The 144,179-nt window shown below is 38.4% G+C and overlaps 1 protein-coding gene across 2 annotated transcripts; it reads left to right on the plus strand.

Moving 5' to 3' along the window:
• Positions 1-27,890: 27,890 nt before the first annotated feature.
• Positions 27,891-85,539, plus strand: LOC149775148 (uncharacterized). Of its 2 annotated transcripts, none has more exons than XM_089944141.1 (6): positions 27,891-28,228; positions 53,001-53,213; positions 57,004-57,151; positions 66,840-66,985; positions 71,077-71,256; positions 81,862-85,539. In XM_089944141.1, the coding sequence occupies exons 2-6, from the start codon at positions 53,015-53,017 to the stop codon at positions 82,041-82,043; spliced, it is 855 nt and encodes a 284-aa protein (XP_089800267.1). In that variant the 5' UTR covers positions 27,891-28,228; positions 53,001-53,014; the 3' UTR covers positions 82,044-85,539. The 2 variants fall into 2 exon arrangements, with proteins under 2 accessions (XP_089800267.1, XP_089800266.1); XM_089944140.1 differs by lacking the exon at positions 27,891-28,228 and adding an exon at positions 28,367-28,494.
• Positions 85,540-144,179: the final 58,640 nt, after the last annotated feature.

Below are 144,179 nucleotides of genomic sequence, written 5' to 3' on the forward strand. Positions count from 1 at the left end.
TCTGACGCACAGTTCGTACACAGCTAATTTGGAATACTGTAGTGTGTGCTAAAGGTGAGATTACGTGATGGAAATCTAAAGAAATTCGTGCCTATGTCATCAGCACAGACGATAGTCATTGACCATGAACCAGCTGGGTAGCCGTCTACTTCCCCAACGGTCACATTGTGGAATATTTTGATTCCTATCCATAACCTCTCTGGAGAAATCAATAGCTTTGAGATTAGAAATGGTGTATCAACTCATTTCAATAATCTTAGATTACAATGATCAGATTCATGACAGTAGGTGTGAGTGTTTTAGATCTTACACAATACGTTTTAGATAGTGGGCATGGTGCATTGAATAGTAATAATAATGGCGTGTTTGATAGTACTCAAAAGAAGCCTTTGGATAGTAATAAAAAGTGAGTGTTGGATATTATATAAAAATTTGATTGTAAAGGTGTTCGGTTGGATATTATGTTTGTGTGATTTCATCCCATGCTTTTACATTATACTCGTTTTGTTTGATGGTAGGTGTGGGGTATTTTTTTTACATCACAAAGGAGCTTAGGGTAGTGTTTTGGGGTATTGAATAGTAATAATAAAGCAGCTGTTGGATAGTAATCAAAACGTGGGTGAAAGATAATATTTTTAAAAGAGTGTCTTTGATAGTGCTCAAAAAGTGGGTTTTGGATGGTAAAATTTGTGTTAGATAATAATAAAAAGTGTATGTTGGATAGTAATGTATATGTTGGATAGTAATCATAGAGTAGGTGTTATATCGTATATAAAAACAGGGAGTTTGATAGTATAAGTGATGATCAAATTCAATCGTGTGTGGACAATATTGTGTATTTTCTTCATCAACCTAGGTTGTTTTTTTTATTTCCCTTAGATTTTTTGATTTCACTTTGAACATTTAGTGACATGTTTTGATCCTGACTATTTTTAATGATGACAAACTCGAAAGATGGTTTCATGCACATTATGGCTATATATTTTTTTCTTTAGCCCAAAAATGTGATGTGCATCAATGACAAATGATAATGCCGTAGATTATTTGACGTCAAGTTTGTCTTCACAACGTCGTAAACAAGTTTGTATGTAATATTGTCCGCTTTCTTTTTTATAGAGTAACGTTTTCGTGTTAGAGAGGCATCTTATTATTATTATTATTATTATTAAATATGTTGACTTATTAAAAAATGTATTGGTGCTCTCTTTCTTTTTTATTGAAAATAAAATTGTATGAGCATGCTCTTTCATGTTTCCCTCTATGGATCTCGGTCATGTTTTCTTTCACGTTCGCATACCAGATCAGAGAGATATTTTCATTGCAAATTAATTGATTTAAAATAGTTTATATTTAGTTTTCTTGCGTGGCTGTCCTGTGCTAATTACTTGCATTTATCTTTCTTCAGGAACCTTTATCGTTTGCCTAAGTGTAGGTTAACGTTGTTGCAAAAATGGGGTGGTGACAATATGATGAATGCCATATATTTCCTTCTTTTGATTAACCAAATGAATACAATATCTCACCCCACCCTTCTTTGGAGTAGATATCGAGCTAGGTGCTAATATATTCGGTTTATGATTTTTGTGTTTTGGGGGGTTTATCACTATTTTAGCACATGATAGGTCATAAATTGCAGCCAGTATATTTGATGGAGGATGAGGCCTCGAAGAACCACTTACCCACGGGAAGCTACTGGCTAACTTTCTCATATAGACCCCTATCCACATTGTCCAAGCCAAGACTCGAACCCACATGCACAGAGGTGAAAGATCAGTGCTCTTTAAAGATAAGCAGTTCACACCATTCGTTTACCCAGGGCCCTTGCATTTGGTTCACTCTTTCTCGAGGAGCTTAATCATAGTGTTACATAAATCTTTCCAATGTTCAAATCATGCTCAATTAACAAATGCTGTGCTTCATCTATCTAAACATGTTTTTATACGAGATTCATGTTTGTTTTTGCGGTTGAAGAGTCCTTACCACCTGTTTCTTTATGGGTCTCAAATACCTCATTGAGTACAGTATTACTCGAAGGATCGTCCATTGTCAATTGATAATTATTATTAGAGTTGTTAGATTCTCAAAGCCTTGACCAGTGTCTACTTTAGCCATTTTACACTATTTTAATGGATCAAACGCAACTGTATGATGAATTGCGGATTAAGAGCAAGATAGTACTTACATGAAGAACACAAACACCAGTATTAACCCAAGGCCCTCGAAGGGACATATGCTTTAATGGCCGAAAAGGGACATATGCTTTAATGGCCGAAAAGGGACATATGCTTTAATGGCCGAAAAGAACTTCCACGAATTCAAGATAAAATCGTATCTTCATTTTAAGAGCCGATTACTGAAACTCAGCAATGTAATAACACTTATCTCATGTGGATGCCATATTGGCATAATTTTTTATTTAGGACCCCCTAAGACATCATTTAGGGCCAACAGCCCTCTGGTTCAAGTCTCTTGCTCACATGACGTTCACTAAATATACATGGCACGGTCATCATATTGGATTGTGCACGATTTCCGTTTAGGCGAACTAGACATGATATCTGCCTCACGGTTCGCATTATAATATTTATTACATGGTGTGCAAACAGTCAAGGGATTGTCTGTGAATGAGCAGTTTTCCCTCGAGAAATTTAATTTTACGTGTAGAGTCTAGTTTTCTTTTTTCAATAGTCTGAGATAAATAAGCAAAATAATATCCTTTTCTAAGGTACCAACCACTCTGGACAAGTGGAAATATGTCGACCTACCTCACAAAGGATCGACGATCGAATTCCACTCTGCACATTCATTTTTCAAACCTTTTTATTGTATGCTTCGTCATCGTCAATTAAGAAAGAGTTATATTACTCAGATTTACTAGCATGCAAATCTACACACAACACTGCGGAAGATCAAAGGTTAATAACTGACATACCTAAAATGTCTGTTGCTTTCAAACTCTTAATACACCTTAGATTGCCAACTCGTTTGAGCATAAATAACAATTTATTTTGGTTGCGAGTGAATAACATAAAAAGTTCATCAAGAGTTTTTAACCCAAGATATTCACTTAATATTTATTCAAAAATTTCTATTTCTATTGGAGGTGAAGGGGAATAGGATTGTACAAGTTCTAACAACAATGACCTGCAAAAATTAACGGTACTACTACTACTACTACTACTACTAATAATAATAATAATAAAGAGGACTTTGTATAGCGCCTAATCTTTAGAAGCTCTAAGCGCTTTACAACATTAGACAACACCTATAACATAAAAAACATATATAATGATATTCTTACAGAAAACAAACGCAGCTTTGTTCTCGCAGTCGAAGTAAGTGAGTTTTAAGAGCACTCTTGAATGGGATTACTGTGTCTTTGTGTCTACGTTCAGGGTCAATTGATTCCACGTTACTGAGCCCTGGTGTGCAAAGGGACGTTGTCCATGTGACTTCGTTTCCGTAGTAGGAATAATGAGTATACAATTGTCAGAAGATGAGCGTAAGTATCTTGCTGATGTGTTCACATGGGTGAGGTCGGATAGGTATGTTGGACTGGAGTCCGTCTGTGAAACGTAGCACACAGTACACATTTTGTGTTTGACTCTGGATCGAATAGATAGTCATTGTAGGGTACAGAGCAGCGGAGATGTGTGCTCTGATCGTGGTACTCTTAAGTATGATCCGAGCAGCTGTGTTTTGAACTTTTTGAAGTTTCTGAAGTATATATTGAGATGAACCAGACATAACTGAGTTACAATAGTCCAGTTTTGAAAGTACTAATGAACATACAAGTGTTTTAGTGACATCAACTGAAAGATATTTGCGAATGGAGCTGATGTGTCTCAGCTCAACATAGGCAACCTTGCATATGTTCATGACATGTTGGTGCAACGTGAGAGCACTGTCCAGAGTGACACCTAAGTTTCGTACTGACTGTGTAATATTAATGTTGGTGTTACTGATATTTATTGTTTGAGGTAAAGGATGTGACTGAGAAAGTCTTTGTGTTGTGATCAGAATGGCCTCAGTTTTATCATCATTCATCTGTAGCTTGTTACATGTCATCCATGATTTCACGTCAGAAATGCACCTATCTACACCTTCGATGGTAGCATCAACTTTAGTTGGCTGGCTAGATTTTATATTTGGGTGTCGTCAGCGTACAATTGGTGAGACACTGGATGATGATCTATGACACTTGAGAGCGGCTGAGTGTATAGAATGAAGAGAACAGGTCCATGAACAGACCCCTGTAGAACACCACAACATAGATTAACTGGGCTGGAGTGTATTCCATGAGCAGATACAATTTGTGTCATGTTGACCAAGTAGGACTTGAACCACAGTAAGGCTGTATCATGAATGCCAAATACATGCTGGAGACGGTGATATAATATCCTATGGTTTATTGTGTCAAATGCTGCAGACAAATCACGGAGAGTGAGGACTGTAATCTTTCCGCTATCCAAAGCAGAGAGAATGTCATTAACTACTTTTAGAAGAGTAGTTTCAGTACTGTGGCAATGGCAATATGCAGATTGTACAGTGCTAAAAAGACTGTTTGAATTTAGATGAGATACAAGTTGGGATAGAACAACCTTTTCTAATATTTTGAGATATGAATGGGAGATTGGAACCTGGGCGGTAGTTCTTTAAATCGTTATGGTCAAGTGTTGGTTTCTTCAGCAGAGGCTTTACAATGGCGGTTTTGAAAAATGATGAGAATTCTCTGGATGAGAGAGAGGCATTAATAACATCAGTTAGTGAAAACAATACTGGATCTAAGCGCTCAAGCAGCAGTGACGTTGGAATTGGATCAAGTTCGTATGACTCTGGTGTACTCTTCGTCACGATTGTACGTACTAAATCCATAGAGACAGGTTCAGATGCTGCTAATGGTTGCCGCTGAATGCTTCGTTATCAATTGCATAAAATAATTGTTCGCAGATTAGGTACATGGGAGCCGTACGAATGGCTTTATGTAAATTAAATACATGGCGGACGATGGATTAGTTTATCCAGGTGAGGTACATGGTGACAAAACGTCAACGGCCTTACGTTATTGTACTTCGTATCATTTAAGAGGACAATCTTCTATAATATCAAGAGGACTGTTTAATACAAACTCTGAGAACTGCAAGGCTCATGGTTGAGCTATAACGCAGATGAGATTTAGTAATACGCTGAAAGTAATTATATGAAAAATTTCTATGACGCTTTTAAGAGCTGGCTGAAACTGTGAAAGCAGTCTACGTGCTGTCAAATGTCAAAGCACCTGAAGTAGATACTATATCAACAGAAGTCTACAGTTCGGAGGCTAGCACATGGCACAGAAACTCACTGAACTGTTCCAATCAATGTAGATTTTGGGACCTATACCATGGGAGTACAAGAAGAAAGATAGCATACAATCCTGCAATAACCATCTGGGCATCTCCTTATTGTCAATAGCTTGCAAAACCGTTCGCCAAATTCTGCTGAATAGTGGTGAGCATCAAATAGTTCAAGGGCCCCTACCAGATAGTCGGTGTGGCTTCAGGAAAGGACAATAAACCACATGCATGGCGTTCGCCAACTCCAGATGAAATACCAGGAATAGAAGTCCAACCTGTGCACAATATTCATCTAACATACAAAAGCCTTTGACACTGTCAGCTGTCGAGGCTGACATGGCGATGAGTCATCTGGATCATTCCAGGGCACCAATGGGATCATAGAAGTCTGTGTGTTAACCCAAACCCTCTTCACTTTGATGTCCGCCGTCATGAGTAGTGAATAGGGATACTTTGGCGACAATTGGAATCAGCATTAAAAACCACCCTGGGACACTTTGGCGACAATGGGAAATTTAACATTACGAAAACCCCTGGGACACTTTAGCGACAATGGGAAATTAACATGGGAAATAAATCGTGGGACTGTTTAGCGACAAGGGGAAATTAACATGGGAAATAAATCGTGGGACTGTTTAGCGACAAGGGGAAATGGCACAGGGTCGGGACCCTATTTTAATACGGTCCCGACCTTATGGGTCTATGGAAATGGAACAGGGAAGAGGGATAGAACACACACACACACACACACACAATAGACAACAGACATTCTTTTAAAAAAATGGGGTAGGCAATGAAAGTCAAGGTCTTTTCGAGACCTATGAGTGGCCCTGAAAAGGGCCTTTGGTATTATGTTAATGTACCCTTAATATTAACATAAAGGGCATCTGTGAGATCTTCTTCTTCTCAAGCTGCGCCTGAATGCAGGGCCATATATTAATACTCTTTTTAGGCATCCTTGCCTCTCCACATATATTCTTCTTATCCACAGGCTGGTGTCTGTCCTGTGGACAACTGTCCACTTGGATCGGACAAACATCGGTATGTCCGTCCGGAACATCATGGAAGATACAAGAGTTGATGATTGCACGTCGGTCCACATGTTGGGGGCGCCGAGAACAGGTGAAGGAATGCAGTGAACTGCGCTTATTTATAGGGAGAGGAAGGATTGAAACGGATTGAGTTCATTGACCAATCCAAACACGCGTTACAAAATTCAGTTAGCCCACGTCCAATCCGAAGAGAGCAGTCTGTGACGTCACATGTTCTATATAGATTCGCTAGCGCCTGTGCGCAGTCAATCCATGCGACAGTTTTTCAACATGACGGAAACTCAGAAAACGATAAATTGGGTGCACCAGCCGTGGAGACTACCCAAGGGAACCCGGACTTACTTTCAGAAGAGGTGAATTGGGATTTTGTGGATTTTCTTACCTCGTAAGAATTTGTTTCGGAACCTTCGTCACCTTCTCCTTCATTACGGCACGTGGAGAATTTTAGACAGAGACAGAAAGAAGAATTGGAGAAATTTATGCAACAGCAAAAGGAAGCAGAACAAGCTTTTCTCCTACAGCAACAGCAGCAAGAAGAAGAGGTAAGAAAAAAAACAAGAAGAAGAAGCAGCAGCAAAGAAACAAGGGTGTGAAAGTCAAACGGTCACGGTACTGTTAGACAGTTTAGCAGAGTTAAGAAGTCTGAAACAAATATATCAGACTTCTTTATTACGACCGAAGAGAATACGACCTTCCCGAGCTAAACACTCCAACCCTGTGACTAAGCCTACCGTACCACCCTTAGTGATTTCAACTACATCATCATCATCATCAACATTACGCAGTCCAGAAGTAGGCCTTGGCCGTGGCAAAGGTTTAAGACAGTTAAAGTTGATTTCTTAAACTCACCCCTACACCAAAAAGGCCCTTTTCGGAGCCACCCATGTCTCTCGAAAAGAGATAGTCTTTCAATTGCCAACATCCATTAAAACTCAAATAAAAAAACCATTTTACACCTTAGTACGTGTGAATGATGGAGCGTGTGAGTGTAGGTTCTTATTTTAAAATCAAAACCCAAAGACACTTACCTTTTATACCTAATGTATTCTTTTATAAATATTTACAATTCAATTCATAATTCACAACATAGCACTTTAAAAAGTTCACTGACTTCTTCTGTCTCTTTGTTCACTCTCTGTTTTTTCAATTTTTTCACAGTTACAGTCTTTTGCTCCTCTTCCTCCTCACTTTCTTCCCTTCTTCTTTTCTTCTCCTTTTTCTTTTTCTTCACCTGTCTGCTTTCTTCCTCCTCTTCTTCCTCTCCATCACTCCCCTCTTCTTGCTCCTGTTGTTTCTTAGGGCAATCTGGAGACCAATGCCCTTTTTCTTGACAATGATAACAGGTATCTTGACTTTTATCTCTTTTAGCCCCTGTTTTTTTTTTTGACGGTCTGGACACTCTGAAGACCAATGCCCTTTCTTTTGACAGATATAGCAAGTATCTTGACTTTTATCTCGAAAGGAAGGAGAGTAGTCCGACGACTGGTCTGAAGAAAATTTTCTAATGACTCCTCGCAACGCTCTGATGAAACGTTCGATTTGTGTAGTCTCGGTTTGGGAGTGAAATGAATAGTGAAAGGACAAGACACACACCCTTTATATCCGATGGTCTGCCATGACTATAAAGTAGCCCATGGTGTTTATATTTTAGTCATTTGACGTTTTGCTATCAAGATGAAACGATCCAATTCATCGAAGAAGAAAGAAGAAGAAGAAAGTAAGAAGCAGAAACGTGATCTATCGCCTCGTACCAGGGCTGAAGTCTTGGCACAAATTCATGCCAGTGATTTTGAAGAGGACATGAGTGAACCAGAATCCAAACCCAGAGAGTTTTCTTCTAAACAAAGTTCACCACCCTTAGTCAACCCTGAAAAGTACTATTCCATTCAAGAGACCGAAAAGCATCCCTCTAGAAAATTTAGAACCACGGCTTACAAATACACGGTGAAGTTTAAAGATTTCAAGTCCGAAGTACCGTTAGAGAAAGCAGAAGGGTTCATCACCGAGATGTGGGATTCTTTGCTTACCACACTCAAGCGACAATGTCAACCCAAAGAAGACGATCGCTTGAGACTTTCCATACAACACGACGGCTTGAAATCCCCTGTTTGGATCGAGTTTAGCAACCCTGCAGAATTGACCGCTTCCAAAGTCACGGACAAGATTCAACACGTACAACAATCCAATGACCAGTTTGACATCACCGATGGAAAAGGCACACTGGACATGACCCACGTCTCTCCTCCTCAAGGGACCGGACGCAAAAAGATGCTATTGGTGGACGAGCTTCGCAGCATTAAGCGTAGCCTTGTCCAAATTCACAACCCTCAAGACCAGATGTGTTTAGCTCGAGCCATCGTGGTGGGACGAACCTATGCCAACAAGAACGACACGGCAGAATGGAAAAGAGCCTGGAAAACTATTCAACGATCCGAGCGAGCCAAACAGCGAAACGAAGCAGAACTCCTGTTGCAACAAGCTGGCCTATCCAAAGACACACCCTGTGGCATTCCTGAGATGCAAAAATTGCAAGATGCCCTAGCTCCACGCTACACCTTGAAAGTGCACCCTCAAGAAGTGCGCGGACCTCTGTTGTTTCGAGGCCAAAACTTTAAGGACGGAAAATACATTCATGTCTATTATCACGATGAACATTTCGATACCATTACCAGTATCACCGGATTCCTGGGATACAGTTATTACTGTGAGAAATGTGACCATGGTTATAATAATCGAGAGCAACACAAGCATTGTGGATTGAAATGCTCAGGATGTTTGGCCTCTTCACCCTGTCTGAACGAAGGGCAAGAACGAGTGCATTGTTCTGCTTGTCTGCGCACGTTTGTCAGCCCTACCTGTTACCAATATCATTTGAAAGTGCAAGGTTCACAGCAGAAATGTGCTTGTCAACTGCTGAGTTTGTGCCCTACGTGTGGACAAGGTCTATGTACCAATACTGTCAAGGCACACGTATGTCGAGGAAAGAAAAAATGTCACATTTGTCACCACATCCTGGACTTGGAACACCAATGCTACGTGCAAAAATACCAACCTCTACCAGAGAAAGAGGACGGTCACAAGAAGAAAGGCAATTTCATCTTTTTCGATTTTGAATGCATGCAAGAGACCGGCATTCACATTCCTAATTTCTGCGTGGCTCATCGAGCGTGCGAGAAGTGCATTCAAGAACCTATCTTCAGTCATTGCCCTCAATGCAGTAAGATTCCTGGAGGGCGTGAAAAAATCTTTCGGGGACCGAACACGCTAGCCGATTTCGCTCAATGGGTCTTAGACCACATCGACAAGACGTGGAGCCAAGAGGACATCAAACGTCACGGAGATTGTCATCGTCATGCCACGGTGATGGCTCACAATTTCTCCGGATACGATGGACAGTTTTTTTTGAGATACTATGCGGAACATGGTACCGAGCGTCCTAAAGTGACTTTGAACGGAGCCAAAATCATTTTCATGCAAGTGGGACAAGTGCAGTTTAAAGATTCGGTGAGTTACTTGGCCATGCCTTTGAGTCGAATGCCTAAAACGTTTGGAATGACAGAAATGGCTAAAGGGTACTTTCCACACTTTTTCAATACGGAAGCCAATCAACATGTCGTTCTACCCCATTTGCCTGAGGCTCACTATTACGACCCCGACAACATGCATACAGAACAACGAGAAGCTTTCTACGCTTGGTACCAGGCCCATGCCTCCGACCCTTTCGATTTTCAGGAAGAAATGTTAAAGTATTGTCGTTCCGACGTGGACATTTTACGGCGTTGCTGTGGAAAATTTCGAGAATTGTTCATGGAACATGGAGGGGTCGATACTTTGAAAGAAGCTTGCACCATTGCCAAAGCATGTTCCTTAGTGTAGCGGCAACGATTCATGCCTGAAAACACCGTGGCTGTCATGAGCCCTCAAACGACCAACTATGTCAAACGTCAATACTCGGTCAAAGCCCTACGTTGGTTACATTACTTGTACGACAAGGAAGACAAATGGATTCAGCATGCCTGCAACGGAGGGGGCGAAAAGACCATCGGAACGCATTCGGTCGATGGCTGGGACTTAGAAAACCACAAGATCGTGTACGAGTTTAACGGTTGCTTATTTCACGGATGTCTCGTCTGTTACCCTGATCGTGGCACTAAAAATCAGTTTTTACAACGAACCATGGAAGACTTGTACCAGGCCACTTGTCAGCGACGCCTAAAGTTAGAACAGCAAGGATACCAAGTGGTGGAAATGTGGGAACACGAGTACGATCACCGTTTGAAAACCGATCTCGAGTTTAAACGCATCGTGGAAAGTTACCAGTTCATGGACCCCCTGAACCCGAGGGATAGTTTGTACGGAGGAAGGACCAATGCCACCTGTTTGCTGTACCAAGCTGACGAAGAGAAAGGAGAAGAAATCAAATACTTGGACGTGTGTTCGCTCTGTCCCTACGTGTGCAAATATTGTTGCTTTCCTGCAGGGCACCCACAATTTTTAACGGAACACATGGACCCGAAAAACATTCGACAATACGAAGGCTTGATCAAGTATAAAGTTTTGCCTCCCACGGACTTGTACCATCCCCTCTTACCTCACCATTGGCAAGACAAACTGATATTTCCTTTGTGCCGTACTTGTGCCGAAACGTGCAACCAAGACCAGCCTTGTCAGCACACCCAAGAAGAACGGGCCATGACGGGGACTGGGTCAGCGTAGAATTGTTCAAAGCTCTGGACATGGGATACCAACTGTTAGAAGTGTACGAAATTTGTCACTTTCCCAAGACACAACAATACCACAAGGGTGACCCCACTCAGAAAGGCATTTTCGCCGACTACGTGGATGCCTTTTTGAAACTAAAGCAAGAAGTCAGCGGCTATCGTTCCTGGTGTCCCACTCCCGAAGACCAAATACAGTTCAAAGAGAAATACCGGGAACAAGAAGGCATCACTTTAGATCACATCGAGAAAAACGAAGGCAGGCGATCGTTTGCCAAAGTGATGTTAAATTGCTTGTGGGGTAAAATGGCACAACGACCGTGTTTACCCAAGACGGAATATTTGACAGAACCTTCCCGCTACTTTCAGATGATTCACGACAAAACCAAATAAATGAAACACGTGGACGTCGTTCGCGAGGATTTGATCTTAGTCAATTACGAAGAAGATGTGGACTTTGTAGAAGCCAACACCTTTGGAAATGTCATCATTGCGGCTTACGTGACAGCTCATGCTCGCTTAAAATTGTACGAAGCTTTAGAGCTGTTAGGGGAACGCGTCCTGTACTTTGACACGGACAGTTGCATTTACATCGGTCACCCGAGTCAACAGCACCCTGACATCGAAGGAGACCGTTTAGGAGCCTGGACAGACGAGCACGCCGACGACAAGATTCTAAGTTTCGCCAGTGGTGGTCCTAAAAATTACGGCTACCAATACCGGGACAAAACAAGGAGAAGTGCACACGTAGTGTAAAGTGAAAGGATTGACTCTGAATTATCGTACCAGTCGAGTGGTCAACTTTGGCGTATTGAAAGAAGCCTTGCAGTCTGGAAAAGATGACCATTTTAAAGTGACCACCTATCAGCCCAAAAATATTGTACGTTTACCTACTCACCACATCGTCAGTCGACCCTTAGAAAAAGTCTATCACATCGTGTACCAGAAGCGAGTGTGACTTTCCAATCACTTCACCTTACCGTATGGACACGTCGGTATTGGTCTGTATATAAAAAGGAACCCTAGGCAAGATCGATAGTTCATTGTAACTACCAAGACCAAGCGAACAAGATGATCTTTTGAAAGAGACATCGTTCCAGTTTGGGGATTGTAAAAAAAGTTGTATCTTCCCCTAGTGTTACTAATATTGGATGGATAAGACCCATGCATTACGACGGAAAATGTCCGGAAGGAAACTGCAATTGTCCATGCGGTTACCATTGCAATTGCGTAACGGAGTTTGCAGACGAGTGCGATTGTGAGCCTTGCGATGGGAACGATGCTGTACGTTGTGACCTTAGCGATGCCGTAAAGCATCATGGGAACTTTAGTGTCACTACCCCTATCATGGAAAGTGATGCTGTGCGTGTCAAACCTGAGGGATGCGAAAGCGATGCCGCTCGTCCTCTTGGACACTTTACTGGGTTTCGTTTTAAAGGTGAATGTCAACCTTCGCGTCTACACCACCCCTACGGATGTCATCCAGCCCTGAGCAAACTCCTGTCCATGTCACCATACCCTCATCGAAACGAACCTGCAAAAGACGAATATTCGTTCCCTGTACGTTTGTCTGAATACTGTGACTTTGAAAATCTTCTTCAATCGTTCAAAGGAAAATGGCCTAAGTATCTTTGAGGACCAACCCTCGAAGAATTAGCGAGAGCCGGATTTTTCTACTTGGGCGAAGGGGATAAAGTCAAGTGCTTCAGTTGCGGTGTGTCACTTCACCACTGGGAACCACAAGATTCGGCCTACCTAGAACATGCTCGATGGTCACCGAATTGTCATTACTTACTTTTAGTGGGACCGAGACATTGAAGTAACTTACCATGTCGTTGAAGAAGAAGAAACCAGACTGATTAGGAATCAAATGTTGGAGATCACCGAGACCAGTATTTAAACTTCATTTCAAAAACGATATTGAATCATTACCGAAAGAACTGCAAGAGAAGATTTACAAGGAAGTTTGACAGGGACTTGCCAGAGTGAAAACTCAGTGGGTAACTGTAGAACTTTTGTGCCGAGAAATTCACAAGAAGAAGGTGAAAAAGTCAATCAGTGTGTTTGGTTTCTCTGGGTCAAGTGTGCATTCATCTTATTATATCACTCTAGACCGTTTACATCAAAAGAGTTCAATGAGATTCTTGGACGTTACCCTGAATGGCAGTGGTCAGAAATTACTTGCTATGTGGATTACTTTTGCTCTAGGAGAAGATTGTGAATTGTACTGACTAACCTATTCATGGATGATTTGGTAGAGGACATTCGTGCTTTGCCTGTGGAGTTAAGAGAACGCATTTACCGAGAGCTGGTCAAAATACAAGTGAAACGTAAAGAACAATTGCAACCGTTACATCACCGGTGTTTGAACCACTGGTACCTGAATGTTATACAAGGACTGATTCAATTGAAAGTGTTCCATTGGACAGACATTGATCAACGACCCCCTGGTTTAAAAAAGGATTGGTTTGCTATTGATGATTCTATGTACTACATTGTAAACTTACTGCATCGAATTCCAGAGGAAGAGTTAACGAATTACCAGCATCTTTTACACAATGTCAACTTAGTGAAAGAGGAAACTTCTGAACGAATTGTAATGTGTAAATTAGTGACTAAACGATTTAGATTCGACAATGAATTAAAACCATGTCTGTGCAAACGGTACATTTCTTGTGTCAGAAAGAGGATTTAGTATGACCTGTTCATGGATGCTTTACAAGAGAACATTCGTGCTTTGCCTGTGGAGTTGAGAGAACGCATTTACCGAGAGCTGGTCAAAATACAAGTCAAACGGAAAGAACAATTCCATCCGTTACGTCACCAGATGTTTAGCCACTGGTACCTGAATGGTATAAGAGGACTGATTCGTCAGAAATTGTTTCAGTGGTCAGACCTTGTTCAACACTTTGAGTTAATGAATGAACGAAATGTTCATCATTTTGGTTACTTCGAGATTCACCTAGAGCAATGCATTGAGGAAGACGAGTTAAAGGATTACCAACATATTTTACGTGGAATCTGCTTAGCGGAAGAGGAAACTTCTAAACGAACTCTGAAGTGTAGGTTACAGTATGCAAGATTTAGATTCCCAACTGGAGAACGAAGATCTCTAGTTAGAAAGTACGTGTATTACTTCCGAAATAAAGAGACTATAAAAACAGGAATCCATGCCACGGCTTATGTCACAAGTGATCGAACAGATTCCGTGGAAGGAACTCAGTGACCATATTCAAACCGTGGATCATTACCATCAATTAGTACAAGAACTGTATGCAATCAATTTGGGACGACGCATAGTGTGTGTCCTAGTGACTTGTTTTCTGGGATTTCGTTTACCAGCCGATTCCTTGTGGACTCTTTACGAACAGTACTTACCACCCAATTCAACATGAAAGTGGTGCCTTTAAATGGTCACGAAAGACTCATTTTGCTCAAAGCCTTGTTTTTTCATCTGGATACCTCTCGACCTCTACAGGAAAAAAAGATTCGTCAACTTTTAGCTAGCGAAGACGTGTATGACGATGTGTGTGTAGCTTATGACTTACACCCCCATTGGACAGATGTACGTGCCTGGAAAAAAGGGGGTTTTGTGGCTTGGACCCAAGAAGTGGCCCAGTATGCACGAGAGTTGTGATCCTTCCTTTCAACGTCCAAAGAAAAAAGTTACTTTTCAACCTGTCTTAATGACAGTACCAGAAGAACCCGTCACCCAGAACAGGACTATCGTGGACATGCCTGAAAGACCCTTGTTGGAGGACACTTGTGTGACCTTACCCCCTATAGAACTGGTCAGAACATTACCCAAAACATGTTGTACAGAAACTTGTTTCTATTCCACGTTGATGGTTTTCATGTGCCTTGTATTGTTGTACTTAAGCCTTTGGCTTTTATGTATTTTTTTCTTTCGTGTTCATGTTTAAAACATTCAATAAACGTGTCCTCAAAAAAGTATAAAAACTCTTGTCTTGTCTGTTTTCGTGTCACGAGTGACATTCCTAACACTATGGCTACCTCTGCTGTCTCTGCTCCCTCTTCCTCCACTGTCAAAGTCATCGACGAACACTTAGATCGTGCCAGTTGGGAGGCTTTGTATCTTCGCCATCCCTTTAACATGCTCATTGCTGGACCTAGCGGTTAAGGCAAAACCGAATTCGTCAAACGTTTGATCGAACATAAACAGCATTTGATCGATCGACCACCTCAACGCATCGTGTGCTGTTACAAAGAGTGGCAATCGGCGTACAGCCTCTTGCGAGAAAGTCAAGGCGATTCCATTGTGTTTGTGGAAGGCATTCCTAAAGAAGACGACGGAATCGTCTCTGACTCCCGTTAAACCCATTTGGTCATTTTCGAAGACATCTTAGGAGAAGACGAAGAAGAAATTAAACTGTGGTTTACACGTAAAGGGCATCATCGTAATGCCAGTGTCATTTACATCACTCAAAATTTGTTTCAACAAAGTAAAGCCCATCGCACCATCAGTCTCAATGCGCATTACGTGGTCTTGTTTATAAGCCCTCGAGATAAATCGCAAGTGCAAGTCTTAGCCAAAGAGTTAGGAACGCCTTGGCTGACTCAGGCGTACGACGATGCCACTCAAACTCCACACGCTTATTTACTCGTCGATTTGAAACCTACGACCTCTGATGATTTGCGATTTCGTACCCAATTGTTTCACCACTGGTGTCAAGACGAAGGACCTGTCCTGTACACGTCTCCGTCCTCGACGTAACCCCTACAAAAAATCTATAAAAACCTCAGACACTTTTCTGCTGTCTCACACAGTTTGAACACGACGTCCCTTCAGTCGCATCTTCCCGGCAAATTGATTCGTGCCTTGTATGGCATCAGTCGAAAACAAAAATCCACAAATACGGGGTCGTGTCTTTGAAGCTAGTCTCAAAGAAGTCTTACGATGGTTCACGGTGACAGCACGTCAATTACTACAAGGGATCATGCAGATTCCTCATCAAACCAAACGCTTTTTTGATCGAAACAAAGTCACTTTGGCCCAACTGGCCGATCCCCGCATCGACACTCAAAGCAAAAAACAAATCATTTTGAAACCTGGAGGGAGCGGTACTCTAGGAGGTGTCATCATTCGCTCTCTCTTAAGATGGGATCCTAATGCTCCCAAAGTTCTCCCCAAGAAAAAAGAAGTCAAACGAAGATCCAAGAAGTAGAAAAAGAGCCACGGTGTCAAGACCAGGTCCCCAAGGAGACCCGTGTCTCCAAGAACTTCTCCAGTGGCGGGACCCTCCTCTTACCAGTCACCACCCCGGAAAAAGAAAAGTCCCCAGAAAAAGAAGCAGAGAAAAAGTCCCCAGAAAAAGAAAAGCCCACAAAAAACTAGTCGCAAGAGAGGCACTTCGGCCAGGGCGCAACCTTACACTCGCAAACCACGACCTGCAACGGCGGTGACCGCGTCTCCGGTAGCGTCAGGTTCATTCACTTCTCCGTTGATGACACCAAGAACTGATAATTTCTTGGAGACTTTGATCGCACCAAGAACTTCTCCGTTGATGACCCCAAGAACTTCCCCAGTGGCAGGACCCTCCAATTTAGCGGCAGTGGCCGCTGCTCACAAAGTACCTGCTCCCAAAATCAAAGTTCAAGAAAGATCGGGCATGTTACAAAGTTTACTGGATTTGTCCAAGCAAGAACTGACTCGATTTAGTCCGTTGCGTACCCCTGCACGACGTGTCATGCCTGTCCTCAAGTTGATACGACGTAAAGACAATCAGTGGCGACGCGTTCCAGTATAAAAAGGTCTGCGACAAAGTAGGGGTATCAGTGAACTTCCAAAAGATGTCACCTCAAAGAATTGCACACTTTCACTATCGTCAAAAAAGAAAGAGACAAAGGCAGACTCATCATCCGACAAAGCGCTTAGCCAAGTATCGACGTTACCCTAAGAAAAGATACAGTCGTTCAAAGAAAAAGAGGCGTCAACAAAGGGGAGGATTCCTTGGCGATTTTGGAAAAAACATTGTCACCTTTGTGACAAAGCGATAGTCCCAAAAAAAGATAAAAAGGCATGTGTTAAGTCATCGACGTTACTGTATGTTTGTTGAATGTCCCGGAACCCACAAGCAAAGATGTCACCCTCCAGAAAACATTCCTCTTCTAAACCCCAAAGGAAAGAAAAGGAAAGGACTGCCTTCACGTTTAGTCAAACATGGGGACATGTTATCTGTCCTGTCAAAAGCTTCTCCACCCCTGCGAAAAAAACCTCATTCAATCAGCCTCCAAAGAGGTCATCGATACCGTGTGCGAATGTTATTTGAACGTCTTGAAAGGCACGATCCCTTTGTCTAAACACCAGAAACAATGATTAGGCAAACATCGTCATGTTCTTCGCCAAATGGTTCAAAAGAAAATTCCCATTCGTCAAAAGAAGAAGATGTTGGTCCAACGTGGAGGAATTTTACCCCTCTTGCTAGGTCCATTACTGAAAGGAGTCTTGGGAACCGTGTTGGGAGGACTGGTGGGAGCAAGATAAAAAGGCCCTCTGGAGTCCCAAGATCTCAGAATCGACTCCTGACATCCCATGGAAGGACGAAAACTATCTTTAGTGCCTTACAAACGATGGATGGAATACCATCGCTGGCAAGAACAACGCACCCCGCATTTACCTCCCAATCCCAATTTAACTGAGATGTCCCAGTTACAACACGAATTGCAGTCCTTGATGGATCGCCAAGATTTGTCCGAAACAGAAAAATCGCAAAAGTACGGTCAACTCTTGCAACGACTGCAACTCTTTCACCAGAAAGCTTTAGACGAAACAGCTCTACCCACTCTGAAAGATTTTAAGACCTTGACGAAAAGTCCATCCCCCACACCATCACCACCACCACTACTACCATCCCCAGGGGTCACCAGAGACGCTACCCCACGAAGGCCTGAGGAAGAAGAGATACGAGAAGTGTTTCAAACACCGTCAGCAGCTCCCATGTCTAGTAAGATTGCACCATCCGTGTTGACCCCGTCCCCCACACCCCAACGAGAAGAAATGAAAGCTTGGGTTAAAAAAATGATGTCCACTCATCCTTCGACAGAAGTGAAAAAGAAAGAAGGGAAACCAGAAGTGAAAAAAGAAAAGAAGACCAAAGCCATTCCATTGCCACCTCCACCACTACCTTCGACTTCTACTCCCGTAGCCCATCGGACACGTAAATCCGTTTCCAAACCAACCATTCGTCCCACCCAAAGTAGCATCCTCGAAGAGTGGGTGCCTTATTAAGAAACCAAAAAAATGGAAAAGGTGTTAGGCAGCATTTACTAAGATCCCTCCCATCCTGCAGGTTACGCAGGAGTTCAAAAACTGTATCGTGGTGCGAAAACTCGACTGAAAAGTCTCCGTTTACCTCAAGTGCAACGATGGTTACAAGATTAAGCTACCTACACTTTACACAAACCCATTCGACGCAAGTTTTCCAGAAGTCGTACCCGAGTGAAAAGCATCGATCATCAATGGCAAGTCGATTTAGCCGATGTCTCTCATTTGGCCAGCTACAATCGTGGCTACAAATATTTGTTTTGTGTCATCGACGTCTTTTCCATATTTGCCTGGGTCGTACCCTTGACTTCCAAATCGAGCAGCGAGTTAGTGCGAGCCCTGCAACGGGTGTTGAAACAAAGTGGTCGTCATCCTCTTCGATGGCAAACGGACAAAGGTACCGAATTTCTGAACCAAGCTTTCCAAAAAGAATTAAAGAAACGTGACATTCATTTTTTACCACCGAGAATCCCGAAACCAAAGCCAGCATCGTGGAACGTTTTCAACGCACTTTAAAAGAACACGTGGATATATGTTACGCATCACCACACTCTGAAGTACATCGACATCTTACCACACCTGGTGCAAGCGTACAACCAATCTTACCATCGAAGCATTGGACGTGCCCCGCAAGAAGTGACTCCCGACAACGAAGTGCTGGTGTCTGATCGCCTATTTGGTACGTCCCCGACGAGGGCTGTCCCCAAGAAAAGTGGAGTGTTGGCCATAGGAGACTGGGTACGCATTGGCAAAACAAAACGCACTTTCGACAAACATTACTTACCTAACTGGACCACCGAATTGTTTCGTGTCACTGACCGAGTGCATGGCCGTCATCCTGCCGTCTGTAAATTGGAAGACATGAACGGAGAAGTGCTCAAAGGAACGTTTCATTTACCCGAGTTACAATGTGTCACCAAAACAGAAGACGACGTGTACGACATCGAAAGCATTCTCGAACGCAGAACCCGTAAAGTTGGCAAACGACGTGTCAAAGAAGTCAAAGTACGTTGGAAAGGAGATCCACACAGTTTTGATTCTTGGATCGACGCTTCGCAAGTCACCGACTATAAAAAGAAGTGACCATCATGCCCTTTCACACATACGCAGCTACGGCAACCACTCCTTCACCCAGTCCTTCTCTGCAAGATTTACAAAAACAACCCTTGTGGGTGTGGTGTGGAGAACGTGTGCCTAAAACGCAAATCGTCTTTTTCTGCCAAATCTTCGTGGTGTATTGTGTCATCGGGGCAGCCATTGCCAATTTGAGTTTGCAACAAAGAGACAAACAATTGTGGACCATTTTATTAAGCAGCTGCATCGGTTACCTGCTTCCCAATCCCTCCCTGAAATTCTCTTCCAACGGGAACAACGGGAATCTTGTGTCCAGTACCAGTGCCAGTCACCACTCCAACAACAATAACAATCCCATTTTAGGCGGAGACACGCCTCTGACGTCCATTAACCCCTCGGACAGCCACATAACTCTGGAATTATGAGCAATAACCAGTTTTACTTAACCTTACCCAGTGACAGTTCCATGCAGGTGTTTTCCAAGAACACGTTGTTCTGTCAAATTACCTCAGACCATCCAATTAAATCACGAAGGCCACTGGGAAGTGGCTTTAGTAGAAATCATTCACCCGACCCAAGTCCTCAATGTCCTTCCTAATCAAAATTTTTTTACGGTGGAAGTTCATGACGAGCAAATGCAAAAGTGCTTGAATACCCATGTCAAATATGATCACAAAACCTATGATGACAAAACTCAAAAGTGGTCCTACCACTTGTTCGTTCCTGCAGGCTTTTATTTTAGTGGTGAACATTTAGTCAGCACCATAGCCTCCAGATTTAATGTCGTGTTTCTTAAAGCTTTGGAAAGTGTCCAAAAAAGTGTCACCATGGAATACCACAAAGCAGCTCGTCGCTTCTTGATGAAATTTGACGGGGGTAAAATCATGTCTATTTTATTTTGTCCTGAATTGTTTGACATGTTGGGCGGGGACATGGACAGGATAATGACCATGATCAAGAGAAACGAATTCCCAGTCATTTCCGACAACGATTTATTATTTCGTTCCCCGCTAGAACTGAACCAAGGACTGAAATTGATTTTTGTGTACTCCAATGTGGTGGAGTACAACGTGGTGGGACACACCTCTGTACCGTTACTGCGTGTCATTCCTTTCAAAGTGGATTCTGCCATGAACACTGACGAGGAAGGTGGAAACACTTACCACGTCCACGCGAATTTGTACATCCTCACTATTTGCCTGTCAGCAAGTCGTATTTGGACACGGTCAACATTGCTATAAAAGGAGATCTGGGACAAATTATTCCATTCACCAAAGGAAAGGTCACAGTGAAACTCCATTTTCGATATCGGTTCTCTAACGAGTTGTAAGTCATGTATCCAGTGTACCGAGGGGTTGCTCGACAGCGAGGACACGGTTTAGGAGATATGTTAAAATCGGCTTTTCGTTCGGTGGCTCCGGTATTGAAACCGATGGTGACACGCGGATTGCACGCCTTGAAAGATGCGGCACTGACGCAAGGCAAAGAATTTCTCCAAAATGTCATCATCGACAAACAAAATCAAAAAGAAATCTTCATGAGGGCAGGCAGAAATGTCTTGCTGCAAACGGGTAAAGACCTTTTGGGCCGACGAGAAAAACCTATAAATGCCCTGCACGCTACCGAGTCAGGCATTCCTACTTCCTTGAAGCCACAGCAAGGACAAGGCAGAAAGAGACGACGAAGAAAACACCCTTTCACCAGACTTCACACTTCTAAAGCTAAAAAGACAAAGAAAAGAAGAACTGTTCGAGACCATGACGTTTTCGATTATTGAGAAAGAGAAACAAAATGATGTACCGAGAGTCTCGTGCTTGTTCCAAGTCTGAACTGGATCTGTTTGCCATGCCACCCACCATGATGACGATGCAAGAATCCCAATGGGTGGAATTTCATCCCGTCTCCTCTTTGACCGATTCAGCTCCCATCGAGATTTTTATCAAAGGTCAGCCCGAAGATTACATCGATCTGAATAGCAGTTACCTGTATTTGAAAGTCAAAGCAATCAAAACGGACAACACCAATCCAGGAGGCGATGCAAGAGTAGCTCCTGTCAACAATTTCATGCATTCCTTGTTCAGCGAAGTGGACTTGTAGTTGAATAACAAACTGGTCAGCAGCAGCATGGATACTTACCTTTATCGTGCCTACCTGGAAAATCTCTTGACGTACGGAAATGAAGCCAAGAATACTCATCTGGATGCTTGCGTGGTATGGAAACCTGACACAGCGGATGATAACACGTTTAACGATACAGCCCTTACAGCAGATGACGATCCTCACAATGTGGGGTTTAACACACGTAGAAATAAAATTCTGCAAGCACGTAGTTTAGAAGCGATGGATCGTTTGCATTTGGACATGTGGTTACAAGAAAAGTATTTACTGAACGGAGTGGATATTCGCCTGAGACTGAATCGTAGCAGTACCGCCTTCCATTTGATGGCCCATGCTAACGAGTACAAAACCACCATCCAAGAAGCTAGGCTCTACGTGCGACGCGTGGAAGTGTTACCCAAAGTGGGAAACGACAGCAGTCAAACGTTGAGCAGAACGACCGCCAAGTATCCGATACGACGCGTGGAAGTAAAAACGTTCACTATTCCTGCTGGACAGCGATCCATGATCGAAGATCATCTGTTCTAAGGCCAGTTACCCAAGCTTTTGATCATTGGTATCGTCAAGAATTCAGCCTTCAACGGAGTCCACAACGAAAATCCTTTCCTGTTTCATCATTACAACGTAGCCAAGATCGAAGTTAGTCGCGATGGCAAGACACTGTGTACCCGACCCTTTGAACCTAAGTTTGGTGACAGGAATTACGTGAGGTCGTACTTGTCCCTGTACGAAGCCACCGCACAGTTAGGAACCAACACCAGTCACGGCATATCGTACGAGGATTATACAGGAGGCTACGGTTTGTGGGCGTTTGATTTCACTCCAGACCAAGGCAGCGACGAGGAACATTTCCACCCTATAAAATCTGGTGAAATTCGTGTGGAACTTCAGTTTACTAATCCTCTACCTGACACAGTGAACGTCCTCCTGTATGCAGAATTCGATAATACGATAGAAATCAACAGTTTGAGAGAAGTCATTCTAGATTATTAGAAGCTATGGAAGACTGTTATCCCTCTTTACCTAGTGGAGAAACTTTAGACATGGAATGTGAGGAGACTGTGGAAGAAGAAGAATCCCAAGACAAAGACGAAGAAGTTATCATGATGAAGTCAAGCTGGCCGGAACAAGAAGCGCATTTAGTCTCCTATTTTGCTACAGTCCTGGCAGAAAAAATGAAGGAATTAATCAAGGAAGAGTGTTATGGATGTCAAAACGATCATCCCAGTCAAATTCAACACGATAAATGTCTGATGCTGAGTCAAGAAGAAAACTTGGACGAGTATCTGGACGAAGCTTGGGGTCTCATCTCGAAAGAAGACGTGTTGCATCAGTGGTATAAAAGCTTGCGTGAACGTTCTTGTCCTCCATTAACGCCTCTGGAGATCCGTCGCATCGAAACTCTCGTGAACCAGGGTCCGAAGTCAGAGCTAAACGCCTTTTACTTGTCAGACATTTTCCAAGAGAAAATCAGGATCGAATTGATCACTTATCATTACCTGTGAAGAAAAAAGACCCACACAAAACATGGATACCTGGGAACTTATTACCTTTTGAACCACAGTTCGTACACTGCTTCTTGGAATCCTGTCGTCTGTGCTAAAGACGAACTCCCTCATCGCAAACCTCAAGACCATCAAGCTTATGTGATCAACATGGACGACAGTCATCTCCCAGGAACCCACTGGGTAGCCGTATACTTTCCTCAAGAAGGATGTGTGGAATATTTCGATTCGTATGGATTACCCCCTTTGGAAGACGATATCATTGACTTTATGAGAAGAAATGCTCAGACCACACGATTCAATAATGTGAAATTACAAGGTACAGATTCCTTGGTGTGTGGACAATATTGTGTGTATTTTCTGCATCATCGCAGCCTGGGCTATTCCTTAGAACATTTAGTGACTCATTTTGATCCTCGTTCTTCTTCTAGAAACGATGTGAAAGTAGATCGATGGTTTTGTGACCATTATGCTTATCTTTTGTCTCAAGCTAGGAAACGTAGTGTCCATCAATGGCCTAATGACTTCCAACAGTGGAAATCACAATTTCATTCACAACGTTGTCAGCTCTGTCCAAAATAATGTGTTAGTTGAAAAAATATGTTTGTGATTTGAAAAAAATGTTTGATGTTATATTGTTTGATTATTGTTAAAAATGTTATAGTTGTTTGTTCGTGTTAAGTGATTTTGAATAAAAAATGTTGATTTGAAGAAAAAATGCCTTTGTCGTTTGTTTTGCTATAGGAATCTTGATTCATGCTCTTTGACTTCTTACTATCCCTCTCATAACACTCATTGAACGTTCCGGCTCGAAAACCGTGTAGGGATGTTTTCCTTCACTTCCGCGCTTGACTTTAAAACCGGAGCAGTCTCCAGTCTAACCATCCATTGTCGACTCTTCCTCCTACGAAGATGTGCTCCAGACTAGCTAAGCTAAAAGAAGCCTACGTGAATTTGCATAGGGTCGGACACAGTCTGATACCGAAGCCAGAAGAGATAGAGAATGTAAGAATGTTAAAAGTCACTGAAGACCTGATAGAAGAGCTCTTCAGAGAAGAAATTAACAGGGAGAAAGAAGAATGGACAGAGAAGTACAGACTTCAGAAACAGCAGAGAGAGAGCAGCAACAGCAACAACAGCAGCAGCAGCAACCTGAACCTGACAGAGGCTTTGTCGATTGTCGTATCGATACCAAAGCGTTCTTCTTCTCTTTCCGAAGAAGCAGACCTTATCCTGGGAGAAAGCCTATCGTCAAAGGAGGCCGCAATCTTAGAACCTAAAAATGATTGCCATAGCAAACAAAAAAAAAAAAAAAAACAGCCCTTTTCAGGGCTACCCTAACCTCTAGAAAAGAAATAACAATCGATTGCCTATAATAAGTTAAAAAATAGAAGTGAGTGTATAAGCATGAATTATTTATCTTGCTTAGAAAGTGTGTGTGTGATTGTAAGCGCTCACGTACGTTTGTGTGGATAGTAGATTATGATAATGTTTTTTGTTGTTTGAAGTGTGGAAATAGTAGATTTGGGGTTTGATTTGACTGCTTTACGTATATGGATAGTATATTATTTTTTTTTTTAATGAAGATTTTTAAATTAGTAATGGGTAGTAAAAAAGTGAGTGAGTGTTTCTTTTAGGTCCGCGCCTTGTTTTGTCATGATCTAGGTAATATATGTTTTGTCTTAGGGGATATTTTCCTTCACGTCTGCGCTTTTCGTATAAATTGAAAATCGCTCGGCAGTCTAGCTACCCTTGCTGATTGATCAACATTAGAGAATGAACACCAGACTAGCTAAACTGTTAGAACTCCAGATGCACCTGGAATATGCCAGGCGCATACTAAATGAACTGGCAGCGAAGGCCATCGTACAAGAAGACAGAATAAAAGAGGAGGAGGAAAGAAAGAGGGAAGAAGAAGTGTTCCGAATCCCAGAGACAGAAGATTGGGGTAAAGAGGCTACTCATCCAGCCTCTGCACTCCCATCTAAGAGAGTCAACTGGAAAGATTGGAGTAGAAGATGTGTGTGTGGTGCCAGACCTGGAAGGTGCCATCATTAACCAGATGTAGTGGAGTTCTTAAAAAAAAAAAAAAACAGCCCTTTTCAGGTCTAGCCAAAAAACTTGAAAAGAGATAGTAATCGATTTGCCAATGTGTGTATGTAGAGTAGTGTGAATATAAACACTGACTCTTTTTTCCTAGTGTGAGTGTATGTGTTTGTGTTTGTAAGCGCTCACGTACGTTTGTGTGAATAGTAGATTCTTGGGTTTTGTAAGTGATCAAGTAAGTTTGTGTGGATAGTAGATAATATGAGAAGAGAAAAGTAGGGATGTTTTCCTTCACGTCCGCGCGTTTTAAGTAATGATCTAGGTAATATAAGTTTTGGGTCTTAGGGGATGTTTTCCTTCACGTCCGCGCTTTAACTATAAGACTAACAGTGTTAGCCATTAGAACCCACACGAATCATAAATTAAAAAACGAACTAGATCGGGTCCAATCCCACTAGTCGCTAATCAATGCAGATGAATGACTGAGTGCGTGCTGGGTCCAATCCCACTCAAACAAAAACATAGGCCTTACAATCAGATCGATATGTACACAAAAGTACCTCGACCTGACGGCCCAATCAATAAGTGTTCTGTGAACACATAAAAGCCTGGAGGAAGTGGCACCATTCCTTCCCCCAGGAGTAATCAAAAAGGTGCCTGTGGCACCATAAACCAGTGGTACATTCTCAATGCGAGCGCACAGCACTATAATTCAACACAACAACAACAACATTAGAACCCATTCCACGGAATAAAGACATGGAAAATGGTGGTAGCAACAGCGTTACTGAATCATTTGATAGGTATTTATTATTGGATAGTAGATGTTACGTTTGTCATGGAAAAGATAGAGAAAGAATTTAAGTTAGAAAAGTGTCTTGACTGTGTTAATAGTCTGCAGGAAGCAAAAGAGATAGGAAAAGTAATGATGGAAGAAGAGGAAAAGAGATTGAGAGGATTGATTGAACCGCCTTACGTAAGAGTGGGAAGTTTAAAGAAAGTACTTGAAAATGTCATCGAAGTCAGGTGCTTCTTAGAAAAACTATTGTATTGGACGGAGTGGCGATACGTAAAATGGGGGTTCGACCAGCTGACAAAAACGGAAGAAGTAATGAGGAAAGTGATGACGGAAGAGGTAAAGAACATCAAAGAAAAGTGGACTAAGGAAAGAAAAGAAGAAGAAAATAGTAAGAAAGCTTTGAGAAACTCAACAATAACTGGATAAGAATACAGGAGAAATTCCGAGAGATAGGTCATCCTGACTGGATGCCCGAGTCAGAAATAAAGAAGAAGAAGACAGGAATACTGGCAAAAGTTAGAAGATGGCTAAAGAAGTGGAGGAAATAAAAGAAGAAGATGATGATGAAACCAAAGGCCCTTTTCAGGGCCACTCATAGGTCTCGAAAAGACCTTGACTTTCATTGCCTACCCCATTTTTAAAAAAAATGTCTGTTGTCGTGTGTGTGTGTGTGTGTGTGTGTGTGTGTGTGTGTGTGTGTGTGTGTTCTATCCCTCTTCCCTGTTCCATTTCCATAGACCCATAAAGTCGGGACCTTATTAAAATAGGGTCCCGACCCTGTTCCATTTCCCCTTGTCGCTAAACAGTCCCACGATTTATTTCCCATGTTAATTTCCCCTTGTCGCTAAACAGTCCCACGATTTATTTCCCATGTTAATTTCTCATTGTCGCTAAACAGTCCCACGATTTATTTCCCATGTTAATTTCCCATTGTCGCTAAAGTGTCCCAGGGTTTTTCGTAATGTTAAATTTCCCATTGTCGCCAAAGTGTCCCAGGGTGGTTTTTAATGCTAATTCCCATTGTCGCCAAAGTATCCCTATTCACTACTGTCATGCTTATTGATGCCTTCCTTGACGAAGACACTGGGGTCGACATCACAAACTGGACTGACTGCAAGCAGCTCAGTCTTAGCAGACTGCAGGAGAAGACGAAGTCACCGGAAGTGATCTCCTATTTGCTGATGCCTGTTCACTGAATGCAAACTCTGAGTCTGACATGCAGCATTGTATTGACCATTTCCCTTCAGCTTGTTTCAAATTCAGTATCAAGAAGAGAGAGGTAATGCACCAACCTCCACCAGGAAAGCATTACCTAGAGCCTACTAAAACAGTAAATAGTCAAACACTTGTGGCAGTGGACAAGTTCACATATCTCGGCAGCACTTTGTCAGGTTCGGTCCACATCAATGATAAAACCAAAGACGGAATCGCTAGAGCAAATGTGCCTTTGGCGGACTACGTGTACTTCTGTGTGAGCGCAGATGTATCAGTCTACGAACGCAGATTAGGTCTACAAAGTCATGTGGTGCCGATTCTGTTGTATGACTACGAAATGTCGGTGGTGTAAAGAGGCCATACATTGCAGCTGTACCCTTTTCACGTGGGCTTCCTGATGAAACTAATGAGGATACGATGGCAAGAAAGGGTTCCAGATGCTGAGGTTGTTATTACACAAACAGGCTAAACCAACAAGCTGTTATCCACATTTTTATGACATTACAGTAATGTATAGAATGGGAAGGGGGGGGGGGACAAATCGTTCGTCTAAAACTAGCATGCATTCCAATCATCCTCACTCTACTTATGAAATCACGGATGAGATGGGCAGGCCACGTCACCAGGAAGTCAGAAGAGTGACTATCAAAGCAGATCTTATACGGAGAGCTGATGGAGGGAAAGTGATATCAGGGTGGTCGTTGAAACATTTTTTAAGATTCACTCAAGTCATCCTTAAAACACTTTAACAATGACCCTGAGTTCTGGCGGAATCTCGTCCGTGCTGGAATTACAGATTTCGAACGGAGGAAAACTGTTGATGCAGCATAGAATCACGAGTGTCATAAATGTCAGAAAAATAGCACGCAGACAGCTTAGAGCACAAATTGGCCTAATAAACCACTCACTTGCTCGCAGAAAAAAAAAAAAAAAAAAAAACCCTCCACAAAGCCAACAACAAAAAGCAGCGATGTCATGGTCATCTTGGAATTCAGGTTGAATAAGGACATGCTGTGAAGGTCAGGCATGCTCCTGTCTATAATGTACCGCATGCTAATATTGCACCTATTTTGGGATCTGGTATTGTATTACAACTAAACATTTATTATTTATCTATTTATTTTTTATTTAATTAGCTATTAGTATTATTAATATTAATATTATTACCCGTGGGAAAATAGATGGTTTACACCGGTCAAAAAATAGTTTCGTCACCGTTGACCTCGACATTCAAGGTAACTGAGCTGACAAGCGATCAATAATTTACAGACAGTGTAGCACAGCTGTTCGTGACAAACACGTGTATGTTATCAGTACTGATTCTTAATTTTGACGGAAGGGAACCGGTAAGTTTAAATAACGATAGGTTTTCGAGTCATTTGATATGAGAATTTAAGGTCCAAGCATCGGTAACAGGCTGATTCGGCCCATGGCTGATTCGGCCCAGATTACGGGGTAATTCGGCCCAGATTAACAGCTGATTGGGCCCCAAATGTTAAATAATAAATATTGCATAATAAAGTTTCGTCTGGGATTTTAATGTGACATTTACATTTTTTGTAATATTATATTTCTCACTATTTTCCAGATAACGTCGAGCATTTCAAACAAAACCCCGATGTTACACAAAATGAAATGGAAATAACTTAAGACTTGATCATGAATGTGCAATATTTCTAAGGCTGCAATTGTAATAGTTTATTTTATTGAGAAATAATAAAATTACTAACACTGACAAACACCATGAAAGCAGGGCTCATGCTGTGAATTTATGTTTTCTATACCACCTTGTCGGCTAATTCTGCGCGTCGGGTACTTCTGATCTGATAAATGATACGACATTCCTATAAACATTGGATCACGTGTTGTTTTTGGTCGAATATCCAGTTTGTATCGAGAAAGAACGATCGTCCTTTTTATTAAGGAAGTGATACTCATAAAGTTTAGAAAAATATCCCACTTTTCTACCCTGGATGCACATGATAATGCGATTTCTAATTGTCAACATGAAGACCCACTCCATAACCTTTTTGAACTTGTAACCCAGAAAATCCTATTTACTTTGTATCTTTCAGAATTATACAAATAAATACAATATATACAAGATGGACATGTATACCTTAAAACAATACTGCATTTTAATTCAAGTTTACAATTTTGCAATAAATAATATGTACAAGATCGTCTGCTATCAAAAATGTCAACTTGCCGCTAGAATCGGATTCTCAAGAAATTACCTGCCATTTAGTCTGTTTCTAAATTCTTTAGTAATTTCTTTTCTCCGTACACGAGACATTGTTAACACATTACATCATATTCAATGTTGGTTCTCTTCAACATAAAAGCATATTTATTTTATAAAAGGTTGAACTTCACTAATTTTGTTACAAGGTCAGTTTATTTTGCTTAATAGCTCTTGCCATTTATTGGCATTGTTGCATTGAATTTTGTAAAACCAGCTATAAACCTGACCTAATTACTCGACCAAAATGCTGACAGAAAAAAGTCCAAAGTAATGTATTTCATTTCCTTAGCCCAATTCATAAACATTATATCTTTTCAAAGCTATGTGCAGAATAGGCCAAAATATCATGAGTCAAGAAAACACTGGGGTGGTATCTGTTGTGTCCAAAATTAATATTATTTTGAACAGAATATTCTGGTGACAATTGCCTCTTTTCAAAAGGTAAGCATTTCAGTATTTTATTTTCATCAATCGGTCAAATTTGGTATGTGTTTTTCCTCAGTACTGGTGAACAGAAACCTTAGGTGTGCAGAAATGCTTGACAGCATTGTACATATTGGTCTGAGTATGTTAATGCTTCTGTTTGATGTATTTAGAAAATAATATTTATCTTGTGGATTGTACTATATAGACTGTTAATGCTAAATAACCCATATCCACTAAAAAATTAAATCGGGGTCGTGTACATTTTTAGGTTTAATTCAGTATGGTATTATATGTGTATATTCTGATAATCATGTGGACTTCTTAATAATTAAAATGAAAATGATAGTGTAACAAAAATGGTTGTGTTTCCCCTGTTGAAAGCTGAAACATGTTTTATCACTCTTTCTCTGACTTTATTTGATTTTGAGTTAACGTAGTTTCTCAGTGCAAGATAGGCCATATGTGGCAGCCTGTATAACTTCATCTTTGCTAGTCCCGGTTCTGATGTGTTAACCATTTTTACACCTTGGCAGATCATTCAGATATTTTGTTGCTTTGGGTCTGTGAATTTCCACCAATCAAAATGAAGTTGTTCAAATTTGAACACTGTTCCTACAAGATATAGATAAGAGGACCACACAACTGGAATGGACACATCAGTAAGCAATTTTCCACTGCCAGTCTGTGTTTGTACAAACATATCCTTTTCCTGAAGTTCACCTATAATAGCTTCTCTGTGGCACATATTCATACTTTGGATGTTAAGCTTACAAAGTATTCTTTTGTGTTCACTTGCTGCCACCATTTTCAGCCAACATATAATACACCGCTGTTACATGCTATCGGTTAGTTGGCAATTACGTGCTGAGGGAGACAACTCATTATATCCAATAGATGTTGCTAGGAAAAAGCTCTGAAATATCTGAACAACCCACCAAAGGTTGACACATCGGAATTTTGGCTAGCAAAGCTGGTGTAACTGGTGGATGAAGAACCTGGGAATATCCCAGTAAAAACCACAAACCCAATGGAAGCTAATGGCAGCTTTGTCACATACCCACATTGACTGAGCCAGAGACTTGAACCCATGCAGACAGAGGTTAGATGGCAATAATTGGTAAAGGCAAGTGCTTTATACAACTCTGCCCCACAAATGTTTCTTTTAAGCCATATATATATATATATATATATATATATATATATATATATATATATATATATGTCTAAGTATGCAGATGTTTTAGTTCCTCTTTGTCATTGATATATACTGGTCTGAACATGTTACTGCCTTTTTAAAAGTGTAGAATTATGTTTTATTAAAAACTAATTTGGAACAAACCCTGTGTATAAAAACAAAGAGAAATGTAATTTTCATTTTCTGAATTTATAATATAATATTTAAATGTATGCATTTCATTATTGAAAGTGGATACTGTGCAAGGGGTAAGATATAAAAATAGCATTTTGATATTTAAATTAAGTTTATTTATTTAATATACCAATGGAGAAGCTGACATTGTCCATTCAGTAGCTGAATGGTGGAGGTCTGTTTTTCTGCATAGGACTTCTACAAGGCAATCAGTCATCCCAGGAACTTCCTCTGAGTCATCTGTTTATGCTGATATCTCCTAAATTTGCACTTGGATATCATCTTTACTTTAATTATCACTGTTTATTTATTACTTTGTTTAATCATGGCATCTTTGATTAATTTAACGTCAAACACTACAGTTGAGATCAGCTGCCCATGAATTGGTAAAACCAGTTTGACCAATGTCACTTTAATTAAAGCACTTTTGAGGTCATTTGCCAATTTACCAATTTTTATACCATTCCAGAACACAAACTGTAATGCTGACTTTAAATAACTTTGTGTCCATTTGTTACATGGCAAGTATGTATTCACAAATATAAATTCAGAAATCAATATTTAATGAATTCAGAGTGCTTTAAATTAAGTATTTGGCAACAAAAATATGCATGTTTCCAGTATAAAAACAAAACAAAAAAAATCATAAAAATTGATTGTACATCTAATTAAGCCAGGTTTGCCAAGTGCTTGAAGTGCTTAGTACATTATATATATATGTTTTTAAATTTAAAAAAACTATTTCTATGGAAACACACCTAATTTTTGATGGCCTTTTCAAAAGTTTCAAAGGTTAAGATGAAAATAATCTGGTTTACTGGTTCGAGACTTTACTCAAAAACAAAAGACAAGTATTTAATGATAACAGTTGATGAAATTTAATGATAACAGTGAAGTATGTCACACTATCATTTTACTCTTCAATCACTCTTTATACAAATATTTTTCTTTTCGTAAATAAAATGCAAAGAAAGCATGATGTGCATGAGACAGTAAATAAATAAGTTGGATTAATATATATGCATTACTATTTGATAGTGTAAATACTGGTCTGATTTATAAAAATTTAACTTGATATTTTCTTTATTGAACATTGGAAAGTTATTTTTGTTTTAAAAAAGAACTGTGATAGCTGTTTTATTTTGGGTAGAAATTTGTTAATAACTATCTGATGCAAGCTTGAAATCATGTTTGCATTCTCTTATTATGCTTGTGAAAATGGTAATAATTATTAAAATAAACTGGGTATGCGCATTCCATTGTTTTTCTTTCAGTAGTTAAATTGATCAGAATTGGCCCTGCATTTATGCCAAATCATCGTGTAATTTGGTCTGAATCAGCCATGGTCCAATCAGCCATCAATCACTTAGTCCTAAAATGTAAGATGTTAAGGGCTATTGGTTCTGCACAGGTGGGTGAGGGACACTACTCTGGTTTCAAATGATAATAATAGTGATGTTCCATGTCTCTTGGTAAAGAATCCTGCAACATTTAGCAGTGAGTGTGTGAAAGAATAAGATATAATTTCCAAAAATTCCATCCCATTTTTGTCCACAGGTTTTCATGCAGTGTAAAGCCATTTAGAGTCAATTGTTTCAGCCATCTTAGAAACCAGTAACATGACTCCTGTTTTGCATTTGTCAGAAGTTTTATTGTGCAGATTCAGTTTTCTTTTTGATTTCTGAATACTTTTTTTGTTTGATCTAGAAAGGTCTAGAATGTTTTTTTTTTTAAAAAAAATTAATGGTATTTACCCTGTAATAATAATAGTTTTTAGTCCCAATTATTTTGATGATCTCCCCTCCCATTAACAGTTTGGAATATTTTAGGTCTCTCCCTATGCCCTTCTTTACAAGATGTACATCTGTCTATTCTACCGCAATTAGTAATTAACTTTTCTGTACTTTATTAATTAATGAATATTGGATTTAAAACTTAACCACTTTCTTGGTATCCTTTTAATGGGCTCTAGGCGAAATGTACCATATGTAAGACTTTGGTCTAATACAACTCCTTTATGTAGACCACCTGCCACCAGCCACATTAAACTTCCTAATTGTGTCCTGCTTTCTAAAGCAACGCATGTCTTTGCAAATGTTTACACTGTACAGCTAAAAAAATTGATTTGTCCAGTTTTCAAATATCATACATAAAACGACATAAGTAACTATTTATCACAAATACAGCAAAATGTCACTAAATGACAACTAATATGTGTATAACTAATTGTACAAAAAAAAAACCCAACTCTTTTCCTATAATGCATGGCTTATTCAAGACACCGTAGAATCCACTATAGAAAAGCACACAGTTATTTACATGTAGACATATTCACTGTTAACAAGCATGATGCACTATACTTAGTTTAAAATTCGTGTCACATCCAATAGAACTAAAAGAAGGGCATTTTATGGTATGCAAATGCTCATATAGCTGATTAGTTTGCAGTTTTAAATTTTCTTCATTTATATCACACTCTTACTTTGCAGTTGTTGCCATCTCACACACTAGTGGAAATGCATACAACTATTACTGTAATTATGGTAGTTCTCATACTTACAAGCAAATTCAGTATATATCCCCTGTTACATGGGGGAAGTGAATGTCCCTCCGTATTTGGTTTTCGTTATCTAGGGGTTGACCGCCCTCAATGTTATTGCCCGGTTCGAGTAAATATAAATATAAGTGGTGAAACTTACAGGTGGAATAGATAGAGATCTGAGCAGGTATATAGAACAAACCAACACGAGCCCCCGTACATGTAAACAAACAATTTAATCAATTACACTGGTCAACAGTGAAATCATTACTGACTTGAAAAGGCCCTAATCTGTAGTATTTTGGTGTGCCGAACACGAATATAACCGTGAAAAATTTGTATTGGCTCTCGTTTTGAAGATATTCATATACCTCATTTTCTATGTTTCACTGTGTAAATTTCTCCAGTAGGACTGCAGCAACATCCGGAATAATGATGTAACATTGCATAATACCATCATGCTCACATCATCCACAGTTGATTGCATCATTTTCTGATGCAATGCAATACTAATGCCATGCGGCTGCTGAAGTAAGTTGACGTCAGCAGTGTACTATACATGTGTAGGCCTATTATACTAATGCCAGGCGGCTGCTGAAGCTGACGTAAGCAGTGTACTATATAAAGCCCAATCAGATAGGTTCAGCATTTAAAATATTTTAGACGTTGTGCGAGACAGTTCAAGCTACTGTTACATAAAACTTATTATTTTATCCATTTACGTACAATAAAGAACAGTAATGCCTCGAAAGTGTGTTAATACCGCGGACAATTTTTGCTATATTTGTGGGGAAGTGACATTTGCCAACCAGAAGAAAAGTATCAATTCTCAAGTGAAGAAGGCATATCATCTTTACTTCGGATGCAAGGTTGGTGACCAAGACAAGCCTTGGGCTCCGCATATATGCTGTGCTACATGTACAACACAGCTTTCACAGTGGTTGAATTGCAAAAGGTCATCAATGCCGTTTGCAGTCCCAATGGTGTGGAGAGAGCCAAGCAACCACCTAAATGACTGTTACTTCTGCTTGGTTCCTCCTCTTTCCGGCGGAATAACGAAGCGAAAGAAGTCGAGAATAGTCTACCCAAACATTCCGTCTGCATTGAGACCAGTTCCACATGGTGAGGGACTTCCTATTCCAGAACCTCCAGCAGAATATTCTCTTGATTCATCTGACGAAGACAAAGGTGAGTCGACCTGTTCTTCTCCTGGTCCATCAGCATGCAGTGATCCAGATTTTCACTGTGGTGCATCATCAACCCCACACAGAATAACACAGGAAGAACTAAATGACCTGATTCGTGATTTGGACTTATCAAAGAACAAGGCAGAATTGCTAGGATCAAGACTCCAACAATGGAATCTTCTAGAAGAAGATGTCACAATTACTGCATATCGAAAGCGCCACCAGCAATTGGAGCCTTTCTTCAGAAAGGAAAGTAATCTGATATTCTGTTCCGATATTGAGGGCCTCATGAATGCTTTAAAAATCACTCATGACCCACAAGAATGGAGACTATTTGTGGACTCTTCGAAACTGAGTCTCAAGGCTGTGCTTTTGCACAATGGAAACATTCTTCCATCTATTCCAGTAGCGTATGCTGTCCACATGAAAGAGACATACGATAACTTAAGGCAGCTACTGAATTCCATTGAGTATAACAAGTACAGCTGGCACCTCTGTGGTGATTTGAAGGTAGTTGCCCTTTTAATGGGACTGCAGCAAGGATATACAAAATACATGTGTTTCTTATGCGAGTGGGATAGCCGAGCAAGGGAAATGCACTACATGAGGAAGGAATGGACTCACAGGCAGAATGTAGCCATTGGAGAGAAGAATATCCAACACCCAGCTCTGGTTGAGGCTCAGAAAATCTTGCTACCACCCCTTCACATCAAACTAGGTTTGATGAAGAACTTCGTGAAAGCCATTGACCGGACTTTGCCAGCATTCCGATACCTGCATGAAAAATTCCCTCGACTCAGCGAAACAAAGATTAAAGAGGGAGTTTTTGTGGGTCCTCAGATTCGAGAGCTTTTCAAAGATGACCGGTTCAACAACTTGCTGGAAGGTGACGCGAAACAAGCATGGAATGCTTTTCGCCTAGTTTCTACAAACTTCCTCGGAAATGTTAGGGCAGAAAACTATAAGGAACTAGTAGAAGACATGTTGATGAAGTATAAGAAACTTGGCTGCAATATGTCTCTAAAGATTCACTTCCTTCATTCCCATTTGGATTTCTTTCCTAGCAACTGTGGTATTGTTAGTGATGAACACGGCGAACGTTTTCATCAAGATATCGCAACAATGGAACAAAGATACCAGGGAAAATGGTCCACTACAATGCTGGCTGACTACTGCTGGACACTCCTCAGAGATGCTCCCGAACAGCTGTACAAGAGACAGGCGAAGAAATCTAAGATGTAGTCAATGACTTGATTTTTTATAGGTAGGCTATTACAGTTGACCTTTTACTATTGGAATGCATTTCGTTATGTAAACATTAATTTCTTGCAGATTACAAAAAAACTAGAGCCAATTTTGCAATTTGACTGTCATATTCGTGTTCAGCACATAAAAATTGATAAGAATTGACTAATTTTATTTCAGTAACATGACTTTTGTAAAAATTTGTTGTCCAGTGTTACATACAAACACTTTGAAAATTCATTACATCAGGAATGCACTCTGCTTTTAGAAACTTAACTTTCACCGAAATACAAAGAAAACGCAAATAGATTAAAATAAGATAGTCGATCTGTTACTGATAGATTTAGTTCATCATAGGATTGAGTGAACAATCGAAGTCAACGTCTTGTACGATTTGATAACCTGCTCGTCCTCAGTCTGTTTTGCTTCCTCTGTCGCTGTTCAGACCCTTGGATCTCAAGATGATACTTTCTACCACCCGTCTCAGGACACTCTCAAAATACTTCTTCAGAAATTAATACGTCGTAGGGTTGCGTCACAGGATTATATGTCTCACTGCACTCTTCTCTATGCTTCTCCGTATAGGTCTCAGAATAACATCACCTCATTCGTTCATACGTCTCTGGAGCTATTTTCTCCCTTTTAAATAAATATAAATAGAGACAACCTAAATTTCCCGTTATTTATGAAATGGTTAATTCTTCATTATTCTCCCTCGTTATCAGATTTCACTATCAGTGCTAAACAGACACTAAGGTTATCAATCGACTCCACATGTCCTATAATGACCCTAGTTAGTCAAATGGCTAATTCGTTACGCCTTGACCTTACACATTACCACATACACAGCGAATAAATAGGATACATCACGTCAATCAATTACTAGATCATTTCCGTCAATACACACTTATTCTTAATCATACGTGAAATCTTCTAAATTCGGCAAATTCACACGGATTCTTGTAATCATATTAACTAATGTAATGCATTAAATTCTTAGAACATAATTCTTATGCAACAAGACGACAAATTCAAACAATTCGTCAAACTTATCTAAAGAAGATTAATGTACAACTTCCTATGCATAAACTCAACACAGTTATACTTCATAAAGCAAATTATTACACGAATGTAGAAAAAAGATTCATGCAGATACAAATAAATAACTTCAGCAAAGCATTATATATGGCATCAACAAATTACATGGAATTGTCACACTACCTTTGCTGTCAACATTTCTCCCTCTAATCGGTAAATTAGTTCGTCGGTTCCTTTCGACAATCGTCCCCTTTTTGGACAACAGTTTTACGGAAATTTCTTGCAAATTCCCGGAGTCGTAACCTTTGGGTCTCCTCTAGTAGGAAAAGCTTAGACTGATTAAAATTCGATGCGAGCAATATTAAAACCTATGAAATTTTGTGTTGGAACACACCCTCTCATTTAACGTACCAATCAGAATCAAATATCTCTGCCGCCCTTTTTCCAGAGGTGCCAAAGTCAGGGTCAACTTGACCCTGGTAGTTTGAGTAACAGAGTTTCTGCATTCTCTCAATTGTGACAACTTTACCATGAAAATGAAGTTTTCCTTGTCCTAAATTGTCCGCCTGGCTGCTGTATAAACAAATGTTTAATTAGGAACAGAATTCTCCCTCTAAAGGACATTACCGTACACGGTAGTATGGCGATATGATACGCACTTGTCTCCATAAATCTAATTAATGGTTGTCTGGTCTCAGCTAATGTATTCTTGTTAGATCGACATAAAATTTGCCACTTCACATAGGCCCCTCTTTGAAGAGTAAAATCAGGGATTTTGCTCTCCAAACTTTTGGAGATCTAATCATATTCAGTTACACGACCTCAGGTGAACCCTTCACCTCAGTCGTCCCTAGTCTACTTAAGCAGTCAGCTCCTACATTCTCGCTGCCTTTAATGTATCGTACCTGGACTTGGTACTGCTGTAGAAATAATGACCATCTCATTAGTCGTCCATTTGTCAACTTAGCTTGAGCTAAATAAGCTAGTGGTTGGTGGTCAGTTTCCAAAATAAATTTTCGTCCATACAAGTAACGTTGAAATTTAGTTATCCCAAAGATAATCACCAAGCATTCTTTCTCAGATACTGAATAATTACGTTCTGCAGTCGACAATTTCCTGCTACTGTAAGCAACTGGGAATAAGCTTCCGTCATGCTCTTGTAATAACACTGCCCCTAAACCTCTATCACACGCGTCGGTACGTAAGACAAAATCTCGGGTCACATCAGACAATTTCACTACTGCATCTGACGTCAGTCTGTCCTTTAACGTCTGAAATGCTCATTCACATGCGTCTGTCCATACAACTTTAGTCGGAGCTTTTTTTCGAGTTAAGTCAGTCATTATAACTCACATGTCTATCCTAGTTTGAATTTCATTTCGGACAGTTTCTAATTTTGCATAGGGTAGCGGATATGGCTTTAACTTCACTGGTTTCTCATCCAGTAATTTCATGGTGAACTCCTCTAACTCCGTCTTGCCAGGTCGTTCTGTCAAGACGCTTGAATAATCTTGGAGTAATGACTCCACTTCCTTACGTTGCTCTGACGTTAACGTCCCGTCAAGCACAACGTCGACATAGGTTTCTTCCCTCGTCAAAGGACAACTAGGGAGTACTTCCGCCTCTCCTCCGTTGTCGTCGACTTCTTCTGTTACAACTGTAGCTACCACAAACTCTGTGGGTGTTTCTCTTTCACGGTAACGTTTCAGGAGATTTACGTGGTACAACTTCTCCTTGTCTCCTACCCGGATACGGTAGTTCTGTCCACCTTTTCTCTCCGTTACCATGAATGGTCCCCTCCATGAGACTTGAAGTTTGTTGTGTTCTAACGGTAGCAACAACAACACCTTGTCACCCACCTCGAAGTGACGTTCCTTTGTCCTTTTGTTGTAATATTTGGCCTGACGTCCCCTTGCGTCACAGAGATTCTCCTGAGCCAATTTCGAAACCTCTTCCAGCTTGTTGCGGAGATCAACAACATATTGGTATGTTGTTCGCAATTCCTCCGATGCTTTCTCATCCGTCCATAATTGTTTTAACACAGCCATGGGTCCCCTGACTGTCCTTCCATATACTAATTCAAAAGGTGAAAAACCCACTCTTGCCTGTGGCACTTCTCGATACGCAAACAGTATCGTGGGAAGGTATCGATCCCAATCCCTAGGTCGACCTTCACATAGCTTCTTCAGAGCCTGTTTCAATGTCCCATTGAAATGCTCCACCAAACCATTACACTGCTGGTGATACGGGGTAGTCGTCAGATGTCTAATAGATAGTAATCTATTTACTTCTTCCATCACCTGGCTCATGAACTGCGTCCCCTGGTCAGTCATTATCTCCTCAGGGACACCAACTCTAGACCAAACTCCTAACAAGGCCTCAGCCACCGTGACTGAGTCAATGTTCTTCAAGGCCACTGCCTCTGGGTACCGAGTGGCGTAATTTACTATCGTTAATATATATCGATTACCGCTTTCTGCCGCCGGCTTTATTGGACCTACCAAGTCCATCGCATCCCTCGAGAAAGGTTCGTCAATCAGTGGGGTGGTTCCTAGTGGCACCGGGCGATGGGAGGTCTTGGGTGCCACCCGCTGACACTTGTCACACGACAAACAATACCTCCGAACATCCCCATACACACCTGGCCAGTAGAACTCCCTCACTAACCTATCTCTGGTCTTCGCCACGCCCATGTGGCTTCCAAGTAGACCCTCATATGCCAGCCTAAGCACTTCTGCTCGCTTCGCTCTGGGCACAACAACTTGCTTGAACGTATTGGTCCCTTTCTTGGCGTACCGATACAAAATGCCGCGTTTCATCGCGAACTTTACCTCGCCGTCTGGCATTCTCCGTATAGACCCATCTTTTGCATACCTGTGTACCTTGTTGAGAGACAAATCTTCCTCTTGAAGTTTCCTCAACTCGCCAGGTAGCAAATTGTCTATGGGCAAAGTCGTGGGTCGTAGCGGCTTTGACCCTGACCTTCGCTTTATAGCCCTCGTCTCAACAGACCCGACGTATACAGGTGTACACGTCATAGGGTTAGGTTGCGGCAACACATGCCTACACCCTAATATTCCATCATGAGACAGTCCCGACAAACACGCTGCTTGAATTCGCCCCTTTACATACGGCGAATCAAGATCAATGCTAACGACCGAAAGCGAATCCTTCGTCCGGTTAGCAAACTGGACTTCAACCGTCTCACCTGTATAATCCCTAGGCTTGACATACTTACTATCCACCAAGGCAGGATAACGCAGCCAGTATCATACAGTACGGTTGCCCTCTCACCGTTAACCGTAGCTACTGCTGTATTAGTCAGCTCCACTGTTTCTTGTCTGTTAACAGTATTCGGAGTTACCGAATTCATCGTTGTTGGACGATACTTCCTACAGTCCTTAACGACATGGCCTGGTCTGTTGCAGCCGTAACACACCGGCTCACCTTTCCTCCCCGTGGCATATTTCTCTACCCCCTGAGTCTTCCCCGACCCACGGAAATGTTCTCGGCTGAGATTTCCGGCCCCTGGCCTCCCACCATTCTGTCCATTCCGTCTTTGGGGTGCCACCTCAGTGGTCTTTCTATGCTCGCCGATTCCAGGTCGATCCCTGCCACCCCAGGTGGTTGGATGTGAGTGCGCGCTCTCATAGCGCTCAACCATCATGCTTATATCATCCAACGTCGAGAACTCGCGCTCCGCTAAAAATGCTATTAAATCCTTCCTGTACGTACTTAAGACGTGCTCTTTCAAAACTTCTTCGCGTATGCCTTCATACGTTAGTGTGGTGCCAGACATTTTCATCCATTTATCAAAAATTACGCGTACTCCGCTATGGAATTGCACGTGCGTTTTGGTAGCTTTTTTCGACGATTCTCTAAAGAGTTTCCGGAACGTTTCTGCCGACAGCTTATAGTGCTGTAGTAGCGCTTTCTTCAGAGCGTCGTAGTCGTCTATCTCCTCCGGTGTCATATTGTGGTAGACGTCTTTCGCGGCTCCGTGTAAGAATGCTGAAACATTGATAGCCCACTGGTCTCTGGGTAGCTGATGAACCAGTGCCAACTTTTCGAACTGTGTCAAAAAGTTGTCAACAATTTCGTCCTTGTCATTGAACATGGGCATGGTGATCTGTATTGGTTGTCTGTCTTCAGATCGTCTACTTGTGGGCCCTGGACGTTCGTTCCGATCTTCACCCCTCCTGAACTCGGCTTCGATCCTCAGTCTCTCCATGGCTAACATATGTTTGTGTTCTTTAGATTTCTCCTCGGCCTGTAATCTGGCTAGTTCGGGCTCTCGCTCACGCTCGGCTGCTTGTCTGTCTTTCTCTTGTTCCCTTTACTCGGCCTGCAATCTGGCTAATTCGAGCTCTCGCTCACGCTCAGCTGCTTGTCTGTCTTTCTCTCGTTCCACGGCTAATTGCTCCTTGTGTTCCCTAACACTTCGTTCGACAAATTCAGCTGAGTTCCATCGTAACCTAATTCCTCTCTTCCTATTGACTTAAATTCCCTAACTAATTGTCTGTCTGTCGCCATCCTGGTCTACTTGTAAGGTGACACAAGAATTAAGTCTTTTACCTATAACTTAAGTTTTACTGCCCTATTTGAAAATAGCCCCTCACGTATTTATCATATGCCTGACTCAGTTAACCAGACGGTCCCTGAACCAATCAATCAATAAATAAACGGGCAGTACGCAGCTGGAATGCCTCCCCAAATTAGTGCAGTGCTTAACCACTAACAAGGCGTAATTTATTACTGCAGGATTTGCCTAAATATCTCTTCTCACAAGAGAATACAAAGGAAATTTTCCACTTTACCCCACAAATTTAGAATACGACTTGATAGCAAAGGTATGTGTCTCAATTCTTACAATATTCTCATCACAATATGTAAAGAAATGGCAAGAAATTAGCATGCACAATATATATATGTATAAACAAAATAGCAGACAATGACTCGATTCACTCTGATCATTATTTCTTATAGTAATAATGGAATTATCACTATCTTGATACTGATTTTGTTCTATATTTGCTCAGACTCTTTTACTCGAATGAAAATGTTCTGATATCCCGGACGAAAGCTCCCAAATTGTTACACGGGGGAAGTGAATGTCCCTCCGTATTTGGTTTTCGTTATCTAGGGGTTGACCGCCCTCGATGTTATTGCCCGGTTCGAGTAAATATAAATATAAGTGGTGAAACTTACAGGTGGAATAGATAGAGATCTGAGCAGGTATATAGAACAAACCAACACGAGCCCCCGTACATGTAAACAAACAATTTAATCAATTACATACAAACACTGAAAATTCATTACATCAGGAATGTACTCTGCTTTTAGAAACTTAACTTTAACCGAAATACAAAGAAAACGCAAATAGATTAAAATAAGATAGTCGATCTGTTACTGATAGATTTAGTTCATCATAGGATCGAGTGAACAATCGAAGTCAACGTCTTGTATGATTTGATAACCTGCTCGTCCTCAGTCTGTTTTGCTTCCTCTGTCGCTGTTCAGACCCTTGGATCTCGGGATAATACTTTCTACCACCCGTCTCAGGACACTCTCAAAATACTTCTTCAGAAATTAATACGTCGTAGGGTTGCGTCACAGGATTATATGTCTCACTGCACTCTTCTCTATGCTTCTCCGTATAGGTCTCAGAATAACATCACCTCATTCGTTCATACGTCTCTGGAGCTATTTTCTCCCTTTTAAATAAATATAAATAGAGACAACCTAAATTTCCTGTTATTTATGAAACGGTTAATTCTTCATTATTCTCCCTCGTTATCAGATTTCACTATCAGTGCTAAAAAGACACTAAGGCTATCAATCGACTCCACATGTCCTATAATGACCCTAGTTAGTCAAATGGCTAGTTCGTTACGCCTTGACCTTACACATTACCACATACACAGCGAATAAATAGGATACATCACGTCAATCAATTACAAGATCATTTCCGTCAATACACACTTATTCTTAATCATACGTGAAATCTTCTAAATTCGGCGAATTCACACGGATTCTTGTAATCATATTAACTAATGTAATGCATTAAATTCTTAGAACATAATTCTTATGCAACAAGACGACAAATTCAAACAATTCGTCAGACTTATCTAAAGAAGATTAATGTACAACTTCCTATGCATAAACTCAACACAGTTATACTTCATAAAGCAAATTATTACACGAATGTAGAAAAAAGATTCATGCAGATACAAATAAATAACTTCAGCAAAGCATTATATATGGCATCAACAAATTACATGGAATTGTCACACTACCTTTGCTGTCAACATTTCTCCCTCTAATCGGTAAATTAGTTCGTCGGTTCCTTTCGACAATCGTCCCCTTTTTGGACAACAGTTTTACGGAAATTTCTTGCAAATTCCCGGAGTCGTAACCTTTGGGTCTCCTCTAGTAGGAAAAGCTTAGACTGATTAAAATTCGATGCGAGCAATATTAAAACCTATGAAATTTTGTGTTGGAACACACCCTCTCATTTAACGTACCAATCAGAATCAAATATCTCTGCCGCCCTTTTTCCAGAGGCGCCAAAGTCAGGGTCAACTTGACCCTGGTAGTTTGAGTAACAGAGTTTCTGCATTCTCTCAATTGTGACAACTTTACCATGAAAATGAAGTTTTCCTTATCCTAAATTGTCCGCCTGTCTGCTGTATAAACAAATGTTTAATTAGGAACAGAATTCTCCCTCTAAAGGACATTACTGTACACGGTAGTATGGCGATATGATATGCGCTTGTCTCCATAAATCTAATTAATGGTTGTCTGGTCTCAGCTAATGTATTCTTGTTAGATCGACATAAAATTTGCCGCTTCACATCCCCTTTAGGCGTACCTTATTTATGATCTGTAGCTAATGGCAAGTACTTTTCAATATCTTTAAGATTGAAGGACTGATGACAGCCAAAGATATAAACTTTGGCAGATTAATAATTAGAGAGCTACATGCAGTGAAAGAAGAGATTAAAAGAAGTAATATGTAAAGATGCATCTGATTGGTTGTTAAAATTCTGTGTTGGCTTGACTTCACTTGCAAAGATTAGGAAGGGGTTTGTCCATGTCTATTGCATGCATGCTGGTGGCTGATGAGCCCTTTATGTGACAGGCACGTCCGTCTACAGAGGCTGCAGGGGAATGTCTTGATTGTGGTGGGTGATGCCGATGGTTCAAGGTTTTTTCTTCGCCATCGTTTTTCCTCCAAGATGGCCTGTCTGTTTTGTTCAAAAGTGCCAGCGGCCTGGTGAACTGTACATTGCCAGCTTTCACGGTTATCAGCTTGTGATGCCCATTGGCAGTGATCGATGCCACAGGTGGTGAGGGTCTTTTTCAAGGTGTCTTTATATCTCTTTTGAGGTGCCCCTCTATCATAGTGGCCAGTTGACAGCTCACCATACAGTGCGATCTTTGGCAGGCGATGATCTTCCATCCTGGACATGTGCCCTGCCCAGCGAAGCTGTATCTTCATGAGCATGGCCTCAACGCTGGTGATCCCTGCTTGTTTGAGGACTTCACTGTTGGTGACGAAGTCGCTCAAGTGGATGTTGAGGATGGTGCGGAGGCAGAGGTGGCGGCTGCAGGTGACCCAGGATTCTGCATCATATAGGAGGGTCGTCAGTATGACAGCTCTGTAGATGCTGATCTTTGTATCTCTCTTGAGACTGGTGTTGTGCCAGACTCATTTATAGAGTCTGCCAAAGGCACTGTTTGCCTTGGCCAGTCTATTGTCTATTTCTTTGTCAATCTTGGCATCAGAAGATATCACACATTCCAGGTAGGTGAACTGGTGGACTACGTTCAGCTGTATCTGGTCAGTGAAGATGGTAGGTGGTTGGTACTCTTTAAGTCTCTTTCTTTGGGAGCAGGCTGGTGAAGTACCTCAGTTTTCTTTAGGTTAGTGTTTCTCAAACTTTTTTGTCTTGCGGCGCACCAAAAAGATCTAAAAATTTTCACGGCACACCTGAAAAGATTTAACAATTTTTGTGGCGAAGAACTTGTTTATTTTTACATATATATTTAATTTTAAAGCTAATGTGAAGGATGTGCCTGCTTTCGAGAGCAAGTCAGATTGAAGCGAGGCTCCAAAGTCGGCAAACAAGCATGCATTTCATCGTCGATTTTAAGAAGTCTCTCCCTCTTTTTCGATTTGATTTCAGTCAATGTTGAAAATCCAAACCCACAAAACAACAAAGACACAAATGGCAGAATTACTTTGATTGCTTTTGAACTGATTGCAGGAGATGACTTCTTGATTGAGATCCAAAACAAATCCAGGTTCTTTTCGGGAAATGTTGACTGAAAAAATTCATCATTTTTTAAATCAATGAGTTGTTCTTCTTTTTCGGTTGTAAGATTTATAGTTTTGTTGTTTCTGAATAGATTGATCACCCATCCATATTCATCACTTGCATGTGATGGGAAGTAATGCTGCAGACCCGATTGTATAATGGGCTGCATGTATTTATTATTAGACTATTATTTTAAGTAGAACAATTGAGTTCTCTCAAGATCAAGCACAAGTCTCACGTTACGAAAGGAACCAATGAATGACAGACTGACAGAGATTGCGTTTTTATATATGTTACTTTCTTAACTTTTGCGACATTGATTTACCATTTAATTTTTCGATATGTTTAAGGTTTCAAAATGCTAGCAATATAAATATTTTTCAAAACTCCCATGGTACACCTGCAAATCTCTCGCAGCACACAGTTTGAGAATCATTGCTTTAGGTTGACCTCAAGACCAAAGAGGTGGCAAGCTTCTACAGAGCAGGATGTTACGTGCTGTAAGGCAGCTTCTGTGTGGGCAGCAAGGGTGGCATCATCTGCAAAGAGAAGTTCTCTAATCAGGTTTTCCAAGGTCTTGGTGTGAGCATGAAGTTGCCTTAAGTTGTAGAGGTTGCCATCAGTCCGAAATTGGATATAGATGCCATCTTCATCATCAAGGTCTTCTGTTGCTTTTTGGAGCATCCTGCTGAAGAAGATGGAGAACAGTGTGAGGGCTAAAACGCAACCCTGTTTCAAGCCATTTGCAATGGGGAAGGTCTGTGACAGGTTGTAATTGTTTCTGACCTGACCAAGCTGGTCTTCATGTAGTTGGATGACCATGGTAAGGAATTTAGGAGGACAGCCAAGCTTTTCAAGGATTTTCCAGAGTCCATTTCTGCTCACCGTATGAAATGCCTTCGTCAGGTCCTCAAATGTGATGTACATTCCTTTGTTTTATTCTCGGCATTTTTCCTGGATCTGTCTCAGGACAAACACCATGTCAGTTGTGCCCCTATTGGCTCTGAAGCCACATTGACTCTCTGGAGCATGTCTTCTGCAATGGTGGGCACCAGTCTGTTTAGCAACACTCTTGCAAAGATTTTGACTGCAATGGAGAGCAGAGTTATCCCTATGGTAGTTTGAGCAGTCAGACTTTTCCCCCTTGTTTTTGTACAAGGTGATGATGACTGCATCTCGGAGGTCTTGTGGAAGTTTCCCTCGCTCCCAGCAGCAAACAAAGAACTCATTGAGTTTGGTGTGTAATGCTAGGCCTTCTGCTCTCTTTTATATCTCTGGTGGGATACCATCTTTTCCTGCAGCTTTTCCTGTCTTAAGTTCTATGGCTTTTACAGTCTCTTGCAGTGTGGGTGCCATCTTTGGTGGCTGTTGTGGGATGCGATCAATAGCTGCATCCTGGACTGTACGGCTAGTGCTGAAGAGGGTGTGGAAGTGCTGTGACCATGTGGTTCAGGATAGATTCCCTGTCAGTGAGTAGCTCTTGACCATCTGCACTCCATAGGAGGTTCTGTATTTGGAAGGAGGGACCATACACTGATTTCAGCGCTTCATAGAACCCCTTGTAGTCACCAGTGTCAGTGTTCAGCTGGGTTCTTTCTGCAAGCTTTGTCCACCATTCATTTTGTATGTCTCGGAGACTGCACTGGAGGGAACTGCAGATAAGGCAGAAGGCTGCTTTCTTCTGTGGACAGGATGGTTGTGCGAGATGGGCTTGGTACACTGATCTCATTTTGACAAGCAGTTCTTGGATTTCTTAGTTGTTTTCATCAAACCAGTCTTTGTTTTTCTTAGTGGTGAATCCAAGGATTTCTTCTGAGGTTTGCGGCATGGCAGCCTTGATGTGATTCCACATCGCTTTCAGAGGTAAATCTGGGTAATTCTTCAAGTCTAGACTACAGGCTGTCTTGAAAATCTGCCTTGATGTCTTCAGACAACAGGTTTTTTATCTGGAGCTTGCTTTTCGGGGTACCTCCTTGTTGTTTGGGTTTAGGCTTGAAGTGGAAGTCGAGCTTGCATCGGACGATGGTCTGTGTAGCACTCTGCACTGGGCATCACTCTGGTATGAAGGACATCTTTTAAGTCCCTCTGGCATACTATAATGTAATCGATTAGGTGCCACTTTTTTGATCTAGGATGCATCCAGGTAGTTTTCAGGCTGTCTTTCTACTCAGATACGGCGTTTGTGATGGTGAGCTGTAATTCTGCGCAAAATTCAAGAAGCAGGCGCCCATTGTCATATCAGCCACCCACACCATGTTTCCCAAGGACGGCTTTCCAGGCTTCTGAGTCTCGGCCCACTCTGGCATTGAAATATCTGAGGATGATTATTTTTGTTGCTCTCTGGGACACTCTTGATATGTCTGTGCAGGTCAGTGTAGAATTTATCCTTTTCAGAAGGATCTGCTTGGAGTGTTGGAGCATATACATTGAAGAGTGTGGCGTTTTGTTGGTTCCCTGACGGGAGATGCATGGACAGGATGTGGTCATTGTGATCAGTGGGAAGGTTTGTTAACTTGGTGGCGATTGAGTCCTTGACCATGAAACTGACTCCTGAAAGTCATTTTTCAGTTTTTGGTTTTCCTGACCAGTACAATGTGTATCCAGTGCCGAGTTGTCTCAAACCTCCCTCCTCTGAAAGGCAGACTTCGCTAAGTGCAGCAATGTCAACAGCAAGGCGAGAGAGTTCGTGTGTGATTAAGGCAGAACGTCGTTCTGGTCTGTTGCTGACGGTTGAGTCTAGCATTGTTCTGATGTTCCAACAACCCAGTTTTAGTCTTTTGCCACAATGTGAATCAGCTGGGGCATGCCTTGTTTTTTCTGTTAAGTTTTGACCATATTGGAAGATGCTCGTTGGCTGCGGCAGGCCAACTTGGGGGTGGTGGTAAGGAGACAAGCTTTGGTTAGGCCACCTTTTCTAGGTCCCTCTCGATGCAGAGAAAGCAGTGCTGTCTCTAGAAAAGGCTGCCTGATGACTCAGGCTGTTGCTGGGTGATGGTGTTGTCTCCGGATCAACACCAGACGGCCAAAGGCCTGAGTTGCCTGCATGCAGGATTGGGACTGCGGCTTCCAGTGACATCTTTCACCCGCCGTGTTTGTCACTTTCCCATCGCTGCAGGGCTTGATAGAGTCAAACGTAAACAGTAGACAGTTCCTTCATGCCTGCGCAATGGAGCTTTTAGATGGAGTGCAGTCTCCGCAAACTGGCCCCACCCTTTAAACCTGAGGTTCATCTGCCATGGCCCAGCAAGACAGCAAGGTTTGCAGGCCGTAGGTTTTATATCAGAGTTTCTCTCTCCTAGGCAGATGGCCAACCATGACTGAAGAGATCTACCTTCCCTGCTATTTTGTTCCATAGCTGGTTGGCCACAGCCACAATCCACTAATACATATGGTGCACCCTGGTCCCGAACGCTTGGCCGTTGATCTGTAGAGACCATTTCGTCCTTGCCATGACTTCCCTGTAGAAGTTCATAGGCCTAGTGATGCAGTGTTAACATCACCCACTCAACGTCGTTTGGCCTGCCAGCTGAAGTGGTGTACCGAAGTATGTCAGGAATAATTCCTTCTTGGAGGCAGACGTGAGAGATTTGGGAGATGAATGAGGACCAGTGTGTCCGTCCACTCAGAGAATGCAGCTGCCAGACAACAAAGGTACTACCTCTATCTAGAGCCCCCTATACCCCTGTTAAAAAATTAGCAATTATGGTAATAGCATAGGTTAGCAGAAAATGACCTTTATGAGGTCGCTGTCAGATCTACATGTATAACAGTGAAGATCTGATTTTAATCAGATTGAACGCTGATATTTTTGTGATAGGGATGGTCATATTAATTACAAATCAGTTTTGGATCGCTTTAAGATGATATTCTAGTGTGGGCTGTTACAGGAAAACATATTCCACCCCAGCAAAGGCACTTTAAAGTACAACCAACCCACAACAAAAGCAATTTAAAAAAAATTTTGATCCACCATCAGATATGTTTTAATCGAAAAACACTGCCCCCTACAGAAGCATATTGTTTTAAACATCATTTCTGGTTATGGTTTGGTGGGCAGTAGAAGCGATTTTAATATTGGGTTTGGGCCAGAAGCGATTTAAAGGACTGGAGGTAATCTACTGAATTCTTATTGATCAAATAATCTCCTGCATATTTGTATTTGTATTCATTCATCACATCATAATCAATCTTTCGTCCTTTTGTTTGCTTGTATGTCTTCCATGTATGTCTTCCTTGTATGTCTTCCATGTATGTCTTCCTTGTATGTCTTCCATGTATGTCTTCCATGTATGTCTCTGATACTGTGAAATCACAAATTTTCTTGGTGGCTTATTATTAGATGTCATTGTTCAATCCCATAATGCCCACTTATATGACAGAGTGGTATAAGATGCTTGTCTTATGATCACTTGCCTCCCACATGCCATGAAAATGTTGTCAGTTACTTAAGGAAGGTCAGTGGTTCTATGTAAGTGGTCTTAAAGTACTTGGATTTTCTTCAGCACTAAAGCTGGCTGCCATATATTTTTATTCTCTTGAGCTGAAAATTGTGTCAAGCCCAAAATGATCTACCAGAAACTTGAGGTCTTATTTCTAAATAACGTAGGGTGTTGGAGATACCTAAAACACCATATCCACTGAGGCCCCATTGGCCCAAGTGTTCTAAGGTGCTTGCCTTTTATAGATCACTTGCACATCTCATCTGTCAGCGTGAGTTTGAGTCATGGATCAACCAGTTTGGGTTGTTGGTGTTTTGGGGTTCTTCCACCTAATATACTGGCTGCCATGTGAAGCCTATCGGGTGTTGAAACATGTCATTAAAACCAAAAAAATAACCCAAACTAAACCAAACAAAATAAATCATTCAACTAATCAACAGCAGCAATAGCAGCAAAAGTACTAGTCCATCATTTGTTGTCATAGCTGTACCAGTTTATCAATTTTGACTACTGTATTGTAATTTTTTGTTAACCTTTGAATATCATCAATTCTGTCTTTCTGATATTTACCTAAAAGTCATCGCTGGTTGGTACAAACAAAATTTTCATGGGTGAGCATATGAGATGGAGAAGTCTTGAGTAATCCTGCAGCAAACGCTGCTAAAAAGTTTACATTTTAGCTAGGGGTGAAACGATTCATCAGTATGTCGATACTTTTGCAGTTGGACTTGGATTATATACTTGATTCATAATCAATGAACAGGTTGTAAAATTTATGTGTTTATTTTGGAGTGATGTTCCTCCATCAGAGTCAATATTTGAATATACCAAAGGTGAAATTAGTACAGTTGCATCATAAATTACTATCATGGCTACATTTTTAATGGAAGACTTTAATGCCAGAACTCATAGCTTTAGTGATTTTCGGGTTAAAAGATGACTTTCTTCTCAAACAATTCAATTTTAGTGCAGATTATATTTCTTTTTAACGATAAGACTTCCTGACATGTACAAATTTCACAAGAAATGAGCAACATCTGATTTGGAAATAAATACCACTGGGAAAATACTGATAGGAATATGTGGAAATAATGATATTGTTTAAATGGACAATGTGGTGACAATATGAGTGCTGGTTGTACAAGTTTGCGAAATACATCTTGTACAACTATTCTGTTGTTTCTAACAACTCTCTGTAATATGGCAATAAGTTCTGCACACATGAAGTTGACCCACTTTTTATGTTAGTCACTTCTTAAAAGTTTTATATTTTACAACAAAACTAAGTACATTTTACCTGTTGATCATAATACATGATCAAAATATTGAGATTGCAAGAAAATAAAAGTTACAATTTTATTCAAGATTGCAACAAATATAGAAGTTACAATTTTATTAAAAGTACTGGTATCAGTGAAACTAAAGGAGATGGTAAAAAAGAATCAAGATGAACATAGTAGTGTAGTAAAGAATCCATATATCAGAATGACATCAACAGTCTTTTTTTCATCAATTTCATCATTAGTTAATGACACTACTTCAGAATGTTTTGTAATATATAATAGTAATCAGTTTTGTAATATACATACCAAATGATGGTTTGAAACTAACTGCTGAAAGGTTTCCAGTATCATTTTCCCAACAGACTTATATATTTGAAATTCATTGTCGTCATGACTATCACCAGCCAGAATTTGCAGACTGAAAAAGTCATCTGAAGACAAGCCATGTTGTGATTCATCCATTTTGGGTTTTTATGTGCCCCTTTGAAATGCACATTTGCAGAACATCATTGATGAATGTAAGGTTAAAACTACCATAAAATGTTTGTTTCCGGGCCCAATGCACCAATCAAATATAATAAACAGCCATTCATGTTGAACTGAAGTATTCGGCTGTTTCACTATTTGTCTTCATCAAATTGAATGTCGCAAGACCTCTGCTGACGGTGCTAAGTACGTCATGACGTGCACTTTTTCTGTTAGAAACATGTCCTGGCATCATTTCTGACCCAGTATGTTTTATTCACGCGAGTTAGACCGCTAAGAGGGGGTTTAGGTGCCATTTTAAATATATATTAGGCTTTTTGTTTTTACTGAGAACCCCACCAGTGATTTTACATTTTGTTCACACAACCCACATCAGAAGTGATTTCCGTAACCAATCCTCCACTGTCAGAGTCAAAATAGTTTGAAACACAACCTCCTGCAGAAGTTTTTTAAAGTGCCATTGGGGTGGGGGATAGCTATTCTGCTGGAACAACCCTAATTTGGAGAGAGGTATAGTGTTGGGTTTTAAAGGGTACAGGTTAGAGTAGGCCCATAAATCAGCCCTTCACCTCTGAAGATATTGATTGGAGGTTATGGGGCTGATATCACCTATTCATTAAAACATGCAAAAATCTGCAGTTTTTTTTTTTGCTGCACACATCGTTGTACATTTTTCACACCTAAAGGTATTTTTCATGGCTGTGGATCTACCATCATCTAAAGGGTTCATTTGGTGACATGTAGATTATATTTCTGAAGCAAATCCTATGTTTGGTGACTTGTAAATCCACATGGAATACCACAACCCTCTGTCCTGTGGCCAGTTTGAATTTCATGCTAAATATGGCTATTTCCAATTACTGGTATGTGTCTAAAGTGTACGCAGGATTGTTCTGGAAAGATTTGCATGGAGCATAATTGCACATTTTAATGAACAGGTGACATCAGATCCACGTATTGTTCATCATTATTGACACAGGTTTGGGGGGTTGATTTATCAGACTAAGGTTAGAAGCACCCCTATATTTCTGTCTAGCCAGACATGGAAATCCAGGGGTCAGGGTCAGGAAGCTGTTTGACACATCTCATGGGAAATGACCTGATTGATAGGATTCCATCTGGTCTTTTAAATCATATCAGTCATCAGAAAATACCGTTAAAATTTTTTTTAAAGAAACATTTACTTCCAAACCTGGGAGTAAAATATCCACATCACTAAAATGTTATCTATAGTTTGAAGTTGTTTTAAAATGCATCTCTTTCTTTTTAATCAGGGACATTTTTCACAATGCCAGAAACTGAGACAAAAAAGCGTCTGCGGTTAATTACATACATGTCACCAGGTATTCCAGTTGAATTGTTTGAGACAATAAGGGACTACCTCGAACAGGTGACAGGACTGGAGGCAAGTTTGCTATATGAATCACGTTTTGATGGCCCTCCACTCGACAGGATCAACCCCTTCACTGAAGATGAGGTGGATATAGGTAACCAGAAGCTGATGGCATTTTAATGTCATTAAATTTGTAAATGGTCAGTACATGCAAGATGTTAACAATTCAAAGTTGCAAAAATCAAAAGTCGTTACTGTTAAAAAGAATTGTGCAAAGTCTGCTTGTTTATACTTGATTAATGTACAAGAGAATGAAGTAATTCTAGTTTTAGTAAAAGCATTATTGGTAGGTTTTCTTCTTGGAATTATGTTAGTCTGTTGTATGGTATTAAGTGTGAATTGGCAGTGAATGATGATATTACATTAAGTTTGAAGACCACTCTGGTGGCCTAAGTGGTTAGAGTATCTGCCTTGAATGCGGGTGGTCATGGGTTCGAATCCCAGCTGAGTACTAGAGACTTGTAAAAAATGGTACTTGCAGCTGCCTCTGTGCAGTGACTGGTACCTTTTGGAATGTCTTTGACAGAGTCAGATTTACAATCGGCCAAAGAGATCTTATTGCACATTGGAGAAAATAATTATCCTTGTCACATGTAAAGATTGCTCGAATCACACTACTAGATTTATTAACCTTCTGTGTAGAATTAAGTAGATCTGAAGTTTTTACAACTTCAACTGGTTCAGGAATTTAATTACAGAAAACCATTATTTGTAATGATCCTCAAGGTAGGAGGACTAGACTATGTCCAAAATGAAGTTAACAAGGGAAGTGCACCATTGAATATGACAAGAACTTGTGAAAGTGGCATGCGATGTTGACCAGTTTGTGGCAGATATCAACCCAGTTTAGCATACTAAAAAATGGAGGTAATAACTGTGCTAGAAAATCAGATAGCCCATTGCCCAGGGTCAAAATTAGATAGCCTGTTGCCTAGGGTCAAAATCAGATAGCCTGTTGCCCAAGGTCAAAATCAGATAGCCTGTTGCCCAGTGTCTCTCTAAATCTAGATCAGGCCTGTTTCATGTTCTGAGTTGTCTATTAAGCTCATCCCCAAAAAGTTATATAATTTTCCCGAAAGAAATAATCAGCACACGGGTAAAATGTGCCATTTTCACTTTTATTTTTATGAAAGGCACTGGTAAATTATGAATATTTAGCCATCCTTACCCATTCAGGGTCTCCATTTTGTTGCTACCACTACCTCATTAAGACTGGTTTCTTTTCATTTCAACATTTAAGCAAGAAAGACTAGTGAGAGAGCAAGATAGACTTTCATATAATGATGCTCAGATATGATGGCTGATCACATTTTGTTTTCACCCACTTGTCCAGGACAGAAAATTCACTTGTCCCACCTTAATTTCACTTGCCAAATATTGTAATCACTTGCCAAGATTTGATGAAATGTATGTGCTTTAATCTATGGAGATTAGAAACCAAATAATGTACAAACTAATTTACTTATTAACAGAATTTTAATTAAAAAAATATTGGTTGATACTACATATTTAGCTGGGGCCCCGAGTGGCCTAGTGGTCTAAAGCGCTCTCTGTTATGGATCGCTGCCATCTCACCTCTGTCTGGTCACTTAACCCAAAATGCTGTCAAGTATTAATAGAAATTACGCACATGAAACAGCTATGAATGATCAGTAGTAGCTGTGATATATGTAAATATATACATGGGAAGTGGTAGAATCAAGTGTTCAGGGCCCCAAGGGCATAAATGGCCAGATAAAAGATAAAGTGATTGAAGCATGAAAGTACAGACTTGCCCAACTTTTTGAAATAAGAAAAAGTACCTGTCCCAGATTAGTGACTAGAGAATTTTTGTTTGCCCAATGTGGAAAATGAATAATCCTGGACATCAGGCTATGGGATATGATGAGTCCTGTATAATTAATCTTCACCCTGCTGACTACCAACCAACATCAGGCTATGGGATATGATGAGTCCTGTATAATTAATCTTCACCCTGCTGACTACCAACTAGCATCAGGCTATGGGATATGATCAGTCCTGTATAATTAATCTTCACCCTGCTGACTACCAACCAGCATCAGGCTATGGGATATGATCAGTCCTGTATAATTAATCTTCACCCTGCTGACCACCAACTAGCATCAGGCTATGGGATATGATCAGTCCTGTATAATTAATCTTCACCCTGCTGACTACCAACCAATATCAGGCTATGGGATATGATCAGTCCTGTATAATTAATCTTCACCCTGCTGACTACCAACCAACAGATGCCAGCATGACATTTTATTTGTAATAATAATACTACAGTTATACTCATAGCTCATAGTGACATAATTTATATGGTCTGTTAATAATAATACTACATTTATACTCATAACTCAAAGTGACATAATATAGATGGTCTGTTAATAATACTACAGTTATACTCATAGCTCATAGTGACATAATATAGATGGTCTGTTATAGCACAAATTGCAGTTGGCTAATTATTCAGTTTAAGAATGGTAGTGCATAGCAGTGGGCCATACTTGGGAGTACAAGTCAAGACATTTGAGTTAAGGAAGCAATTAGTGCACAGCAGTGGGCCATACTTGGGAGTACAAGTCAAGACATTTGAGTTAAGGAAGCAATTAGTGCACAGCAGTGGGCCATACTTGGGAGTACAAGTCATTTGAGTTAAGGAAGCAATGTTTATCTGAATTGTTACCTCAAAGTAATTGACAATCTCAGTTATTCTACCAATTAAACTTGAATAGTTTGATCTTGTACACAGTGGTATGATTATTTGCAACAAAAAATTCTGACAAATCAGACTTTACTGATGTAAATAAACTGCTGTTTTGATTATGTAATTTCTCATTTAGAAACAACAACAGTTCTATAAAGGATCTGAATTTTTGTTTCAACATCATAAATAAATACAGTTGTTAATTAGCTCACTTCTGAAATGAAAATGTTTAATCTTGTAATGAAATTTGCAGTTACCTATAAAAAGCTCATGAACGAAAAAAGTAATTCCTAATTCATTAACCCTGTATGCCACATTTATGTGTCCTAAAGCAGTATCCTCACTTCTGAGCCCTATAACTTCAACATCATTTATGATTTACCACAATGTGTGATATTTATGAAAAGTAGCAAAGATCTAGTTGTATAACGTTGACTTCCTATTCATTTTATAAAAATCCAACAGAAGAAACTTAGTATCTGTGACCTGAATATTTTCAGGCCAAAATTACAAGATTTGGAAGAAGAGTTTGTGTCTGGATTTTGGACTTTTTAGCCTCAGATCTAAATCAGACAGGTCTGAACTGCAAACAAAAAGATGAACCTTTGCTGAAAGTATGACTAGTTTTAGGTTAGGACCAGGACACTTAATCATGGGTCCAATTTGCCAAAAGAAAAGAGAGAAAGAAGGTCCAGTTATCACTGTTAAGCACATGCATGTCAATTGAAAATATCTTTTATACACCTAAGCATCCTGTGGAATGAATATCTTGTGAAAAGAGATATGTTGGGGTTTATCTAAAGTAGGCCCAAAAATGCATTTCCTACCCACCCACCCCCATTTCAGGCAAGAATTTATACGGGTTAATTAGTTTGCTAAATGTCTGAAGACTTGGCTGGTGGGAGGGGGGTTGTCAGTTAAAGGTTTTCAGACATTTTTTTTTGAAAATTGTTTTGTTTGTTCCTGAGATTTTGTAATCAATAAAGTATTTAAGAACTATTTGCCTTTGCACTAAAACCCATTCATGTGTTGATGTGCCATAAAATATCAAACCAAGCCATTATCATGGAGAATTAATTAACCCTAGTTCTCCATTTAATATGTGAATTTTATTAATTATGTAGTAACAGAGATTCAGATATATCATTATACTTTTTTCCTACCTTATTAGGTTTTATGACCAGTACAGCATTCATGAGACAGCTGAATCATGGCAACAAAGACATGGAACTCTGCAATGCAGCCGCCTATCATCTGCATCTGAAAAATACTGGCCGACCAATCTACTTTGGTGATGTCATCATCCGCAAGGACGATGAGTATGGAGGATCATGCAAAATTCTTGATCTGTGATAACAATAGACTTTGCCTTGTCTGTGCATGGGATTAATTATTCAGATTAATTAAGTTAAAGTTTGTGAAAGTCGCATACTTCATTATCAAATGATTTATTCAACCAAAACACTGGATTTTTACTTGCCGAAAGGTTTTATTCCAGGGTTTCCAGTTTCTTCTCTTTAACAAAAAAAACCTGTTATAATCCTGTTCACAGGCAAGACACCATGTTAGAAATGTTGGTATTGTGTTGAGCTCGTGTTAGTGGAATTTGAGACATAGCAGTCACTTTTCTGTTGGTAGCAGTGTTGTTGGGAATAATTCTTTATGTTTTTGGTTACAGTTTTGCAATAATGCTCTGACATAGGGTTTGATGTGGAGTTTCTGGCCGTGATTTTGTTGGAGGGGGTTTGATTCAAAAGCAAGTTTAATAACCTTGCACAGTGTACTCAAAATAACTGAGATGGCATGGCATTCCAGATATTTAATCTTCGGCTTCATGGCAAGAAGGTTGTGATGAAAAGCCATTCTTCTTCAAATGCTATTTCCATTATTACAAGCATTTTGGAAGTTTTCTGCTTTAAAGCAGGTTGGAGGAGTGTACTTTTGTCAGGGATGTATACCCCTTCTATCAAATTTCAACCTTACTGTTCATTCTTTGAGGACAAAATTTATGGCTTTTCAGTGTTACCACTTTGCCTTCCTTACACACTTAAGTGGAGGCCCTGAGTGGCCAAGTGGTCTAAAACGCTTTCTGTTACCAATCACTGCCATCTCACCTCGTGGGTTCGAGTCTCAGATTTGGCCAGTGTGGGTATGTGAGAAAGCTTGCCAGTAGCTTCTCGTGGGTTGGTGGGGTTTTCCCGGGTTCTTCCTCAACCATTAATACTGGCCGTCATGTGTCCCCTTATATTGTTATTGCTGTATTTAAATAAGCACAGATCTGGCCTGTGAAAACTTGTATACTGTTGCGGTATAATGTACACTGTGGTCAGATACATACGGCTAAGTTTTCTGTATTATTCTAGTCTTAGCATCATTTTAGTTATATATGTTGTTATGACTATAGTTTTATCTAAGTAACAAAAAAGCAAAATCGACAAGTTTGATAAAATTCATCAAATAATTTATTTCTTCAAGTTGAAAAGTTAAGAGAAACTGACAGTATTGTGAATTAAATCCCAAATATTTATAAAAGTTCTATCACAAGTCTGAAAGTATAGAGTATTCAGAATGAATTCCAATTTGGAATATGCTGATATACCAGTGGTCTTGAGTGTGCCTATCATGTCATGATGTATAACAATGATATAATCCATGTCTTTGAATGAATTCACAATAATCCCCAAATAGTGTTTCAGTCCAAAAGTCAATAAGCACTTAACTTAATAATTTCAATAAATAAATTCTAACAAATTATCTTCTTTGATTATATGGATGGCCCTTCAAAAACACCATGCTGATTCAGTTAAACATTGCTCAGACACTGTATTGTAACAAAGAAGTATCAAATACTGTGGTTTAAAATGAGAAAGAAAACAAAAACCCAAGTTTATTTTCTGAAGAAAAGTAAATAAATTGCAAATTTACTAGTACCTAGACAAAGCAAAGTGACCACCAGTATGTTCAGCTTTTTCGGCACTGATTACCTCAAAAGACCATGCTGAGTCAATGAAGCACTGTCCACCTTTAAAGATGCCACACTGTCAGTTAAATGTTGCTGCTATATCGTAACAAAGAACCGAGCTTATTTCCCAAAAAAAGTAAATACATTGCAAATTTACCATGGTAGGTGCATTATAACTGTTCAGCATACCAAAGAAAGGTAAATACATTGCAAATTTACCTTGACAGGTGCATTATGACTGTTCAGCATACCACAGAAAAGTAAATACATTGCAAATTTACCTTGACAGGTGCATTATAACTTCAGCATACCAAAGAAAGGTAAATACATTGCAAATTTACCTTGACAAGTGCATTATAACTGTTCAGCATACCACAGAAAAGTAAATACATTGCAAATTTACCTTGACAGGTGCATTATAACTGTTCAGCATACCAAAGAAAGGTAAATACATTGCAAATTTACCTTGACAGGTGCATTATAACTGTTCAGCATACCACAGAAAAGTAAATACATTGCAAATTTACCTTGACAGGTGCATTATAACTGTTCAGCATACCACAGAAAAGTAAATACATTGCAAATTTACCTTGACAGGTGCATTATAACTGTTCAGCATACCACAGAAAAGTAAATACATTGCAAATTTACCTTGACAGGTGCATTATAACTGTTCAGCATATCAATGCTTAGCTGGCTCTGATTACAGTGGAACCCTGCTATAACGCAATAATTGGGGTCCAAAAAATTGGATTACGTTAATATCGGGGTCACGTTAATGCGGGGTTTTACAGTATTTTTACTTTTTTCAGAGAACAACTGATTGGCACATATATATGCATACCTGTCTAATGTATATGATGAATAGGGTATCAACACAGTTTACTGTTGTCCCGTCGTGAAATTCAGTTCATAAATAATGCATGTAATTCCATTGAAAAATTGCACACAGATTTACAATATTCAATACTTTTTCCCCATATCATTGTGTCTGAATTCAATGTCTAATATATAGCATGAACAGAGTATCAACACCATTTACTTACTGTCTGATATTGTATTGTCGGGGCTTGAAATTAATCCATACAATATGTGATTCCATTGCAAAAAGTGCATACATATTTAAACTATTCAATAATTTTGTCACAGATCATTATGTGTCTGAGTTAACAGCAAGATTAGGTTAAGAAAGAGGAAGCACATGTACGCTTCATTCTGTTCTAGGGTCTATGAACGGTGTCTGTACAAATTTCATACTGCTAAAATTTTCTCACATGGGTTTCCGTGTACATTTATCCATTGCAAATTTCCAATACTTAACACTTGTATGCCTATTCATTTGAATGACTACAACAAGAATAATTACCAATCAACACATGCTTTAAGTGTGCATAGAACTTTTACTTCAGATTTTGTGAATATCGAAAGAAACGTGTGAAAACTGCTATACTAGTCATTGTGCAAAGTGCAGAAAATGACTTGCATTTGTGAACTTGCTTCTCCATAACGGTGAAATATATTTATAAAAAATAGGGAATTGATAACGAGTTTATAAGCAAACACCATACCCACGTAAAACCGAGAACTAAATGCAGTAAGCCTGCAGTGGTCACGAGTCACTTTATAAATAAATTTTTTTTAAAGCTGAACGCATGTACAATTTCATACCCTTTCAATTTCCAGCTAATAAAGCGGACATAATTTACTGGTCAACTGATTGCGTCTAATAACACCGCCAATCCCAGCAAACATGTTGCCAGCTTTTGTTTAATGATGTTTATTAAATTGTGAGAATCTTTTATCAACCATCGCATTGTCTGATGCTTGGTTGTGTTTGCAGTTAAAGAAGAAACACATGTTGGCTATTGTTTGAGCAACGATTGTACACAGAATTAATTGAAGACAATCACAAGGACGACTTACTGACTTTACTCATGGACCAGTAGTAAGTAACATTTCCGATAATGTTTATTTTGGCATTACACATCAAGAACCTGGTGATATTGTTAAATTTCAGAAGCTACGCCACAATCATTATATTAAAATTCATACGCGAACTCTTTCCCAAAATAATAATAAATGTTTTACACACTATTTCTCCTACTTAAAAATAATAATTCCTTGTACAAGAAAAATACACATGCATTGATCATATTAAATTCAGATTCATATGCGATCTCTTCCCCATAATGATAATAAATTTCTTATACACTATTTCATGTACTTTGAAGAAAAAATTTCATGTGCGAATGAATATACGAAATTTCAGGAGCCACGCCACAACCATGTTATATCCGAATTCGCGTTATAGCTGGGTTGCACTGTACCTTGAAAAGTCTAGTATGAGTCAGTGAGAAGCCTTAATCACTGTACAGTCACAGATATATATAACAAACTATGATTCAAGATAAGAAATAAAAATGAGAAGTTTATTTTCCAAGGAAGAACAAAAAATGTTTGCAACTTTATACATTAATTGCTTATATTGTTTATACATTAATTGCTTATATTGTTTATACAGTAATTGCTTATATTGTTTCACTATATGTCAGTGGTACCGTAACAAACTAATATGTCGGCTTAATGTACCTCTGAAGGCAGTGGAGTGTCTCCCACTCAGGATTGTCATTTACATATCAACATTCAAGAGGTGAAAGCCATTTTGGAAGCTTTTCCTTGGTGACAGAAAGAACTATATGGGAAGGAAGTTCTCATTAAATGACTACTACACTGTGGTGACTTATCTCAGATGGCAAGATGGAACCCCGACCACTGCATTGGGATTTTCTAAAGGGGTTATCTTCATCAACAAATCCATGTCCATGTTCATCCTATTCCAGGCTGATTAAGAAGAAGAAAGCAATTTTTTTATTGTAAAATATGTTTTTTGAATAATACTTACCCCATCATAATACGCATTAGTTAAATCCATATAGAGAGCGTGTCTTCCACTCCAGTAGTAACTTAAGCATCACTCTAGCTGCCACTTAGGTATGCAAATAACTTTTAGCCTGGGAGGGCAGGATTTGCGATGTAGTATTAGTTCTTCTTTCTAAGGTATTATGATTAAGTAAGTATAATTGAAGAAACATTTTTCTAGAGGAAATAGGTATCCCATTATGAGAAGTTTAAATACAGTTGTTGTTTTTGTTGTTGTTGTTGTAGGGTTTAATGCCATTTTTCAGCTATACATGGCAGCTGGCATTAATGGCGAAGGAAGAACTCGGGGAAAACCCCGGAAGAACCACCGACCCATGAAAAGCTGCTGGCAAGCTTTCTCACATACCCACATTAGCTGAATCCGAGACTCGAACCCACACAGACAGAGGTGAGATGGCAGTGATCTGTTCAGACATCACTGATTGTATTCGGCTGTAACTGGTTGAATATTATTAGTACATGTCTATATCAATGGCTTGTATTCAGATATCAATGGTTGTATTCAGCTGTAACGGGTGGAATATTAGTACATGTCTATATCAATGGCTTGTATTCAGATATCAGTGGTTGTATTCAGCTGTAACGGGTGGAATATTAGTACATGTCTATATCAGTGGCTTGTATTCAGATGTCAGTGGTTGTATTCAGCTGTAACTGGTTTCTTAGTACATGTCTGAAGTGTGTACTCTGATATTCTGCATAAGTAACATCATTAACACCATTCATGTGAGGATGCATTTTACAGAAGTTTTGTTGGGGTTATAGATATATGAAGTTTTTCACCTGTTAAAATTATGTTTTGTTACAACCTGCCAACTCTTACAATTTTGCCCTAAGTCTTACAAAAATTACCCTTAAAATATGTCCTTACTGCATACTAGCAAAAACTACGGAAAAATGATCGTTGCTGAAAAATCTGGATAATTGGTTCATCCGTGTTTTATTTTGATCCTGGTTTCATCTTAGAATGGTGAAATTAGTCAGGGAACCTAACTTTACAGCATACCCCAGATGCTTTGAACTGCACCTGTTTATTCATGCGAAGCATCTGCATGATCAAACTGTTGATTATAGAATTTTTAAAAATGGCAACCAGAAAGTGATGCATGTTTAAGATGAAATGGAAAATAAGTTTCTCGAAAGGTGGTAATAATCAACATAGAAGAATAAAAAGGAATATTCAGATTCTTGTGACTAAAAGCTGGAAAGGACACAATTATGTTTATTGGACATCACATGCCAATTTGAGTATGTCTCGTGGCAGGAGATATGACTGCCATCATCATGTGGAATGGAAAAGAATTTCCAAGAATTATATCAAGTTGAGAGATAGCAACAAGCCATTGAGCTGCATAGGGTTTGGAACTAGAGTTTATGCAGCTGTACTAGTAGTAAATAAAGTCTACACATACTTTACAAACTTTTCAGTTGAACATAATATTTATCATCGATGCATCAAACTTTTAATTACGTTTTCCAGCTTTAAAAAAGCAGTTATTGATATTTTGTTACACCTTACTGAAAACTGGTAAATCTTATGGAAAAAATTCAGCTACCTTACTGAGACGGACTGGTCATGGTTGGCAGGTCTTTTGTTAGAACAGTTCATAAGGCATTGACATCTTTTGGATAAATGTACATTTGAAGTTTGATATAGCATAGTCCTAGTGTTGACCTTCTTACCACCCTGCAGGCTGCAGTTGTGATCAGACTTTGATCGGACTTGGAATATATATGTATATCATCAAGAACTTAGATGTGTTTGATAATGAGTTAGATTCGTACATACTAATTAGGTAATCTTGCATAATTAGACTGAGCTTGTTGCCCCATATTTCTGATTTTGGTCAAACTTTAAATATAGGCTTATATCATCGTGATCTTGAACCCCTGCATATTACTGAGGTTATCTTGCATCTGATTGACTGACAAGACCAGAGTAATAGTTTGCAAGGGAAGTAACCTATGATCAGGTCTATTGAGAATCACAAGTTTTGGTTTGTTGTGTAGTGAGTTCCTCCCCTTTAAAAATCTTTTAAGACTATTGAAGACATAATTTTAGAATACATGATACTTGAATTTTTAATAAAGCAAGCTGTATAAATTAGCAAAATAATACACTTAATGGATTAAATTGAATAATCTATAATTTGTAGCTGAAGAAATAATATAACTTTAAATGTAACAAACAAAAAAATGTGTGTGGTGTTTTGGATTTAATAAAAATTTTCACCACTTTATATGCTATACATGGCAGCCAGTATGTTATACAGGAATAATACCAGGAAAAACCACTGAATGGTACTATTAAGCTTTTTCACATTGGTCGAGCTGGAGACTCAAACCCACCTGGTCAGAGGTGAGATGGCCATGATCAGTAAAGACGAGTGCCTTAAACCACTCGACCACTTAGGTCCCCATTAAATAAAGGAATAAGTTTTTTTATACATATGCTGTTGTTGTTGTTGGGTTTAATGCCATTTTTAGCACATGATAGGCTATGAATGGTGGCCAGTATTAATGGTGGAGGAAGAACCCGGGAAAACCCTGGGAAGAACCACCAACCCATGAGAAGCTACTGGCAAGCTTTCTCACATACCCAAATTGGCCGAATCCTAGACTCGAACCCACGCAGACAGAGGTGAGATGGCAGTGATCTGTAATGGAAAGCGTTTTAGACCAGTCGGCCACTCGGGGCCTCTTATACATATGTAATGGTATATATATATATATATATATATATATATATATATATATATATAATGGGAATGAATTTGTAGAATTGTGGCATTTGTGATGCATTGCCTAAAAGAGCTTAAAAGTTACTAACACCGTGTAGTGGAATTGTGATATATAATTGAAATATATATTGCTTTTATTCTAACCCATATTCATTTTGTTTTTTAATATTTCATATTTTATACATTAAATGCTTTTAGCCCACATACATTGTAAAGCCTATCATGAGAGACCACTGCTATGAGAGACCACCTGTTTTGAGAGACCATTGGCTTTTTTCGTAAAAGGGGTGGTCTTTCAAAACAGGTTCTGCTGTATTAGGTACTTCTGGCCCTTAATAAAAATAAAAAATAACCCAATATGATTTTAACCTAAACCACTTCCAGGTTTAATTGCAATTATCACCCTCAATACCCAGATCCTCCAGTTTCTACATGCTGACCATACTAAGAAAATTCCAGATTGTCTGATTGCTATGACCAGATTTCAGTCATAGGTAAATATTAGAGATTGTGCTCATTGAGATGCTTACTGTTTCTCACAGTATTCGTTTGCACACGCTTGACATAGCATGATTTGTATCAGTCACGGTAGTTTAAAATTATCAGACAGGTTATTGTAGTAATTATCAACAAGGTGTATATCTGTCATAAATCATTAGCTGTTGAGGAATGCTGAGTAGGTCTTTTCTCAGAGGAATAACATTGGATCATGCAAATGTGGTTCACTTTTGATACTGTTTTTAAAGATGTTTTAAAAATAATATTTAAAGGAAGTTATCTCTTTCTGGTCATTTCATGTCCAAATGTTGTGATGTTGGAGATGTGGGAATCATTGTTGAGGACAAAAATGGGTCCTTCTCTTGTTGAATTTCACAATTTCCCATTACAGCCCACTGTATATTGTGTCACAAGACTTTTGACTCAGATATTACAGCAATATACTATTAAATATGTTCAAGTGCTTTAATTGAAAACTAATTTACCATGTTTTGTTCAACTAGTGATAATGTACATACTGTCGAATAGCCATCAATTTGTTGGAAATCTGAAGGTCGAAGACAAAAAAAATAATTGGATTTGGGATACGTTTGATGAGGTTATGCCAAAAATTGTCTTTGATTTGCTGGTTCAGTGGTTTAACGACTGGAACAATTGACATGGCCATGTAGGAAATTTTATCTGATTGGCTGGTTCAGTAGTGTAACAACTGGAAAAATTGGCATGTCATTGATAAAATTGTCTCTAATGTATGATCCAGTGGTTTAACGACTGGAAACATTGGCATGTCAGTTTAGGAAATTGTCTCTGATGACTGTTCTGGTGGTTTAATGATTGGAAATATTGGCACCTCCATGTAGGAAATTGTCTTTGGTTGGTTGGTCTAGTGGAGTAAGGACTTTGGCTGGTCTAGTGGATGAACAACTTTGGATGGTCTAGTGGATGAACAACTGGAAAAATTGGCATGTCGTTGTAGATAATTATCTCTGATGGCTGGTCTAGTGGATGAACAACTGGAAACATTGGCATGTCGTTGTAGATAATTATCTCTGATGGATGGTCTAGTGGATGAATAACTGGAAAAATTGGCATGTCGTTGTAGATAATTATCTCTGATAGCTGGTCTAGTGGATGAACAACTGGAAAAATTGGCATGGCCTAGTAGAACGTTGTCTTTGTCTGGTTGGTCTGGTGCATTTACAACTGGAAAAATTGGTTTCTCCATTTGGAAATTGTCTCTGATTGACTGGTACATTGGATTAAGGACTAGAAAATTTGGCATGTCTATGTAGGGAATTATTTGGTCTTGGACCTCAGTACACCATTTTTTCGCCCTTGTAATTTGTTGTGATAAAGAGAAGAGACTTAAAACATTTATTTTAGACTAATTGTTTTGAAGGATATTGATATTTATTATAATAAAAAGGCACAATTATATCAGTATTCACAACTTTTAAATTTTTGTATTGTTCGAAAGTTATATGACCTGTAATATGGTGATGTTCCAAGTCCATTAGAGCTTCAAAACAATCATGACAAATGTTCTGAGTTTGTGTTATGGCTTTTAAAAGTCGTGTGACATATAATATAATACTGTTTCCAGCCAATTTGTGCCTCAACACAAGCATGAAAAATGTGCAGAGTTTGTTTTGTGGCTTTTGAAAGTTGCAAAGCATTCATTATAATGCTTCTTGTTGGAAGGGACTAGAGTGTTAAGGAATCTTTGTTGTAAATCTTTACCTGTAGTGAAGATCATATTGGTTTGTGGTGATTGATATGAAAATATAATGGGAACATGATGAAAATCTTCTAGGGGAGTATATACGATGGAATATGCAACCTTTAGCATTTCTGCTATCTTTCTAGAACCAAATACAAGGAATTCTATGACTTGAGGGGACACAAGTGGGCATATGACAAGGAAAATTCATTAAGCAGTAACCTGATTGTCTTGGATCATCTCAAGAAAATGGGGTTCAACTCGACCTTCTTTGGAAACATTCTGGTCTCAGGTACAGGATAAAACTTTTATTTCAGTGTGTATCTAGGAAATCTATGTGAGTTTCCCATCAGGGTTGGCAAAATAAAAATATTGTTATCTTTGTTATCTAATTTGCTTGATTAAACCTTGAGTACAATGATGAAAAGGGATATAATTTGCGGTTACAATAATTTACATAAAATACAGATGGTGATATGGCTCATCGATTTCTAGGTCAATATAAAATATGTTCGGCATCAGCATCACGTTGAAGCCAACTAGTTGAAACATCAAAACTTTCAAACTTTTATTCCTGTAGAAATAGTCATGTCAACTTTTGTAACCTCAACACTTGTGTTTTCTGTTTGTCTTATCTGTGTTTTGTATTTATGTCTGAAAAAGACTCACTTTGAGTCTGAAGCGCTTAGGCTAGTTAGAAATTTTTTTTTGCACTGTTCATTGTGAGTTTATTTTATTTATCTCAATCTCTGACACGCATGATCCCTTGCTGGATTCAGTACACTTGAAATGACTTTTATTCACCAAATGATTTGTATTCTTTATCTACACACATACATGCATGCATGTGTACATACGTATGCACCTACATACCTGCATGCATGCATACATACATACAGACAGACAGACAGACAGACAGAAAGACAGACATACATACATACATACATACACACACACACACACACACTAATACATACATACATACACACACACACACACTACATACATACATACATACATACATACATACATACATACATATGCATGCACACACACATACATACATACATAACAACAAGAGTCAGTGTTATATTTTCCAACATTTTGCATTCTGATTTTTGGTTTACCAGAAGCATAAATATATATTTTCCATAATGAAACATTATGAAGAATTTATTTAAAGAAATTCTTCATCTCGGGAACTTGACCTAAATCTCATTTAGTATGAGGTACTTGAATTTTCCATACTTTTGCAGGTCTGATTTCCAGTAATGTGTTCATTCTTTTATTTTTTAAACAAATTCTAGTTTATTGTAAAGTATTTATCTTGAATAACCATTAAACTTTGAATTTACATGAATTTTGGACATTCAGCTATTGTGTTTTTTCAAGTTGTTTTAAAACAACAGTGTGAGAGAAAGGTCTGCAACTATCATGTATATTGAAACTTTACAGCAGTATTTCAGAATCATTTGTTACATCACAGATAAAAGTCTTTTTTATTCTGATTTTAACAACAATACCTATATACGACTGGACATGCAGTTATTAACAATGTAGTCCCCTGATAGGACTGGGCTCAGAGTTATTACCAATGTAGTCCACTGTTAGGTCTGAGCTCAGAGTTATTACCAATGTAGTCCCCTGAGAGGTCTGGGCTCAGAGTTATTACCAGTGTAGTCCCCTGATAGGTCTGGGCTCAGAGTTATTACCAATGTAGTCCCCTGATAGGACTGGACATGCAGTTATTACCAATGTAGTCCCCTGATAGGACTGGACGTGCAGTTATTACCAATGTAGTCCCCTGATAGGACTGGGCTCAGAGTTATTACCAATGTAGCCCACTGATAGGTCTGGGCTCAGAGTTATTAGCAATGTAGTCCCCTGATAGGTCTGGGCTCAGAGTTATTACCAATGTAGTCCCCTGATAGGTCTGGGCTCAGAGTTATTACCAGTGTAGTCTCCTGATTGGTCTGGGCTCATGATTATTGCCAGTGTAGTCCCCTGATAGGTCTGGGCTCAGAGTTATTTCCAATATAGTCCCCAGATAGGTCTGGGCTCATGGTTATTGCCAATGTAGTCCCCTGATAGGTCTGGGCTCAGAGTTACTACCAAATTTAATGTAGTCCCCTGATAGGTCTGGGCTCAGGGTTATTGGCAATGTAGTCCCCTGATAGGTCTGGACTCGGGGTTATTACCAGTGTAGTCCCCTGATAGGTTGGGGCTCATGGTTATTACCAGTGTAGTCCCCTGATTGGTCTGGGCTCAGAGTTATTGCCAATGTAGTCCCCTGATAGGACTGGACATGCAGTTATTACCAATGTAGTCCCCTGATAGGACTGGGCTCAGAGTTATTACCAATGTAGTCCCCTGATAGGTCTGGGCTCAGGATTATTACCAATTTAGTCCCCTGATAGGTCTGGGCTCAGAGTTATTACCAATGTAGTCCCCTGATAGGTCTGGGCTCAGGGTTATTACCAGTGTAGTCCCCTGATAGGTCTGGGCTCAGAATTATTACCAGTGTAGTCCCCTGACTGGTCTGGGCTCATGATTATTGCCAGTGTAGTCCCCTGATAGGTCTGGGCTCATGGTTATTGCCAATGTAGTCCCCTGATAGGTCTGGGCTCAGAGTTACTACCAAATTTAATGTAGTCCCCTGATAGGTCTGGGCTCGGGGTTATTGGCAATGTAGTCCCCTGATAGGTCTGGACTCAGGGTTATTAACAGTGTAGTCCCCTGATAGGTCTGGGCTCATGGTTATTGCCAGTGTAGTCTCAGTCTGTTTTAAGAGTATTTTTGGCATATAATTTATTTGGATTTATTCACACTGGAAAGTAAAGTGCTGGGTAACATAAGTAGAAACTATATACTAGACAAATGATTGTGTATGGAGTGCATGTAGTATTTACCAGTATTGGTACTGCTTACAGCATCATTAGCGGAAATGGTAAGTTACATAGTTTTAGGAAGTTGCTACCCAGAGTATTTTCTGTAATTTGGATGCATCCTGCATCCATTGACTATTTAGACAAAAAGTATGAAAGTTGAAGCTGATTGAAATAATAAATTTCTCCTTTATTTAGCATTGGCCTCTTAAACAGGTAACAGTCTTTGACTAAAGTTATTTCTAAACATTCCCTTTGGGGAACCTCACCATGTACAATCTCCTCAAAATGTGTTTATCAGTTACTGCAATTAAATGCTCAAAATGTGGTTTTCAATTACTGTGATCACATGCTCAAAATATGCTTATCAATTACTGCAATCACATGCTCAAAATATGCTTATCAATTACTAAAATCACATGCTCAAAATGTGCTTATCAATTACTGCAATCACATGCTCAAAATGTGCTTACCAAATACTGCATTCACATGCTCAAAATCTTTATGCACATTAATTGCGAAGAAATTTTCATAGTTACCATGATTTAGCCTTTTGAAGATAGTAAATGTGCTGTGTTTTTATATGAAATAGTTATGATGGTGTTCTTCTTTCTTGGTTAATATATGTGGTATAGCTAAGCAGTTGGTTCTGTGTTTTGGAACTGGCTTTATAAAGGTTGTTCAGCATGTAACAATGCAATAAATTATGTGGACCAGAGTTGTAGTCAGCGCTATAAAAACTTTACACTTGTGGACATAGGGTGGAGCTGATTAAGAAAACATAATAACAGAAAAGATTTTTTTGGGAGAATAATTGTTGTAATCAGTTTTTAGAATTGGGATTAAAGAAACCATTATTTATTCACACTCTCACACTCATATGTTTACAAGTTGTGAATATCATTGTCCCAGAGATAGCAGATCTGCAGGAGTTAACAGTGCTCTGTGCTTTTAGTTTCCAAAAATATTTATATAACAAATACATTTTTGTGCTTTACATTTAAGGTTTGTAAGAATTTGTTTTAAATTCATTTAAAAGTTATCACAGTTTTTAAAATTTCTTTTGAGCAGATATTATACATCTCTTTCCCTCCTTAATTTTGCTTTAAAACAATTAATTGTTGCAATGTGTAAATTCAGCCCTACTTAACTTTGCTTTAATACTTCATTGTTGTTGTCAATGTGTATGTATGTTTTTTTTTGTGGTTGAAACAGAGAAACCCTTATCATTCTATATATTTTCTTCTTTGTGCCAAAATGTAAACTGCTATTTATTGTTATACACTTGTCACTATGTGTGCATCTCTGTTTATTTTCTTTTTTATCCCAAAGAAGACTTTGCTTTACTTTAGGGAACATTGTTTATTCCCCCATGCTATTTTTCCAACTTATATATATATATATATATATATATATATATATATATATATATATCGCATGTGAGCAGTTTTAATTTAAATGTGAGAACAGTTCTTGACTTTATTCCGTTTAACTTTAGGTTCTCATCTTAACTCCATTAAGATGGTCCTAGACCATGTCGTGGATGCTGCTTCCATAGACTCCAACGTCTTGTCAGCTTTCTTCAACCAGCATCCTGATCAGCAGAAGAAGCTTGTGGTTTTGACTTCCCTGGGACCATGTCCTTCTTATCCCGTTGTCTTCAATACAAGGCTGCCAGGTAAGGCAGTTTTCACGGTATCATTACTGATTTAAATTCTTGGTTTTTAGCACACAATAATCCCATGAAACAGAGATGTAGTCAGCATTATCAGTGCGCAAATTACAATTGTTATGTGCACAGTTGTTAAGAATTTGCGCACTTGGAAAGCAGTGATGTGCAAGATGTCTTGCAATTTATTTCGAAGTTCTGCTTTTAAAAATATACTTTCTTAATTTAATTCTTAAGATAAATTGAATAAATAAAATAATCTAAAAATATTTTAGAAATGTTAGGATATATTATTTTAAGTTATTATTATTGTTGTTATTATTATTATTCCTTTTTTTGTCCCCGTGATGGGTTGACAGATGTAAGGATATTTATTTCCTCAAAGTGTCTTCCTCTTAAAAAGTATGCATATGTAGGTTAATAAAAAATAGAGTTGGAAATACTATTTATTCATATCAGTAACACCCCAATCCTTGAGGGTTGTGCATTTGATACCGTTTTTTTTCCATATGCACTTGCATGAACTTTGGTCCATTTTCTAAAGGTGAGATAGTAAATTATAGTCAAGCATGGCTGGGCAGAAAATTCTGATTATTTTCAACTTCAGGTCATTGATGACGGAAATGTGCAAAATGAACATCTATTATAGTTTTTTGTGAAGTGAAGGCAATAATTCTAAAATGATGTTTGATGCTGGCTTATATAAAAAGCCAGAAAAGAAACCACTTGTTGAAACAGTTTCCAAATTCTTGGCCGTTACAGTACTGAAGGTTACAACACAACACCATGACAGGAAATATTTGTGTAATCATTGCAAAAAGTTGTGAAAAAAATCAAATCTTTTATGTTGGTAATGAACAGTTTTAAATTTAGGATGTTAGTTCTTACATGACACAATGAGTCACAAAATCATATACAGGGATTAATCCACTGTTTCAAATGTTTTAAAGAAAGAATATATGTGCAGTGAGGACTGTGCATTTTACTGCCATTGAAAACTTTTGCACTTCCAATTATATTAAAATTGCAGTGAGCAAATGGTTGTGATGTACATTCATCTTTTAATGTTGGTAACAATGTTCTCTATGAGTTTCAATACTGGAGATGGGTCAGTCCAAGTCTGGGTTGGTAACAATGTTCTCTATGAGTTTCAACACTCTGGAGATGGGTCAGTCCAAGTCTGGGTTGGTAACAATGTTCTCTATGAGTTTCAACACTCTGGAGATGGGTCAGTCCAAGTCTGGGTTGGTAACAATGTTCTCTATGAGTTTCATACTCTGGAGATGGATCAGTCCAAGTCTGGGTTGGTAACAATGTTCTCTATGAGTTTCAGCACTCTGGAGATGGGTCAGTCCAAGTCTGGGTTGGTAACAATGTTCTCTATGAGTTTCAACACTCTGGAGATGGGTCAGTCCAAGTCTGGGTTGGTAACAATGTTCTCTATGAGTTTCATACTCTGGAGATGGATCAGTCCAAGTCTGGGTTGGTAACAATGTTCTCTACGAGTTTCAACACTCTGGAGATGGGTCAGTCCAAGTCTGGGTTGGTAACAATGTTCTCTATGAGTTTCAACACTCTGGAGATGGGTCAGTCCAAGTCTGGGTTGGTAACAATGTTCTCTATGAGTTTCAACACTCTGGAGATGGGTCAGTCCAAGTTTGGGTTGGTAACAATGTTCTCTATGAGTTTCAACACTCTGGAAATGGATCAGTCCAAGTCTGGGTTGGTAACAATGTTCTCTATGAGTTTCAACACTCTGGAGATGGATCAGTCCAAGTCTGGGTTGAGTTTATACAGGCTGACGTTGACAAAAGTTTCAAGAAAGATTATATTTATAGCAATAATGATGGATGAAAGTACACATATCTGTCAAGAGAAACTTTCTTTGTGGCAAAGGTGGCTGTGACATTTTAGATGCAGAAACATTGTTCTTGTTTGGTTTGTCATCCTTATTTCTTCGGGATATGGCCATTTAAATGGAAGAGGTGATGAAGCATCAATAGAGTTAGGGTATAAAAATGGTGTAGCAACAAGAATTATGTAGATGCACCTTGACAGTATTGCTATTCATTGTATTTTGTGCATAGATGTATGCTCAGATAGATTTGCTGAAAAGTAAACTACTTCCAAGAAATATTTCATGAGGTAATCAAAGACTTTCACTATTTCATTAAATCTTCAGTATATCTAGAATTGAAGAAAGTGCAAGATGTTCTTAATTTACCACCGTACTCAATACAAAAAATTTATGAAAGAAGGTGGATGGCTTTTTATAATGTCTCTGCAGTTGTTTCCAGTCTTGTAAGCCACTTGTTACGCACTTTCTGTATGAGCTATTGCCATAGCTCACCACCAACATGATTTTTCTGGGACTATCTCTTCATGAGATTGATTTCTCACTTGCTGCCTTAAAGATGGTTTTTCAGAAGACACAACCTGACATTACAGCTTTTCAAGCAGAAGTTGATGGATTAATTGTAACTGCTGACAGGGTGACACATGGAAAGAGTATTTATCTGGAAGAATTGCACAAGAAAGTAAGAACTGAGAATGACAGTATTGGAATTGTGGCCATAACTTTACAAGGTACAGAGGAAACCAAAAAGACTTGGTACAGAGGAAAACAATATAAATTCTGGAACCGATAAAAAATCTGGCAGAGTAGTCAGTAAAATGCATGGATTCAAGAAAGCCAACGGTAATGTTGTTAGTGAAAATCTTATTTTTTGTAAATCAGATATATTCAAGAGACAACACCCATGAGCCACGGATAATTGTACACAACAACCATAAAGAAAGCTGACTGAGACATGGATAATTGTACATAACAACCATAAAGAAAGCTGACTGAGCCATGGATAATTGTACATAACAACCATAAAGACAACTGACTGAGACATGAATTGTACATAACAATCATAAAGACAGCTGATTGAGCCATGGATAATTATACATAAGAACTGTAAAGACAGTGACTGAAATGTGGTTTTCTGTACAGAGTATTATTCATACACAAATATAGAACAGGTTAAACTAAGAAATAATCAACATATTAATGCTGATACAACTTCTTTTGATGCCTAATAGAATCAAGCAGGAAAAAAAATAGATGGATATTAAGTGTTAAGTAAATAATAAACGGAGCACAAAAGTTTACGTGTGGGTCTGTTACCCGTTGTTAGTCCATCCATTAGCACAGTATTTTTATCCCCTAAGTCTCCTAAACTGTATAAAGGAATGGCATCACACCTTCATTCTGAGGTCTAGTTGGTACTGAATGCTGCTTGGACATAGCTGCCACCCAACCCTACCCCATTTTGAATTTTATTATTGATACTCCTCCTGAATGAATGGTGTTTAAGTGAAAAACTTCTTATCTCCAGTTGGTACTGAATGAAAATGATGCAGATCTAACATCCAATATGGCCAACATGAAAGCTATGTAATGGTCACACCTAATGATCAGAAAGTTGTATAGACAGGGGTTTTCATCAAAGGCTTTTTATGGTGTCTAATTTTCCCTAAGTTATAATGGTGCTGAACTGATGTCCAATATGGCCACATTCTTGGAAGTCATCACAACGTGAAGCTTTGACCAGAAGATTTGTAGTTGGTCCTAAATGAAAATGGTACCAGTCTAATAATTCAGTATAGCCACCATGGCAGTCATCTTGAAAATCTCATTAATCCTTACTTTTTCTGAACCAAGTCATATTGACATGAGTTTTTCACTGAAAGAATTTTTATAATATATACTTGCACACCAAACTGAAAATGGAGCCAATCTGACATTCCAGTATGTTGGCCAGCTTGAAAATTTGGTGACACTACTTTTCCTAGTCTGAAAGCCATATTAACATGGTATTTTCACCGGCACACACTTGTTATGGCATCTAGTTCTTCCTAACTGAAAAATGATGCTGATATAACATCATTATAACCACTATAGTAGTCATCTTGAAAATCTTGTTATTACTACAGTAACTGTTATGAAGGACCTCTGCTATGAGTGACCACCTGTCATTTCTGACCACAGTCGTAATGCACGGATCAATTTTATCATATAAATGCTTTGTTATGAACGACCACCTGCTAAACGGGACCAGCGACACTGAAGTCTTGGCAAACTGTTATGAACGACCGCATCGCAAAAAACCAGATCGACACCACTGACCTTAACTTAATCCTTTGTCAACACGAGAGCTCAGGATACATGTAGTATGCAAACAAAGTGCGCATTAAATAACACTACAGTTGAACACCACTAACCATCATTTTAGTCCTTTGTAACAATGGTCACTGCATAGATAGTAAAGATTGTTCTAAGGTATTTTTTTAAAATAATTGGCTAGCTATCAGTTTTGTGAAATTTACATGTCCAGCGTATGGTGTCATTTGTAAACTGCAGTAAACCAGACTAAAGTACATGTCACTAACTACCATTGTAGTGCCAAAGTCATGTGAATAGCCAGTAAGATTAACCATTTTTTCATCAAAGGGAGTAATGATGGACATACAGAGTCAATTTAGACATTTGTATTTTTTTCTTTATCCTTGTGAAAACCAACACAATGCTTGTAGTCCTAATGTCCCAGTGAGAAATCTGTTGAAAGGGCTTTAGTGTAGGGTTGAGTACATCATTTGTCCTCCATTTAATCCATAATGCCTGGTGGGAAGGTGAATGACCTCTTTGTCTTTAATACTAGTAAGTGAGAATCTTATCTAGATTCTTTTTTTTTTAAAATTTTTTTGTTACAGTGTTTCACCAAACCACCATCTGTTTACCCGAGTGCAGATGGTCGCAACCTTTTTTTATTGAGCTATAACGCTGATGATTTAAACTTCGTCTCAAAATAAATGTATTGTTTCTTGATGAGTTAATTATGTCTTTTGGTTTCATTCATTTGTACATAATATATATTTATTCCACAATTCCCCAAATCTGATCAAAACCGAAATACATCTAGTTGTTATTATGTCAACATTAATAACAATGGCAGAACCTCCGCTGAAAACAAAAAAAAATTCTAACACTGGAAGAAAGAACATAGTCATGTGATGTTCAAATGTAAATTTTATTCACGTTGTTTGAAAATGTATATCTTTATTATACAAAGTTATTTTGAGAGGAATGCATGCAACATTTAACAAGATTTATGAATGAAGGATATGATACATGTACAGTGAGTATGGGTATTTTTGCTTCCTCAACATTACTATTGATCCTGGAAACCAGTCCATTTTCACACACCTCTTATGAGAGACCACCTGTCTTAAGAGACTGCATTTGGTTGGCAGAAGGGATAGTCTCTCATAACAGATTTTACTGTACTCCTGAAAAATTGATGGTCACCATGATATGAATGAAAGTAGCTCAAAATGTAGCACTTGGTGGTGATGAATTACATGTGAGGTTTCATTCTTGATTTGACAATAAAGGTGACAGTTTCTTGATTTTACATGTCACTTTAATACCACTTCTGCATTGGTTAGGTACATCATGTCGACTTCTTCCCTACTTGACTTGCAGTCCTTTGGCCTGCTGAGAAGGCCAGAATTAACTTTGTCTGGGAATTGGTATAACATTTTGCTGAGAAGGCCAGAATTAACCATGTCTGGGAATTGGTATACCATTTTGCTGAGAAGGCCAGAATTAACCATGTCTGAGAATTGGTATACCATTTTGCTGAGAAGGCCAGAATTAACCATGTCTGGGAATTGGTATACCATTTTGCTGAGAAGGCCAGAATTAACCATGTCTGGGAATTGGTATACCATTTTGCTGAGAAGGCCAGAATTAACCATGTCTGGGAATTGGTATACCATTTTGCTGAGAAGGCCAGAATTAACCATGTCTGGGAATTGGTATACCATTTTGCTGAGAAGGCCAGAATTAACCATGTCTGAGAATTGGTATACCATTTTGCTGAGAAGGCCAGAATTAACCATGTCTGAGAATTGCTATACCATTTTGCTGAGAAGGCCAGAATTAACCATGTCTGGGAATTGGTATACCATTTTGCTGAGGTAGTCATTAAGACTGCTCACCACACAATGACAACATCCTGATGTCCTCTTCTAACCTTGACTTAACAAGAATAAATGCACTCCTGGAATCTATTTCTCTTAAACCCCACCATGCAATGACCCTGTGCTTTCTCTTCCCTTATGTTTGCGGGTTGAATTGAGGTGAGAACACAGGGAGCATAGGAATTGCTCCTTAAGCTGTCTGTACAAACCTCTATCTCTTCATGACCCCATAAGGGTCACGATGACATAGTAGATAGGTAATTGTTAGTCGTCTATCAACAGCAACCTGACCATGAAAAAGGTTGCTGTTGTTGCTGAGAAATTACCCCTGTAGTCTTTCTGCTGATGCTTTTGTTGCTGAGAAATTACCTCAGACTGTAGTTTTTCTGCTGACAATCATCCCTCCTACTGTATTCCCCCTTATGGGGTCATGCGGAACTTGTTATGCACCCTGATGTACACAGAGAATGTTTATGATGGCCACAAAAGATTATTGAGCTTACAATATTTGTAGGTGGAGTTTCTTTAGCAATGGAAGAAAACACACATTTTGGCATTTTGACATGTATTTAACAAAAATATACAAGAACTGACAGTAAATACTCATTGAACAACTCAATAACAATTAACTAAGTAAATAATCAAAGTATTTAAGTATTTCTGCTTCAGTCTAATTTGGTCAATCTCTCTTTTGTTTATCTCACCACCACCAGTGGACAATCAATTTTTAATCAGAGATCAAAAGTCACCATGGAAAACTTTTGATCCCTACATTACCTGTAATGCCTCAGTAAACATTCCTACATTACCTGCAGTGCCTCAGTAAACATCCCTACATTACCTGCAATGCCTCAGTAAACATCCCTACATTACCGGCAATGCCTCAGTAAACATCCCTACATTGCCTGCAGCACCTCAGTAAACATCCCTACATTACCTGCAATGCCTCAGTAAACATTCCTACATTACCTGCAGTGCCTCAGTAAACATCCCTACATTACCTACAATGCCTCAGTAAACATCCTGCATTTGGTTTAAACTCTCCAGATTGCAACATTGAGGTAATCATTTAATAGCTTGCTGTGTACACATATGAACTTTCATCTGATTACTCAGTCACACATCATTACACTGGTCACAAGGACTGCTGGAATAGTTTTGATCCCATTAGGATAGTCCTGATTGATTTCTATAATATCTTTCTTTCTTTTTTCATTTTTTAAAACTAATTTTGAATTGTCTAATTTTCAAAAGTCATTTATTTTAATTATAATTGGTATATGTGATATATGGCCTTAACTTACCTGGTATAATTACATGTATGCTACAGCGATGTCAGCTTTAATTCTAGGTAACTTGGGCAGTCTGTTCCCCATTCCTAAGTCACATGCTTTGCTTTGCACACAAAGTTTACAGCTTTTGATAGAAGTATGGTAAGTATATGATCTTCACCATGGTAAGGGGCATACATATTAACAATTTACTAGTCTTTCAACAGCTTTGAAAAGAGGTTCCACATTGCATCTTTTGTTGGGGGGGGGACAAGTCTAATGGGTACTTCACTTAGAATTGAGGAGGGGCTTAATGTGAAATTAAATGGTCCATGGAGATCAGGTTTTCAGACTTTTAGTGCTCTTTTATGGATTAAGATAATTATATGCAGTGCATTTTATGATCTTTATGGACCTAAACGATTTGTCAATTCAGCCATTTTTAGCAAAAATGAAATTAGAATGAAGGTACCCATTCATTCATGGATAAAAATGACATGCTTTAATAATGTTCAGAATGTCATATAACTAACCAGAACTCTTTGAGGTGTGAGATATGTTGAACAATTTTATAACATAGGTTCAAGCTCTTTGGTATGGGACAGGAATATGCAAACCACTCCCTTTGATATGGGTCAGGAGTTGCATGTCATTTCCTTTGATATGTGACAGGGATGTGCCTGTCATTCCCCTTGGTATGGGACAGGAATGTGTATGTCATTGCTCTTGGTATGGGACAGGAATGTGCATGTCATTGCTCTTGGTATGGGACAGGAATGTGTATGTCATTGCTCTTGGTATGGGACAGGAGTTGCATGTAATTCCCCTTGGTATAGGACAGGAATGTGTATGTCATTGCCCTCGATAGGGGACAGGAGTTGTATGTCTTTCCCCTTGGATATGGATCAGAGCAGTGTATCAGAGTGGTGACTATGTCATTGGATATGGATCAAAGTGATGTGTGTCATTACATTGGGTATGGATCAAGGTGGTGTGTGTCGTTACATTGGGTATGGATCAGAACAGTGTATGTCATTACATTGGGTATGGATCAGAGTGGAGTATCTCATTACACTGGGTATGGACATTACACTGGGTATGAATCAGAGAGGTGTATGTCATTACATTGGATATGGATCAGGGTGGTGTATGGTTTTACACTGGGTATGGATCAGAGCGATATATGTCATTACATTGGGTATGGATCAGAGTGGAGTATGTCATTACACTGGGTATAGACATTACACTGGGTATGGATCAGAGGGGTGTATGTCATTACATTGGGCATGGATCAGAGCGATGTATGTCATTACACTGGGTATGAATGAGAGTGGAGTATGTCATTACACTGGGTATGGATCAGAGGGGTGTATGGCATTACATTGGGTATGGATCAGAGCAGTGTATGTTATTACATTGGGTATGGATCAGAGCGGTGTATGTCATTACACTAAATATGGGTCAAAGGTGTGTCTTTATACTAGGTATGGATCAAAGCGGTGTATGTTATTACATTGGGTATGGCTCAGAGTGGAGTATATCATTACACTGGGTATGGACATAACACTGGGTATGGATCAGAGGGGTATATGTCATTACATTGGGTATGGATCAGAGTGGAGTATATTGTTACACTGGGTATGGATCAGAGGGGTGTATGGCATTACATTGGGTATGGATCAGAGCGATGTATGTCATTACATTGGGTATGGATCAGAGCAGTATATGTCTTACTTTGGGTATGGATCAGAGCGGTGTATGTCATAACACTAGGTATGCATATGTTGTTACCCTAGGTATTGATCAGAGGGATGTATGGCATTGCATTGGGTATGGATCAGAGCGATGTATGTCATTACATTGATTATGGATCAGGGCAGTGTATCTCATTGCTTTGGGTATGGATCAGAACAGTGTATGTCATACACTAGGTATGCATCAAAGCGGTGTTATGTCATTACTCTGGGTATGGTACAGAGCAGTGTATGTCATTACACTGGGTATGGACATTACACTGGGTATGGGTCAGAGGGGTGTTTGGCATTACATTGGGTATGGACATTGCACTAGGTAAGGATCAGAGCAGTCTATGTCATTACATTGGGTACGGATCAGAACAGAGTATGTCATTACATTGGATCTGGATCAGAGGGGTGTATGTCATTAGATTGGGTGTGGATCAGAGCAGTGCATGTCATTAGATTGGGTATGGATCAGAACAGAGTATGTCATTACATTGGATCTGGATCAGAGCGGTGTATGTCATTACATTGGGTGCGGATCAGAGCAGTGGATGTCAGTACATTGGGTATGGATCAGACTGGTGTATGTCATTACATTGGGTATGGATCAGGGCAGTGTATGCCATTATATTGGGTATGGATCAGAGCGGTGTATGTCATTACATTGGGTATGAATCAGAGCGGTGTATGTCATTGCATTGAATATTAATCGGAGGGGTGTAGGTCATTACATTGGGTATGGATCAGGGCAGTGTATGTCATTACATTGGGTATGGATCAGAATGGTGCTGCATATCATTGTCTTTTTGTATGATTCAGCATGGTGTATGTCATGTTGGGTATTTTCAGGAAGGTACTCACCATTATATTTGGTATGGGAACAGAAAGGTACATGCCATGCTGACCACTCCAGTGGCCTGAGTGGTTAGAGCGTATGCCTTGGATATGAGAGGTTGTGGGTTTGAACCCCTGCATCTAGCTCATACTTTATTGCCTGTTGTCATTTGGGTTTAACACCATTTTTCAGCACATGATAAGCCATACATAGTGGCCAGTATAGCTGGTGGAGAAGGAAGCCCATTAAGAACAACTGACCAGCGGGAAGGTACTAACAAGCTTCCTCACATACCCACATTGTCTGAGCCTGAGACTCAAGCCCTTGTGGAGAGGTGTGGAGTGAAATAACTTGGTATTTAACTGTATCATGAGGAGTGCCACAGCCTTCCTTTAAAAGTAGGTCACAGTGTTAACATATTTCAATGTTTGCAATCTGACCATACTGCTGTTGGCAGTCTCCTCGCTTTTATTTGAAGAGGGGATGTCCCCCAACAATTTTTATTTCTAAGATTGACCCTCAAGAAGGTCAGTGATTATCCTAAGTTGTCTGTGAAAACTACCTTGAACCAACAATTGTGCTTTAGGGTACCAAATATATATCTAGATGATTCTTGATAAAGTGAGAAAAGAGTCCATTCAGTAAAGCAGAGATACATAGTGCTTTCTGGTAATTCTTTTGAGGTATCAAAACAGAGAAGTCTAATAGTCACTCTTTGTCTTGTCTTTCATATCAGATGACCTAAAAGAAACAATTACGGCAGCTTTACTCGAGATGGGGAAGACACCAGACTGGACTCACAGACTTCATTCCTTTAAAGTTGGTGGGTTTTTGCCAACTGACATGTCACTCTATGATATGCAGACTGAAATCACAGAGTCTATCAAGGGACTTAGTATATCCACTGCATACTATTAGTGATCTTAATTATGAGTCATACCAAAATGTATATTTTCTGTTGCATATGTATTAATGCTTTCAATAAATCTGGTCCTTCTTCAGTTGCTTATGAGCTGAAAATGGTTTTCTTATTTATAAAACTTTCCAAAAATGGAATTGCTTAAAGGTGCAATATTCATTGTGAACAAAGCTTTTATAGTACATGTGGAGATACACAAAAGATACAATTTTATAATAATTTTTGTTGATATAAATTGTAGAATTGCATTGCTAGCCAAACTTGAAGTTCCCATGACATGAGTGAAATTTGTGTTTCACAAAAACTGCTGCTCTCAGTCATGAAATTTGATATCTACATACTGCATGAACAGTAATGTACAATCTTATTTATATGTAGGTCACTGCAGTCTGCTTTTTTGAGCTTCAGTGACATTGGTCAAATTCTCAGAGACTGTTACTCTTAGAATATCAATGCATGATGTATGAATTCTAAGGATCAGCTTTTCCATATAGGTCACCATTGCTTCCTTCCAGAGACTGTAACCTCTTTTATGTTTAGGTAAGTTTCTTTCAAACTGAGTACAACACTGCCACTTAAAAAGTAGAACACTGTGATCTAGTTGTACCACCTGGCACAAGTACGAATGTCTTATTGTCATGAGCAGTAAAACATTTTGATATTTGGGACTGATCTCTGGTTGTTCATAGTTTTGGATCATAATGGAATTAGGTAGAACTCCTGGAAGGGTTAAATGTCATCAATTTAGATGGATGATGCTTGCATGCCTAAGAGTTAACAGTCTTTTTTTTGGTCTCTAAATTTGTAAATATGGATTTGAGGAGATTCTGAGGATTAGTACAGGATCAGTGTTATTAATATGTGTTACATTATAACATATATTTATTACACACCATAAAAAGGGCACTTAATTCTGCACTGTTTACAGTCCAGTAAGAAAAACTCTTTAATGTCCTTTTTACAGTCTGAATAAATAAAACACTATACTGTACTTTTTACAATCTGGTAAAAATAACTATACTGTACTTTTTATAATATCATAAAAATAACTGTACTGTACTCTTTACAGTCTGGTAAACAAGTTAATGTCTACATTTGTCATTAGCTATGTACTGATAAAATATATGCATTATAACTAGACCAGTCTAATAATTTATATTTTTACATTGTTAGGAAGGTAACAGTGTGACTTTGTTTAAAGCTACATCAACTTTCTGGACTGTTCTTTGGCATGGTTGACATAATAGAGGACTTATCTCCCCTTGATTACTGTTTGCATGAGAAGACATGAAAATGTGATATCTATATTTGAAGTGGCTTTTTTCGGTTAATCCTTTTGAGTGATTGAGATAAACTGATGAATGAATAAATGAATGAGTAACTTCAAAACTAAAGAATTTATAAACTTGCAAACAAGTAGAGATTGGTACAATGTTGTAAGCAGCTTAGTGAAATTTCATTTTTTAATCTTCATCTGTGTCATTACAATGATTGTTGTACTTGATCACGTTTAAAAAATGCACATATCTTTTGTGTTCACTTGCAGTGTCTTCATCTTGTGTCAGTGAAGCAAAGAACAATTGAAAAAATTGTTGACCATTCATCTGATGAACAATATGGCTCTCATTAGCATCATTCTTATTTCATTTAAAATATACTTATTAAAAAAAATTAAATATTATATTGGCTTTTATAAGAAATGCTTTTTATCAGTTCAGTCAAGTGGCTGTAAGTTGCAGTAGATAACAATAAATTTCACATTTAAATTGCTAAAAGTAAAATCTGATATAAGAAGTAGAATGAATTTATTTTAATGTTGTAAAATGTAAGCATTCTACACAAAGAAATTGTCTTTAGTTGTAAAAAGCTATTCTCGCCTGGAGAAAAGACCACTCTCAAGACAAGAAATGGATGAACATAGATGCAGACAAATGGGCAGGTAAAAGAGTAGATGAATGAATGAAGAAACAATACCTGAATTGGAGAATTATTTAAATTTACACTGAATGAGTGAGGTTGACATTTGAATGAGTGAATTTTACACATAAATGAGAGAGTAATAAATGACCATTATGAGAGTGCAAGATTAAAAGGTCAGGTAGAAAACTTTGTTTTATGAACAAAATGACACTTGATGTTGCAAATGAACATTTTAACTAGAGTAAAGCCAAGAGGGGGAAAAGAAGGTTACAAGATACAAGTCATGAGAATGACTGGATGTAACATTTGAATGGAAAGCTTATTTAGTGCTTATATTAACTTGAGCAATAAAACATGTATCTTATCCATTGGCCCACATGCATTCAGTATAACCTTTCAGCATAGTTGAAAAGCTGTTAATCATTGCTAATTAGGGAAGGTAAAGACAATAACAAAAGTCTTTTTTTGTAAATTTACTTTATTTGGTTTTTTTTTTATCCTCTCGTGTTGTTTGTACACATTGATATGAGCAGAATGTGAAAGTCCTCTATTATGGAAGTTGTGTCAATGCCAGAAAGTCAACCAAGTGTTCTGTGATGGAATTTTGTATAACTATATGAAAGTATTATTACGTATCTGTGTTCTAGTTTTCAATTTGTATTTTGTCATATACTCCTTTTGTTTGGTACATCAATTGTCTTTTCATTGTTAAATTTCATTTAACAAGGTATGAAAAACTCAAAAAGTTCTTCCATCCATAATTTCTAATTTTATACTGATTTTATATGTTATCTTTACAAATTAGTAATAAATATTACACATTAAATGAAACTCTCAAATTGTGTCCACACATTAAATACAGTGCAAAATTTAAGTGTTTGAAAGCTTGTTATATTTATGAAAAACACTCAGGAAAGTGCCAAATGTTTGGAAATTTCATTGTGTATTGCTAATCATTACAATAAGTTTGTTAGAAAAAAATGAAACCCTGCAATCTTTTAACCATTTTAATTTTATCATTTGAGGAAGAAAAGAAAAGCAAATAGAATGAAAACAGTAATTTCTCATCTCATTTGACTTTTCTTGCATGTTATATTGGTTAAATATTTGGCCAGTACCAATAGATATATAGAAAGAAGTTTTGAGTGTTATGAGTAAATGCAGATCTGATGGCATACAAGTGGTCAGCAAAAATATAAATTTGTGAACAAAAAATGGATTGGCCCTGAAACACTACAACACATGTACTAACACAAACATATAAAGAATTCTAGTTGCCAGTGTTTGGACTGCCCAGAATGATTACTCTGTACCATTGTGTTCTCAAGCAGGATGTTATTCATGAATAAATGAAATTTGTTGTTTTCATTTTGATAGCTGATCAAGTCCCAAGCTCGAAAATACTTGGATTTGCCTGTTTTATAAAACTATGCCATCACATCTGTGTTGTCATACCAAAAATATTATGACAAATCACATGTATTCTTTTTTCACACATTGAACAAAATTGTTGCAAGTGTAAAGTTTAATTTACTTGTATACTTTTATTCCAGAATTAAATACCTGTTAAAGTCATTATTTGTATGTGTTGCCTTTTTTTTCATTGCATCTGAGCCATGAAAAGATTTATGTTTTATCTTATTTCCAAAATAGTATTTGATGCTAGAATTAGGGATAATCAATAGATAATCAATATTATCCATACTGCATGTATCGGTGCCCAAGAAATCCTTTATATGTATTTAGTCCTTAACACTGACACGAATATGTTCGTATATAATGTTTGCATTATGACATTCCAGTACATTATTATAAGGTATGTACTGACTAGGTCATGTACAAATATATCAAATCAAATTTGTAATTTGAAATAAAACTTCATTATAAAATTATTTTAAAAAATGTAGAGTATTTATATATTTATTAAATATGAAAAAGGTGAATCCAAATGAATGATGATAGCAGCAAGAACATATTGTCTTAATGTGATAACAAAAAGCATCATACTTCTATAAACACTTCCATGGTTAGCTCATATGACCATATGGCCCATTGTGAACTTATAACAATGCCCATCATCCATGATGTCCAGTGTATTGCCCAATACACATCCAACATTTGCTTTTTTAATCGTCTTATCCAAAACCAACAGGCTAATATTATCCAAAACCAATAAGCTAGTTTGTCTGAAACCACTGAGCTAATTTTGTCCAAAACCACTGGGCTAATTTTGTCCAAAACTAATGGGCTAGTTTTGTCCAAAACCACTGGGCTAATTTTTCCAAAATTTGGAAGAGAGGAAGAGAGCATCCTAGCATGAAGGGCTAAAAGATCTTTACAAATCTGCCATCAAATAGGACCACAGTAACTAAAAAGAGTATAATCCCATTCAGCAACTTGTTTTTAAAATGGTGAACAGTATTTGATAAAAGGGGTAGGTGTAAGGACCTTTTTTTGTCCCAGATATAAAAGAAATTTCAAATCATTGTTCTGATAATACCCAAAAAGTATCAACATTTAAATAGCTTTGAAGTATCAACATTTAAATAGCTTTAAAGTATCAACATTTAAATAGCTTTAAAGTATCAACATTTAAATAGCTTTAAAGTATCAACATTTAAATAGCTTTAAATTACAATTGATTTTTTAAACTTGATATAACGTCATGATGTCACACTTGGTGATAAAATAGCCACTATGCTAAATTGGAGTTATTTTTTTACATTAAGGTGGTTCACACTGGCAACCAAATTCATGTTTTTACGGAATATAAAGGTATGCATGAATAAACATTGAATATCATTTTGGTTTTTGCCCATTGACAATGTGAAACATTATAAATTTATGTGCCTCACCCAACATGGGTATGTGAGAAAGCTTGCCAGTAGGTTCTTATGGGTCGGTGGTTCTTTCCGGGGTTTTCCCAAGTTCTTCCTCCACCATTAATACTGGCCGCCATACATAGCCTATTGTTTGCTGAAAAATTGCATTAAAAACCACGACAACAACAACAACAACAACAAATCGGCATTAATTGGTACATTGCTTATCCAACAGTCAAGTACTAACTGCATCTGAACTTACATTTCTGCTACAATGAATGCATAAAATAATTTTAACATATACCAAAAAATGTCCACTGTAACACGTATACATATGGTATAGTGAAACACTGAAATAAACAGTTAAGTTCTTGCATATTGTCAAAAATGGCAAATTGTGCCATTTTTCTGCATCTTCAGAATGCCTCACAAACTGCCAGCACAACTGATAGCTTATTTTATTTCTTGACAGAAGAGACTTTATTTTAAACCATCTAACATGTGCATATTTCAGATGTATTCCTGTTTGTGCTCCTTATGAAAAGACTGATAAGACAAATCATGAACTTACCTCACCACTTATTTCCCTCGCCATATGAACCATGCAATACAAATACAAAGTATGAAAACATGCCTTTTTTAACCTCTTTCTTTAAAAGAATAGTTGACATTCAAATGTAACCTGTTAATTGTATTATTTTTTCATTTCTGGTCCAGTTTTCCTTCATTCTAAATATTGAGATGAGCCTAAGTTAAATATAGAAGCGCATGAAGGAAATCAGCTCATAGCAACAGTAAAAAGCAGTTATGGTATTATTTTACATAGGGGTCTAAAAGATAATGGAATGATAATAAAAATAATACACTGTATCTTTCCCATTTGATGAATTAATCAGTACACAACATAACAGTATCCTCAGCTGATGACAATAGATTTCAGTCTCCAGCTGACAATAAAATAGAAAGAAAATAAAACTTGTACAGTAGTTATTGAAGAAGTGCTTATTGAATAAAGGGATTATATTGCAGTCTCGTGAATATTGCTCTATTTGTAATGCAAAGACATGTATAAAATATTTTTTACAAGAAATAACAATGTCTGGGACAAAACTGATCTTGCCCATAACAATGGCAACAGGCTCATTATATTTAATAATTTGCCAGTTACAATTTTAAGGAATGAGGTAAAGTGGATGGCTGCTTCAGGCTATCACTGATAGGTAGTTCGGACTTCCATAGAGGCATACTTTTTTCTTTTTAGATTTATATTTATAATTAATTTTTCTTTTATTCTTTCCTTTAGTGAGTTATGTTTGTTTCCTTTTTTACTATTTATTCATTTCTGTCTTTCTTTCTCGTATCATATATCGAAGGATTTGAATTAGCTTTAAAATACAACTTCAAGCAATTTGATTTGTAAACACTGTTATTTCAACTGATTACTCACATTTGCCATCAACACAATCATTATTGTTTATCGTTCCACTCTTTCCTGATGCCAATTAGTACAAATCTTTTGCTCTTTTGTTATGTATATTTGATTTAATTATATCTGATTTAATATATATATTTATTTTAATTTAATTGTTTGTCAGTTTTAAATTTTTCATTTTTCATTACATGATATTGTAATGTAAATTTATTCACTAGAGATGATACTTTTTTTTAGAAAATAGTTTGACCTTGACTGTTAGTTTATAAACACTAGGTGTGGATCTAAATCCTGACCTTGTTTCAGAATTTGTAGCAACCTTCGTAAACAAGTTCTATTTTATTTTAAATTGATTGGTCGTTTCCAAGGTCATTATGGGACTTTGTCTTTAAGATATAAACAATTTTTTTTATTTTTTATTTCATTGAATAAAAATGATTGGTTTTCGTCAGGGTCACACTGGGTAAACGTGATCTGTAACAAGTACTTGCTTCGATAAACTTTCAGAAGATAATCACGTAACCCTTGTTTACGTTTTAGAAAGCCCATATAAACCATGTTTTGGAGAATTAATCTCAGTAGAAGCTGGGCTGTTAAACTGTTGCATGTTGTGCTGTTTGGAGTTATTTCAAATTACTTGGATTCAAAAGGATTAATTCTGTTATTTTTCTGGAAAATACGTGTGCTCATGTAATATTGTGGAACAAGAAGAGTTTTTTTTAAATAAAAATTTATTCAGCTATCAGAAACCGGAGTGATAATTTTTATTTCTACAAGGAACTGTAGACTTCAACACTACAGACTGCAGCATATGTCATTGTCTTCCATCTCAGATTCTTCGTCGGGATTCGAACGTGAAATCAGAAGAACAATTTGTTATTAGGACTACAAAAATTTTATTCTTGGATTATTTTTGGATTTGATTCTATAAAACCGTAAGTTCATATTTTTTCATTTTTACAGAATTTTTCCAGGGAAATAAATTATTGCATTTTTAAAAGCTTGTTCGGTGCACTCTTTCTTGTGTTACTGTTTATTCGAACCTAAACACGTGACATAATACTTGACCATGTTTGTGTGTATGTGTGTGCGTGAGTTTGTGTCACAGAAGGGGGGGGGGGCAATACTAATGTCCATATCGGCAAATAAAAGAAACTGGAGGGGTGTGAGTCTTTCGGTCATGTTCAATTGATGGATTACGAATGTTATACACGTGTCTTCTATACTCTTGTTCCCATTATATATATGTGTGTGTGTGTGTGTGTGTGTGTGTGTGTGTGTGTGTGCGCGCGCGCGCGCTCCTGGGTCGTTAAAGTCGGGCGAGAGGGTCAACCATAGTTGCTCCATTTTTTCAAATAAAATTTTAACAGGTCGATTGCGGTCCTCACCATTAGTAGAAAAAAGTCTCTTCATCCTTGAGTAAATAGGCTCTTTTAAAACGTCGAGAAAACTTGGACTCTGTGTGTGCTGTTCTTTGAGTGAACGTCACCAACAACCACAGCATCTAGATTACAAGAAACCCCTAGATTCCCTTCAAAAACAGCCTAAAAATAAAATAATAGAGCTGTACAGGAGGCACAGAGTTGAGTGCAAATACAATAATATATATTACGCATGCGTGTATATTATTAGGCTTCGTTACACGTTAATCATTTATAAAAAATACAAGTTTTTTATAACCAACTTCTGCTGGCAATAATATACATACCTCAGCAGCGAGAATTTACTCTAAAAGTACCATGTTTGTGGGGGAAAATTAACAGCCAGAGAACTGTATGTACTCCATGAACATGAAGAGACAAATACGCATTTCAGTTTGCAATACTGACCTTGAGTCCGGCTATGCCACCAGTGGCATAGTTTGGAAATCACAGTATGTGAAATGGCGTGCAATTGACCTAATTCTTGTTTGTTTTTGTGTTGTTTTTTCTCTCTCGTAAGTTGCCTTAACACCATAAGGCTCTAAATGTAATATTGCAAAAGCACAATCTGAAAATCAAACGGTTATATTTAACTTAAATTAGTATTAGTTACTGTAAATTATGTAAAATTTTAATCACATACAATTGGATATAATACCTGCACCTCACAAATTTTATCTGCTGTTCATGTGCCCATTTATTTTCAGGGATTTTAACATGAAAAGATGTATATTTTTATCACTTTACTTTTAATTCCATTTCAATTGAGCTGATTAGACCAGATTTGCAAACATATAAAATTAGATTTACATGATTTACTTTTTGGACTTTTTGGAATAACGGTGTCGCGGAATTTTGTAAATCAAATTTTCATTGAATTGTATTTTAAAGTAAATTTAGCACTAATCCTATTGACCACTTGCTAATTACGCTTACACACCACCTCTTGTGAACCGCTCCGGGGGCCTAGTGGTTAGAGCGTCCGCCTCGGATGCAGGAAGTCGCGGGTTCGAACCCCGGCCGAGAAGACTTGGTAAAAAATGGTACTAACAGCAGCCTCGCTGGGTGCTCAGCATTATGAGGTGAGTGTTAGTGTTATGACTGGTCGGCCGGGTGTCAGGATAATGTGACTGGGTGGGACATCGTGCTACATGTCTGCGGCATGATGCCCCACTGTTAGACATCACTATAAACTGCCACAATTATGACATCTTAGCGATATGACTAAAAAAAACTGTTAAAGCTACGTTAAAAATCCAAATCAGACACACACACACAGCACCTCTTGTATGTTTTGGCTCCATAGAACTGTCACATGATGTGCTAGTTTTAACCCACTCACTTGTCAGACTTTTATGGCGTGTATATATGATTTGAATCTGTCACTAGAGGCATATGGCGTAGTATAACTAGTATGGATGCTACTTCATCACACACACACACACACACATACACACTATATATATATATATATATATATATATATATATATATATATATATATATATATATATATATATATATATATATATATATATATGTTTGTGATAATCGAATCCGTTCCTTTTTCTTTGTCATCTGTGTTTGATAAGGTATTTGGTCTTTGACTTTGCTTGATGAATGGGGGAATTTATCCCTATATTTCCATTATGCCTGTCGAATTTCAAATAACACAATGCTGTCAGGTTTAATAGTGTCTGTCTTCAGTTTATTTTTGTAGTAGTTTTATCTGAATTGACAAGCTGTATGAATCACGAGTTTTATCATTCATATCTGATTGGGGGCCCCGAGTGGCCGAGTGGTCTAAAGCGCTCTTCGTTACGGATCACTGCCATCTCACCTCTGTCTGCGGCGGTTCGAGTCTAAGATTCAGCCAATGTGGGCATGTGAGAAAGCTTGCCAGTAGCTTCTCGTGGGTCGGTGGTTCTTTCCGGGGTTTTCCGGGTTCTTCCTCCACCATTAATACTGGCCGCCATGTATAGCCTATCGTGCTGAAAAATGGCGTTAAACCCCACAACAACAACAACATCATATCTGATTGATTGATTGTTATTTTTACGGCGCACCAGAAGAGTTAGGCTTTCTAGCGCCATACAAAAGGTTATATGTATGATTATTTACAAATTATAAAAGGTTTTTATATCGGCCAGCTATATTGAAACCAAATAGTTAAAAGTAGAACGATAAGATGGTTAAGGGCAATTGACTTCCCGATCAACGGGGAATGTAAATGGTATTTGTTAATAAAGACAAATGAGAAGTTGTTGAAAGCTATGGACGGTACAAACATTACATAGCATTGCTCAAGGTAATGAAATAAAAGTTAGAGCTTAGAGTAAATGTTCACTGCTTTCAGGAATTCTTTAATACAAGTGATGTTTTTGTATCAAAATGTTCCTTCATGTCATGCACATTGTAATACTGATCACGCTTAGGTTGCAGGTCGAACCACTATCATAAAGTGCTTAACAGTGAATAGTTCATTGCAAGAAACGCACTCTGGTGGGTTTTCACCTTTTAGTATGTGGGAGTGGGTTATATAATTATGAATTGTTCGAATTCTTGCAATGATTACCTCCTCGCTACGCATGGTTCTGTAGGAAGGAGGCCATTCTCCTAGGGTTGGCTTGATGGCGTAAAGTTTATTATTCACTGCATCATTCCATGATACCTGCCACTTTTGCCGTAAAGTCTCTTTGATACTAGGGTTAAATTCATAATACGGTATTTTAAAATAAGATGGTTCATGAGATAGGGCCATTTTAGCAGCGCGATCCGCTTTTTCAATACCTTTAATGCCAACATGGCTAGGTAACCAGCAGTATACGATATTATGGGAGGTACTCAGCTTAGTATTTTTGACAAGAACATTGGTCAACAATGGGTTCTCCTGTTTTCTATTGTGTAGTGACTGAACTACTGATAGTGAGTCGGAGAAGATGATGTTGTTTAAAATACGATTGTTTTTGATATATTGCAGAGCAAGGTCTATTGCTCTGATTTTGGCTGAAAAAATTGATGTGCCATTTGGTAAGCAAATTTGTGTTGTGTGATTTCCACTAAAGACGTCTGCAGCATCCTTTTCCTCATCCTTTGATTCGTCGGTATAAATTCTTGTGTAGATTTTAAATTCGGTGAGGAGTTCATGATAAGAGTTGTGGAAGATGGAAGGGTTTGTCTCGGAATTTTTTTCCATCGTGTAGCGTAAAAAGTACTTTTGGTTGTTTAAGTAGCCAGGGTGGTGTTTCGGGGATGGATGTTTTCTGAATTTTAGAAAGATCAATTTTTGTACTGTCAAGGCTGGATGATGTTCTAATACCAAAGGAATGTATGGCGTTTGGTCTATTTTCGTATAAGGTTTTGTCGTTGGGTTGAAAAACAGCCGAAAAAGCAGGGTTCAGAGGGTTTGATTTTAATCTGAGAGCATACTGTGCGGAAAGCAGTTCTCTACGATGTAATAAAGGTGGTTCGTTCGTTCCAGCGACGAGGCTTTCACACGGGGATGTCTTAAATGCTCCCAGAGCGAATCTTATTCCTTGATGATGAATTGGATCAAGCATTTTCAAATATGACTTTCTGGCTGAACCATAAACAATGCAACCATAGTCTAGTTTGGATCGAATAAACGTTCTATATAAATTGAGGATGACTTTTCTACCCTCACCCCAGTCAGTGTGCGCCAAAGGATCTACGTTAAGTAGATCTAGAGATTTTAAGCATTTAGCTTTCAAGTTCTCTAGGTGTGAAATAAAAGTAAGTTTTCTGTCAAAGATAATACCTAAAATGTTTGTTTCCTCAACAACTGGAATAAGTGTTCCGTCCAGCGTGAGCTTAGGTTCATCATGATGTCTTCGTAACTGACAGAAATGCATAAATACCGTTTTGGATTTCGAGAATTTGAAACCGTTAGTACTGGCCCAATTTTGAATCTTGTTTATATTTTGCTGTAGTTGTCTTTCAATTGTATGCATGTGCTTTGATCGGTAACAATAGAAAATCATCCACGTATAACGAGCAATCCATTGAAGCAACTCCGGCGGATCGCTGGTTGGCATCGTTTATGGTCAGAACTACGACGTTATCTGATCGTCTTCGAACTTCTGACTTTCGTTCTTGATTAACAAAAACATTCTTGGCAAATGCTTTCGCAGTAGTTCATCTTACGGCGATCGAAGAATTTCACCTCTAACACCGTAATACGAATGCCCCCGTCCGTCCCTCTTATCACTCATATCCTTTATCTCAAGCAGTAAGTATCATCAATATCAACATTATATTTACAAGTTCAGTACGAAATCTATGTCACTCAACAGTACTCTCACTGCACCAACATATCTAACGAACATATGCAATGGTACATATCTGGAGCTGCGACGCATCATTTCCATCCACAATTTTTTGTGGTTGATGCCACTAAAGCGCGCGTAATCCTTGGTACTTTCAAGACTGGACTATTGTATTTCACTTCTGTCTGATTCGTCTCAGTGTCTGCTACACAACATTCATCCTTAATCTTGTGGTTGTGTCTGTTTTTCATGTATTATCTAATAGTGTAAAGCGCGTAGAGCCTCTAAAGATTAGGCGCTGTACTAAATCATCATTATTATTAGTAGTAGTTGGAGTAGTAGTAGTAAATAATGGAAATGTTTCCAGCTTTTCGTAATCTGATAATACCTTTCTGTAGGTTGTTGTTGTCGCTGTGGGGTTTAACGCCATTTTTCAGCACACGATAGGCTATACATTGCGGCCAGTAATAATGGTGGAGGAAGAACCCGGGAAAACCCCGGAAAGAACCACTGACCCACTTTCTGTTGGTAGATTCACTTCTAAATGTAACCGTGTACAGTAGTTTTAAACATAAAATATTTAGGTGTTTTCCTGTTCGCGCATGCATAGCATGTATTGTTAGTTCTATCATAATGCATTCAAAGCGTATATTTTATGTATTTAATTGATTCCCGTGACAGTTTGACTAAGAAATGATGGCTGTTCAACCAGTTATACGTTAGCTGTTTAAAGTCATATACGATCCAGTTTAGCGTTGTGTGGTCCTATGATACAGCTTATGATGTCCAGCCTTCGTCTGCCTAGAAGTGATTATCCATCAGCAGTCTCATGCAGATTGGAAGCGGTGATATGTGCGGATTCGTTCTTTGCATTTCTGTCCTATTAAAGTGCATTAAATCATCTTCATATCTGTTGCGTGCAATGCGCAATTTCAGAATTTTATGTCAGTTATACGAACAGCTTGAATTCATCATTTCGTAGATATGGTGTGAACTGAATAATCCCATTTCTGTTATGTTAACAATAGTTTTATATTTTATGATTATAAAATAACTCCATATGTTATGTGAACAAAATAATCGTATGCTTGTTGTATGTTCAGGATAATTTCATCTAGTTGATTGTGTAACGTATAGTCGTTCTGTTGTATGGATAATATCAACGGTAAACTGAAAACCTTTTCAATACTTAATCGTGTAGATTGGTGCCAGAAACTGCTGATTGAGTAGACCGGTATACATCATTCTTTTGAGTTATTTTGTTAAAAAATCAGTTATATTCTTATAAAAGATCTTCGTCTCCTTTACCAATCCTGTCCAGACCCGATTTATCCTTCTATTATTGGTGTCGGCAGTGGGATTGCATTAGTTGAGAATAGATTTTATTACTAAATGTAGGGTCTGAATTTGGTACTGACTGACATTTAAATTGTTTCAGATCGTTAAGGTCGATTTCCTACCTATGACAGGTGGAGTGAGTCTTTTCTCGCGTACATTGAAGATAAGATTCCCCCGGTCATTGTTTTTCACCTTGTTTGCACAGTTTACTTACTCTATGGATTTAGAGAGATCGGGCCTAGAGTCAGAGAGATAGGGCCTAGAGTTAGAGAGATCGGGCCTAGAGTTAGAGAGATAGGGTCTAGAGTTAGAGAAACATAGGTCTCGAATAAACAAGTTGTTCGGACAGTGTACATGACAACATACAGCCTATAATAAATTCACTTCAGCTGTGATTTTTTTGTTTTTGTTAGCTCCTCGCTTTCAATGGTTCTTCCGAGAACTATTAGCTCTTTTATGCCCTTTTTTGATTACAACCGAAATGTACGTTGTGTGACGCAGTCCGTATTTCATTTTGTGTGGTTGTGTATTTGTTGAATTCATCGTGGATAAGCTTGAATTCTATTTATGAGATGACGTTATCATGTTTCGCCTTTGAGACGTGGTCGCTGATTTTGTTCAACTTTGCTTCAGCAAAGACATGAATTTCCGTTGTGCTTTTGAGCTTTCGTTGATAGTCACTGTATGGTAAAATTCTCCGCTACAAAAATCAGACCAAGCTCTCAGCTGTTACTACCGAACGTATGGATAGTGGAGCTGAAACGACTGTTGCCATACACACACCCACCACGACCGCCATTACATCAATGACCACAGACACAACCGTTAGTTTTCCCATCAACATTTTTCAGCAGATGTATTGCGTTCTTGTACCTTAGCCTCTTCTCATGTGGAGAATTCAACCTCGCTGATCTTTTTCAAGCGAAACTCGTAGGTCTTGTTCGGATACATCAACGTTAAAATTCCTTTATAAGCAGCATCATACGAAAGTTTAATTTATCTAGAAAGGTGGGAAGGTAAGCTCCCCTGCAGACACGCACCTCTAATGATCCCGGGTTCACCGAATGTTGTTTTTCTTGCCCATTACGGTGGTGTGGCAGAGCGCGTCTCTTAGGAATATTTTTGCTTTTGTTTGTCAAGACGAATGATAGAGGGCGCAGCATACCTGTCCAGCTATAGGATTATAAAAAATACCTCAGTGAATGTGCACTGACACATTTCGAGTCCCCAGTCATCCTAAAATATAATATAACAAGATAAGATTCAATATATAGCATTTTTATAAACGTATAAAGAATCTAAACTAATAAATATATTTAACATAAAGGCTTACATTTCTGCTCACTAAAATAGACATAGTAATTGACCTGGTTAGACTACTTCCAATTGAATAAATGAATTCATCATTCGGAATTTACCTATCTACATGTTAGAGAGTCACTACTCTTTGTGGCGACCCTTCTACTCAGCTGCTTCCATTTTCTCCTCCTTCCTTCCTCTGAACCAGCACCACTATCGACCCCAGCACATGGTGTACACGAAATCCCCGTCAAAAACCGCTCTGCTACTGAAGATGATTGGTGTACGTTTTTTAAAGACACAGTCAGTACCTGATTTGATTGGGCAGTGCCCACTTTAAGATGATTGGTGTACGTGTTTTAAAGACACAATCAATACCTGATTTGTTTGGGCAGTGCCCACTTTAAGATGATTGGTGTACGTGTTTTAAAGACACAATCAATACCTGATTTGATTGGGCAGTGCCCCCTTTAAGATGATTGGTGTACGTGTTTTAAAAACACAATCAATACCTGATTTGATTGGGCAGTGCCCCCTTTAAGATGATTGGTGTACGTTTTTTAAATCCACAGTCAATACCTGATTTGATTGGGCAGTGCCCACTTTAAGATACTTTGCCTTACAGGATTTTTGTTTGATCAGGAAGGTTGTTGGTTTAAGACTTTTTCAACACACAATTAATAATTGTGTTACGGGGTTCAATTCCTTCCATATTCAGGAAGAAAAGGATTTACTATCGTTATAGGTCGGTCGATAGCTTACTGGTCTATGGCTTATTATTGTAACCAAAGAAAGGAGAAAGAAAGAGGCAGACCTGAAATTACAAACTGAAAATGTTCTATTCTAGCATAACGTGAATTGCATATACATTGCATCAATTATTTTGTTTTTTTCTTTAACCTAATGAAACTTGTATACAACCTTCCAATACGTATTTACTAACAAATACTCCGATTTGTATTTGAAATTAGATTTCATAATAAAAATGTTAAATGGCCGTACATTATTTTGAAAAAGAAATAAAGTTCACAAAAAACATACAGATACTAATTTAACAAAAGCATCTCACTAACCTGCCAGGTGGATTTAAATAGTTACGACTGTATAAATCTTTTTCAAAAATCAAGCCTTTATAGTTATAAACGAACGTGGCTTTTTTGAGGGATACAGACTCGCTCCATGTGCTTATTTTCCAAGAGTGATCAAATATGAACATACCGGGTTCTTGCTCCACCAGGGGAGCCCGGAGTGGCCGAGAGTGGCTCTCCGTTACGGATCACTGCCATCTTACCTCTGTCTGCATGGGTTCGAGAGTAGTGAAAGGGGACGATTCAGCGTCAATGGGAATTAGCATTACAGAACCCCCTGGGACTGTTTAGCGTCAATGGAAATTTAACATTAACCACCCTGGGACTGTTTAGCGTCTATGTAAATTAACATGGACGAAAAACCCTGGGACTGTTTAGCGTCAAGGGAAATTAACATGGGAAATAGATTTTGGGACTGTTGAGCGTCAAGGGGAATTGAACATGGGAATATGGGACTGTATAGCGTCAAAGGAATTTAAACAGGGTGGGACTGTATAGCCTCAAGGGAAATTGAACATGGTGGGTCTGTATAGCGTCAAGGGGAATTGAACATGGTGGGCCTGTCTAGGGACAATGATGGTAGAGGGCCAAACACAACAGAGACAGAGACAGACATACAGTAGTAAAAGTCTGAGATTTATATATAAAGCCTGAAATTTTGCTGGGCTGTTAAAAAATTTGCATAATTGTAATGATGCTATAAATAGCTATAATCATGAAATGCTCAACGACAAAATGGATGTGACTAAAAGTAACGCTAAAATGACGAAATTGTCCCAGAATTTAAAGGAAAATGAAGATATCCCCGAAAATTAAGTTACAATGGTTTAGACTAAAATGGATAAAATTAGTAACTACTTACAATATCAACTTGTGTGACGATCGTGGATAAACACCCATGTATCTATTTATAGCTATAATCAGCTAAAATTCCTATGAAATCCCACTATCTATTTATACTACAACTTGTGGGTCATTCCTTTGGAAAACCCCACTATCTTTTTATAGCCTCAGCTTGAGTGACGTTCTTGTTTATGAACTTTAGTACATATGTTTAGCTACAACCTGTGGAAATCCCCAAGTCCATATTTATAGTCTCGAAATTTCCAGCGTCAGTGACGTCACTGTACTGAACACTAGGGGATAAATGTCAACAGTGTTGCAAGTGGCTAACCTGAATACACGCTACTGCAGGTAGGTAGGTAGAGTGTATCTGATAGGGATAAAGTGAGTTTTACAGGGACAAACAGAGACCAATACACACACACACACACACACAACGTACGCGCGCAGACATACGCACACACACACACACACACATACAGAGAGGGAAGAGGAATAAACAAACCCCAAATATACTATCAACACAGAAGGGAGATAATACAAACCCCAAATAAACTATCCACACAAACGTACGCAAACGCATACAAACCCCAAATATACTATCCACACAAACGTACGCAAACGCATACAAACCCCAAACATACTATCCATACAATTGTACCCGAACGCATACAATTCCCAAATATACTATCCACACAACGTCGCTAACGCGGACAAACCCCAAATATACGATCTACACTCGGGAGGAAGAAGAAAAAAAACAACCAAATATACGATCTACGCTACGTACGCGAATACACACAGACACACAGACACACACACACACACACAGAGGGAAGAGGAAAAAACAAACCCCAAATATACTATCAACACAGAAGGGAGATAATACAAACCCCAAATAAACTATCCACACAAACGTACGCAAACGCATACAAACCCCAAATATACTTTCCATACAAACGTACCCGAACGCATACAATTCCCAAATATACTATCCACAAAACATCGCTAACGCGGACAAACCCCAAATATACGATCTACACTCGGGAGGAAGAAGAAAAAAAAAACAACCAAATATACGATCTACGCAACGTACGCGAATACACACAGACACACACACACACACACACAGAGAGGGAAGAGGAAAATACAAACCCCAAATATACTATCAACACAGAAGGGAGATAATACAAACCCCAAATAAACTATCCACACAAACGTACGCGAACGCATACAAACCCCAAATATACTATCCACACAAACGTACGCAAACGCATACAAACCCCAAAATATACTATCCATACAAACGTACGCGAACGCATACAAACCCTAAAATATACTATCCACACAAACGTACGCGAACGCATACAAACCCCAAATATACTATCCATACAAACGTACGCGAACGCATACAAACCCCAAATATACTATCCACACAATGTCGCTAACTCATACAAACCCCAAATATACTATCCACACAACGTCGCTAACGCATACAAACCCCAAATATACTATCTACACTCAGGAGGAAGAAGAAAAAAACAACCAAATATACGATCTACGCAACGTACGCGAATACACACACACACAGAAACACACACACACACACACACACACACACACACACACACACAGAAGAGGAAAAAAAACAAACCCCAAATATACTATCAACACAGAAGGGAGATAATACAAACCCCAAATAAACTATCCATACAAACGTACGAGAACGCATACAAACCCCAAAATATACTATCCACACAAACGTACGCGAACGCATACAAACCCCAAATATACTATCCATACAAACGTACGCTAACGCATACAAACCCCAAATATACTATCCACACAACGTCGCTAACGCATACAAACCCCAAATATACTATCCACACTAGGGAGGAAGAAGAAAAAGCAACCAAATATACGATCTACACGACGTACGCGAACACACACACACACACACACACACACACACACCACAGAGGGAAGAAGAAGAAAACCATTATACACTATCCACACGCAGTGAAGAAATAACCCTTTATATATGCTATCAACAGAGAGTGAAGAAAATAACCCATTATATTCCATCAACACAGAGTGAAGAAGTAAAAGTTTTTTGAAAGCACCTAAGCCCTCACCTGCAATGACCAACTCTGCCAAACACCTACACCCCACCCCCCACTCCCAACACTACAAAACCCATTTAACCCGTTATTTTATGGCATCAGTGTGTGATTTAGGAAACATCAAGACACAAAATGATGGATGAATAGACTGACTATTGTTTACCGACTTGCATGCCTAAAGAGCGTACGTGAAGGAAAACATCCTTCCATTTCAATTCTAACTAAACCATGATCCAGAGGGATAGAGAGAGGTGAAAGAGCACGATTTCATAAAGTGTGAGTGAAAACAAAACACGCCATCCTTATTATACAATGTCAAGACCAAGAGACACTTACGTTTTCTTTCTGGTCTAATCTCTTTTAGAAGGTAGTATGAAATTTCACATCAGGGCCAACGCATCGGCTCACATTGTCAATTTTTCCATTTCCATGTCTTCACTGGCACAAGTTCTTCCTCATCTTCAATGTCTTTTTCTTCTGAATCCCTCTTCTCTTTTTCGTCTTGTTTCTGTTTCTTCTCTTTTCTCGTAGGGCACTCTAAATCCCAGTGTCCTTTCTCCTGACAACGATATTAGGTATCTTGACTTTTGTCTCTCTTTCTTAGACGAAGCAGGTATTCTGGAGACAAATACCCATTTACCTTTGCAGATATAGCAAACTTCATCAGCACTTACACACTTTCGTATGATTCTCATCAAATCAACGACCAAAAGAGTAAGTTTTGTTGCCAATTTCGCCTGTGAATTATGCTTTCGTATGACTTTTAGCATATATTTGACCAGCAGGTCGAGCTGTGCTGACTCTTCCATTTTCTTGATCGTTTGAGAGTGGAATGAATACTCTGACGCTAAGACACTCTCCTTATATACAGGGACCTGCTGCGTATGAAACCTAATCAAATGTAATTTTGCAATAAGATGAAACGATTTCATTGAGGAAGTAAAAGGCAATGATGTACCGTATCGCCTCACACAAAACCTGAAGTGTTAGTTCAAATCCGTGTCAGCGATTTCGAAGACGACATAACTGAGCGTTGATCAATGTTCTCCATTTATGCCACAAAACCACGAGTCCTGATTCACGCCAAAAGAAATTTCGTTCGGTCCATAAAAAATAGTATCACATCTGAGAAACGCAAAAACGAACTTCCAGAAAACTGAGAACGACGGCTTACACCTACAACGTAAATGTATGAGTTCAAGTAGTGCGCAAAACTTAGTCAAATTAAATTTTTATTGTCAAGACGAAACGATCTCTTTTCGAAGAAGAAAGCAGACACCAAGCGACAATGGCGATCAGTGTCACACAACACTTTTCAAAATGTATATTATCAGAGGTTTGTTCTAGCGATCTGCACGGTAAATGTATTTTGCAATAAGACGGACACAATTTCCATGGGATCGCCCATGGTACCATTGTTCGTGCATTAGTTTAATTTTTTTTAAATATTTTTTTAATATAAATTGCCTATAGGATAGACCCAGTAAAGCATGGCCATTCTCGTCACTGTCTGAATAGCTACTCAAGTCAATTCGAAGCGAACGCGGTAAGAAAATAAGTATAGCCAATGAAATGGCTTACAACGGGTGATGCATTGTTTTGTTCTAGGACTGTGTGGCATAATAATCCCTATGTTCTTGCGTTGTTACCATTACAGTGCAGACAGACTGAAATGTGAACTTACAGGCCCTCTTTGTGTGTGTGTGTTGTACCATTTCTTCTTACCACATCAAAATACTGAGCGACACAGTATTGGTTCGCGTTTTCAAGCTGACCATTTTTTATATCTCACTTAAACATTTTAACATAAACACTCACACTCACATCGGTAGAGTCAGAACAGACGTGTTACAGTATTGAGGGGCATGTTATCTTTTTCTTTTTTTCAGACTAATAAATTTGGGGTTTGTATGAAGTAAAGAACCGAAAGTACAGTGAAACTCAAGGATGATGACCCAATCTGTCTGTCTATTGATGCGTGTATTTACTTAAGAAGAAATATGACCTCTAAAACACAAAGAGATAAGGCAAGCATGATTAGATTAAACACAACGATGTTTTCCTTCACGCCCGTGTAATTTAGAGTTTCAATCGTCTTTGAAGACAAACTTGGTCTCCTTTTGTAGGGCTTGAAATAATAAAAAACTGAAAAATCTTAAGCACTTTGCTATAGATAATTTCATCAACAGACTAAACAACATAAATACCGTTACAACAATAGAAAGCCTTAAATCTTCTATCAAAAAGAAATGCATAAAAAAAATTAAAGATTAACGATAACTAACCAATGAAACCGAATTTAACAAAGGCAATGACATGTGAAGAAATGCCTCTCACTTTGGAAAGGTAGGCGAATGTACTCTGTCATGCACCATCAACTTGAAACAAATTATAAACAGAGAGAAACCTGAATTCAAAATTCAGTTGTTTTTTTCTTCAAAATTGTTTCGTTTCTTTTTTTCTTTTTTTTTTGGAACAAATCTAAGCACTAATATAGAGTGGAAAAGGGAAAATGCACATACAAGCTTTGATATTTCTGAAAAAATGAGGGGATATTCCTAACGTTCATAACCACCTATATATGCTTGGACTTGTCTGTGACTTATCCACAAAACAAGATGTACATATTTCTGGTCAAGCTGCAAGTGTGTGCGTGTTTTGGAAAATGGTAAAACTTGGATATACAATTTTCTCGTGACACTTATAAAGTAAAGAGTCTGTGCAAGTGTCAAAAGCCAAAGTCGTATAAGTTTTGTATTTTGTACGGCTTGTAATGATTTCCACTTCAGAAAATGTGAAGTATCACAAGTTATTATCACAAACAGAAGTGGAACATAGGGGCTTGCAAGAAAGAAAATAACCCAGACTGTTGGTGTCATCAAGAGTGCTAGAGACGGTACCCGAACTTGCTTGCTTGCTTACTTGAATTAAAGTGATTTCTAATGGAGCATGTATCACTGGTTTAATCACGCACCGCGTGATTTTTAATTACTCCTGGGGAAGGAAAGAGAGCCTCATCCCCCAGTCTTTTATGTACTCACAGACTATTTTTAAATTTAGCCACTCAGGTGTAGGACTAACTAGTCCTTAACAACCTGACTGAAAGGCTTTAAACATGAGTGGGAATTGTCTCACCACACACTCATTTTTCTGTCCGAGCGTGGTAAAGGAGGAAAAACGGTGCTCAGCAAGACAGCCATGGATGTTAAGTACTCACTAAAACGCTAGCCCGTACTTATTTCAAATCAAGCCGTGTCACCAAAAAAGACGACGTGTACGACATCAAAGGCATTGTCAAACGCAGAAACCGTAAAGTGGGCAAACGACGTGTCAAAGAAGTCAAAGTACGTTGGAAAGGATATCCGCCCAGTTTTCATTCTTGGATCGACGCTTCGCACGTCATCGACTATAAAAAGAAGTGACCATCATTCCCTTTCACACAGATTCAGCTACTGCGATCACTCCTTCACCCAATTCTTCTCTGCAAGATTTACAAAAACAACCCTTGTGGGTGTGGTATGGAGAACGTGTGCCTAAAACGCAAATCGTCTTTTTCTACCAAACCTTCGTGGTGTATTGTGTCATCGGTGCAGCCATCGCCAATTTGAGTTTGCAACAAGGAGACAAACAATTGTGGACCATTGTATTGAGCAGTTGCATCGGTTACCTGCTTCCTAATCCCCCCCCCCCCGAAATTCTCCTCGAACGGGAACAACGGGAACCTTGTGTCCAGTGTCAGTGCCAGTCACCACTCCAACAACAACCCCATTTTGGGCGGAGACACTCCTCTGACTTCCAGTAACACCTCGGAGAGCCACAAAACTCTGGAATTATGAGCAATAACAACCAATTTTACTTAACCTTACCCAGTGACAGTTCCATGGAGGTGTTTCCCAAGAACACGTTGTGCTGTTACACGGTCAAATTACCTCAGACCATCCAGTTAGATCACGAAGCCCATTGGGAAGTGGCTTTAGTGGAAATCATTCACCCAACACAAATCAAAAACATCACCGAAAAGCAAAACACTTTCGAGGTGGAAATCCTGAATGCCCAATTGGAGGAAGAAATCAATAAAATCGGGTTTCTAGGGGACACAAGACCAGCCAGCAATCCAGCCTTCATTATCTACACCTTGAAAATTCCTTCAGGTTATTATTTTAGTGGTGAACATTTGGTGGACACTATTGCGGACAGGTTCAACTTAGCCTTTGGCAAAGCACTGAGCAGAGCCAAAAAAAGTGTGAAGATTGAGTACCATAAAGTGGCTCATCGTCTCATGGTCAAATTTCAAGATACGGACACATTGTCCCTCAGGTTCAATGGTAGTTTGTTTGAAATTTTGGGTGGACATGCAGAAATGGTCGCAAACAATTTGAGCCCCAAGATCAACAGTAATATGGTTTTTTACAGAGCTTTTGGAAACCCGGTAGAACTGAACCAAGGACTTAATTTGATCTTTGTGTATTCCGATGTGGTGGAGTACAACGTGGTGGGACACACCTCTGTGCCGTTACTGCGTGTCATTCCTTTCAAAGTGGATAGTACCACAAACAATGACAAGGAAGGTGCAAACACCTATCACGTACACCGTGCATTTGTACATCCTCACTATTTGCCCGTCAGTAAGTCGTATTTAGACACTGTCAACATTGCTATAAAAGGAGATCTGGAACAAAATATTCCATTCTCCAAAGGGAAAGTTACAGTGAAACTCCATTTTCGAAAACGGTTCTCTAACGAATTGTAAGTCAAGACAGCGAAGAATGACATTTTCACCCTATAAAATCCGGCCAGATGCGTGTGGAATTTCAGTTTGCAGAAAATCTACGCGCAGATAATACGGTGAACGTCATCCTGTATGCTGAATTTGACAATACGATATAAACCAACAGTTTGAGAGAAGTCATTCTACACTATTAGAAGTCATGGAAGACTTTTATCAATGTTTGTATAGTAGGGATTCTTTGGACATGGAATGTGAAGATCCTGAGGAAGGAGAACCCCAAGACAAAGATGAAGAAGTTATCATGATGAAGTCTAGATGGCCAGAACAAGAATCACATTTAGTTTCCTGTTATGCTATAGTCTTGACAGAAAAAAATTAAGGAATTGATCAAGAAAGATTGCTATGGATGTCAAAACGATCATCCCACTTAAATTCAACACGATAAATGCCTGATGCTGAGTCAAGAAGAAAAATTGGACGAATATCTGGACGAAGCTTGGAGTCTCATCTCGGAAGAAGACGTGTTACAACAGTGGTATAAAGGCTTGCGTGAACATTCTTGTCCACCATTAACCACTCAAGAGATCCATCGCATCGAAGCTCTCTTGGATCAGAGTTGGGAGACAAGGCGAAGAAACGGTTACTTTTCAGACATTTTCAAGCAAAAAGTCAGGATCGAATTGATGACTTATTCTTACCTGTGAAGAAAAAAACAACACACAAATGGATATCTGGGAACTTTATTACCTTTTGAACCACAGTTCGTACACTGCTTCTTGGAATCCTGTCGTCTGTGCTAAAGATGAACTCCCTCATTGCAAACCTCAAGGCCATCAAGCTTATGTGATCAACAATGACGACAGTCATCTCCCAGGAACCCACTGGGTAGCCGTCTACTTTCCTCAAGAAGGATGTGTGGAATATTTCGATTCGTATGGATTGTCCCCTTTGGAAGACGATATCATCGACTTTATGAGAAGAAATGCTCAGACCACACGATTCAATAATGTGAAACTACAAGGTACAGATTCCTTGGTGTGTGGACAATATTGTGTGTATTTTCTGCATCATCGCAGCCTGGGCTATTCCTTAGAACATTTAGTGACTCATTTTGATCGTCATTCTTCTAGAAACGATGAGAAAGTAGATCGATGGTTTTGTGACCAGTATGCTTATATTTTGTCTCAAGCTAGGAAACGTAGTGTCCATCAATGGCCTAATGACCTCCAACAGTGGAAATCACAATTTCATTCACAACGTTGTCAGCCCTTTCCAAAATAATGTGTGAGTTGAAAAAAATGTTTGTGATTTGAAATAAATGTTTGCTGTTATATTGTTGGATTATTGTTAAAAAATGTTAGAGTTGTTTGTTAGTGTTAAGTAATTTGGAATAAAAAAATGTTGTGTTTTGAAAAAAATGCCTTTGAGGTTTGTTTAACTATAAGAATGTTGATTCATGGTCTTTGACTTCTCTCTATCCCTCCCATAACACTATTTGAACGGTTCGACTCGCAAACCGTGTAGCAATGATTTCCTTCACGTCCGCGCTTTGAAAATAGAAACGGGGCAGTCTCCAGTCTGCCCATCCATTGTCGACTCATCTTCCTACGAAGATGTGCTCAAGATTAGCCAAGTTGAACGAAGCCTATGTGAATTTGCATAGGGTCATGACAAGTCTGATACCGAGACCTGAAGAGATAGACAATATCATAATGTTGAAAGTCACTGAAGACCTGAAAGAAGAGCTCTTCAAGGAGGAATTCAAGAAGGAGAAAGAAGAATGGACGGAGAAGTACAGACTTCATAAACAGCAGAGAGAGCAGCAACAGCAGCAGCAGCATGAACCTGACAGAGGCTTTGTCAACAGTTGTATCGACACCAAAGAGTTCTTCTTCTCTTTCCGAAGAATCAGACCTTATCCTGTGAGAAAGCCTGTCGTCAGAGGAGGCCGCCATCTTATAACCTAAGCGATCGCCATAGCTTCAAGTTCCCCCCCAAAAAAAAACATTTCAGGGCTACCCCATACTCTCGAAAAGAAATAACATTCCATTGCCTATGATATGTTAGTCAGTTAGAAGAAAAAATACAGAAGTGAGTCTATCAGCACATGATTTCTTTATCTTGGTTAGAAAGTGTGTCTCTAAGTTGCTCGTTTCCGTCGCTTATCAAAATTTTAAAAATAGTAATGTTCTGTAAAAAGTGAGTGAGTGTTTCTTTTAGGTCTGTGCGTTTTTGTTTGTGCTGGTGATAATATGGATAATGTAAGTTCGGGTACAACGAAATTAAAAGAATTAGGCCCAGAACTCGGTGTGGAGGGAAGAAATATACGCGACAGCAGAGGGAGCAAGAAATGCAGACCTAGCCAGTTAGCACTCACCCACCTCGAGAACACAAATAACATCTAGTCAACAGCCGACTATACCTAACAAACAACCTGCCCCGGAAAGAGTGGTGGCAAAACAAAGGGCCAATTATGTTAGACAAACGGTATGGCAAACTCAAATGTAATTATCGGAGGCACTACGTTCTTCTCTCACTCCGATACTACAGGCAATCTCAGCTGAAAGAACAACCACAACAACAATAACAGCGACAGACACCATAGCAGAGAATTTAAAACTATCTACCTCAACTGAAGAATTAGTATCAGAACCAGAAGAGGAAATAGAGGCGGTTGAGGAGGAGGAGGGGGACGCTGAACCTCGTTGAGAAGTACACCGAAATGGGGCTAGATCAAGCATTGTATGACGTCAACAAAGCAGGGCAGTTTATTAGAGCCATACAATACGTTGCCTACAAATCTCTAGACACCTTTAAACCAAGACCTTCTCAATGGGGATTAGGGGTCAGAGTTCTTCCCCAATTCTACAGACAAGCCTACACTGGATACCCCCTCAGTCAACTGGTAGAAGCCGCTGCTTACATTACCGCCCATCATGGTTACGCATTTCCTGATATTACGAATCATGAGACTAGGAGTGCGGGAAAGAACGTGAAAGCAAAAGAGAGACGTGTTACCTTCTAACAGAAAAAACAGATTTTTTTTAGGGCTCCAAAAGATTGCTTATTATTAAATAGGGAACCATATTTGGCTTGGTATCCCTCCTTGACTAAACTATTCTCGAAACAAACTTGACCTATTGGAACACCGCAACAAACTTAACTTTTAAAACTAACAGTGACCAAACTGGTATATGTCGCTTAGACATAATAATTTAAATAAGATCAGTATGGCTATTTTTATGTACACTAAGCACTAATATTAGACAGATATGTTAGGAAGTAGGAAATTTAACAGACTCGTTAGATTTGAACTAATTGCACAGGTGGTTAACACATTATTGGTACTTTTTATTGTCCATTAGCAAAAACGGGACTTGATTTGAAATAAGTACGGGCTAGCGTTTTGGTGAGTACTTAACATCCATGACTGTCTTGCTGAGCACCGTTTTTCCTCCTTTACCACGCTCGGACAGAAAAATGAGTGTGTGGTGAGACAATTCCCACTTATGTTTAAAGCCTTTCAGTCAGGTTGTTAAGGACTAGTTAGTCCTACACCTGAGTGGCTAAATTTAAAAATAGTCTGTGAGTACATAAAAGCCTGGGGGATGAGGCTCTCTTTCCTTCCCCAGGAGTAATTAAAAATCACGCGGTGCGTGATTAAACCAGTGATATATGCTCCATTAGAGCGAAAATCACTTTAATTCAAGTAAGCAAGCAAGCAAGTTCGGGTACCGTCTCTAGCACTCTTGATGACACCAACAGTCTGGGTTATTTTCTTTCTTGCAAGCCCCTATGTTCCACTTCTGTTTGTGATAATAACTTGTGATACTTCACATTTTCTGAAGTGGAAATCATTACAAGCCGTACAAAATACAAAACTTATACGACTTTGGCTTTTGACACTTGCACAGACTCTTTACTTTATAAGTGTCACGAGAAAATTGTATATCCAAGTTTTACCATTTTCCAAAACACGCACACACTTGCAGCTTGACCAGAAATATGTACATCTTGTTTTGTGGATAAGTCACAGACAAGTCCAAGCATATATAGGTGGTTATGAACGTTAGGAATATCCCCTCATTTTTTCAGAAATATCAAAGCTTGTATGTGCATTTTCCCTTTTCCACTCTATATTAGTGCTTAGATTTGTTCCAAAAAAAAAAGAAAAAAAGAAACGAAACAATTTTGAAGAAAAAAACAACTGAATTTTGAATTCAGGTTTCTCTCTGTTTATAATTTGTTTCAAGTTGATGGTGCATGACAGAGTACATTCGCCTACCTTTCCAAAGTGAGAGGCATTTCTTCACATGTCATTGCCTTTGTTAAATTCGGTTTCATTGGTTAGTTATCGTTAATCTTTAATTTTTTTTATGCATTTCTTTTTGATAGAAGATTTAAGGCTTTCTATTGTTGTAACGGTATTTATGTTGTTTAGTCTGTTGATGAAATTATCTATAGCAAAGTGCTTAAGATTTTTCAGTTTTTTATTATTTCAAGCCCTACAAAAGGAGACCAAGTTTGTCTTCAAAGACGATTGAAACTCTAAATTACACGGGCGTGAAGGAAAACATCGTTGTGTTTAATCTAATCATGCTTGCCTTATCTCTTTGTGTTTTAGAGGTCATATTTCTTCTTAAGTAAATACACGCATCAATAGACAGACAGATTGGGCCATCATCCTTGAGTTTCACTGTACTTTCGGTTCTTTACTTCATACAAACCCCAAATTTATTAGTCTGAAAAAAAGAAAAAGATAACATGCCCCTCAATACTGTAACACGTCTGTTCTGACTCTACCGATGTGAGTGTGAGTGTTTATGTTAAAATGTTTAAGTGAGATATAAAAAATGGTCAGCTTGAAAACGCGAACCAATACTGTGACGCTCAGTATTTTGATGTGGTAAGAAGAAATGGTACAACACACACACACAAAGAGGGCCTGTAAGTTCACATTTCAGTCTGTCTGCACTGTAATGGTAACAACGCAAGAACATAGGGATTATTATGCCACACAGTCCTAGAACAAAACAATGCATCACCCGTTGTAAGCCATTTCATTGGCTATACTTATTTTCTTACCGCGTTCGCTTCGAATTGACTTGAGTAGCTATTCAGACAGTGACGAGAATGGCCATGCTTTACTGGGTCTATCCTATAGGCAATTTATATTAAAAAAATATTTAAAAAAAATTAAACTAATGCACGAACAATGGTACCATGGGCGATCCCATGGAAATTGTGTCCGTCTTATTGCAAAATACATTTACCGTGCAGATCGCTAGAACAAACCTCTGATAATATACATTTTGAAAAGTGTTGTGTGACACTGATCGCCATTGTCGCTTGGTGTCTGCTTTCTTCTTCGAAAAGAGATCGTTTCGTCTTGACAATAAAAATTTAATTTGACTAAGTTTTGCGCACTACTTGAACTCATACATTTACGTTGTAGGTGTAAGCCGTCGTTCTCAGTTTTCTGGAAGTTCGTTTTTGCGTTTCTCAGATGTGATACTATTTTTTATGGACCGAACGAAATTTCTTTTGGCGTGAATCAGGACTCGTGGTTTTGTGGCATAAATGGAGAACATTGATGAACGCTCAGTTATGTCGTCTTCGAAATCGCTGACACGGATTTGAACTAACACTTCAGGTTTTGTGTGAGGCGATACGGTACATCATTGCCTTTTACTTCCTCAATGAAATCGTTTCATCTTATTGCAAAATTACATTTTGATTAGGTTTCATACGCAGCAGGTCCCTGTATATAAGGAGAGTGTCTTAGCGTCAGAGTATTCATTCCACTCTCAAACGATCAAGAAAATGGAAGAGTCAGCACAGCTCGACCTGCTGGTCAAATATATGCTAAAAGTCATACGAAAGCATAATTCACAGGTGAAATTGGCAACAAAACTTACTCTTTTGGTCGTTGATTTGATGAGAATCATACGAAAGTGTGTAAGTGCTGATGAAGTTTGCTATATCTGCAAAGGTAAATGGGTATTTGTCTCCAGAATACCTGCTTCGTCTAAGAAAGAGAGACAAAAGTCAAGATACCTAATATCGTTGTCAGGAGAAAGGACACTGGGATTTAGAGTGCCCTACGAGAAAAGAGAAGAAACAGAAACAAGACGAAAAAGAGAAGAGGGATTCAGAAGAAAAAGACATTGAAGATGAGGAAGAACTTGTGCCAGTGAAGACATGGAAATGGAAAAATTGACAATGTGAGCCGATGCGTTGGCCCTGATGTGAAATTTCATACTACCTTCTAAAAGAGATTAGACCAGAAAGAAAACGTAAGTGTCTCTTGGTCTTGACATTGTATAATAAGGATGGCGTGTTTTGTTTTCACTCACACTTTATGAAATCGTGCTCTTTCACCTCTCTCTATCCCTCTGGATCATGGTTTAGTTAGAATTGAAATGGAAGGATGTTTTCCTTCACGTACGCTCTTTAGGCATGCAAGTCGGTAAACAATAGTCAGTCTATTCATCCATCATTTTGTGTCTTGATGTTTCCTAAATCACACACTGATGCCATAAAATAACGGGTTAAATGGGTTTTGTAGTGTTGGGAGTGGGGGGTGGGGTGTAGGTGTTTGGCAGAGTTGGTCATTGCAGGTGAGGGCTTAGGTGCTTTCAAAAAACTTTTACTTCTTCACTCTGTGTTGATGGAATATAATGGGTTATTTTCTTCACTCTCTGTTGATAGCATATATAAAGGGTTATTTCTTCACTGCGTGTGGATAGTGTATAATGGTTTTCTTCTTCTTCCCTCTGTGGTGTGTGTGTGTGTGTGTGTGTGTGTGTGTGTTCGCGTACGTCGTGTAGATCGTATATTTGGTTGCTTTTTCTTCTTCCTCCCTAGTGTGGATAGTATATTTGGGGTTTGTATGCGTTAGCGACGTTGTGTGGATAGCATATTTGGGGTTTGTATGAGTTAGCGACGTTGTGTGGATAGTATATTTGGGGTTTGTATGCGTTCGCGTACGTTTGTATGGATAGTATATTTTGGGGTTTGTATGCGTTCGCGTACGTTTGTGTGGATAGTATATTTTGGGGTTTGTATGCGTTCTCGTACGTTTGTATGGATAGTTTATTTGGGGTTTGTATTATCTCCCTTCTGTGTTGATAGTATATTTGGGGTTTGTTTTTTTCCTCTTCTGTGTGTGTGTGTGTGTGTGTTTCTGTGTGTGTGTGTATTCGCGTACGTTGCGTAGATCGTATATTTGGTTGTTTTTTTCTTTTTCCTCCCGAGTGTAGATAGTATATTTGGGGTTTGTATGCGTTAGCGACGTTGTGTGGATAGTATATTTGAGGTTTGTATGAGTTAGCGACATTGTGTGGATAGTATATTTGGGGTTTGTATGCGTTCGCGTACGTTTGTATGGATAGTATATTTGGGGTTTGTATGCGTTCGCGTACGTTTGTGTGGATAGTATATTTTGGGGTTTGTATGCGTTCGCGTACGTTTGTATGGATAGTATATTTTGGGGTTTGTATGCGTTTGCGTACGTTTGTGTGGATAGTATATTTGGGGTTTGTATGCGTTCGCGTACGTTTGTGTGGATAGTTTATTTGGGGTTTGTATTATCTCCCTTCTGTGTTGATAGTATATTTGGGGTTTGTATTTTCCTCTTCCCTCTGTGTGTGTGTGTGTGTGTGTGTGTCTGTGTGTATTCGCGTACGTTGCGTAGATCGTATATTTGGTTGTTTTTTTTTCTTCTTCCTCCCGAGTGTAGATCGTATATTTGGGGTTTGTCCGCGTTAGCGATGTTTTGTGGATAGTATATTTGGGAATTGTATGCGTTCGGGTACGTTTGTATGGAAAGTATATTTGGGGTTTGTATGCGTTTGCGTACGTTTGTGTGGATAGTTTATTTGGGGTTTGTATTATCTCCCTTCTGTGTTGATAGTATATTTGGGGTTTGTTTTTTCGTCTTCCCTCTGTGTGTGTGTGTGTGTGTGTGTGTGTGTGTGTATGTCTGCGCGCGTACGTTGTGTGTGTGTGTGTGTATTGGTCTCTGTTTGTCCCTGTAAAACTCACTTTAACCCTATCAGATACACTCTACCTACCTACCTGCAGTAGCGTGTATTCAGGTTAGCCACTTGCAACACTGTTGACATTTATCCCCTAGTGTTCAGTACAGTGACGTCACTGACGCTGGAAATTTCGAGACTATAAATATGGACTTGGGGATTTCCACAGGTTGTAGCTATACATATGTACTAGAGTTCATAAACAAGAACGTCACTCAAGCTGAGGCTATAAAAAGATAGTGGGGTTTTCCAAAGGAATAACCCACAAGTTGTAGTATAAATAGATAGTGGGATTTCATAGGAATTTTAGCTGATTATAGCTATAAATAGATACATGGGTGTTTATCCACGATCGTCACACAAGTTGATATTGTAAGTAGTTACTAATTTTATCCATTTTAGTCTAAACCATTGTAACTTAATTTTCGGGGATATCTTTATTTTCCTTTAAATTCTGGGACAATTTCGTCATTTTAGCGTTACTTTTAGTCACATCCATTTTGTCGTTGAGCATTTCATGATTATAGCTATTTATAGCATCATTACAATTATGCAAATTTTTGAACAACCCAGCAAAATTTCAGGTCTTAGTAATGCTTTATATATAAATCTCAGGCTTTTACTACTGTATGTCTGTCTCTGTCTCTGTTGTGTTTGGCCCTCTACATCATTGTCCCTAGACAGGCCCACCATGTTCAATTCCCCTTGACGCTATACAGACCCACCATGTTCAATTTCCCTTGAGGCTATACAGTCCTACCCTGTTTAAATTCCTTTGATGCTATACAGTCCCATATTCCCATGTTCAATTCCCCTTGACGCTCAACAGTCCCAAAATCTATTTCCCATGTTAATTTCCCTTGACGCTAAACAGTCCCAGGGTTTTTCGTCGATGTTAAATTTACATAGACGCTAAACAGTCCCAGGGTGGTTAATGTTAAATTTCCATTGACGCTAAACAGTCCCAGGGGGTTCTGTAATGCTAATTCCCATTGACGCTGAATCGTCCCCTTTCACTACTTTCGAGTCTCGGAATCAGCCAATGTAGATATGTGAGAAAGCTTGCCAGTAGCTTCTCGTGGGTTGGTGGTTCTTTCCGGGGTTTTCCCGGATTCTTCCTCCACTATTAATACTGGCCGCCATGTATAGCCTATCGTGTGCTGAAAAATGGCGTTAGACCCTACAACAGCAAAAAACCTCCACCAGTGATACTGGTCACCGTGTATAGCCTATATTGTGCTAAGAAATGGCGTTCAATATCAAAACAAAAACACCTAGATATTGTGATAATACACGGATAAGAGTGTGCTCTAAGTACTCCGGCTGTAGTCAACCAGTTATCAATAGTTATAATTTATGCTGAAAATTGCATCCACCCCACCCCCACCCACAAATAAAGAATATAATACAAATATAAACATCCAAATTGTCCACTTCTTGTGCTTTTGGAGTCTATTCAGAGAACCCTAGTAATTATTCTTTCTAACACACATCGATCTTTGCTTAGATTTTATTAAATTCACCGTAAGGACCATTATAAGCAATTTTCGTCACACACCAGATGCAACAAGATAACCGGGTGGGATTTCGGATTTACAACAGAACACTTTTGATGGTGATACAAATACAATGTTTAATGACGAATGACTTGAATGAGAAAAGAAGTATGATTATAATATTCAAATATTGGATCAATTAGCATAATCCGCACGAACTAAACAATGAAAATACAACTAAATGACCTTACACAGTACAAGGACAAGGGATGAATTATTCACAGTGATTTCACAACGAAAGAATGATGTGTTTACTCAAGTAGTAGAAGTGGTATTTTACTCAAATAGTAAAAATGTATTCACTCAAATAGTAAAAATGTATTCACTCAATTAGCGAAAATGATGAAAACAAAGGAACAGATTTACAAAATGTCTTTATAGTCCCAAAAACACACTGGGTATTTCAAACCCCAAAAATTAGCCCACGGCTAAAAGATTACATGTATGGAGTTACACACCCAGTCACCAGCACACTTGGCTACCAGTCACACTGGTCAATCAAGCAGTCAGTATTCCAGGTTGGTCAATCAAGCAATCAGCTCCCACTAATCTGGGTCAGCAATGCCCGATCACCTGCTACTCGACCAGCAACACTGTTTACTCAGCTCTACGGCTGCTATGGTTCAGCTTCACAGCTGCTATGGTCAACTTCTATGGTTAGCTCTGCAGCTGGTACCACATCGACTCTGATCACTCCGATAACTCTGATCACTCTGGTCATCACTTCGATCACTCTGGTTACTTCAATCAGCTATACACTTGCGACTCCGATCACTCTGGTGAGCTGAAAATACATTCAACGCCGTGCACTATGCGTGACACGGGCAGATACGATAAAACGTAATGACGTGATATACGGTAATCTACACAGATTACATTATCAGTACAATAATTACAAAACAGTACACAAGTTCAGAAGTGAACCTAACCTTGCCCGACAAGAATCATTCGGCACTAAACGTTTCTTAAAAATGCAACTTTATATATTGCTAATATAAATCCCTTGCTAAGTCACAAACAGAAGTAGAAAATGAAAATAATCGTTGTAATACAATAGTTATAATTTATACACAAGAAATTAATACATCACATACCTCTGAAGCTGAAGATGTGCAAGTCCTTAAAGTATTTGTTGAGATCTCTTATTTCTTCCCAGCACAAAGCTGGTTTGAAGTCCAGAGATAACACGCTGGTTTTCCAAATGTGTGTGTTTTGCATTGTTTCCCTGCCCACCCATGATAGATGTACAGTGTTGATGTAAAAAAGTAATAGTGCTAAATAAGTAGTTGTCGTCAGGGTTGGTCTTGGTTCTGTTTTATCAATGTTTTTTTTAGTTATCCCTTCTGCTCGGTCATGTTCTGTACTTAACATTCCATGGAGCTCGTAAATTCCTCAAAACAAGTTTCTCTGGGGATTCATTACCCTTGAATAACATACCGGTGGAGTTTATGGTTGGGAGGACTCGTTGCTCTCAACCACGCCCTAAAACAATCAGAATAGGATTATCCGTGGACATAGTGGATTATTCTCTTAGAGCTCCGGGGGCATTTTCGATTCCTAGACCCTGCAGGCTTGAACTTGGGTTCGTACTCCCCTACCCTTGTCAACGTTAAGGGATCAGGTTTCCTCTCCCTGTTAAGGTTTGTTTATTTTTATTTACTTTTGCCAATGTTGGATTTTGTCCTCTGTTAGATAGTGTGTTTGCATTGTTGAGTTACGCCCCAGTTTTGTGAGAGGACTGACACTGTCTAGATCTTGGTTTGGGTTAAAGTCTATATATAATCTGTTTAAAATGGGAAAATAGTTTTTTTAGTAAATATATAAATTACAATTTTGAGATCAATACAAAGTGGTCTGAGCATTTTTTAAAGACAAAATGATTATATAGTAATAAATAAATAATGTGTCTAATAGCATGTGTTTGTTTGGTGTTTGCATGTCTGCAATTAGATTATTAGAAGTGTGGAAGATAGAAAAAAAGAATGAGAGAAAAGGCAAAATGCATATTACAGGAATTATGTATGCATGAAATCTGTTTTCTCTTGGTTACTTTTCTGTTTCGTTGTTAAATTGTGCAAGTTCGTTTTTCTGGGTTATATTATTGTCTCAGTATGTGATTAATCTGCAGCTTTTTTTCCTGTTTTAGAGACCTTTTATTCTTCGCTTCGTTTAGAATAATTTCTGTTTTGTTTGTGTCACTTATATGCATTTCCACCTCCGTTCTGTTATATTCCATGGGTTTACTAATCGTGTTTTTGGTTAGACTCCGTGAAGAGCCGCGTTTTATGGGTAATACTTCATAAGAAGTACCTTATTTGAAGTTCTATATGTATTTTATCCATAGTCCTGAATTTAAGTCCGTATTTGTTCCTGATCCGTTGCCGTTACGTAGTATGATTTGTTGTATGGTATGTTTTATCGGTTTTGTTTCTTTAGAAATTCCAAGTCAAGAGTTCCATTATCCTTGATCGAGGTCTTTGTTCGTTTCGTTGTGATGTGTCGATGCCGCAATACATCGTATGTGCGCTGGAAGTATTCGGTTCTTCCCATCGGAAGCACTTCGCACTTGCGGCATAGGATGAACCGAACTCACTATTTTGAAATCTTTGTACAATATACATAAATCACCCTCGGGTATCGTTGTACACAAACAAAACGAAACCCGAGTACATGTATTTAATAAATGAAAAGATTTATACAATTCCGTGACACCAGAATTCGTTTGAAGCACATATTATATTCATAATATGACATCCCTGATATTCCACACGCTTAATATCCGAGTTAAAATGACATCCCGGATATTTCATAGCCTAATATCGGAGTTAATATGACATCCCTGATATGCCACACGCCTAACATCCGAGTTAACATGACATCCCGGATATTTCATACTCCTAATATCCGAGTTAAAATGACATCCCTGGTATGCCACACGCATAATATACGAGTCAGACGAATAGACCACACATTTAGTATACATTATGTTTGGTAGTTAGCACAAACGGAAGCAAATAGTGAACTAACTATAAATCACTGCATAATCATCTATAAAAAAGGAGTAAAAAGTGTCATTCCACACAACTTACCAGAAGATTTAATGGAATGCAGGTTAAAATCTCTTCAAAGAGAATTTAAAGTTAGTTCATGTTTTAGCATTTTCCTTTGATGTACGTTACATCCGATCCATAAATTAAAAGATATCACAAAAATAGGAACTTGAAACCAAGCACCTCCAAAGGTTAATCTTGCAATCATTGTATCATTATCCAAACCGCTATGCATCCCACTGATGTCAGACCTACTGTTTTTCCAAATTTATGTGTATATTTATGTAACACCTCTAGGGATATATGGGAGAAATAACAAAGTTACGCCTCCGAGGGTTCTTGGGATTTAATCAAATGTGGTGATGAAAAAGAAACTGATTCACCAGATGACCAGCACCGTGTAGTATTCTGATGTACGATAGTTATTTTATTCGATACCATTTACAAAGTATTGAGTAACTTTGCTGTACCCAGAAATGTTGAAGTTGACTACTGGTGAATCGTTAGAGGAGTGAACTTGTTAATGTAATCGGCGGTTGCATGTAAGGCACGTGCAATGCAAGCAACTCACATACTACTCACTCACCATACGTACAACAAAACAACATGTATATGGACACTGGACATAACTGTACTGAATCTGTAACACTACAATAGATAACGCACGCAAACAATAACAATAACATAAACACTGGTTTACAATTATAAATAGAAAACTGTTAATATGCTTGTCAAATCCAACAGTTACATCTTTACCTTTTCCTCGTACCAATGTGCACTTGACAGAAGATTTTAGTGGCGCTCTGCAGTTTCGTACTTTGGACTGGTCAGACTTTTAAAGAAAAAGAATGCCCCTTGTTTTCCTAACTGGTTATACTGACCATTTAAAAAGGACCTTGTATATCTTAGACACGAATGGCCATTCACATGGTGAGTGTAAGATGAAGTTGTTTACATTTGCATTTGTTTACATTCTTTAAAAATGCATATTACGAAACTGTAGAGCGCCAGTTTAAAACAAATACGAAAATGTGTGCAATTAATTTTCATATTTTCATATACCGGTACTCGTGTATGATGTTCTCAGCAAAATGCTACATTAACATTGATGTTATCCATGCAAAAATCTATTCTAAGCTGTTGTTGTTGTTGTTATTGGGTTTAACGCCATTTTTCAGCACACGATAGGCTATCCATGGCGGCCAGCATTAATGGTGGAGGAAGAACCCGGGAAAACCCCGGAAAGAACCACCGACCCACGAGAAGCTACCGGCAAGCTTTCTCACATATCCACGTTGTCCGAGCCCGAGACTCGAACCCACGCAGACATAGGTTGGATGGCAGTGAACCGTGACGGAGAGCGCTTTCGACCACTCGGCCACTCGGGGTAAACTTTTGTTATTATTCAACTTTAAGTAGTCATAGTAGTAGTAGTAGTAGTAGTAGTAGAAGTAGTAATTGTTGTTGTTGTTGCTGTTGTTATAGGTTACTGCATTTGCATGGGAAAATATGAACGAGATTTTTACGGGGATGGACACCGCACGACCTGTGACAGTGAAGTATCCATCGGAGAAAACGAATTAATATTTTCCCATACAAAAGCAGTAACCTTTTATTATATGCTCATTTTTTCTTCTTCCTAAGGTTTAATTATAAAATATGCACTAAACGAAACAAAGTAAATGAATTTATGCTCTGTTCCAAAATAAATACACTACTGTAGATTTACCCATACACAATAACACTAATGCGCACATGGCACAGCCCAGCGACCTTTGAACTTAGTCGCGCGTTCTTTATCACTTTAAAATGAATTGTCATTTTGGTCAACTTAAAATTGAAATTTAGAGTCATATTGTGAATGAACAGAGTTGGCTTCTATGTTGAGCCAACTAAATTCTGCTTTTCGGATTATGATGGACTGGATTATTGGGTCAATTCAGCGTAATAAGGAGAATGGATTTCAGCTGTAAATGAACGCTGCTCGAAATTCCAGTACAGTTTCGGTGCGTATCAGGACATGTCGGTTAGATTTGAAGAACTAACTCAGAAAGTAAATTTTGAGGACATTCAGGATGCATAAATGTAAGTATATTCATTACCATTCTTATCACAACTAAAGAAAACATGCTTATGCCATGTCACTTGTTTCTCGCAGCTGAAGGGACCCCATCTATGACAAGTTTCATAAAGTGTGTATTCTATCGCTTGCCCAACATTGTATCAACATAGTTATACGGACAAAATTGAATCTTATTTTGTGTGACATTCTATTTACCAAGCGGAAATTATACTTTTTTTGTCGTCTTAGATTACTGGCTCTGAGGTTCTAAGTTTCCTATCAAAATCTTCACTTGCATTTTTTCTCGAATCTATTATTTTGACAGACATGTATAACGGACTTGGTCTCAGTATCCTTTTCTATGCTATCTTTTTAAACCCTAGAGAGCATTGCTCATAGCTTGAACCATTCTATTTGTGAAACGATAGGAATATATTCTCCTAAATAAATATTTCAATGATCAGAACGGTATTTTCAATTACTGCGTCTCTCATGTTTGTTGTTGACATTTAGAATATCATGTTCATTCGTTTGTTTCTTTGAAAGTTTCGTTTCTGACTCAGTGAACTCGTTAACATCATTGACTTTATCATCTATACTTTCAAATGGACCAAACAGCTGCTTTAGTTCATTCACCAACAAATTTATTCAACCAAAACCTAAAGCGTCTACTAGACGAGTGCACATGGTTTGTTTACAAAGTAGTTCATAATACGCTATAATATCTCATCACACATGTTGTTGTACAGGTGCATGCAAAATGAAGGTGTTCAGTATCATAAAATATTGCACGATTCGGACAATGTATATAACGTTAACGTAGACAAAACTGAGCATGTTCTATTAGTTCTAAGTTAATCCATCCTTTGGTTTTGGGCAATTGTGCTGAGAATATGGGTTAGTAGGTCAGATGAAATCCATACATAACGATAAATAGGACAGCTAACGAGTTTTATGAAGAATGTTTAAAGTAAAGCATGCCACTTTTCCTAATTTATATGCATGTGTGGAACCTTAATCAACGAAGCTCTGAGCAGAAGTCACATTAAAATTAGGGTTAAATTTCACAACAGCTCCCAAGCTACGAAAAAGTTACGTTGGATGTCATGTATCACTTTGAAACTCGTAAAGTTTCCAATCTAATACTGTGTGAGAACCGTTCTTAGGTATGTGGCTCCAATTAAACTGGACAAGAGGAACTTTAGCACCAGTATTTTACAATATATTCATCATAATTATACCTTCTGTTCACGTCTCTTCAATGTTCAGGGCAAATCATTCTAATAATTTATAAATGCTACATATCTCACACAATTTCCTTGAATTCAAGAGATTTTGTTTTGCAATAAATTACAAAATTGAGATTACCAAGGAAAGAAGTGAAATATTGCGAATGAATCAAGAGATAGTTAAAAGATGGACATATGGTCATCTTTAATGCAACATTTACGCTAAGCATATCCCGTCACTCCTCCCCCAAGCCTAAAACCCACTTTTATGTTCATAGATCCTTATAGTTCATCTTCCAGTCCATTGTATTAGCTGTCCAGTAGTTACATAAACTCATTAACAAGTCACGGAACTTTTAAACTGATGCTTTCGACTTCCATGAAGAGAAAATGTGAGAACAGAATTGTCGACACCGCTCATGTTCTGGTCAATCAAACGCTAAGGTCAAGACAGCTAGTTGACAGTTAAAATTTAGCGGAAGGGAGGGAGGTACTTTTCACGGTCGATGTTCTGCTGTGGCGGACAATATTCATTTTAACGTGCATAAAAGAAATTCCGTTCATTATTATTGCCCTCACGCATTTTTTTTCTCCACGTAACGGGTGCAGATATTGTCAGCGCCTTTCTCTGCCACCTGAGCAGGGGTCAGTTACAGTACTAATAATAGTAATTAACCACCTGCCTTCCAAGGTGACATGTTTTAGGACCTTAGCTGGCAAATGTCTAATAGTACATTACGGCGCATTTAGAAAGCAAACACATTATAGCACAGTATACATAGCAAACACAGGTCAGTAGGGAGATCTTGTGGCAAAGAAAATCACAAATGAGAAGAAGGGGGTAGGAAACCGGCCTTAGACATCTGTTTCTTGTATTACCCCATAATCTCACATTTGAGATCTTGGGAACGTTGAGGAACCAGACCAGGTACCCGATAAGTACCAAATATGATAGGCAAAAGTCAATTGCGATATCTAAAATACTATCTAAATAATTTGTATATCCAAATTCTTTTTGATATTTTACGAAGATGCAACACCAAAGACCTTTTGGGCCGTATTAGCATATAAAATCCGTTATAAATTTTTGGCCACATGGGGGAGGGGACACCTGAAAGGTAACCAGGTGATATTAGCTGGAAGTTTGCGAGGGGCCCACATAAAAGCATTTAGAAAGTAAGTCCTAACAGATCATTCCATTAGAAACTGTTCTTTATACAGAGGGCTATTCCAGAAGCTCTCTGCGACCGATGTAAGTGCCCATGAATGTTAGTTTATTTCTTATGTTGCCCAGTGTAATGAACATGCATATAAATAGGATTAACCGTAAAATAAATTTTGCAGCAGTCCCTACATTTTTTTTAAATTATCGATAAGTAATCACAATTCTTGTTAATATAGAATTGTTTTAGATAAAAACTCATTATGATTTTTCTCTCAGCGCATATCGAGTAAGATCCATTTATAAAACCATTTAGCCAAAACATCAATTTCAGCATCATTAATACCAGAGAATGTCAAAACGAACATTTATGTTGTTTGTCCTCCCTCAGATAGTCGAGCCTGGATTAGTTCTATGTCATTGGATAAGACATAAATGCTAAATTAATTTAATTTTTTATCACTAATCCTACATACATAAAATGATAGATTCGTAACTCAGTTAAGTGTGTCTGAACTTGCTGCTTTACGGTAAAATGAAGTGTAGAGTTCAGTTTTACATAAAGATATTGTACCCTTACTTGGAGTTTTGAACAGTACAACAAGTATGCAACACCCAAGTACTTCTCAAGCAGACACGTGTCCATGGATGTTCACTGTTATTTGCTTGTCCGATGAATGACATTACTTCCTCTTTATGACGCTATTTATGGGAGTCATAATGTATACCGCCTTATAACGATGTACATTCTGCATAAATGTTACCTTTAAACTGAATGAAATTAGAAGTCACTATACTCGCCTTGTAACAAGAATCGCTTTGTAATGAAGGACTTTCTAGTGGGGAACTGCAATATGCCCTTTATATATAGCGAAGATCGACCTTTAAGAGAAAATCTCTTTAGCATGGCATGAAGAGCGGCAATATGATTTTTAAAGGAATTTACCTAAAATGTCCTGTTGGACAGGTACTTTAATATGGAGCTGTCCTTTCTAACAGGTTGCACTGTACATCAGTAGACTTTAGGAAAAGAAGTTGCTTGACAAGCAAAAATAACGTTAAACTTTTTAAACGAGAGAAGCAATATTACTGCAAATGAATCGTAACCGAAAGTCGGAGACGGATGAATAAAACTGATTAAAGTAATCGTATCAAGTATGTATAGTCAAATCAATGTATTTACTTCAGACTTACCCAAGCAATCGACCTCATACAACTTGTTAAAACTAACAGCTGGCGCCAAATGTCAGTAGCAATATTTGCAGACTGGTTCTACTCTTTCTGTTAGAGACGAATTCGAGACTGACGGGTAACCATAATTATTTACAGCTGGGCGTAAAAAATGAAATCAAACATTTCACTTTATTATAACAATTTTCGAAAGAACTGCGAAACACGGCGTATCTGTCAGCCTTTGTTGGCATCAGTCTGATAACCAAACACTGTTCTGTTTGGTATGAACATATAATACCAATGTCTTAAGGTAGAAATAATGAAGCCCTATCCCACGGCACGTGCAGGTGATATCAATCAAAATTACATCTGTTGCAAGTTATACACCAGGGTCAATATATATATATTCTGAGCCGATAGCTATTAAATGAGTGACATAAATGTTACTAATATAATTTTCACATGAACGACTGTCCATCCACTGTGACATACTGGTCATCCACATAGCTCTCAAATCAATCAGTTTGTTTGGTTGGTCAATGTCCTAGCACGAGAACAGTTGAAAACTATCACCTTTATTGATTTTACTTACTGCATGACATCTATGGTGTGGAATCTGTGTTAAAATTATGTGTTTTAAAACAACAAACAAATTTCTGAAACAAACAAACAATCGTTATATTAGCTAATACCGAGTTTACAATGACCATTAATGATCTTTTAGTAGTTTATGTTCATAACAGGAATTCTACGCTTGTCGCTGCAGGTCTCACTAAATATCTCAACTGATCTTCTTGAAACTGAAATCTTGAAAATAATGCACCTCTTATTATTGTCCGTGTAAAATAATGCACTCCTCACTACTGTTTCGTGTAATATTGAAAATAATGCATCCCTCACTACTGTCCGTGTAATATTGAAAATCATGCACCCGTCACTACTCTCCGAGCAATATTGATACTGATAATTAAAGCATCCCTCATTCCTGTCCGGCAATGTTGATATTGATAAACAATGCATCCCTCATTCCTGTCAGGCGAATATTGAAAGCATAGCATCCTTCATTACTATCCGGGCAATATTGAAATTGATAAACAATGCATCCCTCATTCCTGTCAGGCGAATATTGAAAGCATAGCATCCTTCATTACTATCCGGGCAATATTGAAATTGATAAACAATGCATCCCTCATTCCTGTCAGGCGAATATTGAAAGCATAGCATCCTTCATTACTATCCGGGCAATATTGAATTCTTTCTTTTGAATACTATGCAGTAGTGATATAAGATTATGATAAAGTCACAATATGTCGAACTTCCTTAAAAAAGAACCTGCTCTACAATTCTTCCAATCTCGGAATGTTTGGAATTATTTTGAAAAGATGAACAGTTTACAGATTCCATATTATAAAATAAAAAAAACTTTTAAAAATTCTTTAACTATTTCTACCTCATACGAAACGTTAGCATTGCCTACTGTTTCATAAGCAAGATATTGATATATGTATTGAACACATGATGTAAATTCAAATGTCTTGATATCGATGTGTATAGAACACATTTCGTAAATTGAAATGCCATGATATTGATATGTACATGGAACGCATTAAGAAAATTGAAATGCCCACATCATGCTATGTGTATAGAACACGTCAAGTAAATAGAAATGTCATTATCTTGATATGTGTATAGAGCACATTAAGTAACTTGAAATGCCCACATCATGCTATGTGTATAGAACACGTCAAGTAAATAGAAATGTCATTATCTTGATATGTGTATAGAGCACATTAAGTAACTTGAAATGTCACGATATTGATACGTGTATAGAAAACATTAAGTAAATGCAAATGCCATGATAGTATGATATGTGAATAGAAAAGATTAAGGAAATCCCTTGATATTGATATGTCTACAGAACACATGAATTAAATTGAAATGCCCTGATTTTGATATGTGCTAAGAACATATTAAAATGGAATTGCCATGATATCTATATGTGTGTAGAACGCATTAAGTACATTGGAAAGCCCTGATATTGATATGTATATAGAGCACATTAAATAAATTGAAATGTCATGGTAATGATATGTGTATAGAACACATCAAGTAAACTGAAATGTCATGGTATTGATATGTGCATAGAACACATTAAATAAATTGAAACGCATGATAATGATATGTGCATAGAACACATTAAGTAAATTAAAATACCCTGATATTGATATGTGTATAGAACACATTTAGTAAATTCAAATGTCATGATAATGATATGTGTATCGAACACATCAAGTAAATATAAATGTCATCATAATGATATGTGTATAGAACAAATTAAGTAGATCGAAATGCCCTGATATTGATATGTGTATAGAACACATTAAGTAAATTGAAAAGCCCTGATATTTGGGGGTGGGGTGGGGTGGGGTGTGGGTGTGGTGCGAGGCCTGGGCCTGACGTTCCGCTTGCCAAAGGAAAGTGAAGCGTCTCTCATAGCCTCTTCTTTCCAGTTGTAGTGATCGCCACATGACCACTCTCTCGCTCTGCTAGGCAGGAGTTTACTTGCATATGGCCTCTCCTACACTATTGTGTCCACAGCAGCACCTTCGCGCAGGGCTCCCTGTTTTCACAGAGCCTGCTGTGTGTCGCGACCGAGTGCCCGGCGGTATAACTGGGTGGGCAGACTGGACTCGTTAGCCTTGGCAGGCAACCAGTCTAACAGAAGAAAAACGCTGACTCCAAACCCGGGCAGATGAATCTCGTTAGCCTTGTCAGGCAGTTCGTCTAGGAGAAGGAAACTCTGATTCAAAACCCACCAAGTCCCTTCCATTGGATGATGGCTCCACTGCATTGTGGATATCTTCGGGAGAAGGAAAGGCTACGGGAGAAAACCCAGACAGAAAATCCGAAGTGGAGCCCCCAAGGCATCTGGGTGTCGACTACGACTTCCTTCCGGCAGCCCCTGCATCCAAACTGGTGCCAAATGTCATGCTCAGTATTCCTTTGGACCCCACCAGCAAGGACGAGAGGGGGGATCCTGACGTCTGGGCAGCCCAGGATCTCCATACTCCACGCCCAGGCTTGCTCCCTGGAAAGGTCACTCCAGAATCGCTACTGAGTGAGGAAACAACACGGAAGCTGACAGTTTACGGGTTATAAGTCCCACCCGATTGGCGTAGGGAAGGGGCGCCACGGGTCAGCTTTGACTGTGGGAGGGATCATCGTGTCCCACTGGCCGACTACCGCCCGCCTCAAGCCGGGCAGCCCCCGGTCAATAAGGTGTTGACCTGCCATCGTCTGCCTGCACCAGTGGGTGTCTGGAGCTCAGTGTGCTGCTCAGCATGACAAGAAGACGGTAATTCCACACCAGACAAAAGAAACAAGAAACCAATAAAGAAGACTCCAGCTCTTCGATTCGCATACGTACCATGTGCACAGGCATATCCGACGACCTCAGGGAAGTGGACGACACCAGAAAGACGGCCATCATCGATAGAGAACTCACCAGACTAAATATCAGCATAGCTGCCCTCCAGGAAACCAGGCTCTAGTGGCTCCCTCAGAGAGGAAAACTACACCTTCTTCTTGAAGGGTGGAGAACCTGAGGAGCCCCGCCAGCACGGAGTGGGCTTCGCCATCAAAAACAATCTCCTGGCCTCGGTTGAATCTAACACAGGGGGCACTGAGCGTCTCTTGTCCATCCGCCTCACCACTGCTGCAGGTCCTGTCAACATCATCAGTGTCTATGCCCCCACCCTCACGTCTTCAGAAGACACAAAGGATCAGTTTTATGGGCAGCTGGACGAACAGATAAAAGGATGCCCATTACACGAACCACTATTCCTCCTCGTCGACTTTAATGTCAGAGTAGGTGCGGACCACGAGTCATGGCCTACATGCCTCGGATATCATGGCACTGGAAAGATCAACGAAAACGGTCAGAGACTGCTGCAGCTGTGCACTTACCTATCATCTGTGCGTCACAAACACCTTCTTCAAGTGTAAGCCACAACATAAAGTGTCATGGAAACACCCCAGGTCTCATCGCTGGCACCAACTCGACTTGGTCATCACCAGGCGCTCTGCCCTTAACAGCGTCCTCTCCACCAGAACCTACCACAGTGCAGACTGCGACTCCGACCATGCCCTCGTGAGCAGCAGGGTGCGACTACAGCCACACACACTACCAAAAGGACGCCCTCGCATAAACACTGCGCAGATGTCGGTCCCCTTCAAGGTGGAGGAGTATGTGTCCGCCCTGGACAAGGCTCTCCAGGACCTGCCAGAGCACGATGCTACAGCCAAGTGGAACGCCATGAAGGGTGCCATCTACAGTACAGCCATGTCCACGTTTGGCAAGAAGGAATGACTCAGCCAGGACTATTTCAACACACACCTATCAAGGATGGAACGAATAATCGAGGAGAAACGAAAAGCCTTCATAGCTTACAAAAAATGTCCTAGTGAACGGATGCTAGCTGCTCTCAAAAGTGCACGAAGCATCACCCTACGCATCGATAGACAGTGTGCGAACGAGTACTGGCAACAACTGTGTGAAGGAATCAAACGCAGTGCCGAGTCCGGAAACATCCAAGGTATGTACAGTGGCACCAAGAAGGCTCTAGGCCATACAGTGAAAGGGGTCGGTCCCCTGAAATATCTGATGGGAGAGAAGATCACAGACCGTGGATAACAGATGGCCAGATGGGTGGAGCACTACTCAGAGCTATACTCCCGAGAAACGTCAGTCACCGATGCAGACCCCAGCAGCATAAAGAATCTGCCCACCATGGAGGAGCTCGACAAAGTGCCAACCTTAGAGGAGCTCAGCAAAGCAATCTACTCCCTCCCAAACGACAAAGTACCAGGTAGTGACAGCATCCCGCCCGAAGCTATCAAACGTGGGAAACCAGCATTGCTTCAACCACTGCATGAGCTACTTTGCCTCTGCAGGAAGTAAGAAATACAGTCCCCCAAGACATGCGCGACGCCACAATTGTGACCCTTTACAAAAACAAGGGCGACCGCAGTGACTGTAATAATTACAGAGGGATCTCGCTTCTGAGCATCGTTGGTAAAGTTTACGCCCGCATCATACTCAACAGGCTTCACTTGCTGCCGAACCGTGTGTACCCGGAATCCCAGTGCGGCTTCAGAGCAGGCAGGTCGATGACAGACATGATTTTCTCCCTACGACAACTCCAAGAGAAGAGCAGAGAGCAAGGTCAGCCACTCTACATGATGTTCATCAACCTCACCAAGGCCTTTGACTTGGTCAGCAGGAAGGGCCTTTTTGAACTTCTCAGTAAGATCGGTTGCACCCCAAAACTCTACAGCATGATAATCTCTTTCCATGCAGATATGAAGGGAGCAGTCCTGTATGATGGATCCTCCTCAACTTCCTTCCCAATTAACAGCGGCGTGAAGCAGGGCTGCGTGCTGGCGCCAAATCTTTTCGGGATCTTCTTCTCCCTGCTCCTGTCCTACGCCTTCGACTCGTCCACTGATGGCATATATCTACACACCAGGTCCGACGGGAGGCTGTTCATCCTGGCAAGATTGCGCTCAAAGACCAAAGTAAGGGCTGTGCTCATCAGGGAGAAGCTTTTTGCAGATGACACAGCTCTTGTGACCCACACCGAGGAAGCCCTCCAGAGACTGGGAGACCGTTTCCCTGATGGCTGCATGCAGTTTGGTTTCACCATCAGCCTGGAAAAGACAAATGTCAGCGTGCGAGATACTACCATTGCCCCTTCCATCAAAATCGACGGTGTCACCCTGGAAGCAGCCAACAACTTTACCTACCTGGGGTCAACCATAAGCAACACTCTCTCGCTTGATATGGAGCTGGACAGAAGGCTTGGAAAGGCAAACACCATCATAGCACGACTAACGAAGAGGGTGTGGGAAAACAACGCGCTGACAGAGCACACCATGGTCCAAGTCTACCAGGCCTGCGTTCTCAGCACCCTTCTATATGGAAGTGAGACCTGGAGTACCTACATGAGGCAAGAGCGCCGGCTCAACTCCTTCCATATACGGTACCTAAAACGCATCCTGAAAATCAGCTGGCAAGACCGTGTTCCACACAGCTAGATCCTGCATCGTGCAAGTATCCCCAGCATGTACTCCCTGCTGAGCAAACGCCGCCTTCGATGACTGGGACACGTCCGACGCATGGAGGATGGAAGGCTGACAAAGACATCCTATATGGACAGCTGGCCACTCGCATGAGAAGAGTCCGCCGCCCCTCGCTCCGTTTCAAGGTTGTGTGCAAGAGGGACATGAAGGCATACGACATTTCACCCGATGGCTGGGAAGTGCTGGCCGAGGACAGAGGCACCTGGAGACTGACGGTAAACAAGGACATATCAGTCGTTGATGCAAGAAGAGGCCAGTTGAAACATGAGAGAAAGAAAAACGCGGCAGCAACCACAGTAACTCAGACTTCCCAGTATGTCTGCACCAACTGCAATAGGGACTGTCACTTGCGTATAGGCCTGAACAGCCACAGCAGTCTCCCGAGACTGAGTCGCCAATTATGATGATGATGATAGAACACATTAAGTAAATTGAAATGCCCTGATATTGATATATGTATAGAACATATTAAAATGGAATAACCATTATAATGAGATATGTATAGAACATATTAAAATGGAATAACCATTATAATGAGATATGTATAGAACATATTAAAATGGAATAACCATTATAATGAGATATGTATAGAACGCATTAAGTAAATTGATATGCCCTGATATTGATATGAGTATAGAACACATTGCGTAAATTAAAAAGCCCTGATATTGCGATGTCCGTCGAACACATTCAGTAAATTTAAATGCCCTGATATTGCGATGTCTGTCGAACACATTCAGTAAATTTAAATGCCCTGATATTGCGATATCTGTCGAACACATTCAGTAAATTTAAATGCCCTGATATTGACTTACATAAATTGAAAAGTCATGCTTTTGATATGTGTATAGAACAAATTAAGTAAATTGAAATGCCCTGATACTGATATGTGTCTAGAACACATTAAATAAATTGAAATGCCCTGGTATTGAATGTGCATAGAACACACTAAGTAAATTGAAATACTCTGATATTAATATGTGTATGGAACACATTACGTAAATGGAATTGCCCTGGTATTGATATGTGTATAGAACACATTAAGTAAATTGAAATGCCTATTTAATGATATGTGTATAGAATACATTAAGTAAATTGAAATGTCTATATAATGATATGTGTATAGAACACACTAAGTAAATTGAAATGCCTATTTAATGATATGTGTATAGAACATATCTAATAGATAGATGTTATTATATTGATATTTTTATAGAACATATTAAGTAACTTAAAATGTCAATAATATAGATATGTGTATAGAAAACATTAAGTAAATTGAAATGCCCTGATACTGATATGTGTACAGAACACATTAGGTAAATTGAAATTTCCTGATATAATTATTTGTACAGAACACATTAATTAAATTGAAACGCCGTGATTTTGATATGTTTATAGAACACATTAAAGAAATCGAAATGCCCTGATATTGATATGTGTATATCACACATTATTTGAGATTCCCTGATATTGACATGCGCATAGAACACATTAAGTAAATTGAATAGCCCTGTTATTGATATGTGTATAGAACACATTACGTAAATTGAGATGTGCGGACGTTGATATGTGTATAGAATATTTTAAAATGGAATTGCCATGATTTTGATATGTGTATAGAACACATTAAGTAAATAGAAATGCCCTATGTTGATATGTGTATAGAAAACATTAAGGAAATTGAAATGCCCTGATATTGATATGTGTATGGAACATGTTAAAATGTAATGGCCTTGATATCAATATGTGTATAAAACGCATTAAGTAAATTGAAATCCCTGATTTTGATATGTGTATCGAACGCATTAAGTAAATTGAAATACCTTGATATTTATTCGGGTATAGAACATATTAAGTAACTTGAAATGTCCTGATATTGATATGTGTATAGAACACATTGGGTAAATTGAAATGCCCTGATATTGATAAGAATATAGAACATATGAAGTAAATTGAAATACACTGATATTGATATGTGTATATGACATACTAAGTAACTTTAATTGCCCTGATATTAATATGTGTATAGAACTTATTAAGTAATTGAAATGCACTGATATTTATATTTGTATAGAACATAATAAGTAAATTTCATTACCCTGATATTGATATATATATTGAACGTATTAAGTAAATTGAAATACACTAATATTGATATGTGTATTTAACACATTGTTTGAATTTAATTACTCTGGTACTGATATGTACTTTGAATAATATTTAACATAATTATAGCATATTCCATCAAATGACGTAATTTCTTCAGAAACACCCTTTTCTGTTGTAACCAAGGCAATATACCATTAAGAAAAGAAGATCTCTTAAGTATAGAAATGCAAGGCTAAAGAACAATGTCCCCAAGTGAAGAACACATTATTTGAGCATTTACTAGCAAAATTAATGACACAGATCAAAATTTTCCATTGAAAATCTAAATTAATTTGGCTTTGGTCAAGTGAAATTGTAATGAATTATTATCTTTTGGGTTTGACGTTCTGGTACGATGGCTGACCGGTCTAGATGTCACCTACGTGCGTTATTAAAACATAAATACTCGTGATGACAAAACATTGAATACTCTGGAAAAAGGTATGAACACATTTCTGTAACATGTCAACTTTTCGATAACATATCACGTTTTGGTAACATGTTATATTTCGGTAACATGCCACAAAAGGCATAATTGCACATTAAATGCACATGCAGACATGTAACCAAAACATAGTCTTAGAAATATTGCACAATCAAGACACACTATTAATTTCACATGTATATTTTTTATTCAATTTAGCCGATTTAGTAAAGCTGGTACCGTTTGGAAGTTCTTTGTTTATGTAAATATTTATCTTTATTGCTATGTTAACCAAACCATTCGCTCGCTTGTATACGAAAACAAATGATGATGAAATCTGTGCGAACCAATACTTGGAGATAAACCCGAACATATTACTGAGAAATTTTTTTCAGCCATGAAATTGATCTCAAACCAAACTAATACGTATTTGCTATGTTCGTTACACTAGGGCACATTCTACATTTATTACAAATAAAATTGTACACCATGACCAATGTGAAGACAATTTACAGTGCTTCCAGAAGATGAATGGAACTGATGATAATCATCCTGCCGTCAAGTGGTCATCAGGTTTTATTAACACTGAGCGGTTTAGTTATGTCTAGAACAACATCAGTGATAATTTCAAGTTACAACGGGATCAATCCATCTGATAAGGAATGACATGGCTTATTTTGTACGGGTAGGAATGATAAGGCGTATTTTGAACTTGTACTAATGATCAGGCTTATTTTGAACTTGTACGAATGATCAGGCTTATTTTGAACTTGTACGAATGATCAGGTTTATTTTGTACGGGTAGGAATGATAAGGAGTATTTTGAACTCGTAGGAATGATCAGGCTTATTTTGAACTTGTACTTATGATCAGGCTTATTTTGAACCTGTAGGAATGATAAGGCTTATTTTGTACGGGTAGGAATGATAAGGCGTATTTTGAACTCGTAGGAATGACCAGGCTAATTTTGAACTTGTACGAGTGATCAGGCTTATTTTGTACGGGTAGGAATGATAAGGCTTATTTTGAACCTGTAGGAATGATCATTCCTATTGTGAACTTGTATGAATGATCAGGCTTATTTTGAACTTGTACGAATGATCAGGCTTATTTTGAACTCGTAGGAATGATCAGGCGTATTTTGAACTCGTATGAATGATCAGGCTTATTTTGAACTCGTATCTGATTACAAGTAGTTATTGTCAATAATTATAATATTGAGGAGAAGAGCTACTGAGTAGTCTCGTAGTGTTCATTAGCTGTATATTTTGATGAATTTGAATTCTACTATAATATGTCTCAGATGATATGTATCGCATTAAGTACTCCTTAATTGAGCTTTAACATTTTAATTTCATCGTATCATTTACAAAATGAAGTAAATTCTAAGCAGAGCAAATTTTACACAAGTGTAAAGTGCATGACCTGCAAAGCATACACATGTACTTTAGCATGCTTAGTGCTTTCTGGGTATGCGTAAAGTTTGATATAATAATTAATGAGGTAATAAAGCGCGCACGCGAGTGTGTGTGTGTGTGTGTGTGCGATTTGCATTTGTTAGCGCAACTTTAACAATTTTTCAGTCATATCGCTACGACGTCTGCAGTATGGCAGTTTATAGTGATGTCTAGCACTGGTGCATCCTGCCACAGACATGTAGCATCATTTTCCATCCGGTCACATTATCCTGACACCAGGCTGAGCAGTCCTTACACTAACCTTTTAATGCTGAGCGCCTAGCGAGGCACCTGTTTGTACGATTTTTTAAGTCTTTGGATCGAACCCGCGACCTCCTGCATCCGAGGCGGACTCTCTAACCACTAGGCCACCGGAGCGGTATGTAATAAGGTTATCGGGTAACTTGATTAATCAAATGTTTGCCTTAAATAAACAAGGATTCATTATTATGAATGATACTTATGATGTTTATAAGAATAAAATAAAAGATGTAAATATTTTTTTTTTCTCAAAACAGTAGAAGAATTTCAAAATCTGCTAGACGACTACAGAAAGAGATCTTTTGGATCATGCCGTATAAATCCTCCGCGTCTAACTAGACTTGCAACTTAAACATACTCTTCAGCTTTGAAATTTACTTTGATGGTCTATATCTTCGTTCCTCAATAGAGAATTAAGAGTGCTTCGTGAATTCATGGACTCTTTGATGAACAGATAATGGTCAAATGCGGAATAATTTGCTCACTGTATAATACTTCCATTTCATAAATGATGTCTTCAGGTTAAATATGTATTTGGAAATTCAACATGTCATAATCTTTATACTCACTGAATTCAATATGTCATAATCTTTATACTCACTGAATTCAACATGTCATAATCTTTATACTCACTGAATTCAACATGTCATAATCTTTATACTCACTGACAATGGTAAAACATTCCAATAAAATGGCATGAATTTTTTTGTTAAACCACATACAAGTTTCTAAGGATTCCAAAGAAGCTTAATAAGTGTTGGTCGCATGGCAACCAATTGCAATCATTACATGCTCAACGATCTGACAAAAGAACTCGAATTCAAATGCAGGACGTTTGTTCTGATTGCCAGTACTTATGTTCTACCCATATATTTCTGTTTTTAAATGCGTCAGGAAAAGAATATTTTTTCATCTTTAGCAGAAGCGGATATGACAAACTTTAGAAAATATGTTTATTATCGCTTTCAGAACCGGGGAATACAGTCTATGAAAACAGTGTTATGTATATCTATATTGTATGTTTAATCTTTTGCCCATAATTGCATACTGTAACGGTCATTTTGAAAACAACATATTACATAGCTAAATTTTGTCGACTAGTGTAGACTAAACTTTAAGATAAATTTTTAAAACATGTTTACTTGAATTTGAGTTCAGAACATTAGTTTCCACTCTGAAATTCATGGTCTATCTGTCAGGTTGATTCGTTAAAGTTTAGGTAAAAGACCTTACCTTGTTTACAGTTTGGAGTTATTTTCCGTGAAGATGACAGAGTATTTTCAGAAATTTTTATTGCGAATTTTAAATCCAAAATACTCATTCCTGTCTAAGCATTCTGGTGTGGAACCAGTATTTTAGGTGTGTTCAGTTATAATTTTAAATGATTTACTTTCTTAAATTGTTCATTGTAATTACAAAGTATTAATTGATACTTTTGGACTAAATCATTTTTTTTGTGGAATTATTGTGAATTAATATAAAGACATTATGTACTGTATCATAGTAATACATTAAAACGGTTAGCACGTCTTCACATTCCAATCTATTGCCACATCAGCACATTCAGGAATGGAATTCATTCAGGGACACTGTATTTTTGGACGCGTGGTATAACTTTATGACAATATGGGATTTAATATATAAGTTCTTTTTAAATGTTCGCTTTGTATTATAAGGGAATACATTATTTGTTGAATTTTACAAAACTTTCGCTCTTTCCTGTTACTTAGCTTAAAACAGTAGGATCGCAACACAAGACTTACTAAATCATAGTAGAATACAGTCTATGGTAATAGATTTAATCATGGTGGAATACAGACTATGATAGCAGACTTACCGTGTTTGAATACAGCCACCGATAACAGATTTAATCATATTTGAATACAGTGGATGATAACAGACTTAGTCATGTTTAAACATAGTCTATGATAAAGACTTAATCATTGTGGAATACAGTCTATGACAACATACTTTTTCAATCACTTTGGAATAAAGTCTATGATAACAGACTTATTCAATCATGTTGGAATAAAGTCTATGATAACAGACTTAATCATGCTGGCATATAGTTTATGATAAAGACTTAATCATGGTGGAATACGGTATATGATAGCAAACATAATCATGGTGGAATACAGTGTATGATAATAGACTTACTCAGTCATTTTGGAATAAAGTCTATGTTAACATGTTTAATCGTGATGTTATACTTAATCGTGATGGAATACAGTATATGAAAACAGGAAATGATGTTGGAATACAGTCTATGATATGAGACTTAATCATGATTACCCATTTACCCAATTATGTTAACCAACATACGCAATCATGTTAACAGAATTTCTCGATCACGATAACAGATTTGCTCAATCAGTGTCAACTTATTTTAAAATAATTTAGTGTGAAAAGAACCAGAAGCATTATTCTATAAATTTCTTGTTTAGCATGAATGAAGTAGTTGAGATAAACATAAATAATTTTAAGGTGGAAAGAGACCAAGAGAGATCGTACAAGAGGAAGGATTGGCACAACTTTTAAACATTCGATTGTCCTATTTTAGCATTGAATGGGACAGTAAGGGAGAAGAGACCCATTATGAATGAATAACTAGATATGTTCTATTAAAATATACTCCTTAAAAACTTCATTAATAATAAGCTTTTGTACAGAGTTTATGAAACAAAACGAATTCAAATTTACGTACAATTTACAGTTGAAGATAGAAATATGCCGGCATTCCTGCAATTGTTACATAAGCCAAGAATTAGAGTTGTCTTTTATTTATACAACCAATTTGGTCGATACACGTATATATTATGTGTTAGAAATAGATCTACGTTTCATATATATATATATATATATATATATATATATATATATATATATATATATATATATATATATATACAGTTTGGTCATTAATTGCAAATAGCAAGCGTTAGGAATAGACCTACCTTTCATTTGTATAACCAATTTGATCATTACCTATATATATTACCACTTTGGCCATTAACAACTGAATAGTATGCCCTTCATTGTTAAACCCAGATTGGTCATTACCTGTAAATAGTACGTGTTTCACTGTAGGTCTCAGTTTCAATAACTACCTCAAGCTTTTATCTTCAAATAGAAATTGTTTGAAATCAATGTCGTTATTTTTTCAGGGTTGGCAACCATGAATTTGTTAACATAACATTCAGTAGTAATTAATATTGTTATTGATATGTTAATTAATATTATTATTGATATGTTTTATTAATATTATTATTGATATGTTTTATTAATATTATTATTGATATGTTTTCCTGTAATGATCCCTCATTTATTTCTCACGCAATCTGAAGAACGTTTTGTTTTCAGAACAGTGAACGGCTTACAGATTGCAATTTGCCTTTTGGTATTATTTTTTTTTATCGCTTCTATTATTTCTACATCTAACTAAATGCCAGGATTGCCTAATGTAACACAAGCAAGATTATGTAACAGCTCAATTTCACGATACATTTGTACGACTTTTATTAAATCTCGGCTAGAAGTATAATGATTGTAAGCCATTTGTTTAGACGACACAATAGACTGGTTGTGCATATTGCTGTTCTCGGATAAGGGTTTTGATAATCATTTCCAGGGATGACTTAGGCACCTTCTGTCTGCTCCGGAAATGGTCTCGTGAGTAGCGTAACATTTCTCTGCCATTTAATCACATTATTAGACCGTCTAATGTCTCGTTTGACAATGTCTTAGAGGATTGTGAAAATAAGGAACCAGTCTACTTGAACCGAATACTTGGTAGTTTTCATGATGATTTTAAAGAGGAGTGTTCAAATTGATTTGGCGTTTCATTTAGGAATAACTGTAATTGGTCTGTGTATCTTCTACGCTGTAGACTGTAATTTCCTTTGTAATGTGCTATTAACATGTGTTATTCCAAAGATAATACTTGGTTTCGGATTTAAGCAGGTTGCTGTATCTTGGTCACAATTTCAAATATCATCAATCTATTAAACTAGCACGTAGAAGATTTCACTGTAATTATACCATAAATTCATATTACAAATAAACCGCTCTCATCAATCTGACAGTTAAATCGATATTTTCCTACCGGAAAAAGTGGAAGGAAATATGGACCAATTCCTTGAACTATGGTCGCAAGTAGCTGAATCACGGACGGGTTTGATAAATTAGGACGCTGAAGTATTGTATTAATTCCAAGTTCCACGTTGGAAATATAATTTGATACGTATTACGAAATGTAACATTTTATGTAACTAATGAATACATGCATCTTGTTCGTGTTGCACAAAGTATGTTACACATTTCGTGCCTGAAATTCCATCTATCGGTATGTTTATTTAATGATTTCTATAATTTGACATCGTGTGTTCACAGAAATATAGGCAGCGTCGTGGAGCTACTGTACATACAAGATATCTTATGAATTTCAGATATATATAGTATTAATCACTTATTTAGTAGGAACCTCTTGTTTACATAATGTATTTATCCTTGTTCCCCAATTTTGACAAATCATTGATGGACATATATTTCAAAACAACCGATAATTAGGCCTAGGGTGACCTATGGTTGGACATATATTTCAAAACAACGGATAATAAGGCCTAGGGAGACCTATGCTTGGACATATATTTCAAAACAACGGATAATTAGGCCTAGGGAGACGTATGCTTGGACATATATTTCAAAACAACGGATAATTAGGCCTAGGGAGACGTGTGCTCGGACATATATTTCAAAACAACGGATAATTAGGCCTAGGGAGACCTGTGCTCGGACATGTATTTCAAAACAGCGGAGAATTAGGCCTAGGGAGACCTGTGCTCGGACATGTATTTCAAAACAGCGGAGAATTAGGCCTAGGGAGACCTGTGCTCGGACATGTATTTCAAAACAGCGGAGAATTAGGCCTAGGGAGACCTGTGCTCGGACAAATATTTCAAAACAGCGGAGAATTAGGCCTAGGGAGACCTGTGCTCGGACATGTATTTCAAAACAGCGGAGAATTAGGCCTAGGGAGACCTGTGCTCGGACATGTATTTCAAAACAGCGGAGAATTAGGCCTAGGGAGACCTGTGCTCGGACATGTATTTCAAAACAGCGGAGAATTAGGCCTAGGGAGACCTGTGCTCGGACATGTATTTCAAAACAGCGGAGAATTAGGCCTAGGGAGACCTGTGCTCGGACATATATTTCAAAACAACGGATAATTAGGCCTAGGGAGACCTGTGCTCGGACATATATTTCAAAACAGCGGAGAATTAGGCCTAGGGAGACCTGTGCTCGGACATATATTTCAAAACAGCGGAGAATTAGGCCTAGGGAGACCTGTGCTCGGACATATATTTCAAAACAGCGGAGAATTAGGCCTAGGGAGACCTGTGCTCGGACATATATTTCAAAACAGCGGAGAATTAGGCCTAGGGAGACCTGTGCTCGGACATATATTTCAAAACAACGGATAATTAGGCCTAGGGAGACCTATGCTCGGACATATATTTCAAAACAACGGAGAATTAGGCCTAGGTAGACCTATGCTCGGACATATATTTCAAAACAACGGATAATTAGGCCTAGGTAGACCTATGCTCGGACATATATTTCAAAACAACGGATAATTAGGCCTAGGTAGACCTAAGCTCGGACATATATTTCAAAACAACGGATAATTAGGCCTAGGTAGACCTATGCTCGGACATATATTTCAAAACAACGGATAATAAGGCCTAGGCCTAGGTAGACCTATGCTTGGACATATATTTCAAAACAACGGATAATTAGGCCTAGGTAGACCTGAGCTTGGACATATATTTCAAAACAACGGATAATTAGGCCTAGGTAGACCTATGCTTGGACATATATTTCAAAACAACGGATAATTAGGCCTAGGTAGACCTAAGCTCGGACATATATTTCAAAATAACGGATAATAAGGCCTAGGCCTAGGTAGACCTATGCTTGGACATATATTTCAAAACAACGGATAATTAGGCCTAGGTAGACCTGAGCTTGGACATATATTTCAAAACAACGGATAATTAGGCCTAGGTAGACCTAAGCTCGGACATATATTTCAAAATAACGGATAATAAGGCCTAGGTAGACCTAAGCTTGGACATATATTTCAAAACAACGGATAATTAGGCCTAGGTAGACCTAAGCTTGGACATATATTTCAAAATAACGGATAATAAGGCCTAGGTAGACCTATGCTTGGACATATATTTCAAAACAACGGATAATTAGGCCTAGGTAGACCTATGCTTGGACATATATTTCAAAACAACGGATAATAAGGCCTAGGTCTAGGTAGACCTATGCTTGGACATATATTTCAAAACAACGGATAATTAGGCCTAGGTAGACCTAAGCTTGGACATATATTTCAAAACAACGGATAATAAAGCCTAGGTAGACCTATGCTTGGACATATATTTCAAAATAACGGATAATAAGGCCTAGGTAGACCTATGCTTGGACATATATTTCAAAACAACGGATAATTAGGCCTAGGTAGACCTATGCTTGGACATATATTTCAAAACAACGGATAATAAGGCCTAGGTAGACCTAAGCTTGGACATATATTTCAAAACAACGGATAATAAGGCCTAGGTAGACCTATGCTTGGACATATATTTCAAAACAACGGATAATAAGGCCTAGGTAGACCTATGCTTGGACATATATTTCAAAACAACGGATAATAAGGCCTAGGTAGACCTAAGCTTGGACATATATTTCAAAACAACGGATAATAAAGCCTAGGTAGACCTATGCTTGGAAATAAACCCGAAGACTTTAGACAGTGGTGTTCGCTTTTAAATATTTAAATAATTTAAGTGAATTATGATTAAAGTGAAAAAAGTATCCAAATAAATATTCCCGATGATAAATGTTTTCTTTCCATCAGTGTTCCTCCCATGCAAATGAGGAAAAAATAGTTTGGGGTTAAGATTGGGTACCATGTGATAATTGTGTCAATAAAACTAACCGTGATTATTCATTTTCTTATCTACAAAATGGTGCTTGCTTGCAAATATCTACCTAGCTATCCATAAATATGTCGTGCTATTTTCTCAAAATAGGAAACATTTATTTCTGATTAGCTGACTTTTTGGAGGCAAATGTTGTATCAGTTACAGCATCCTCAACAATCTTCTTCCAATGAACGATATGGATCAAATGAACAATATGGACAGAATCAACAATATGGATCCAATCAGCAATATGGATCCAATCAACAATATGGATCCAATCAACGATATGGATCCCAACAACGATTTGGATCAAATGAACAATATGGACCGAATCAACAATATGGATCCATTCAACGATATGGATATAAGCAACAATATTGATCCAACCAACGATATGGATCCGATGAACTAAATGGATCCAACCATCTAATCAACGATATGGATCCAATCAACAGTATGGATCTAATCAACGATATGGATCCAATCAACAATATGGATCTAATCAACAATATGGATCCAATCAACGATATGAACCGAATCAACAATATGGATCCAATCAACGACATGGATCCAATCAACGATATGGATCCAATCAACGATATGGATCAACGATATGGATCCAGTCAACGATATGGATTGTGTATAGTTTTGAAGGGACGCACAAAAATACGGTGGAACTAAATATATTTTAGCATTTTCCAGACAGTGGGGACAGTGGGATTACCGGGGCGGGGGGACGCTAACGCTGAATAATGCTTTTTACGGGGTAAGGAGAGGGCGCTTAGGATAACCAAGTGGCGGAGTCCCGAAAAAGTTTGGGAACCACTGTGATTATTGATGTTGTTAATATGAATTATAAATGGTTCTAAGTCCAGCAATATATTTATGAACTTTCACACGATCCATGGAGAATACACCAGGATACCTCAGCCATGTCTAAAATATAAAATACGAACATCGTTACAAAATGAGATAAAAATTTAGAACTGATGCTAGACGGAATATTCTTTCCCGCCACGATGTGCTCGTCAGCTTTTATTAACACTGACGGGTTGTACTGTATCTAAAACATTATTCCGGTTAATTCCAAGTTATAACGGGACAACTCCATCTGATAAAGAACGTTATGGTTTATTTTGTAGTGGTATCTGCACACCAGCAGTTAGTGTCAATAAGTTTAGTATTATATATAACAGCTTACACAAAACACAGAATAGTCTTGTAGTCTTCATTAGTTGTATATTTTATACAAATTTAAATTTTACCATAAACTAATATGTATTGGATTTGATTCAGTATCCTATAATCCGACCCTCTTGAAAATAATCCTTCAAACGCTTGGTAACCGCCATGCACAGGACGAATCACTTGATATTTGTGGGAAGTCGCTAAATAAAATAATACGTAGGTAAAAGTCAAATTTAGGAATAAATGCTTGTTCCATAACATATGCGTGAAAAAAACACGATAATAAACTGTAAGAATGGAAGTTACGTAACTGTCGAATTCACGCAAATATTTATCTTATCTGCAAAGCTCTGATAAACGAAATTCGTAAAGTCACAGGCGGAGTCTAAAAACACCATATACACTTCACAGACTTTGTAAAGTTAAAACTAGGCAGATTTAATCTCTCTCTCTCTCTCTCTCTCTCTCTCTCTCTCTCTCTCATACAAGCTCACTTTATGTTTAATGTTTTTATTCATTATGCAGTAACTTTATGTAAATATATTCTGACTTAACGGAAACCGAAAGAATTTTAAGCGGGACAGGAAGTTGCGTGTGTGAAGATAAAATATGTAAAATAAAGAAGACTAGATCTACTTTACCTAAGAAAATGACTAAAATTACAGTTTATGACATGTGATACTGCGCGATAAAAGTTCAGCAGAAACTTGTTTATTACCTGCTGAAAATTACATTTGAAATTTGAAATTTTCTTTCATAAAATTGGTTGCTTTTTTCGACTGATTTTGGAAGAGGCCTGATAAAGCATAGCATCCTGTATCACAGCAATGATGAAGTGCAGATTCGTAAAGTACATCTTTTCACTCCCGTGAAAAGTAATGATAACCGTGGAAGAATTGGAACTTGAAAGATTTTTGTGTGCAATCTTTAGGGATGTAGATTCCTATCCCAGTCTTTGCAGTGAGATATAGAGGGTGTTCATTTCGATGTAATAAATGCAAAGAAGCATGCATGCATGCAACAGATTATTCCATATCATGTATTTAAACATAACTATTAGACTTTAATTTGCAGACCATGGAGACTGCATTAAGAATTCTGGCGGATGTAATATATATGTATGTATGTGTGTATGTATGTATGTATGTATGTATGTATGCATGCATGCATGCATGCATGTATGTATGTATGTATGTATGTATGTATGCATGTATGTATGTATGACTGACTGACTGACTGACTGACTGACTTCATTTCCTCTTCAGAAGAGATTTCATTCAGTTATTATTTCTTTAGTACAGAAAAGATAGGAACATAGCTTGACATTAATGGACTTACAGTACACTATATATATATATATATATATATATATATATATATATATATATATATATATATATATATATATATAAACAAACGTAAAGAAAACTGAATATCTAAACGCATGAGCGAGAGAACTCATTGCAAACGAGGAATATAAGCAAGAGAGATTAAGAGAGGAAAATAAAGGAATTGGAATTATATACATTCGACTGGAACGATTTAAATGGATTATCATGTTCTCTCTCACTTAGAACACCTGTAAATAATTTATATGCTATAAATGAAATGGGTCCATTTCCCTAATTTACTGAACAAGCATAATATCATATATAGTTTTCAAGTTCATTTATTCTTCTGTACATTGTGTCTATTCCATCAGCCACCACACACATGAATGCCTGCCATGACTGATCATCCATAGAATCAAAGATGTCCAATCTCTTGCCGAAAAGGATATGAAATAATGAGTCATTGTCCTGACATAAAAGCCAGTGCGAGTCTAGAATGTCTCTTGCATCTATTATTTTTTTCAAACATAGCATTACGTTCGTCGTTTAGGGCTTGGCAGTATAGTAACATATGCTTGGCTCTATCTGTAGTCAATCTTATGCAGAGTTTACAGT

The sequence above is a fragment of the Sinohyriopsis cumingii genome, chromosome 19 (assembly GCF_028554795.1).
Source record: "Sinohyriopsis cumingii isolate HCF-2022 chromosome 19, ASM2855479v2, whole genome shotgun sequence".
Lineage (NCBI taxonomy): Eukaryota > Metazoa > Mollusca > Bivalvia > Unionida > Unionidae > Sinohyriopsis > Sinohyriopsis cumingii.

What these genes read in the sequence shown, in the direction of transcription:
- LOC149775148 (XM_089944141.1), top strand. Translation starts at nt 53,015, where the DNA reads ATGCCAGAAACTGAGACAAAAAAGCGTCTGCGGTTAATTACATACATG. An exon ending in TGAAGATGAGGTGGATATAG is followed by an intron (nt 53,214 to 57,003) that starts GTAACCAGAAGC and finishes CTACCTTATTAG; the next exon opens with GTTTTATGACCAGTACAGCA. An exon ending in CTTCAATACAAGGCTGCCAG is followed by an intron (nt 71,257 to 81,861) that starts GTAAGGCAGTTT and finishes CTTTCATATCAG; the next exon opens with ATGACCTAAAAGAAACAATT.